The sequence below is a fragment of the Microtus oregoni genome, unplaced genomic scaffold (genome assembly GCF_018167655.1).
Source record: "Microtus oregoni isolate MIOR12 unplaced genomic scaffold, Mior012 000061F_ref0000440, whole genome shotgun sequence".
Lineage (NCBI taxonomy): Eukaryota > Metazoa > Chordata > Mammalia > Rodentia > Cricetidae > Microtus > Microtus oregoni.
Genome location: NW_024543871.1, coordinates 7,416,394 through 7,533,774, shown reverse-complemented (window position 1 = coordinate 7,533,774; position 117,381 = coordinate 7,416,394). Strand labels below are relative to the sequence as shown.

The following is a 117,381-nucleotide window of genomic DNA, read 5'->3' as shown; positions in this document are numbered from 1 at the left end:
TCAGCTTAACTACAAGGCAAGGCCAGTTCGGGTATGGCCTAGGGTCTTAGCTGGCGTCATCCTTGTGGATTCCTGGGAATTTCTCTAGTGCCAGGTTTCTTGCTAGCCCCATAATGGCTCCCTCAATCAAAATATCTCTTTCCTTGCTCTCATCTCTGTCATTCCTCTATCTCGACTGTCCCATTCCCTCAAGTTCTTCACCTCCCCTTCTCTCCTCCTCTTCCCCTTCTACACTCCCTGTCTCCCCCACCCCCATGCTCCCAATTTTGTCAGGTGATCTTGTCTATTTCAACTTTCCAGGTGGATTTATGTATGTTTCTCTTAGGGTTCACCTTGTTACTTAGCTTCTCTAGGCTCATGAACTATATAGGCTCAATATCCTTTTACAGCTAGTATCCACGTATGAGTGAATATATACCGTGTTCCATAGATTCTTAACCTTTTATTTCTGCCTGTCTCTTGAGATTATCTGATTGTTGCCTTCACTTTTTTATATACGTGATTTTTAAAAAGTCGTTTGTAAAAAGTAGCGCATGCTGCTAAAGATGCAAACAATACAGATAGAGTTGTGCACTTTGCAATGAAACTGAAGCCTTGTTTGAAACTTGATTTCAAAACTCAAGCCAAACAAGAATTTAAGTCGCTTCTAGAAACCTGTGAAAAAATCAGTACATTTATGAGAGGCAGCAGCAGAGGAAGAACATTGGCGCTATTTTAAAGCTTGCATGATGTTTTCAAAATGCTGCTTAAGTGTGTTTTGTGTCCATTGTTTTCCTAATATTCCACCCACAGTCTTTCTACACTCTCTGAGAAGCGAAACAAGGGGAGAGCATGTGATAAGAAACATTCCCAAATGGCAAAGAAGAGAGGGATCCAGAGACAGTCTTTGCTAGGCGGGCTTCAGTAGTCTTGCTGGGCCATTTCTGGTCCGCCAAAAGTGAGATACAAGTCAATGGGTCTAGAAAATTTGTGTTTCATGTGCTTGAGCTAATAAAGCAAGATTCCAATATGGTGGTTTCTCAGTTTCAATTCTGACTTGGAAGTAAGTGTACAAGGAAGACAAGTTGGACCTAAGGCCTTACCTTTTTGAAAAAAAAAATTTTGAGATTATAATTACATCATTTCTCCTTTCCTTTCCTCCCTTCAGACCCTCCCATGTACCTCCCTTACTTCATAGCAATTTTACTTTGTTGTTGGTGGTGGTGTTGGTGGTGATGGGGTGGTGGTCTCTCTCTCTCTCGCTCTCACTCTCTCGCTCTGTGTGTGTGTGTGTGTGTAATCATATATATATATATATATATATATATATATACACACACAACCTGCTCAGCCTGTATAATTTGGCTTGTATATATGTTTTTAGGTTTGACAATTTGGTATTGAATAACTAGATCATGCGCTCTTCTCTGGGGAAGATTATTTCTTCTGCTCTCAGCATTCCTTAGTCTCCTATAGTTCTTTGTCTAGGACTGAGGGAAGCTTTCTCCCTTCCACGTTAGCAGTGGTGGTGTGTCCTTGTTCCGGTCATGTTTAGGCAGCCATGTTGGTGAGACTTTATGAGTTTATCTTCTGACCTTTCTTGCAGACAGGCAATCTCACAGAAACTGCCTGTTCCTCCGGCTCTGACAACCTTCCTTCCCCCTCTTCTGCAATGATTCTTAAGCCTAAAGCCCTACGTTACCTAAATAGGAACAAATGAACCTCAAGATGGAGAATAAGACATTGAGAAGCACCAAGCAAGAGCAAATAGGCACCTGCTCTTTCTGACACCATTACTCTTTTACTAACTCCACTGTGTACTAAATAATTAAACTCCCAAAAAAGAAATACTTTAGATTTAATAAACAAATGCCCCTTGGTTCTCCGAACTCCAATTGCTCTTTTACATAAACATCGTTGCTTCCTTATAGCCCATGGGTCAGCAATGTTTGCCTGCAAAAAGCTTTGTGGGCCGTAGCTTCTCTAAGTCAGCTCCTCAGCTCAGCTTTGTAAAACAAAAGCAGCCCTATATAATATGAAAATTGATGGGCATGTCTGTGTACCAATAAAACTTCATTTATGGACAATGAAATTTGAATTTCATATCATTTTCATGTGCCATGAAATTGTCTACGTTTCTCCCAACAACTGAAAAACATAACACTCATTTTTAACTCAAGGGGCTGGGCATAGTTTGGCCCAAGAATGACAGTTTGTCAACTCTTATCTTAAGTCCCGGTACTGGACCACCTTTGTACAGCCTCTGTCCTCTCAGAGGATGCTGCTGCATAGGAGAAGGACCACAGCTTTCACCTGGTGGGCAGAATGATGACTGACCTGGGTAAAAATTAATTTGGGGTGAGAGCAGTTTTCTAATTTCCACGTTTTAACTAGAGATTGTGTCACGTGCCCATGGGTGCTTTACCATGAATGAAGAGGCTCTTTTGAAGGTGTTGGGTGATAGAATTAGTTCTTATGAAGATTATTTTTGCACAGTGTTGAACTAAAAAAAACAGAGTGACAGCTTCAGAAAGTGAATGTGGCAATTACAAGGGACGTTTAGATAATAGCTTGCAGAAGGCCTTCTTATATTAGACAGGACTTACACAAGACAACAGGGTGTCAGTAAAATGAGAATGTAAAGGAAGGAGAAATGTAATTCTTTGGTGCCCCAGAAGCAAGATCGTAAGGCAGATGATGATATGGAAGCTTGACTGGAGGGGCATGGCTCTCACACAAAGACAGTCTGTCTTTGCTACCTGTATATCATATAAATGGAAAGACACTAAATAGCTTCCAATGGTTCTACCGGATTTGGTGAATCGGTGGCCCATTACCATGATCACATCAAATTTACCAAGTAGAGTTGCTCTAACATAACTTTGGTCTCTATATAGTATGCCAGTCATGATAACTTATTTACTATAGTTTTAATCAGTCTCCAGGTAGATAGATATTAAATAAAAGTGTTAAGTTTTTTAGTTCCTAACCTGATAGTGTTTACAATCTGAGCACAAATCTTTTGAACTGATTTTATAATTTCTTGGTCCAAGATGGCAACTTTGTCCATAGCATGAAAGCCCAAACTAACAGACACATAAGCACACATAAGAGCAGAGGAGTGTAAAAATCTAGTAAGTATTTATTGAGGTCTGCTTTGTGGCCATCATTGCTCAGACACTATGAGAGCATACAAAATATTTTAGAGACTGGGTACCCACTTTGCAGGGCGAATATTCAGCTGGAGTTTCCCTGACTCCACAGTTCCCGAATAATGGAAGCAAGTTTCTATCAGGCATGCTCTGGGCTCGTGGAATTCCCTGTGCTAGTTGTGTGTTGTTAGGGAGATGCTGATCAAGCAGTTTGAAAGAGGAAAGGTCGCGTTCTCTACCTGCTGTCTGGCTTCTATCTCCTTGGAAGCTGTGCCACCAAAGAAAGGACAATCCATTTCAAGCATCACTGTAAACAAATGGCTACAGTACTTGAAGTAAGTTAATGCAAGGCCACAGAGCACGACACCCACCATCTGTCACACGTGGATCAAGGTGGACAGCGTGCACCATCCTCAACCTCAGCAGTTCCACCAGTTCACATCACAGATTCCATACCAAATCCAATACTTGCTCCCAAGACACATCGTCTCATCTTCCAACTCCAGTTACCCAACAGTGTCTTCTTTTCCATTAGCCCTGGATAGACTCTGAGGCCCAAGACACCTTTCCCTCTTTTACTCTAGTATAAACATCTCTATTGATAAACAGAAGAGATGTCGAGTCTTAAGGCAGAAATAAATACTGAAAGCAGTGCCAGTGAAGATGCCCACTCAAGACAGATGCTCTTCGGACAGCTTTTACTGAACAGACCATAGTTTTGATAGCTAATGCCATGTATATAATCTCATATTTTGTGTACTATGATGCTAGCAATTACATATCATAAGATGACTCTAAAATGAAGTCTGAACATCATCATTGTTTTGGAATCCTGCATTACTTTCTCCTTTACCGATGTCCACAGAGTCATAAGGATTTTCTTCTCTTTTTGTTTCATTTTTCCTGTTAAGTAAAAAACAAAGTCACCTTAATAAAGTGATGTTAGAAAGACACTCACACTGACCAAATGGATGAATATCAAAAAGGTTGCTGGCACCCTGTGCTAAGGATGCCAAGATGGAGAAAAAGGGAACTTTCATAAACTGCTGGTATATGTATACATGAATTCTGCCTCTGTGAGGACAGTCCAGAAGTATTGATTAAAATTAGAAGTCCATGTTGATTTTTAAGCCAGCCTTTCATGTGCAAGGATTTGTCTTGCAGAGGCATTAGCATGCACAAGAAATTGTCCATATTTTTTTTAAATTTATTTATTCAGTTTGGATGTCCATATTTTTTTATAGACACAAACATTTGGCAATAATGGAGGAGTCCATTACTGCAAAATGGAAAACTACATTATCAGGGGAAAAGGAAGTGCTTGGTACAGCCAACCTGGAATCAATAGGAAAATATCTCTAAAACATCCTAGGAGGGAAATAAAAATATGTGGTGCCTACTTCACATATACGAAAAACTGATAACTTTGTTAGAAAGGATTCTCAGAAGCAAAGAATAGCAAAGGAACTTGATGATCCCTCTGCATTTTGAAATTTTTAACCATGTGAATGAACTACCTAGGAAGTGTTTTATGTGCATGTGTACACATGTCTGTGAGTTCATATGTGTAAGTGTGGATTTCTGCATGCTGCAGTGGATGTGTGGAGAACAGACAATAACCAGAGCTGATTCTCAACCTCCATCGTGATTGAGATGATGGGGTCTCTTTGTTGTTTCTCTGCGGTGCATACCAGGCTAACTCGTCCTTGAACTTCTAGGGCTTCTCCTACCTCTGCCTCCCCTCTCCTGTAAAAGTGTTAGGAATACAGATTACTGCATTACTGCACCTGACTTTCATATGGGTGATGTGCATTCAAGGTCGGTTGTCTAGACTTGTGAGGCAAGTGATTTTACCCATTTCTACAGCCCCGATTTTTCATATGAAGCTATTTGGTAGAATTGAAAAATCTCTATATTAAAGAAAATTAAGTAAAATACACTCACTCATCCATGTAAAAATCCAACTGAGGGTATTTAAACAACTCAAAACATGCATAAAATTTTGTCAGGTGACTCAAAATACTAGCTTATTTAACAAGTCCAACAAAGATCAATTTCCTCTCAAGCTGGACAAAAATCTAATCATAAAAAAAAAGTAGAAATCAGGTCTCTGGTGATTAAAACCCTCAATCAACTAACAGCTCTAGAAAAATATTAGAGGGTACCTGGCTGTGAACTAAAATGATGAGAAGTTTAATTTACCTAAAAAGGAACGAAAGTAAAGAGTAGTAGTTTGAAGCATATCTTCGGGCTCATTCTTAGGCGGCATCACAGTCCAAACCCCGCCTCAGTCCATCCTCTGGGGATGAAGCAAGGCTCAAGAGTAAGGACAATCCCTTACTACATTTGGAGTCGGGAGGTGACACGGTGGTTAGGTAGTTACAACAGCATGCCAATAACTCCCAGGCTAGACATCTGGCCTATAACCTTACTAAGAAGGCAACGTGCTCACTACATTTTCCAAGTTTCTAAGGGACAGACACATCAGCATAGTCAGGGAGATAAGGGTCCAGAATGGTAACTGGCCTATGTATAGAGTGTGCTATAGTATGGCAAGAAAAAGACACTTACTTCTTTCGACCTCTGATCCCAGTGAAGATCAAGATGACGATGCCGAGCACCACAAGCCCCATCACAATGCCGAAAATAATCAGCCATATGGTGACAGGAGGCTGGTAAGGTGGCGCAAGTGTTGGGTAAATCCCCAGAAACTCCAGGCTGTTATCATCCAGGCGGAAAACATCATTGATGCGATCCCTAGAATAACTATTTGTGAAAGCAGAATATAAGAAAGAGAAGGCTTAGACCAAATGAACTTAGGCCTAGTCGTTTCCTCTTTATCTCACGGTTCCCCAAAGCGGTTAGTAAAGCTTATCAAGAGCATGTCCATCTAGAATGTGTGCAGTGGTACCTGCCTGTAAAGCCAGCGTTCTAGAGACAAGGGGGAAGGAGTGTCACAAATAGCTCCATGTAGCAAGATCCAGGATAGTCAAGGGAACATAGCAAGGCACTGTCTTAAAGAAAAAAAGCCATGCAAATTACACCCCCCCCCAAAAAAAACACTAAAATCGACGTAGATCGGGCCAATGGAAAAACACAGACTTTTGATAGTCACTTATCTTCCATACCAAGTAACCTGAATTAGGTCTATAAACAACCTCATTTGAAACTTGAGTCGGAAATTCAGAAATGAGGGGGCTGGAGAGCTTCTATAAGAGCTTGTATTGTTCTTCCAGAGGACTTGGGTTGGCTCCTAGCATTAACATTGGGCAACTCACAAGTGCCCATAACTCTAGTCCCCAGGCTCTGATGCCTTCTTGCCTTCATGAGCACTGCACATGTGTGGCACACATATAAACACACAGGCATCTGTGAGTTCGAGACCAGCCTGGTCTACAAGAGCTGGTTCCAGGACAGGCTCCAAAACCACAGAGAAACCCTGTCTCGAAAAACCAAAAAAAAAAAAGAGAGAGAATAATAACGTCGTCATACAAATTAATAGGTTTCACCAGGTGGTGGTGGTGCACACTTTTAATCCCAGCACGCGGGAGGCAGAGGCAGGTGGATCTCTGTGAGTTCTAGGGCAGCCTGGTCTACAGAGTGAGTTCCGGGACAGCCAGGGCTACACAGAGAAACCTTGCAATGAAAAGCCAAAAATAACAATAGGTTTCACTATGCCGAGGAATTTTAGAAATGAATAAACGGCTGCTGTTTGCCCATCTGTAAGTACTGCGTTCTAAAGGCCAAGTTAGCGGATTTGGCAAGAATTGCTCAGCTTTCAGAGTGCATCTGAAATGAATTTCCAGCAAAGGAAAGAAAAGCATAACTGAATGCCCCTCTTTTATGAATGAAACATGTCCAGTACCCAAATCCCCGTAGGAGTTTTCCAAACAAAAAGCACTGACATTGGGAAGTAGCACCAAGGACTAACACGGGAAAGAGACCTCTGCATCTCTCCAGCACTGAGACAAGTGGCTGAAGTTGGTGGAGTAAAAAAGATGAAGACTATTTAGCATAAAATTAAAAAAAAAGACAGTGCAATGGTGGGACATTCTGGTTTGTAGACTAAAATGTCCGGCATCACAGCCTCCTATCTATGGGTGTGGCCTAGGTGAGAAGGTCAGTTCCTTCAGAGAGGACAAGCAGCCAGCATAGAATTAGCCAAAACCCCTGGCAACCTCAAGAGTTTCTCCAGACATTCTAGAAGAGTCATTGCTAGAAAAGAAAGTTTGAGGATCCTTGCAGCTCAGAGCTGGAAATCCAGGAAGAGCAGGCGCTTCACGAAGCTCTCAGCCAGCATTTTGTCTAAAGTAGATACTTGCCTTTTTGGAGGAGGAGACTGAATCTCTGGGCATGTTTCAGTCACACACCCCAACCAGGCCAGATTTTCTAGGCACACCCTATCCAGCAGGTCTAAAAGGTCAATAGAATTCCTGGTGTAGCTCAAGTGCACCACCTAGTGAGATGCCAGGTACAGGACATTTATTAAGCATTTTTGTAATGGGCACGGTTGGATTTTTTTTTTTTTGAGACACGGTATCTCTGTGTAACAGAGGGAAAAAAATCTTCCTCCTTGGGCCTCAGTTTACACACTTCTAATATGGGTTGATTGATAGTCTTCAAAAGTTTTTTTTTCTTTTTTTTTTTAATAATTTTTTTTATTAAGAAAAGAAGAAAAAAAAACATAAACAAATAACAAGTTTCCACCTCCTCCCAGCCTCCCATTTCCCTCCCCCTCCTCCCACCCTTCTCCCCCTCCTCCCACCCTTCTACCCCTCCCCCCACTCCTCTCCCCCTCCCTCTCCAGTCCACAGAGCAGTCCAGGTTCCCTGCCCTGTGGTAAGTCCTAGGTCCTCCCCTCTCCGTCCATATCTAGGAAGGTGAACATCCAAACTGGCTAGGCTTCCACAAAGCCAGCACATTAAGTAGGATCAAAACCCCGTGCCATTGTCCTTGGTGTCTCATCAGCCCTCATTGTTCGCCATGTTCAGAGAGTCCGGTTTTATCCCATGCTTTTTCGGTCACAGTCCAGCTGGCCTTGGTGAGCTCCCAGTAGATCAGCTCCACTGTCTCAGTGGGTGGGTGCACGCCTCGTGGTCCCGACTTCTTTGCTCATGTTCTCCCTCCTTCTGCTCCTCATTGGGACCTTGGGAGCTCAGTCCAGTGCTCCAGTGTGGGTCTCTGTCTCTGTCTCCATCCATCACCAGATGAAGGTTCTATGATGATATGCAAGATATTCGTCAGTATTGCTCTCGGATAGGGTCATTTCAGGTTCCCAATCCTCAGCTACCCAAGGAACTAACTGGGAACCTCATGTTGGGCACTTGGGAGCCCCTCTAGGGTCAAATCTCTTGCTCACCCTAAAGTGGTTCCCTTAACTAAGAATTGTGGTTCCGTGCTCCCCTATCCACCTTTCCTTTATCCCAATTCTCCTGATTCCCCAAATCCCCCCTCCTTCCCTTCTACCTTTTCTCTCCCCATCTCCCCTTACCCCCATCCCACCCCACCCCCAAGATCCTAATTTTCTCCCCGGCAATTGGGTCTACTTCCCTTAGCCAAGAGGATAACTATATGTTTTTCCTTGGGTTCACCTTCTTACTTAGCTTCTTTAGGTTCACCTATTGTAGACTCCGTGGCCCTAATTTATGGCTAGAAACCAATTATGAGCGAGTACATCCCATGTTCATCTTTTTGGGTCTGGGACACCTCACTCAGGATAGTGTTTTCTATTTCCATCCATTTGCCTGCAAAATTCGAGAAGTCATTGTTTTTTACCGCAGCGTAGTACTCTAGCGTGTATATATTCCATACTTTCTTCATCCATTCTTCCATTGAAGGGCATCTAGGTTGTTTCCAGGTTCTGGCTATTACAAATAATACTGCTATGAACATAGTTGAACAAATGCTTTTGTCATATGATAGAGCATCTCTTGGGTATATTCCCAGGAGTGGTATTGCTGGGTCCAGGGGTAAGTTGATCCCGAATTTCCTGAGAAACCGAAACACTGACTTCCACAGTGGTTGCACAAGATGGCATTCCCACCAGCAATGGATGAGGGTACCCGTTCCTCCACAGCCTCTCCAGCAAAGGTTATCCTTGGTGTTTTTGACTTTAGCCATTCTGACAGGTGTAAGATGATATCTCAAAGTTGTTTTGATTTGCATTTCCCTGATTGCTAAGGAAGTTGAGCACGACTTTAAGTGTCTTTTGGCCATTTGAACTTCCTCTGCTGAGAATTCTCTGTTCAGTTCAGTGCCCCATTTTTTAATTGGGTTAATTAGCATTTTAAAGTCTAGTTTCTTGAGTTCTTTATATATTTTGGAGATCAGACCTTTGTCTGTTGTGGGGTTGGTGAAGATCTTCTCCCAATCAGTAGGTTGCCTTTGTGTCTTATTGACTATGTCCTTTGCTTTACAGAAGCTTCTCAGTTTAAGTAGGTCCCATTTATTCAATGTTGCCCTTAATGTCTGTGCTTCTGGGGTTATACATAGGAAGCGATCTCCTGTGCCCAGCTCCTGTAGGGTACTTCCCACTTTCTCTTCTATCAGGTTCAGTGTGTTCGGGCTGATATTGAGGTCTTTAATCCATTTGGACTTGAGTTTTGTGCACGGTGATAGATAAGGGTCTATTTTCATTCTTCTACAAGATGACATCCAGTTGTGCCAGCACCATTTGTTGAAGATGCTTTCTTTCTTCCATTTTATACTTTTAGCTCCTTTATCGAAAATCAGGTGTTCATAGGTTTGTGGGATAAAATCCGGGTCTTCTATACGATTCCATTGGTCGACTTCTCTGTTTTTATGCCAGTACCACACTGTTTTCATTACTGTAGCTCTGTAATAGAGTTTGAAGTCAGGGATGGTAATGCCTCCAGAAGATCCTTTATTGTATAGGATTGTTTTGGCTATCCTGGGTTTTTTGTTTTTCCATATAAAGTTGATTATTGTCCTCTCCAGATCTGTGAAGAATTTTGATGGGATCTTGATGGGGATTGCATTGAATCTATAAATAGCCTTTGGTAGAATTGCCATTTTTACTATGTTGATCCTCCCAATCCAAGAGCAAGGGAGGTCCATCCATTTTTTGGTATCCTCTTCAATTTCTTTCTTCAATGCCTTAAAGTTCTTGTCAAATAGATCTTTCACTTCCTTGGTTAGATGTACCCCAAGATATTTTATGCTGTTTTTGGCTATTGTGAATGGTGAAGCTTCTCTGATTTCCCTCTCTGCTTCCATATCCTTTGTGTATAAGAGGGCGACTGATTTTTTGGAGTTGATCTTGTATCCTGCCACATTACTAAAGCTGTTTATCAGCTGTAGGAGTTCTTTGGTGGAGTTTTTGGGGTCGCTTATGTACACTATCATATCATCTGCAAATAACGAAAGTTTAACTTCTTCCTTTCCAATTCGAATCCCCTTGATTCCATTATGTTGTCTTATTGCTATTGCTAGAACTTCAAGCACTATATTGAAGAGGTATGGGGAGAGTGGACAGCCTTGTCGTGTTCCTGAGTTAAGTGGGATGGCTTTGAGTTTCTCTCCATTTAATTTGATGTTAGCTGTCGGCTTGCTGTATATAGCTTTTATTATATTTAGGTATGACCCTTGTATCCCTAATCTCTCCAAGACTTTTAACATAAATGGATGTTGAATTTTGTCAAATGCTTTTTCAGCATCTAATGAAATGATCATATGGTTTTTTTTTCTTTCAGTTTATTTATATGCTGGATTACATTGATAGATTTTCGTATGTTGAACCAGCCCTGCATCTCAGGAATGAAGCCTACTTGATCATAATGGATAATTTTTCGGATGTGTTCTTGGATTCAATTTGCCAGTATTTTGTTGAGGATTTTTGCGTCGATACTCATGAGTGAGATTGGCCTGTAGTTCTCTTTCCTGGTTGAGTCTTTGAGTGGTTTTGGTATCAGAGTAATTGTGGCTTCATAAAAGGAGTTTGGTAATGACCCTTCTGTTTCTATCTTGTGGAATACATTAAGGAGTATAGGTATTAGATCTTCTTGGAAGATCTGGTAGAATTCCGCACTGAAACCATCTGGTCCTGGGCTTTTTTTGGTAGGGAGGTTTTTGATAACCTCTTCTAATTCTTCGCGACTAACAGGTCTATTTAGATTGTTCACCAGGTCCTGATTTAACTTTGGTATATGATATTTATCTAAAAAAGTATCCATTTCCTTTACATTTTCCAATTTTGTGGCATATAGGCTTTTGTAGTAAGATCTAATGATTCTCTGAATTTCCTCTGTGTCTGTGGTTATGTCCCCCTTTTCGTTTCTGATCTTATTAATTTGCAAATTCTCTCTCTGCCGTTTGATTAGCTTGGATAGTGGTTTGTCAATCTTGTTGATTTTCTCCAGGAACCAGCTTTTTGTTTCATTGATTTTTTGCATTGTTTTCTGTGTTTCTATTTTGTTGATTTCAGCCCTCATTTTGATTATTTCCAGTCTTCTACTCCTCCTAGGTGAGTCTGCTTCTTTTTTTTCTAGAGCTTTCAGGTGGGCTGTTAAGTCTCCAATGTGAGCTTTCTCTGTTTTCTTTAAGTGGGCACTTAGTGCTATGAACTTTCCTCTTAGGACTGCTTTCATAGTGTCCCATAAGTTTGAGTATGTTGTTTCTTTATTTTCATTGAATTCCAGGAAGACTTTAATTTCTTTCTTTATTTCTTCCTTAATCCAGCTAAGGTTCAATAGTTGACTGTTCAGTTTCCATGACTTTGTATGCTTTCTGGGGGTAGCATTATTGTTGAATTCTAACTTTAATCCATGGTGATCTGATAAGACACAGGTGGTTACTAATATTTTTTTGTAACTGTGGATGTTTGCTTTGTTACCGACTATGTGGTCGATTTTCGAGAAGGTTCCATGAGCTGCAGAGAAGAAGGTATATTCTTTCCTATTTGGATGGAATGTTCTATAGATGTCTGTTAAGTCCATTTGATTCATTACCTCCACTAATTCTCTTATTTCTCTGTTAGGTTCCTGTCTGATTGACCTGTCCATTGGTGAGAGAGGAGTGTTGAAGTCTCCTACTATTAGTGTGTGCGGTTTGATGGCTGCCTTGAATTTTAGCAATGTTTCTTTTATGTACGTGGGTGCTTTTATATTAGGGGCATAGATGTTCAGGATTGAGACTTCATCCTGATGAACTGTTCCTGTTATGAGTATAAAATGCCCCTCTCCATCTCTTCTGATTGATTTAAGTTTAAAGTCAACTTTGTTAGAGATTAGTATGGCCACACCTGCCTGTTTCTTAGGTCCATTTGCTTGATAGGCCTTTTCCCAGCCCTTTACTCTGAGTAGGTGCCTGTCTTTGTGGTTGAGGTGTGTTTCTTGTAAACAGCAGAATGTTGGATCCTGTTTTCTTATCCAATCTCTTAGCCTGTGCCTTTTTATAGGTGAGTTGAGTCCATTGACATTAAGTGATATTAATGACCAGTGGTTGTTAACTCCGGTCATTTTTTTTTAGTCGTAGAGTTTGTGTGTTTCCCTTCTTTGTTTTGTGTTGGTGAAGGGTCTCTAGATGTCTGAGTTATTGTGGTCATTGTTGGACTCCTTGGTTAGTGATTTTCCTTCAATTACTTTCTGTAAGGCTGGATTTGTGGCTGCGTATTGTTTAAATTTGTTTTTATCCTGGAAAATTTTATTTTCTCCATTTATAGTGAATGAAAGCTTGGCTGGGTATAGTAATCTGGGCTTGCACCCATTGTCTCTCAGTTTCTGCAGTACATCTATCCAGGACCTTCTGGCTTTCATGGCTTCCATGGAGAAGTCAGGTGTAAGTCTGATAGGTTTACCTTTATAAGTAATTTGGCCTTTTTCCTTTGCAGCTCTTAATATTCTTTCCTTATTCTGTATGCTTTGTGTTTTGATAATTATATGGTGAGGGGATGTTTTTTTTTGATCCAGCCTATTCGGTGTTCTGTATGCTTCTTGCGCCTTCATAGGAAAATCTTTCCTTAGGTTGGGAAAGTTTTCTTCTATAATTTTATTAAATAGATTTTCTGGACCATTGAGCTGCCCTTCTTCTCCTTCTTCTACTCCTATTATTCTTAGGTTTGGTCTTTTTATTGTGTCCCATATTTCCTGAATGTTTTGTGATGAGAGTTTGTTGGACTTGCTGTTTTCTTTGATCAGTGTGTTTATTTTCTCTATGGTATCTTCAGAATCCGAGAGTCTTTCTTCTATCTCTTGTATTCTGCTGGTTATGCTTGTTTCTGTAGTCTCTATTCGTTTACCTAGATTTTCCATGTCCAGACGGCCCTCTGTTTGTGTTTTCTTCTTTGCCTCCATTTCAGTTTTCAGGTCTTGAACTGTTTCCATTATCTGTTTGATTGTTTTTCCTTGGTTTTCTAGGGTATCATTCACTGATTTATTCAATTCTTCAAACTTTCTGTTATATTTCTCATCCATTTCTATAAGGGCGTTTTTTACATGCTGTTTAAGGGTGTCAATCACTTTCATGACGTCAATCTTTTCTCCTTCCTCTTGATTAAGGGGTTCTTGTCCTCCCGTTGTGAGGTCGCTTGTTTCTGGTAGCTTCATGTTGCTTTTCAGCTTGTTGGGCGAATTCTTGCCTTGACGTCGGCCCATCTCTTCTTCCAAATGCTCCCTATGGATCTTCTTTTACCAGATTAGGTCTCCTTGCCTACCAAACGCTGTCTCTCCCCAATGTTGGCTCTCCCAATGCTGGGTCTCCTGGCGCCGAAAGATCAGGCCTCCGTGCTGGTTGGGCAGCTTGCAGACAAAGCGCCTACCCCGCTTGGTGCAGGCAGGCCACAGAAACAAAGGAACTGCTGCCCGCCCGGGAGCCCCGGATACTCGGACCCAGCGCCCAGATAGGCTGTGCTGGGCGATGCCACGCGCCTAAAGAGGGCAGTGGGGGCGAAGTGGGGAGGGCTCTGGACGGAAGCTGGGTGGGCCAGGAAGAAAGAGGCAGCAGAGAGCCCAAGCAGGACAGGGGGCCAAGAAACCCCCGAGCTCCCCGTCCCAGGCTGGCGCCGTGGGCCAGAAACTCACCCCAATGCTGGGTCTCCTGGCGCCGAAAGATCAGGCCTCCGTGCTGGTTGGGCAGCTCGCAGACAAAGTGCCTACCCCGCTTGGTGCAGGCAGGCCACAGAAACAAAGGAACTGCTGCCCGCCTGGGAGCCCCGGGTACTCGGACCCAGCGCCCAGATAGGCTGCGCTGGGCGATGCCACGCGCCAAAAGAGGGCAGTGGGGGCGAAGTGGGGAGGGCTCTGGACGGAAGCTGGGTGGGCCAGGAAGAAAGAGGCAGCAGAGAGCCCAAGCAGGACAGGGGGCCAAGAAACCCCCGAGCTCCCCGTCCCAGGCTGGCGCCGTGGGCCAGAAACTCACCCCAATGCCTTTTTTTTCTTTTTCAAGACAGGGTTTCTCTGTATATTTGGAGCTGTCCTGGAACTAGCTCTTGTAGACCAGGCTGGCCTCGAACTCACAGAGATCTGCCCGCCTCTGCCTTCAGAGTGCTGGGATTGAAGGTGTCCACCACCACCTGCAGCATTTGTATTTTTATCGTCATTTTTTTAATGACAAAGAAAACCATCCGTCTTCCACACCATCTATCCCATCTAAAACGTCTGATGCAAACTGGACAAGTCATTTCGTCTGGATAATCACTGCTCCGCAGTAAATTCCTCTCTCAGCCTAGGAGACAATGGCAAAGGAATCTGATATTTGTCTGCCTTATTTCCTGCTTTGGGCAGTTCAATAAATCTTTCATAATGTCCCTGTAACAAATGGTGGTAGTGTGTGCCCATTTCCCTTTTGCTCCATCCAAACATGCCAACCAAGCTTCCTTTAGCCAGAAATGATTTCCCTTTGCCTGAGACCATTGCCAAGCTAGAGAGACTAAGGAATGAATATCACCCGGAATCGTTTCTCAGACAACGATCAGTGAGAAGCAGTAAATAGCCCAGCTCCCTCTGCCTTCCAGCAAGGCAATTCCAGAGCACTTTCTACCGTTTCCCAGAGCTGCCTGGCAGGTCTGAGCTCTCATCTTCCTCTCTTCTCTGTCTCCTGTCCACAGTTTCCATTGGTGCTTCTTGGCACTGCCTCCCAAATAAACCGTGTTTGCCTAAATCTTTGTCCAAGGACCTGCACCAGGGGTGGTCTCCAATGAAAACAAGTCTCTTGCTACTGGATTACAACAGAACTAAAACCCAAGTTTGTGCTGCCAAAGAGATGGTTCCTCCAGCAAAACACCTGCTGCACAAGTTTGAGGACCTGAGTTTTGACCCCTAGCACCCACATAAAATAGCTGGGCGTGGTAGCACCCAGTCCTGATCCACTCCAGTGCCGGGGCTGGGGGAGAAAGGCATATCCCTGAAGCTCCCTTGACAGCCCAGCTGAGTTGATCAACATCAGGTTTAGTGAGACAAACTGTCTCAAAACACCAAGAGGTAACAGATCAGAAAAGACACCTAACGTCAACCTCCAGCCTCTGTATATGTACCCATGCCATGTGTGCACACTGACACACAAACCTACATGGACACCACACACACAAACAACAACCACCACCCAAGTTTTGGGATGAGGTAAAACATGTACATGGTGTAGAATGATGTCCAGCACCCAAAAAGAGAGCACTAAATGGAAGCTATTGCTGCAATTGCTAACCCCTCCACCTTTAAATGGTTCGTGTGAAAGTAAGACCTCACCTGATGGCGTCTTCCACTTCACTTCTAGGAATGATGTCAGACACATTTTGGGGAGAAGTGACAAAGAAGTTGAAGGAGACTCTTGGTGTCAAATCACTCACCCGTATATCTTCCACCCTATGACAAAAAAAAAAGAAAGAAAGAAAGAAAGAAAAGAAACATGTTTTTTCTCGCCTAATGAGAGAACACAATAAAGAAAGGAAGTTGTCCCATCCCGTTCCCCCACCCCACCCCACCCCGCCATGGCAGAAAGGAGATGAGAGCGAGGCTCCTGGATGAGAAGGTACAGGGCAGGGCAGGGCAAGGGCAAACGGGGATGATATGGCCAAAAGAACTGTATACTTCCCAAAGCACATGAAATTAACTGCATAAAAGTTGTGAAACACCCACTCCACCCCCGTTGCACTGGGCATGGTGGTGCACATCTTTAATCCCAGCACTCTGGAGACAGAGGCAGGCGCGTCTCTGTGAGTTCAAGGCCAGCCTGGTCTACAGAGTGAGTTCCAGTATAGCCAGAGATACACAGAGAGATCCTGTCCCCAAAACCACAACAGACAAACAAAAAGTTGTAATACCAACTTTTGGTACTGCTTTTTCCTACTACCCCCAAACCCCAAATCTGTTCCATTCTTTTTCATGTCAATGAGAGCATCAAGAGAATCAAGAGTGAATCATTGGTGACCTTTGAGTGTGCGAAGCAGCACGGTGGACAGTGACATCTCAGTGTCACAGACAGCTACAGAGTGTTAATGCTCTCTAGCCTGGCCCCGCTTAGCAAACTGGGGGGTGGCATCACTGGACGAAGGCAAAAAGTTGGAATCACTACACCATGTAACAAGGCCAGGCTCTCAAAGCTACCAGAGTGGTGCTAACACCTAGGGCAGATCATGTGGCCATCTATGGTCCTTGAGTGACTACTTGACCTTCTCAAAATAAAAGGCAAAAGCCATGGGATGGCCCTGAGGCCCAAATGAACTTTCTTTGCTCCCTTTTACCCAGCTACCCAGCACAAACACTGCCCTGATCACATCACCAATAGGCCCTCTAGCAGATGCCCCTCCTCCCACAATGACCTTCTCTGTTCCGTTGGCAAGCAATGGATAGTGCTTCGTTGGACTTTGTGCCTTTGTCCCCTAGCTGAATTCTTTCTCCCATTGTCTGCACTGTTGGCTTTTCTGCTTCTTAACGTTAGTGATGTCCTCTCTAACCAACTTGGTAAAAGCTGAACTTTCCTAGTCCTGACCCTGGGCTTTCCGCCACAGCACAAAGTTACAAGTCCCTCTCCCCTGCGGTCTCTCTCCTGAAGAAGCTTACAGAAGGCAGAAATCAGAAATGTCTCCCCCCCCTTTTACTTCTAAGGATGGGGTGAGAGCGTATGGAGAGAAAGAGAGAGAAAGAGACAGAGAGAGACAGAGACAGAGGCACACAGAGAGAGATTTAAGAGCACCCCTTGTCATGCTATCTACAAGTTAAAGCACAAGCATTCTAAAAGGAAGTGACCCAAATTCCAAATGTGAAATAAATTTTTGAACTGTGCTTATGCAAGCAACCCTAGTTAAGTTCAGTGGCCCCCAAATGAATAAATAAACAAATAAATAAATAAAACAATAGTAAAAGAGGTACAAGAGTAGGAGAAGGAAGGATTCAGTGGGAGTCAGATGAGAGAACACAAAACACAGTACATACATTTATAAATTGTCAAAGAATTGAGCAAATACAGGTGTCAGCCAGTGGTAGTGCACACCTTTGATCCCAGCACTAGGGAGAAGGAAGGATTCAGTGGGAGTCAGATGAGAGAACACAAAACACAGTACATACATTTATAAAATTCTCAAAGAATTGAGCAAATACAGGTGTTGGCCAGTGGTAGTGCACACCTTTGATCCCAGCACTAGGGAGTCTGAGGCAGGAGGATCTCTGTGAGTTTCAGTGCAGCCCTGGTCTACTGGTGTATATGTGTTTATGTATATATGTGTATATATATTCTGTATATGTGTTTCTTTTATTGGTTAATAAAAAAGCTGCTTTCAGACAATGGCTTAACAGAATATAGCCAGGCTGGAAGATATATACATATATAGAGAGAAATATAGTCAGGCTGGAAGATATATACATATAGAGAGAGAGTAGGCAGAGTCAGAGAGACACCATAGAGCCTCCAAAGAGGAAAGACATGAGCTGTCAGTTGGAATCTTGCCAGTAGGCCATGAGACTCATGGTAAAATATAAAATAATGGAGATGCGTTAATTCCAGATGTAAGAACTAGCTAGCAATACACTTCAGTGATTGGCCAAGCAGTGATTTAAATAATATAGTTTCTGTGTGATTATTTCGGGAGTCTGGGCAGCCAGGAAACAAACAAGTAGCTTCCTCCCAACAGTCTACAAAGCAGATGTCAGGACAGCTAGAACTGTTACACAGAGAAAACCCATCTTGGGAAACACACACACAGGTACACAAATTAAGCATATCTCCTCAGACTCTAGAATAGGGGAAATTTTATTTATAGGACCTAGCAGATCAACTCACCCAAAAAGAACAGTCTGGTTTTTCTTTGCAAAATGCACTCTCATGGCATATGCAACAGATGCTCGGAACAGGTACATTTCGTTGTCGTTCCATTCATACTGCAAATTCAGAAGAAAGACAGCACTCAGTGGGGGGGAGCCAAGAGAGAGGGGAAACTGGGGACTCCTCGTCACTATTCCAAGGACCCTGGCCATCAAGTCTGTGCCCTCCAATGTGAGCACACATCAGCATTTGGTAGTGGGATGCTTCAAGGTGACTACTGACTCTACAAGAAGAGTTTCTGATTAGGCCATCTAAGATGAGACCCCCAAGAGTCTGTTTATCTACTAAACCCCCAGCTCCACCCTGGGAGCTAAGGAAACCCTCCCTGCTTCAGGAATCATGGCACCCACAGGCCATCTCACTTTGGTTTGATATGAATTGAAATAAGAACCCCAAGTATAGGTTTATAGATGGGAGACATCCCAACGCTGTGGGGTTTGCGTGGGCTATCCGTATGTTGTAGGCAGCTAAATCTAACATTTACTGTTTTGGTAAGTTCTCAGCTATTTGAACCATGCATGTAATGCCAGCATTAGGTAGGCAATTAAATCTAACATTTACTGTTTTGGTAAGTTCTCAGCTATTTGAACCATGCACTGTAATGCCAGCATTAGGGAGGTAGAAGCAAGAGAATCAGGACTTCAAGGCAAACTTTGGCTACAGAGCAACTTCAAGGCCAGCCTGGGCTACACGGGATCTCAAAAAAAAAAAGGCTTGGGGTTGTGTGCACAGCCTAGTAGAGGTGTCGGCACTCAATATTTCCTCCAGTAGGTGGAAGTAGAGATCAATGGATGACACGGGGATTTCATTTTCTTTTAGAGAAAAGCAAGACAAAAGCTCTCAAAAGGATTGTTTTCACCTAAGGATGGTTTTCCTCAGATATGTGAAGGATGGGGTTTATTTTTAATAGTAATAATGGTACGGTAATGTTCCTAATAATTTTCTGGCCAATACTTCCATAGTTTAAAACAGTTAAAAGGCAAATTCTGAAAACGATGCCTTAGCTCCAGTGGATGTGCACCACGAAATGGCTTGAACAGGGCAAACATTCTGGCCCTACTGCCCATGAGTTCTGAGTGGACATCTCACTCAGGGATTGGCTTCTGAACGTCACACCAGCAAGGTCTCGTGGAAAGGGAACATGGCCTCAAATGCCCAGACGAAAGATCTGCTGCCTCTCCTGACTTGCCAGGAGCACTTTCAATGTCTTAGGCCAGGGAGGAGCTAATCAAAGTGAAGAGAGATACTCTTGTGGGCCTGCAATGCCCTTTCAGACATAAGAGTGCGAAATCAGAGTGGAGAAGCGATGGGCTTGTGTTTGTACACTTGCTTTCTCAGCGCCTACTCTTTTCACTTCCAGGACAGAAAGGGGAGAACAGGAGGAGAGGAACTGGGAGGAGTAGAGGGAGGGGAAAGTGTAACCAGAATATGTCATATGAGAAAAGAACCGGTTTTCAATAAAAAGTAAAAATAATTGCTTTCTTTTGTTTTCATTTTTAATGCATGTATTATTTATAATGTGGTGTCTTATTTAGCAAAGTTATTTTTCAAGTCTTGGGAAATATTTAACTTCTCTGGATATGGGGAGGTAGAACCTGAATCTCTGGATCTCTACAGTGACCCAACACCTTTCTGGAGCACATTGGACTGTTTTATCTGATTGTCCCAGGTTGACTTCTAAACCTGCAAAGCTTTCAGGTTTCCGGGACACGCCCTGGCTGTTGATCCCCATCTATCTGAGACAACACGCCCTCTCCTCTTTGCTAATCAAAGCTATTACTGAGAAGAGGGTCATTTGGAAAGAGGAAAGGGAAGAGTGCAGGTGGGCGGGGAAGCCAGTAACTGAAGGGGTGAGTTCTCAGCAAAGGAAATTATGTAAATGTGGGAAACTCTCACAGCGAAACTCATTTTGTACAATAGCTAGATACTAATAAAATTGTCTTTGTAAAAAAGTTTGTACTTCCCAGAGCTGGATCAAGTGAGATGGGTGTTCAGGGGAGAGCAATAGCTAAAGGTTTCTATAAAATATTTTGTCATCCTAAACTGCATCTCCAAGTCAATGGTTCTCAACGTGGTTATACTTAGAACTTCTAGGAGATTTAAAAAGTCTTTACATTTTTAAAATGTATTTATTTTATGGGTATCAGTGTTTTGCCGGTACCATGTGTGTGCTGGCGCCTGGGGAGATCAAAATAGAACACAAAACCCTGCAACATGGTTGTGAGCCACCATGTGGGTACAGGCAACCAAATCCGGGTCCTCTGCGAAAGCCATGAGTATTCTTAGCCACCAAGCCATCACCCCAGCTCCGGATTGAAAATCTCTTAGTGAGGTTGGGTGTGGTGGTGCGGGACTTTAATCTCAGCACTCTTGAGGCTGTCTGGGAATTCAAAGTCAGTCTTGTCTGTAGTGAGTTCCAGGCCAGCTGTTACTGCATTGTTAGATCCTGACTCAAACAAAAGGAAACTCTTAATGCCCAAATCTTGGTGTCACACTCCAGAGCAATTAAGCCAGTGTCTTGCGAGGTGGAGCCCACACACATATTTTGAAGGCGCCCCACAAAATTCCAATGTTGAGCCAAGTTTGAGAATAGGAGTTTCCCAGTCGTTACTATGTATATAAACCAATGGAGGCCTTACAAATGTGGGTCCTGATTAAGTAGGTCCCGGGTGGGGCCCGAGATGCTACACTCTGACCAAGCTTCCAGATTGGAAGTTTTTGCTCATGAACTGACCATACTGTTAATAAAATAGAATGTAGATGATTAAGAAAACAAAACCTAAGAAAAGAAATAAGCCCTTAGCATAGAACCATGACCTTGCCCTTGAATACAAGTCATGGTGCCAAGAATCATTGGGAAGGTGAGTGCTTGCTAATTAAGGATCAGAACAGATGGTTCTGCACCGATCTTCAGAACACATTCAAGGCAACAAGTGAAAAGCAGACAATGTCTGTCCAGTAAGAGATGGGTTACAAAGGAAAGGAAGGGAGGGAGGGAGGGAGAGAAGGAGTCAGCTGAAGGTGAGACCTGGGGATTATAGTTTTAAGAGAACCATGTGGCCCCACTTCATGTACACCACACTGACACGGGATTTTAAGGGAAGAGACTGTTCTGAAGAAAACCGGAATCACCATTCAGAATACTCACTGCATCTTTCCCAAGAGCTGACTTTAGGCTTATCCTCACTTTAATGCTCTGGTCGGCATCTGATTAAAGAGAGATTTCAGGCAATTGGTTTACATGACAGACTGACCACACATTTATTTTCCCTTCCCAAGATCGCACTAAGGTGACAGCTATAGGCATCTATTAAGGTAAAGACACAGCTTTTACAGAATAAGAAATGATGAGAAACTGGTAACTGTGTTCTGAGAGGACCATAAGTCACTGCTTGATGTGGGTGTATACAAGGAAGGGATTGCAGGGCAGAGAGACAGAAAGAGGGAGGGAGGGAGGGAGGGAGAAAGAGAGAGAGAGAGACAGAGAGAGAGAGAGAGAGAGAGAGAGAGAGAGCGCTCTTGGGATTCCGATACAACAGAGGTGTGAAGAGAGGGGAAAATGATATTGAGGTTGTGGTTAAAGCCACTTTGGGGATGGCGTGGTTCTGTACACCAACATCACTTACTCAGCCAATTGGAACTTGTTCTCCAACAGAACAAGATATAAACCTGGAAAGAAGAGGTGCAACCCAGGAAACAGAATTCAACCTGGAGGAACCAGGCGATAACTCTGAAGGACGATTATGGTCCGTATTAAGATAGGAGGATGTGAGACTCCACGGGAAAATTTCAAGGGAGGAAAATGGAGCTGAGAATAATAGATAGATGGGACTAGTTGGTAATCAATCAATGTTCTGCTTGATGGTGAAGTATGCACTCCAAAAGCTGAGGTGATTTGAAACTCTGATACAAACAAGTCACTTAAGAAAGGAAACAGCCTGGTATGCTATTTGGCTGTGCAAGCGGCCAGACATAAATATTGATAACAGCTTCACTAAGAATCACGTTAAGTCTACCCAGAGGCAGTGAGAGAGTAGGTAGGAGCGGGTTCTATGGCTGACTGACAGTAAAACAGCAAAGCAAGCAAAGTTTGAAAGAAAGTAACTGTCAGAAACTCAGGGTCTAACCATGATGCAGATGACAGTGTTGGTCTCAGAAGAGTTAGGTTGGCCTGTTTGTTCTTATCAACTTGACATAGCTATAGTTATTTGAAAACAGTGTCTTCATCCTATTGGTTGTGAGGCATTTTTGTGACTAATAATTGATGTTTGAAGTCCCAGCACATCATGGACAATGCCACTTCTGGGCAGGTGATCCAGGGAAAAGCCAAACCGAGTCAAGCCATGGAGAGAGAGCAAGCTAGTAAGCAGTGTTCCTCCACAACCCCTCTCCAGTTTCAGCCTCCACATTGCTGTCTTGAGTTTCTGATGATGGAAAATCAGCTGTAAGCTGAGAGAAACCCTCCCCTCTCTAAGTTGCCTTTGGTCATGGTCCTCATAGCAACAGAAAGCAAACTAGGGCAAAGAGCACCGTCCAAGGGCAGTAGGAGAGTCTTATACTCTTATTGTGAACGTGAGACTGATAAGAACACCTGACAGAGTTTGTGACCCTGTCTCAAGAAGAGGGAAGACAGATTCAGCTGTGTCACAGCCCCTGCGAGGCTATAGAAAGGACGCTCAGCGAAGCAAACAAGGAACAATGCACAATGCATGCGCAGTCTGTGAACTCACATGGACTCCAGGCAGTGTTCCACCCCACAAAAGAATTCTTGTTCTGCTCCTTCAGCCAGACAAACAATGGCTCAAAGTAATTGAGCAGTGGTCTTACATCCATATTCCTTGTTCCCACCACATTTTCCAGTGCTCGGGTCCAGGGTTCGGATTTCCCGAGACGCAGCATATTGCTACAGGAAAAAAGACAGCGTGCGGATCATTTTGAAGCAGCTGGGCACACCTTCGCATCTACACTCTACTTTCTTTTCTTGGAATGAGCTGCATTTTCTTTGGGTGGATTAGAAAAATAAGGCATATTATCAGATGGATCTAAGACTCAGTTTCTCTTTCCTTCCAATTGCTCGAAAGAGAGCCCTGTGGTTATCACAGAGGGACCAAGAGGTGACCTATCCTGGCATCTCATAATCTAGGTTCCCTTCTCATTCCACATTAAACATTTATTTCATGGTTGGTTGGTTGGAGAAATTCTGAAGTCCCAATGTTTCTTGGGGGGGGCGAAGATGTGGGAGAAGGCAAATAAACTAAATTAAATCATAGACATGGCAACGAATAATACGGGGTGCTAAGAGATGCTCGACATTTTGAGGCAATTCTTACAGCAACTTCTGTCCAGCTTCAGTGGAATTTGAGATGTCACATTTGTGCAGTTGGCCATCATGTTTAGCTGCTTGACAAAGGGCTTCTTGAAACTGGAACTGATAAATGGTCCTTGTGTAGTATCTGTACAAGTGACAAAGGAACAAACAAAAAGAAGGCTCATGTTTTATTGCTGTCGCAGAGTCACAGATCTGGGTGGATACTGACATTCCTGGCCCAAGTAACCCCAGAGGTATCGCCTAAAAGTCTTCCTGTAGCAGGAGTCCAATGTGACCTCTTCACATGTACCAAATGTTATTTTCATTGCGTATGTTTGACGATAGAGCAGCGTGGCTACTCTGCCATGCGCTAGTGATATTTGAATTGCTGTCACAGACTTATAGCCCTTTCCTATAAAACGATGGCAAGCTGCTTCTTACACCAGGTAAGTTAAATTCACATTTTTACAAATATAGAAGGTGAGGCCCACACATGCCTGCATCCCGGCATTAGGGAAGGAGGATCATGAGTTCAAGGCCAGCCTGGGATGTGTAGTTAAGTCTCTGTCTCAAACAAAAGACAAAATAGACAACAGCAATTATAAAATACTTTTTTGATGTATAGTAAACTCTACTAGTGATGAGAAGATGAATTAAAAGTATTTTTCTGCTTCACCAAATGGTCCTGTTGTGCTTGGTTGTTTTTTTTTTGACTGTGTTTTATTGAGCTAAATATTTTTCTCCACTCCCCACCCTTTCTCCCCACTCCCCTTCTACCCTTTTGCATGATCCCCATGCTCCCAATTTACTCGGGAGATCTTGTCTTTTTCTACTTCCCATGTAAATTAGATCCAAGTATATGTCTCTTAGGGTTCTCTTTGCTGTCTAGGATCTCTGAGATTGTGAATTGTAGGCTGGTTTTTCTTTGCTTTATGTCTAGTTTTTGTTGTTGTTGTTTCTCAACTTGACACAAGCTAGAGTCATCTAAGAAGAAGGAACCTCAATTGAAAAAAATGCTTCCGTCAGACTGGCCTCGGGAGCCAATTTGTGGAGCATTTTCTAGATTAATGATTGATGTGGGGCGGCCTAGCCCACGGGAGGAGGTAGCACCCATGAGTAGATGGTCCTGTGAGTTACAAGAAGGCAAACCAAGGCAGCCATGAAGAGCAAGCCAGTAAGCAGTGTTCACCACAGTCTTGGCTTCAGTTCCTGCCTCCAGTTTCCTGCCTTGCTTAAGTTCCTGCCTTGACTTCCTTCAGTGATGGACTGCCAGTGGAACAAAGCCAAATCAACCCTTTCCTCTCCAAGTTGCTTTTAGTTATGGTGTTTATCCCAGCAATACAAAGCAAAATAGGACATTCCTTAACAATGCGGGGAAAGTCTCAGCTAAGTCCACTTAACCCAATAAAACATTAAGCTGCAGTACATTGAATTGAAACTCATCATCTACATTAAGCTTGCAGTAGGAGGTAGATAGAAAAGGCTTGTAATTGTCACTTCATTGAGCCTTTTATGCTTTTGTTATTAGCCTTGGCTATCCTTTAAAGAGCAGATGTTCAACAGAAAGGAGAAGACTGTCATTTACTGGATGAACGAGTAGTCATTAGACACGTGGAACAGAGCTGCAGGGTCACAGTATGTTTCGTCGTGAGGCAGAGGCTCCACCACACCGACGATCTCTCGCCTTCGGAAGAAAAGGGAAGCATGTGTCAGTTGGGGGTAGACCACCTTGAGAAGGGAGCTTGAGCTCAGAGCACTTTCACCTGGCTTTATATTTTTCACCAGTATTTATATTGAAACTGGTTGTCAATTGAAAGTTTTTTTAAAAAATGTAAAAACCAGAAAGTAAAGCCTCTTGTGTGTTTGCCTCCTGTTGCCTTAATTCAGCCAAAACTCACCATTGGAAAATAGCTATCTCCTTAAAACCCAGAGTTTAAAGAGTCCATAGAGAACACTGTATGGCTATAAATATGCAGTGGAAACCCTATCCATTCCTCTCAGGCACTGCACTTTCTGTGTTCCTGTCAGCAGTTTGTAAAACTGAAATCATTTTTTTTCAAAGCTAATTCAAATGTGTCCCCTCTGTGGAGCTTGCCACCCACTGGGCAATGCACTTAAACCCTTACGCTCCCTTAGACTCAGGGTCTTCTTTCAGTAATGCTTTATTCTCTTGCCTTTTACTAGTATATATTAGCTACATAAAATCCAGGTCCCCATGACATCTCACACATGCATGTAATATTCTTGATCATCCTCAATCCCTTATTATCACATTCTGCTCCCTTTCTCATTGGCCCCCCCTTCTCTACCTCTGAGTCCGCCTTCTACTTTCATACGTCATCTCTAGCGTTGTCTCTAATCTCTGCCACTTCTCTCCCTATGCTGTGATTTTTCACATGTAAACTTCTTACCACCAAGGCAAAAGCTGGAGTCTGAGGCTGGGTCTCAATTATCTCTATTGTTCTCGTGCTAAATACTATGCCCTAACACTAAGGAGAAACTGCACTTCTGATTGGCAAATGGCCAAATGAGCAATCAGTACTTTGGAGGTCTGATTCCAAGTTGGTTTAAAGTAAGTTAACAGGGATCCGAAAGTTAGCACAGTTGGGAAAAAGGGTAGAGAAGCCATATAGGCTTCATTTTTAGACATTATTTAAAAGGAATATAGTTTTGCCCTTTATTATTGCAATTTTTGCAGGCAACTTTGGTTCTTTGGGGACAACTTTGCTTATTCACAAACATTAGAAACTACCCTGATTAATTACATCCTTTTTTCTTCGTTTTTTTTTTTTTTTTTTTTTTTGGTTTTTGGTTTTTCAAGATAGGGTTTCTCTGTGTAGCCCTGGATCTCCTGGAACTCGCTCTGTAACTAGGCTGGCCTCAAACTCAGAGATCCACCTGCCTCTGCCTCCCAAGTGCTGGGATTAAAGGCGTGTGCTACCACTACCAGGCTTATTACACATTTCTTATCATACTACTCAAAAAAAAAAAAAAAACCCTTGAGACAATGTCCTGGGAAATGATTTGAGGAAACAGGAGCAAAGGAGTGAGAAAGGAAAACAGGACTCCTGCCCAAAGGGCGCGTTATCACGAATATCAGTTCTATAAGCAATGTGAACTGATTCCCACATGAAGAAGGACGCTACTCACCATAAGAGCTGTTCCACAAGAAAACAAGAGAGCTAAGGTATTTATCCACCAACCAGGCCATCTGGCATTAGTGTCCTAGCCCCCCTGCAATTTGTGGGTTCAGGTGACCTCAGAAAGCCTCCCCTTGGGCAATTGAAATAGAGATAGCACTGTGAGCAAAGCAAAATGCTCTCAAGGGAACAGTAAGCCCTTGAGGAAACGGGTTCGTGGACTGCAAAGTTGTTGACTTACTTCATCTCCCACCACTTCTGCATCCACTGCTCTTTGGGAATTTCTCCCTTAAAGACCATCCACCGCCACTTCTCTAGCATGTAAGTGAATGGCAGCGTCCCAACAATGGTCAGGGCTTGCTTGAGTAGGAAGTTTATTTCTGTTTCTGAAAGGAACATGGAAAAGGGCAAATATTAAGATGGAAGACGAAAGCAGAAATTTTGTAAGAGACTTTGTCTAATCTCAAGCTATTATTCCTCCTCAGGATAACTCTACTACAGGATGGCTACATGAGAAATATTGGCAGTGGACATATGTATAATGTGTATATATATATGTTTTTCTTCTCTGGTGATGGATTTAGAATAAAACCCCAGAAAAGAACAACTAAGTAAAAATTCACAAGTTAACTGATCCATACTTTTTTTTAACCACTTTTAATTGCCTCCTTCAAATATCCCCTTATCAGAGTTAAGTAGGGCAATTTCATCTATTTTTCTAGTCATACTGTTTATTCTTGAGAGCTCCATGTAGGCAGTGACTGTTAATGTCTCATTCAAGATTGTGTACCCAGTCCAGTGTCTGCTCTGTAATACCCTCTGTGAGTCCTTAGTAAACAAGCAAACGTTAAACAGATGTGGTGAAACCTTGGAAACTAGGGCGGGGAAATTTTTTAAAGAATATCGGGTTTTTTTGCACAACAGGTTGGCTATCTAAAGGACAATAACGTCTTGTGCTTTTTCAGGAAGAGCTCTATCAGCGGTAGAGTGATTGCCTAGCATGGGCGAGGCCCTCGAGTCCATTTCCAGCGCTGATGAAGCAAAAAGCAAGAGAAGCGAGAAAAAAAGATTGTCAAAAGTTCACCATCGGCCAATGATGTTTGTAGAGATAGAGACATTTGCTGTCGTGTAAATATCACATGAGCTATACACGTATCTTAACATCATGTTACTCCATTAACATGTACAACAGTTATGTTCTTGTATAGTAGTTAAAAATAAATTTAAGCCCAAAATATTTAATGGACATCTCTAGAAGGCATCCTCCACTGGATAATCGTAAGTACAATGTCCTTTAAGTGGACTGATTTCTTCCTTAGCAAGAATATTAACTGCCTATTACCCTACAGGGAAGTCGAGTTGGCCTCCAGCACAGCACAGAAGACCACTGCAGTGTAAGTGCAGGGGCTGTTACCTACTCTGTACATCACTGTATGTTTAGGGGGGGGGAAATGCCTCACACATGGTAGGTGCTCAATAAATTTCTTAAGAAAAATAAAGAGGCAGGCACAGTGACTCATGCCTAGAATCCATGAACTTGAGAGGCTGAGGTAGAAGGGACTGTTGTGAGTTCTAGGACATCCCTGGCTACAGAGGAAGACCCTGTCTACAAGCAACAAATCATTCGCAACCCCAAAAAGAAGAGAAGGACAAGATAAAGGAAAGGAGAAAAAGAATGAAGGAATCTATTGGTTTGACACCATTCACAAGGCCAGAACCAAGGAAAGGAGGATTTTTCAAGCCAGTGCTTTTACTGTGTGACATCAGAAGAAACACACTGATTTCACATCTTTGCCTATTTTCAAGGCAGACATAACAAACCATAAAACAAATCATTGTCTGTTCATTAGCATGAATTAGCTGTATTTTTAAGTCAGGAAGCAGGTATGGTTACCATAAATTGCTTTTCTCATGTTGCTTTCTTCATCAAAAAGCACCGCTACTGGTCTATAAACTACTGTACCTGGATTAATAGTGACTATTTCAGAAATGATGATGGCCTTCCCCTGGCTCCTATCAGGCCTTTGTCAGGTCACTAAGAGCCAGAGATCAAAGTCAAGTAAATTGTGCACACAAGGATGGGACTCCTGACCTTTACTCCCCTGAACCAAGGCTCAGCTCAAACCCTCGTGAAATGCAGTGAGATACAAACACACGGTCATGAACATCGGAGGGAAATTTGTTGGAAAATGTGGGTTCAGAGGGAAAGGAAAGGAATAAGAAAGGGAATGACGGAGGAGAGGAGCAAAGCACCCTTATGTGTATTCATACATGTAATTTGAAAAATAAAATAAATTACAGAACCTAAGAACTAGTAAAAAGAGAGGTGAAAAATTCATGAAAGAAATGAAAGTATTAGACTCTGTTTTTTCTTTTGCAAAAGCCACGGCAACCTCACTGAAAAATCTCGGTCTCCTGAAAAGTCATAGTGTTTCATCAAGTTCAAGCCTCCCAAATAGATAGACTGCCTGAGGTAAAGATGTTGAGAGATAGCATGGGCCTTCTGTTCACACCCCTTCTCTGTAAAACAGTCTCAGAATAACCTGTTCCCACTCAAACAGTCTGGGGAGTTGCCTATCTGTTTGTAACCTAAAATGACAGCCAACTATTTAAAAGCCAGACACTTGGACAAACCATCCAAGTTCTTCACGCTATTTCAGCATCTTCAAAAAGTCTACCAAGTTTCTATTAGATCATTCTTAGAATCCCAAGATCATCCATTCAGTTATCTCACTTAATTCCTTGCTTAAATATATGAAACCACAAGGTAGCATGCTCTAAAAAAAAAATTGCCAGTAGGCAGCCCCATAAACATTTTTTTCACCTAGGCAGCATAAAGAAAAACAAATATTTTCCTATAGGTGATAATAAACACCTCTCCTCCTTTCAGATTACCCCCCAAACAAGCCAAAGGAAAATGTACCACTATCTTCTTGAAAATCGGATGGCAGAAGACCAATGGATTTCAGATGCTCAGGCGTAGCTGCAGAAAGTGACATGATTTCCCCAACAGCTTCATGGAAGCCTTCATTGGCTCCATTTCTCAGCAGATAAGGCTGTGTGGCATATGCCATGTCGTATTGGATGTGTCCCATCTCTTGGTGGGCTGTCAGGAAGTTGTCCATTGTGACCTTTGTACACATCTTGATTCTGCATTAAAAAAAATGGGCAAGAATCTTACTTAATTTCCATAATATTTTTGGAGTTGGGCAACATGAAGATTTTCAATGTTGAATTTTTATTATTTTTCCCTTATGAACCTGTTACTTGATATGAAGTGATGGGCAGGTCTAGATTCTCCTCTTGTGCTCATACACGCATGGAAAGGGTGATAAGCAGAGCTCTCTGTTAAATAATTCTGAGGTGAGTAACATGGAAGTGATTGATAAAATTGGCCAAGTGCATAATAATAAGTGAATACAGGCCAAGTGTTCTAGAACCACCATGTATAGCCAGGACAGAAAAGGGGTGAGATATTTAGACTTGGGCATCATTAAAATGTAAACCACGAAGGTAGACACGATGGCCCAAGAAGCAGGAGCAGGGTAGCAAGAAAGACGACCAAAGACAAAGCTGTAGAAGGTCTAAGTACTTAAGATTTTGCAAAGCATACAGCCAGGGTGCATAGAAAACGTGTGAAGTCTGGAAGACCATCACCACATAGAAGTCAACAAGAAATGATGTTTCAAGACAACAGGTAGATGTTGTCTAACTATGCTGTGACCCAGTGAGAACACAACTGTGTTTGGAAAATGTGTGGTGGCCCTTCTCCATTTCACATCCCTATATTCACTCACATATGAATGGGTGGTATATTTCAAGAGATTTTTAGATGGATCTTCCCATCTTTCCCTTTTGTTTGCTCTTTGCACACTGATAAACACTCTTCAGAAACGCCCCCACTGTTTAGAATAAGGTCAACCTCCTATATCCACCCCAATATGACCACAACTTGCTTTCCTAACATTTCTCTCTATTCTTTTTTCTCACAATTATAATAGCTATTATATACTTGCTATCTATATTTATGAATATGTTCTCATTTCTTAGCCTTACTGGAAGATTTGGACTGATCACCAACAGTCTGATGCCTGCTTTTATAAAGCGTAATTGGCACAATCCCCACTCGTTTGTTTATGGATTATTTATCTCTGTTTTCATGCTACAGGGCACAGTTGTCTAATTGCAAAAGGGGGGTTCTTTTGGGGGTGTAGGGTTGAGGAAGATTTTCTCTATATAACAGCCCTGCCTGTCCTTGAACTCACTCTGTAGACCAGGCTGGTCCTGAACTCACAGAGATCTGCCTGTCTCTGCCTCCCAAGTGCTGGAATTAAAGGCTTAAAGGTGTGTGCCACCACTGCCCAGCTGCACAGAGGTTTTCAAAGCCCTCACTCCTTACTATCTTTACAGGAAAAGACTACTGACCTCTAATTCTAATGCGGGTTTGTAGAACTAGACCCTATTCCCCAAAGAGAGGGTTTTTTTCTTTTCTTTTCTTTTCTTTTTTCAAGATAGGGTTTATTTATGTAATAGTCCTGGCCATCCTGGAACTCGCTTTGCAGACCAGGCTGACCTTGAACTCAAAGAGATCTGCCTTCCTCTGCCTCCCAAGTGCTGGGGTTAAAGGCATGCACTACCACCCCTGGGCGAGAGATTTTCTTAATACTTTGGGGTAATCTACAGCCTGTGACTGACTAACATAGGGTAGATATAAAGACCACACCTTTGACTCAAGGTGTGATGAATTCTGATTCAAATCAGGCTTCAGAGCAGTTCATGAGATCAGGCTGGAGTCAAGTCTCCATCACAGAATGCATCCTTACCGGCTATGCCTAACTCGACCTGTTCCCTCACTTGCCTTTTCCTGAGAGGTCTCCCCTTATATAAACTGCCAGTGCAAGCCAGGGAATGAACCCAAGATACAAACCTGGTCATTAGTGTTCTGCTTTGTAGATAAGGAAACTGAAAGCCAAGCTGACTTTGCCCAAGGTTGCCCGATCACTAAGTGACACACCTTGGATTCCAAACCCCATGCTCATTCTGCCACATCACAGACTCTCAAACTATCCTGAACATATTTTTTTTTGTTCCAGCCTGAGATTGCTGACTTCAGCACCGACACCAGGTCCCGCCCTCTGCACCTAATCCCTCTGTTCTTCCCATGTGCTGTCCTCCCAGGTATCTATCCAACCTCTTCTTGCAATCCAAGCTCAATTCCTAAACCACCCATAAAGACCTTGTCTGATCCTATCTCCTAGTACAGGAGTGGCTCATTCCCGTATTCCAATTCCTAAGAAAGCATTCCCCATGTCTCTCTCACAGCATGTACCATTTTCTCCCTCTTATTCCAATTTGTTATCCGTTTGTCCTATTTCACAAGAGTGAGGGGCAGAGGGGAAGATCAACGTGTGAGTCATTTGTTCATCTGTAATAGGTTCTCGGCACCAAATCTTTCCTAATAGAGGTGCCACCAACCCTGTCATCAGGAGACTAATGAACACGCAAATTTTCAAGTAAGGTATCTTCTCTAAAAGTGCCATTCAGGACCTGTGGACCTTCTTTTCCTGAGTGAGACAGATGTACTCTTGTGGACCCCCAGCTTTACTTTGCAGACCCTTAAATCATATGCTCAGAGAAGCATAGGGAATCCTGCCTTCATTGCTTCCTGTTCAGTATCTGCGCTGCAAGCATCAGCCCAAGTACCTGAAGTCATCTTTCCCCAGGTCCCAAGCTGTGGGATGGCAGACCACTTTCCGACCATCGCCTGGATCAACCAGCATTGAGTTTTCCCAGAATCCTTGAGTCATATTAGGAAGGCCAACAGAAACAAAAAACTTCTCTGCCTCTTTAAATATCCATTCTGCATCCCAGCCCTGAGGGAGAAAAAGAAAGAATATTTAGTCCCTATACTATAAGAGAAATTCTTCCTGTTGGCCATAGACGTTAGCATAACTTTCCCAACAGACAGCTGGGCTTTTGAATGTTTACCACCTGCCTGCACAGCTGCCTCTAGGGAATTTACCTAGGAAATAATCAAAACTTGTGTCAAGGAGTTACTTACATTGAATATGGTTTTATATAAGCAAAGAGGAAACGGTCATCAGAATGAGTAAGGAATAAGACTTTTGCGGAAGAGAAACTGTGCAGGCACACAAACTATCTACAGAGAAACCATACGGACATTATCAAATAGAGTAAAACTAGAAGTGAAAAAAATTAAAAGAAACCATTTAGTTGGTATCAATGTTCACTAATAAAAAGATACATGAAAATATTAACAACAAGCTGAGTTACATGTGAGATGCTTTTTTTTTCTTTTGTTTTGTCCTTATTCTTGGATTTTGGGTTTTTAAGGACTCCCCCACCCTCCAGTGCTGTGAAGCAATCCAGGGCTTTACGTATGTTAGACAAACCATCTACCTTCAAGCTAAATCCACGATTAGTTTTCTTTATATTCCAACACAAACCAAAAAAAACCTAATGATCCATTTGCTGAAGACTACTTACCTAAAGGCAGCAGTCACTGAACTCCTTGAAGAGTCAAGACATATGTTTGACTCAATGAAAGAAATGAATAACATAGTAGACACGAAGGTCTAAGCCTTTAGAAGCAAAAAGCCAGATGTAGCCTAGAAGCCAATGAGGATTTGAGCTTCACTTCAGCATCTGAACTCTCAGAATGTTTTGAAACTGTACAAAGATTGCCATAGGCATGTGCCACCTGGCAAATTCTTTCATACCAATGTCTCAGGGGACAACCAAGCCCGCTGAGGCAATGAAGCCCACATCAGGCAAACAAAGGTTGACTATTTAATACTTGGTGCCATGAACTATTTTTAGTAACAGAAGATTTATTCTGATCTTGAATATCAGTCATGTTTAGTGTATCTATTCTGTCAACCCTAGCGATAAGAAACAGAATATGAATGTGTATTGTTATTATTAGCGTCATCAGTTATATTATTGACTCCTAAAGGCTTAATGTCAAAAAATTGGTACTAATTAGTATGACCATCTTTTAATTTGAATTCATCGTTTACTGATACAAACGAATAGAAATGTACACGTTTCTGGGATATAATGTGTGTTTTCATACACATATATGCTGTCTAATGTTCCAATTAAGATACACATATCTGTTTTCTCATTTACCATTTATTTATGGAGAAAATATTTGATTTCTTTCTTTGGGCTTATCAAAACTACACAGTATGTCATCATTATCTATAGTCAATGCACTGTGCAATAGCACATCTAAATTATTACTGTGAACTGATGATAACTTCATCTCCCTCCTTCTTCTCCTTACATGCTTCAGCATCTGGTGACCTCCATTCTCCCCTCAACTTTCATGAGATCAGCTTTAGTACTCCCACATATGAGTGAGATCATATGTGCTTTTCTTTGTATGTCTGGCTTATTTCGCTTAACGCAATGCCCTCCAGTTCCATCTGAATGCCTGAGAGCCATTCATCTCTCATGAATGACAGGAATTCATTCATGATGCTGAAAAGTATTCCACTGTGTGCAGGTGGCACACTCTCTTTTATCTATTCATCCCGATAGAGACACTGAGTTTGTTCTCATGTCTGGAGCATTATGAACAGCCTTCTGACAAACATGCGAGTATCGAGGACACTTTAACATACTCATTTCATTTCCTTTGGATATATACCCAGGAATAAAGTTGCTGGATTATATGGCAGTTGCATTTTTAATTCCCTAAGGAAGTGGTGGGCTGTTTCCTCTAATGGATGTACTAAGTTGCATTTCCAAGTCAGTGTGGAAGGGTTCTCTTTACTTCACATCCTCATCAGCACCCAGTGGATTATTTTTGTTTGTTTGTTTTTGCTGTTGTTGCTGTTTGTTTTAATTTTTTTTTCTTTTTTAAATAGCCATTTTTTACTGGAGCGAAGTCATTATACATTTTTGCTTTGAATTGCATTTTCATGATCATTGATAGCATTGAACATTTTTATAGAATGATTAACTATATGCCTTCTTTTAAGAAATACCTATTGAAGAACAATGCTCACGTTTTAGTTAGATTATATGGAGTTTTGCTATTGTATTTCTTATACATGTTAGACATTAACTCTCACCACATGTCCATGTTTTCAATACTTTCTTGTGTTCTGCATATTGTTTTCTCTTCCTTTTGTTTCCTTAACTGTGCAGAAGCTTTTACTTTCATGTTTGTCTACTTTAGCTTTTGAGTTCTGTGTTTTGGGGGTCTTACTCAAAAATTCCTTACCTATTCCAATGTCTGGAATCACTACCCCTGCTTCATAGTCTCTGGTCTTTCAACTAGATCTTTGGCCCTTTTGATTTGGTTTTTGGAACGGGTAAGAGACAAAATTCCCGTTTGGTTCTTCTACATGTGCACATGTAATTTCACAGCATCTAATAATTATTGAACAGGCTGTCCTTGCTCAAATGTAAGTTCTCAGCACCTTTGTTGAATATTGGTTGGGTATGAATGCATGAGTTTGCTTCTAGGTTTTCTGTTCTGCTCTAGTGGTCTCTGTGTCTATTTTTAATGATCCCACTTTGTAGTGTGTTTTAAAGTCAGAGACTGTAATGTCTCTTGCTTTGTTCTTAGTGTTTAAGATTCTTAGGGGCGGGAGCTTGCTATGGCATATAAATTTCCAGATTGTTTTTGAATATGATATTCTGAAGCTGAATGAACAAAACAGCACAGACCGGTAAGCACAGTCAACATATTTAGAATAGTAAATGAACAGAAAAACGGAAGTGGACGAGAATCATTAGAAGTTTTGAATTGAAAAAGGAGCTGCCCCTGATGATCTTTGTGCCATTAGGTGAATCGCATCTCCAAGCCCGTCTTGTCTCTTATAGCATGGAGCTCTAATGGAGCTCCTCTGACACTTTTAGAGGTAACACTGGAAAAGCAGCAACTACATAGACAGTGTGGAAGGCAATATACAATACACATGGAGGCCCTTGGGAAAGAACAAGAGTTGATATCATGATGGCCATCTGCTACGACTCAATGACAACATGGAGCAAGAACAGCTGAACAAGTTGAGGGCTTGCAGCTTTGGGGTTTTATTCTACCATGACTTTTCCCCAGGAGTATGCTACATATGTGAAGGTCCTCACTGCATTACTCCTTACAGCTGTAAGGGGATTTGCGAGCAAATATTCAGCAAGCATACATAGTTAATTATTGTGTGACCATCTGAGACCATTTTAGAGGTGAATAAAAATGTGGGAAGGGAGAGGCAGGGAGAGGAGCAGAGAAAAATGTAGAGCTCAATAAAAATCAATTAAAAATGTCACCATTCTTTCTAATCATAAATGTAGAACTTAATTAAATTTTTAAAAAACCATGTAAAATCTAATATGATTTCACCGATGAAAGAGAACACAATTGATTTAAAGGATTCTTGTAATATTTCAACAATGACTTTTAATATCCAAAATAAGATGTTCCTGTTCATCACTATTCATAGAGATTATAGACTGATTACTCAGAAAAATTGACTTTGAAATGTGCGATTCCAACCAAGTGATTAATCCATATCTTAGTGCTTAAAGAAAAAAATCAGGTCATCTCAATTTTGATTGTCTCTCAACAAGATAAATAGAGGTCCTGTTATTGAAGGTACTTGAGATCTGTGACATTATAAACTACTTTTTGACGAAAATACATAAGAAATAACTTTAAGTTAACTTGGATCTCTATCAACATGATTTCACATACAAGATCAGAACAGAAAGGTGCATAAATGAAAAATACAGTTGAAGCCTCATGGTTTAAGACTTCTTCTTCCTACCTGATTCACCATTGCATCAGTAACATCTATGTTCGGTTTCTCGCCAAAGGGAACTGTCAAAGGGTACAGATTTGTCCAAAATCTCCCCCACATATCACCTATTTACAAAAAGAATACATTAATATTTGACAAAAGCAACAGAAATACAGATCCAATCTTCATAGTGCATATGGTTGCCTGAGCATGGCAGTCATTCAGTATTTCTAAACCATCTAGATTTGCATTCCCTTTTCACTAATCCCATTTCTCCTTTGGGTCCTTTTCTTATAGTAACATTCTTTATCACCTGTAAAATACTAAGAGTACAAGAGATTCTGTGTTTAGGCAAAGCTTGTTAAAGAATCTTCACAGATTCTCCTATAATAAATTATTATTGGAAGGCACAATTAAAACTGGACATGGTGATGCATGCCAGAAAGCTCAGGACTTGAGAGGCTAAGAGAAAAGGATCTCAAGTTCAGGACCAGCCTGGGTTACACAGCAAGTTCCAGTCCAGTCAGGACTATATGGTGAGACCCTTTCTCAAAAAACCAGAACAAAATAAAACATATGGGACATCATAGCTACTACACATTAGGTTTATAAAAAGCCACCATGCCCTCAACAAATACTATTAACTGATATTGATACGTAAGTTTTACTTTTAATACCATAATAGCACACCTAACTAGGTAGCTGAGCAACTTCAACACTGTGAAGTTGGATTCAGGGCCAGAAATCCTAAAAGGAAAGATGGATCCAGAAAAGGATGCACTGGAATAGTGAGAGACCAAACCCTAGCACTAAAAATGTGGGCAACACAATGACATGAAGAGTACTCCAGTGAACTCATTTACCAATAAATAATAATAATTGTGCGCATGCGTGCCTGTGTGTGATGTGTGTGAGCAAGGCGGGCATGTACCACAGCCCACGTGTGAACAATTAGCAGAGGACAATTTTCAGTAGTTGATTCTCTCCTTCCGCCGTGGATTCCACAGATCAAACTCAGATCATCGGGTTGGCATGGTAAGCATTTTCACCTGCCATGCCATCTTGCCAGCCCTGGTGGATTTGTTTTTTTAAAAGATTGGATTTAATAAAGATAGAAGTGAATTTACATACTTAAATTTGTAAATACTTACCACAGAACAAAGTTCAGTACATAGTAAAAGACCAAAGTGGCCCAAGAAGCAAAATGATATGACTTCTAAAGCAAGTAGGAACTTCAGCTGCTGATAAAATGATGGGGCCTACACCCCTTTGGGGTCCCCTATCAGATATTTACATTATAACTCATAACAATAGCAAAATTACCATAACACATTGAACTTGAAGGAAGGAAAACAAAACATATATGATAATAACTATAATCGTCACTAATCTGTGGTGAAGATAGAATTGTGGCCAGGTGTCTTATATGACAGCTGATCATGTATGTCTAGAAGGTCATCTTGTCGAATACAAACTGACATATTCTGGGTAATGCTATGCATGGAAATAAGAATAACGAACAGAAGACACTAGAGAAGGGCTGGTCTGGGTCCATATAAAACAGAACTTTCATATAATTGGTACCAAGCAGCATCTGCTTGGAAAGAAGAATGAACCTACCACGGTAGGAAGAAAGAGCTCACCACACCAGACAGATTTAAGCAGACACAAAATTACTGAATATCACCTGCCAGAGACATCATAGAGAAGATTTCTATGTTGTGTTAAAGATTCCCAAAGTTCTTTTGTTCACATCCCTACTGGTAGATATGAGGTTTATCTATGAGGAATGCTAAACATGCATGGCAGGAAATTTTCAGGTCTTTCTATTTTACTTGGCCTTGGCAGCTGGGGTAGGAGAGGATGGCCATTCTCCTTCATTCATTGTTCAAATGTGATTCCAAACAGAGTATTTTCAGTAAGATTTATTGGCACAGTCTAGCTTGAACTCCCGAAGCTTTCCAGAAGGCAGTATCTTTATCCTAGAGACATTTCTCTCCTGCCGCCTTTTGCCCACTGAGCTCTTTCACTCAGACTAATACTGAAATCCCAAGCTTCGCCAACCAACTGGAATAAACACATTTTAACCTAGGATTCTTTCCCTAGTCATCTTAAATAGAGAATAAATGTTAGAGACTAGATTCATTTTAAATAGAATAAAGAATAGTTTTTAATTGACTTTCTGCTGAAAATGTGTTTTTAGAAAGCTTCCGTAATGATAGTAACGTTATTTACAGGTATCCTCAAATGCGTTAGCTTGAACAACCTTCCAACAGACAGCTTTAGTCGTGGGAAGAACTAGGCGGAGAAAGAACACAAAGAACCCCTGCAGTCCCTTACCAAGCAAATGAGCAGGGAGGCATCCAGTAGGGCTGATGTAGGAGGGGTAGGTATCCATCAGTTTCGTCCTCACATAGGCATGAAGATGTTCATATAATGGCTTAATCTGAAAAGAAAGTTTATGACCCCAAATACCCAACTTCAGTTTCCAATGCTCAACTCTAGAAATAAGAGCTTCTTCATACAGGACAATTAATTTCTTCTCCTCTCAGATATTCTGAGAGTTTGTGAGCATTCCTTCTTAACAACTACTGACTCTGGCTAGCCCCGCTGAATAAATCAACATGAGCCCTGGGAGGATTGCAAGGCCCCAGAGGAAAGCTGATGTCAAAAAGTCATTTTCAGATGCTACTAATTTCTTTTGTTCTAGGACTTTTTCTAGAAAGAAAGAGAGGGAGAAAGAGAGAGAGAGAAAGGGTGGGAGGGAGGGAAGGAGGAAGGGAGGGAAGGAGGAAGGAAAAAAGGAAGGAAGGAAGGAAGGAAGGAAGGAAGGAAAGAAAGAAAAAAAGGAAAAACTTCCTTGTTAAAGACTAATGAAATAAAAACCCTGAGAGTTCTGAGGAAGGAGGGAAGTCTATGGTTTTTCTGCTAAAAAAGGAAGAGTAGGCTGACTGCAGGAAGCTCGCGATCAGAAAGGATCAGAAAGAACTTTCCTCCATCCAGTCTTTCTATTGGTAATTCCTAGTCAGTGGGTAAAAGACAGAAGAGCAGGACAGTTCTGGTTGTCTGTAGGACCTGCTCAGAGTTTTCTCGAAAATATTTTCCAAGGGCTGAGGACATAGCTCAATTAGTGGAGTGATTGCCTAGAATGCACCAAAGTTCTAAATTCATTCCCCAGCCCTGCACAAATCGGGCGTGGTGTTGCACACCGGTAATCCTAACTCAGCAGAGGAAGGCAGAAGAGATCAGGAGTTCAAGGTCATCCTTAGTTCCACTGCAAGTTAGAGGCCAGCCTGTCTCAAAAAAAAAAAAATCTTTCCAAACTCTAATATGCTATAATTCTGTGAGAGCTGGGAGTGACCAATTTGCATGTTAAAAATAATAGTTCTTGCTGGGCATGGTAGCACACACCTTTGATCCCAGCATTTGGGCAGCAGAAGCAGGTAGATCTCTGTGAGTTCAAGGCCATCCTGATCTACACAGTGAGTTTCGGGGCAGTCAGGACTATGTAAAGGGACCCTGACCAAAACAAAAAAAAATTTAAAAAGCAGCAAACAAAACAAAATAAGACTAAAAACAATGGCCTTTAGCTATTGGCTGTTTAAATGCCCGGCTGTTCATCTGTTACCTCTTGGAAGGTTCGCTCCACATCCTGGATCAACTGGTCGCCGCTGTAGTTGTAGCCATCTGCTCCCTCGGCTTCATAATCCCCTCTCCAGTAATCCCCATAGTCTTTATAATCTGGGGTTATTTTTGAAAAGAGAAAGAAGGAAGCATTAAGAAAACAAAAGGAGGGAACTACAGTCTACATAGATTAGTCTTGATGGGACAGTACAGAAGAAGATATTAAGAGGGAACTACAGTCTACATAGATTGATTAGTCTTGATGGGACAGAACAGAAGAAGATATTAAGAGGGAACTACAGTCTACATAGATTAGTCTTGATGGGACAGTACAGAAGAAGATATTAAGAGGGAACTACAGTCTACATAGATTAATTAGTCTTGATGGGACAGTACAGAAGAAGATATTAAGAGGGAACTACAGTCTACATAGATTGATTAGTCTTGATGGGACAGTACAGAAGAAGATATTAAGAGGGAACTACAGTCTACATAGATTGATTAGTCTTGATGGGACAGAACAGAAGAAGATATTAAGAGGGAACTACAGTCTACATAGATTGATTAGTCTTGATGGGACAGTACAGAAGAAGATATTAAGAGGGAACTACAGTCTACATAGATTGATTAGTCTTGATGGGACAGAACAGAAGAAGATATTAAGAGGGAACTACAGTCTACATAGATTGATTAGTCTTGATGGGACAGTACAGAAGAAGATATTAAGAGGGAACTACAGTCTACATAGATTTGTCTTGATGGGACAGAACAGAAGAAGATATTAAGAGGGAACTACAGTCTACATAGATTGATTAGTCTTGATGGGACAGAACAGAAGAAGATATTAAGAGGGAACTACAGTCTACATAGATTGATTAGTCTTGATGGGACAGAACAGAAGAAGATATTAAGAGGGAACTACAGTCTACATAGATTAGTCTTGATGGGACAGAACAGAAGAAGATATTAAGGATGATCACATTTTGTTACCCTTCTAGATGTTAACTCCAAAAAAATGCAAATGAAAGTAAAGACTTGCTAATTCTGTTCCTCAGGAGTTTAAGTAGATTATCTGGTTTAACAAGCACAGAAACCATGTGATATTGTGGCCATTCTAAAGCCCATTGTGCTAATTGACAAACTGTGCTTTTTTAAATATCTTCTATTAATTCCTTGAAAATCTCACACAATGTATTTTATCATATCCGTCCCCCACTCCTTTCCCTAACTCGTCCCAGATCCAAGGTTCAGCAGCCACTTCAGAAGAGTGGGCAGAAATCCGTTTTAAGTCAGGGAGGACTGGAGTGAAACCATGATTTCTGTACAAGATACGACAGTTGCACTTAAATCAAATTTAGTGTGTATGTTTCAGGTCATACAACACGATGCTATGTTACATATATAGCAAAATTCTTATTATAGGGACACGAATTAACATCTCACATAGTTCTTTTTTTTGTCTTAGAAAGAGCAATGACAATGTGCTTAGTCAGGAAAAATCCTGAATACTGTAGGCTGTTTCTCACCATAGTCCTCATATTGTACATATCATTTTTAATCTCATTCATCCTGTTAAGTCTAAAGCTCCCCTTGCCCCACCCCACCCCCAAATGGCAGTGCTGGTAACATGTCCTAAACAGAAGGACTTTGGCCAGGTAAACAAGGCTAAAAGCAGTTTCTGTTTACCGGAAAATCAGATCTCCTAAAATGGGTTCCTGTTTGCCAGGGACCACCCTTAATCCTCCAGGAACCCTCTCTAACCTTCCCCCAAATGTCAAACACTTTAGACAAATGCCCCAGTTCCCAGTCAATCTTTATGGTCTGTACCAACTCGGAGCCTGTACTGCTGATGGTCAGGAAAGATCTGCTTGCCTTCCGACCATTTTGCTCTTCTCGCTGCTCACACCCCTAAAGATGGCCTTGGCAGTTTGGTCCCCAATGAACCTTTCTCTCTATCCATTGAGTGGCCCTGTTTGGTAGTTTCTCCATGTTGTTGCCTATACCATGTGCTACTTCAAATCCTTCGGCCTGCATTTTCCCATTTCCTCCCATCGCTCCAGTAATGACAGTTTTATTCTTCTTTGTTTTTTCCAAGGCACGTTTTCTCTCTGTAGCATTGGCTGTCCTGGAACTAGCTCTGGAGACCAGGCTGACCTCAGACTTAGAGATCCACCTGCCTTTGCCCTCCCACCCCCCACCCCGAGTTTTAGGATTAAAAAGGCATATGCCACACCCACTGAAGCAGTCTACCTGAACTAATGGAAGCTCACCAACTCCAGCAGGACTGGGAAGGAACCAGCGCAAGCCCAAACTAGTCCCTCTGAATGTAGGTGACAGTTGTATGGCTGGAGCAGACTGGGGGGACACTGGCTGTGGCACCAGGATTTATCCCTACTGCGTGCACTGGCTTTTTGGAACAGATTCTCTTTGGATGGATACCATGCTCAGCCTGGATATAGTAGGGAAGGCCTTGGACCTTTCCCAAAGCAATGTGCCTTACCCTTTCTGAGGAGTGGATAGGGGTGGGGTGCGGAGTAGGAGGAGGGAATGGGAGGAGGGGAAGGAGTGGGAACTTGGATTGGTATGTATAATGAAAAAAGATAATTTGTTTCCTTTTTTAAAATAAAAATAAATAAATAAATAAATAAATATAAAAGAATGTACAAAATGAAAAAAAAGACATGAGCCACCACTGCTCAGTGACATTTCATTCTTTTTCTGTAGAGTTAGTTGACCCTTTTACTTACTGTATATCTTTTATTATATGCATATATACATATGGTATGGCTTCTTTATTCATTTTTCTGTTAACGGGCACCTGATTTGCTTTCCCCATTGGGGCTACTGTTAAGAATGTGATAAATGTGGTGATCTGAGTACCTGCCCAGAAGGGGGATTACCAGATCATCCGTTCTCTCTGAAACTTCTCTGGGGGCCACCAGATCATTTTTCCGTAATGGTTGCACCAATCTATATTCCCACCAACGGCCTATGCTTAGAGCAATAAAATCACGTGTCCAAAGTCACACAGCTGGCAAGGGGCAGAAGCTTACTTGTTTCCAAGCCCTTGGTCCCTACTCATTCTGCCGTTATCTTTAAAATGTGCAATTGATCCCTAAGTTTTTAATCCTGCTTCTGTTGAGGGTCTTATATTCTCAGATGCCACCCACTTCATCTCAGACACTATAACAGTGATCCTGTGTTTATTTGCAAATTATTTGTATACATAGCACCCTGAAATGAACTCTGAGACTGAATTGTGACCAAATGAGGATTTTGGTAAATGAATATTGTCTTTGTCTCTCATCCTGTCTGAATAGTAGGATCTCCACTCAGTGGCAGCATTCACTTAGTTCCCCACTGGGGCCTTAGGCCTCCATGAATAATTAATAATTCACAGATTATTCATTTGAGATCCCATAAGCTCTTTGAACCATCCACTTACAGTGCCACCTTTTTAATGTCCCACTGGCTCCCTGTGACAGGTAACGTGAACCTTTAAGTAAACAATTGCTAATTTAGCGGCATCCAAATATTACAGGGCAAGCTTGGTGATAAAATGAGAAATAGTCCTGTAACACCCTCCCTGTGGAAAGCAGAGAGACTTGGACAAAGCAGTGCACTTACTGTTTGCTTTTGCCATCTCATTTTTTAGGACCACATACTCTTCATATAACGGCCTCATCTGCTTGCCCACCTCGGCCCGCCAGCCTTCCCAAGCCCAGAGCCTCTCGTTGTAGTCTGTGCTGGTCGCCATTATGTCATCCAAACCTGTTGGCCCAAAGGAAAATGAGCACACATGTGAGGTATTTGTATTTATCATGCAAATAATTTGTATCTACATATATAGAGGCTTTAAAGAATTAAAAGACTGGCAAATATCCAGGTTACTAAGCAAAATGTCATGGGTAGTATCTCTGTACTTATTATTAGATCCAAATGCATCTGCAAAGGAATAAAAATCACTGAAGTAATTTAATTACTGACTTAATTAAATTACTTGAATGTAATAAAATTTACAATGCGTTTTTTTTTAAGTTAAAAGAATCTCTATGAAGGGCTGTAAATACAGCTCAGGAAACAAAAGTGCTTGCTCACAAACATGAGAACCTGAGTCTAAATCCCCAGAAGCCATGGGGAAAAAAGCTGCGTGTTGAAGGAGAATGAGGAGGGCCCATGGAAGGGTTTAAAGGGAAGAGAGAGAAAGAAGAAATGGTGTAATTGCATTAGAATCTCAAAAACAAACACACACACAGCTAGGCATGGCTGGGCATGCAACTGCAATCCCAGTGCCAGGAGGAACAGAGACAGAAGGATCTCTGGGACTCGCTGGCAGCCAACTTGGCTCCAGGCTCAGTGAGAGAACTTGTTTCATGGGAATAAGGCAGAGAGTAAGAGAGCAGGACACCCAGCCTCTTCCTCTGACCTCAAAAAGTAATGGGTGGCCACATCTACACACATGGAACACGCATACACACAATGAAAATAAGTACAAATTTTTAAAAAGGAGACTCTGTGAATGGAAACACCTTGGAATGGTTTCATCTTTAGATGACCCGTCTGAAAAACATTGTGCCATTGTCCAAGGTCTGTTTCAGGTTGGGAAATGACTCTACCAGAAAGTGCTTGCCGTACAAGGAGGAGGGCCTGAGTTCAATTTCCAGAACTCATATTAAAAGTCAGGTATGGTGGTATGCACTTGTAATTCCAGCCCCGAGGAATCAGAGACCTGAAAACCCTTTGGACTTGCTGACAAACCATAATATCTGCTTGGTGCATGCCCATCCAGTGAGAGACCCTGTCTCAAAGAGAACTGCTGAGGAATGACTATTGAGGTTGTCCTCTGACCTCTGCCGACCCAAGGGCACTTGCATATGCATGTATACTGCGCATACATGAACATACAAATTTTAAAGCTACTACTAAAAGCAGATAACCTACCTGGTTCAAGTAATAAGCATTCCTGTGGATTCTTGGGGTTGCAGACTTTTCCGGTGCTGTAAATGGTGCTCATAGTGTTCAGAATTGTGTTCAACTGCAAATTAAACATAATGAGTAGTGGCAAGCATGGAAAATGTATTATAATGGAGGCAGCATAAAGATATCCTTTTGGTCATGGGTATTTTTCTCTTTTCTCCCTTTTATTTAAAATAGATTGGTTTCTCATACAACGTATTCTGATTATAGGTCCCCCTTCTACTCCTCCCTGTTCCCCCAACACACACCTATCCTTCTCTCTGGCTCTGCTACCTTTCTGTCTCTCATTAGAAAAGAACAGGCGTCTAAGAGATAATAAGCAAACAAGACAAAATAAAATCTAACACGATAAAGCAGAAACTATTACATCGAAGCTGGGCACAGCAACCCAACAAGAGGAAAAGAGTTCCAGAAGCAGGCAAGAGAATCAGAGACCCACTCATTCTCACAGTCAGAAGTCCCATAAAAACCCTAAGCTAAAAGCTGTGATATATACACAGAGGACCTGGTGCAGACCCACGTTGGCCCTGTGTTTGCTGCTTCCGTCTCTGTGAACTCATGAGCTCACGTGCTGATGGGAGTTTGAAATGCTTCAAAATAGAGCAATTCATATCTTCTTTGCCAAGTGTGTTCCTATGTATAGAGAACAAACAGCTTATGCAATTGCCTATGCCATCATCTAACACAGAATCTTGAGTACTTGTGATAATGCAGATAATTTAACTAGAACAAACATGTCCTCCAAAACTCCCAGGTGTATTTTTCACATCCACACAGAGATTGTGTTTCTGTTTCTTTTAGCATTGACTAAGATTCCACTATGCTCGACATTCTGGTAATTCTGAACTAAACAAGTCTCTGACCTTCAAAGTCCCCCAAGTCATGGAATAAGATGGCCACGTAGTGGATCACAGTATAAGGAGCAGGTACTGTAACTGTCACCAAAAAGTGATGTGACAATATTACTAAGGAGTGGGGAGGGTAGAATAAGGGGGAATAGTAACTTGAGGGTCTAGAAACGGCTTCCTAGAGGAAGGGCCCTTAGAGGTGCATGATCCAGAAGCAGAGATTGGTCAGGTAAAGGAAAGGAGAAGGTGGACCTTAAGGTGGGCAAGGCAAGCTGTTTTTAACAGTGGTGAAATGGTGCTCACTGAAGGGAGTGGAGGCCAAGAGAACAGAGAGATAAGTGTGATGTGGGAGTAATTTCTTATTAATAAAGAAACTGCCTAGACCCATTTGATAGGCCAACCCTTAGGTAGGCGGAGTAAACAGAACGGAATGCTGGGAGAAAGAAGCTGAGTCGGGGAGTCGCCATGATTCTCCCACTCCAGACAGACGCAGGTTAAGATCATTCCTGGTAAGCCAGCTCGTGGGCTACACAGATTAATAGAAATGGGTTAGATCAATATGTAAAAGCTAGCCAATAAGAAACTGAAACTAATGGGTCAGGCAGTGTTTAAAAGAATACAGTTTCCGTGTAATTATTTCGGGTAAAGCTAGCCGGGTGGCGGGACACAGCCCGCCGCTCCCTATTTCAACATAAGTGGGGTCCAGATCACAAGGAGCAATCTATGCCACAATAAAGAGTTTCAACTTCACCCTGTAGGTACAGGGGTGTGGAGATACTGGGTAAAGCCGAGCTGCTCAAGGGCATCACAGGGGCAGGTCAGCAAAAGGTTTATTTCCACTCTAAGATAAATACAGGAATGAAGAGAATAAATGTCTGTAAGGCTTTTTCTAAAAATCAATAGAGCCATTATATCTAAGCATGAGACCAATTGAACTTACGCACATGTTGATCCATGGTGGGTCAGGAACACAGGAAGAAAGGAGACAGAAATGAATGAGAAGAAGGGAAGCAAGGAGAAAGAAAAGAACAGAGGACTGATTTCTCCACACAAATAATTAAAACGCTGGATTTCTCCTAACGCCCTCATGCATTTATTATTTTACTCTGCTACTGACGCATTGTCTGGAGAACATGAGATAAATCCCATGCTCTAAATCTCCACAAGATCCCATAAATCTAAGGCAATGCATCTACCTTAGCACAAAACCACTGTGGTCTCTTTCTCTACCTGATGTTTCAGACTCCCCTCCTTCCTCTCCATGCATTCTGAACTCTCCTCTGTTCGCAATCCTGGCTTTTTGTAATTATTTGTAATTACATTGCAATTATTTGGGGCTTTTTCAAAACACAAATGTCTAGGAGCCACAGAGACTGCAGTAGGCTGTCTACATGCAAATGGGCAAGATTCCACATGGAGTTCTTGTTTTTTAAAAAAATAGACGGAGGGACAAGGGCAAGACAAGATAAGGTAGATTAATAACTTAGCGGAATAGTTAAATCCGAGGAATGCAGAATAATAAATATCAACTTGTAGAAACAAATACCATATGGCTTTATCTCTGTTCTTATCATGCACTTTTATTTTTATAAATGGAGATTAAGACATACATAGTTCCAGAGGACAAGCCCCCGAGAGAGGACACTTTGATGTAAAAGAGCTGAATATTTTAGATAAAAATATTTCAGTAGGCTATATCAGGGGTCTGCTGTGTGTTTTCATAAAGCTTCATTGGAAGACAGCCAAATCCATTCATCTATGTATTATCTATGGCTGACTTCCTGCTCTGATGGCAGAGCTGACTTGTTGTGACACAGACAATATGGCCTGCAAAACCTAAGATATTTATTTTATGTCTCTTTACAGCTTGCTTTCAAGTTTGCTGGCCCCTGACTAGGGCATGGGATGAGAGATGGTATTTTAACAAGGTAAACATAAGAATTTTTGGAATCAGCTCAGCATAGGATGGTATTTAATGTGCCATTTTACTGCTATTTTGACAAAAAAAATATTTGGGTGATTTATCAAGAATGAGGTTGATATGAACTAAGTAAGGCATTTAGCAATAAGAAGAAACAGCAACACCAAAAAAGAAAGTTGCTCTGGCAGACTCCTAGACCGCCTCAGTCAAGGCAGGCCAGAGTGTGCAAAATGTCATATTCCAGTTCACCTCTGTGCAGATCAGAGCCCAAGTATCTTCTTTCACCCGTCAAAAAGAATTTAACTTGGATCATAAATGTTATAGTTCCCCTACCTAGGCACAGAGCTGCCATTACTATCTTTGCAGATGAAGAACTCCTGCATGTGGGCTATGAATGTGTATTACTGCGCGTACATTTCAAGTCTTGAGACCAGGACTAAACTGTTCACAACCACACCTGTTTGTTCTTGTCTGCGGAGAGCGCCGACGACCCGCTCTGCTGAAGCGTTTGCAGTTGACGTTTGAGGAGGAGGTTCTGAATTTCTTGTAGGGAATAACTTTTGGCAAGCTTAGACTGTTCTTCATAAAAGGCAGACCATTTGGCAGCAGCCTCGTTCTGAAAAATAAATAAAATAAAGTTGGACAGAAGATATAGTCCAAAGAACATCTGGTGAAATGGCCACTACTTCCTGCGTGGCTTAGTCCCTTACTTTGCTGGGGGTCAAGGTTTAGGTTAAAAGTAATCAGGCCACTCTTGGGCCATGTTCTTTCTGGCCCAGTGCCTAGTTTTCCCAAGGGTCCTGTCCCAAGAACTGGAAGTAAATTCTCACAGATAATTCACACTGTGAGGCCCTGGAACTGCTGTGACGTGGGTGAGTTGGCCAAAGATTCAGGGAGGAACGGTCTAAAAGGAGAAGCTTGCAGATCTCAAAGTAGACAGACACAATGGGAATATAGTCCCTTGGGACCACTGGAGCCATGAGAAATGAGAAGCAGATCAAAGAGAGCGCCTGGGTGCCATGGTTTCCTGCAGGAATTAGGGCCTTCTATTGTGATCTCAAAGGAAGGCTTCCCAGAGCAGGGCCATTTTGTAGGGTGGCCACTTCGCAACAGACATCCCCAGAAGGCATCAAGCAGGTAGTGATTCTGGGATCTACCTGCCTCCCCGCAGCCCCATCTTGACAATAGGCAGAATGGACTTCTCCCAACTTTTCTAGCGCACTCTTCTCTCAATGCACAACTTCACTTGCATTTGGCAAAGGATAAACGGGACAGCTGCTTTCTACATGGTATTACTTTAGGCCACACAAAAGAGGTGGCCTGTGGGCCACCTGGAGCCAGAGACCTCTGGCTAGCTGTGTAAATTTGGACAAATAAGTTCTCTCACATGATCAAACAGGTCTAGAGAGGCGACTGTGACTTAAGGCTTCTTGTAAGTATTATAGCAATTACACACCGCAAAGGGTTCGCCAGAGTGCCTGAGTCCTCCAAAGCATTTAATAAATGCTATTTTATTGCGTATAGAGAAAAATTCCTGTTCTTACGTTGCTTAGAATTGTATCAGACGAGTGGGATATGCATTAAGAATGCCTTCTCAATGAAACACAAGTATGTAATAACATAGGACCCACAAAGGAATCAATCCATTTCTATAATAAGAGGAATAAAAATCATAACAGGGATCCAAAGTGTTTCAAGCATTCATAGAGGAGAGGAGACTTAAGTAACCATGAAGTAGGTAGGAGTCGGGTGGCTGAAGGATGCTCTGAAAAACAATTTGCCTCTTTTTGAGCTTTAAAATAAATACCCATGTGATGGAAAAATCCTTGTGTCGCTGTTTTTATCCATTAGCCAAGGGACTAAGCAAGGTGGTGGAGCTGACAGTCAATCCAGCATTCTGACCTAGAATCTAGGGCAGACAGACTCTGTGATGGCTTCCAGGATGCGTGTCTGTTATTGGTCACTCCTGTGCATGATATCCTCTTCAGCAGGAACAGACTTATAAACAATCCCATGGAACAAAAGGAGCAAGATGTGCATATTTACATTATGTAAGACTGTCATTTTTATCTCGTTAACAGACCCTTTGCCTTGTGGACTATAATGCAGCAAGATACCATGTTATGAACTGTTCCTTGGAAAAGGGCTTCATGGCAAGAAACTGAGGCTGACCACTGTCTGACATCCTGCAATAAACCAAGAACCTCAGTTCAGCAGCATTGCGGAGATTTCAATGTTAACCCTAGCCACACTGAGCGTGGCAGGGAGAATGGATGCATACAGCCCTAGATAGTACCTTTAATGCATGCTGATGAGACCTAGAAATAGAAGAAGCATGCTTGGACGCCTGGCACACAAAACCTGTAGAACAAAGGTATATAAACCATATGTCTCTCTGTGCGTGTGTGCATGCACGTGTATATCATACATTATGAGAATTAAAAATTACTTTATCTTGACTTGCATTTTCAAATTGATTCATATTTCCATAATTCAAATTAATAATAATGTTCCTGAATAATGCTCTTTTCCAAGATATCCTTTTACATTTTGTTTTACTGTTTATTCTATATCCTCCCCTAAGGCTCCTGACCCTAAGTAAAATAAACAGCCTAGTTGTTATGCAGAGACACAAATCCAGTTCATATACACCTATCCAACTGCTTAAACGGTGGCTGCTGGCTACATATAAATTATAGACCTGACTTGCGTATGAAGCAAAGCTTAGGCAATAACTTATATAGTTCCTCATCTTCAAGGAGCAAGCTGGGATGATACAAACAGCCCTCCACACTCCCTCTGTGCACAAGCAGACAAGAAACAAGTGAAACAGCCAAGTTTTCTGCAGACATCCATAGGGGCTTCGGGAACAAGACACGTGTGTTTGGAACAACCGGGGGACTTTCACTCTCTGACTTCCATATAGAACTGTAGTGAGGTAGTGAGTGAGTATTTCTAACCTGAGAGACTCCCTTGCAATTCCAAAGACTACAAGTATAAACTACTAAATGCTACTTTTAAATGTTTAACAACATATTCGAACTATCTACATATATTAAATCCGATACTTTCATTGTGGTTTTAAATGTCTGCATGTGAGCTTTTGTCTTAGGACATAGATCTAGTGGCCCCTACCCAAAATAATGTCACTTTTATTCAAGCAATAATTTTGTCAAATAACATATTTTCTTTTCTGCGAACCTAGATCTCTCTCTCTCTCTCTCTCTCTCTCTCTCTCTCTCTCTCTCTCTCTCTCTCTGTGTGTGTGTGTGTGTGTGTGTGTGTGTGTGTACGAAAACTAAAATGAGACCATGGCGGGAGGGGGGAGTCTATGTTAAGGGAGATAGGAAGAAAAGAGGAAAGACAGAGAGAGAGTAAGGCCCTCTGCGGGAAGACAGAGAAGAGCAAGAGAATAAGAGAGTGGAGACCAAATATGACCAAAGTGTGCCTGAAAATGCTACACTGAATCCCCTTACTTCATATGTTACCATTTAAAAAATTAACTTAGATAGCGAATTTAAAAAACCCACCATATTCTGGAGTGAAGAAAAAATTCTAGCTATCCATGTTATTAATATAATTATATAGAATTAGTATTATATAAACTTCTTATTTCCTAGGCAAGTCTTTATGACCTATATTTATTTTTTTTTCAAAGTTATAAATCACAGCTTCACCCTTTAATCAGGGCTGATAAATTATAGCCCTTGGGCCAAGCTCAGATTTCACCTGTTTTTCTTCAATAAACTTTTATTGGTAAGGCACACATATCAACCACAGTTCCCCCTCCCTCCCCTCCTCCCGCTCCCTATCCAGGCCTCAGAAGGGGTAAGGCCTGCTGCTGAGAGTCAACAAAGCCTGGCACATCAAGCTGAGGCAGGACCAAACCCTTTCTCCCTGCATCAAGGCTGAGCAAGGCATCCCACCATAGGGAATGTGTTCCCAAAAAAATCCAGTTCATGTTCCATTTTGCTATCACAATTAGAAAAGTACCTTCTATCTCATCTAAGGATTCTGATAAACACAGTTGTGAGAAAATAAGTGCCCGTTTAGGTCTCCAGATGGGACAGTACTAAATAAGAATGAACAAGCCACTGCGGGGCTGTGTGCTTCTGAAGAGACCGTGAGAAGGTATACCGCTCCAATCTTTCCTAAAACTGGGGTTGATCCCTGCTTTCAATGAAGAACTAGCATAACTCTTAAGGCCTGTGAAGTATTTATATGCTCAAATAGGCAGTTATCTCTGAAAATTCGTGATGCACAGATGAGCGCAGTTTCTTCTTGTGAGAAATTGAGATGTAAAGCACTCTGTCTTATTTTCTCTTTATCTAGAGCGCAACAGTGAAGCTAGACCATCGGCAATCTCTCAGTCCTAGACTTATGGAAGTTAAAAGTTGGAGAGAACCTTAGCCATCTGGGGGCCTTACAGTGCAACAAACCTGCAAGGAAAAGGTCTATCCTCAAGCCCTCCCTATATGCTGGTCTTGTTTCCAGATATGGCCCTCAAAGTCACACCAAGCTCAGAGAACAAAACTGCTTTGGTCAGTTTTTAAACATACCCAGAGACTTGCAAAATGGAAAAAAAAAATGTATCCTATTCAATGGGGTAGACAACACAAGTTATATAAATCCTATCACTACATTCTAGAACTACAGTCTTTCTATATTTTGTATGAGAAGTTTAAGTTTTCAAATATTTGGAAACTATGTTTTTTTTCACTTTTTTGTTTATTTTTGGTTATTTTGTTGTTGTTTTGCTTCTTTTTTTTGGGGGGGGGGGACAGTGTTTCTCTGTGTAACAGCCCTAGCAGTTCTGGAACTTGTTTTGTAGACCAGGCTAGCTCAAACTCAGAGACCCACCTGCCTCTGCCTCCCAAGTGCTGGGATTAAAGGTGTGCACTACCACCACACCTGGCTTATTTTTTCGACTTTTATCTTCTGGGGAAAACAGACTCAGTCCTGAACTCCAGCTTGCTTGTATCACGGTGATGTTCCCCTTGTCCTCACATATGGGTATAGTATGCTTCATGAAGCATGGCGTGGAGCCATTAGGGACAGGGATTAAGTTAACATTCTCTCCTTGGCTACAGACTACCAGTTAATTGACCACTATCAGGCTGAGTACCCCTGAAGACAGGAACAGAAAAGAGAAATGGGGATGCCCAGAGACTCTACAAGACCCATTGTCTTATAGAGCATTGACCTTCCACTCTCTCTAAAAAACTTCTGAATAAAACAGCAACATTGGGGGAAAAAAAAGAAAGAAAGAAACAGTTGCCAGGCAATCTTCAAAGCTCTCTTCAGGGCAGTGGATCCGAGTAAGTGGGCAGTTGCTACAGTTATTGCTACATTCTAGAATCTTCTTGCTCTCTCTAGAATTAAAATGATACAGAGACATTCTATGCTGCTTTTGAGCTACTGGCCTTGTTATTAAAAACCAAATATGCCTGTTTTAAAATTATTATTAAGAGGCTCCAATTTCTCCCTAAAATATGGGGTCTTTGTGTGTAGGAAGTTCGGGATTGAGTTGAATTCACTAATAAAGAAGAATTTGAAGGGCTGAGGAGATGACTGAGAAAGCCAAGTGCCTGCCATGCAAGCGCAGGCCCCGATTGAATCTCCAGAACCCGTGTGAAATGGTGGCACTCCCCTGGAATTGCAGCACAGGGGGGACAGAACCAGGAAGACCCTGGGGCTTTCTAATCGAATGTCTAATCGAATGGTGCACTCAGGAGGCAGAGGCAGGCATAGCTCTGTGAGTTCGAAGCTAGCCTGACATACAGAGTGGGTTCCGGGAAAGCCAATGCTACACAGAGAAACCCTGTCTCAAACAAACAAACAAACAAACAAACAAACAAACAAACTCATCAACAAAAAGACCCTGTCTCAAAAATAAGGTGGATAGACCCTGGGGAATGACACACGTGGCTAACCTCTGGCAACACACATGCACACACACACACACACACACACACACACACACACACACACATTCATACTCACTCCTGTGCCCTAGAGGAAGATTTACAAAGAATCTTATTTCAAAAATCAAACCATGGGGCTGGAAACCACCTGCAAATTTCTTTTGATTTTTCAAACGAAAGTTTTTTTCTATTAACTTCTGACCTAACCTATTAGTGCAGAGGCACAGATGCAAACAGAAAACAATCGTCTTGGGGGCTGGAGCGATGGCTTAGAGGTTAAGAGCACTGACTGTTCTTCTACAGGTCCTGAGTTCAATTCCCAGCAACCACATGGTGGCTCACAACCATCTGTAATGAGATCTGGCACCCTCTTCTGGGGTGCAGGTGCACATGCAGGTAGAACATTGTATACATAATAAATGAATAAATCTCTTTTTTTAAAAAAAAAAAACAATCATCTTTCCTGGGAAGCATTTCCAGTTGTCCAGTGATCAAGTTTTCAGCTAGATATGTTAAGTATTGGTGGCCTGAATGTATCTAAAATATGTGTGCCATGCTATGTCAATTAATTATCTTCTTGGGTTGTTTATTGTTGTTGTTGTTGTTGTTACTTGATAGATGCTGGGCTCATTTAGGAAGAAGGAACCTCAACTGAGTAAATGCCTCCATCAGACTGGCCTATAGGCAAGTCTGTGAAGCATTTTCTGGATTAATGATTGATGTAGAAGGGCCCAGTCCAATGTGGGTGGTGCCTTCCCATCCCTGGGTTGGTGGTCCTAGGGTATCTAAGAGACAAACTTAACAAGTCACCAGGAGCAAGTCAGTAAGCAGAAATCTTCCATGGCTTCTGTTTCGGGTTCTTGCCTCCAGGTTCCTACCCTGAGTTCCTCTGCCCTGACTTTCCTCGGTGATGGACTGTTCTCTGGACAAGTATGACGAATTAAATCCTTTCCTTCCCAAGTTGCTTTGGGTCAGTGTTTTATCACAGCAAGAGAGACCCTAACCAAGATACTTACAGACCCAGCTTGGTTATTCACCAATGACTTCTAGAATAATATATGATTTCCTTAGCAGTTTTTATCCAAGAGCATTTATTTCTTGGCCAGAAGTGACATCATCTTAAAAGTTCCATAAAAAGACCAGATTACTGATGGAGGTAGTCACACGCACCACAGTGGTAGTGGAAAGTAGGAAGCCTGCGTTGAGCAAAACTTTTTTCTTATCCCTGCTTTCAGATTCCTGCCTCACTCTATGCTAGCATCATTGAGGGTGCCATATAGATAAAGTTTACACCTTCTTTTATTTCAGGCATCTCTCACAACATTGTCTAAGGAACACCATACTATGCCAGATCTGTAGACTGGCAACCCCCAAATCCTGACTCTTGAAAGTCACCTCAGGAGACAATATGAAAATATGGCAAGTGGTCCTCAGTAATGTCACCATGATAGGACAGGAACACACAAATGCCATACAGTCTAATTTCCTGTTCTGTATCAATTACCTGTCACAATAATAAGACTATCTAAGAAACAACCAAAAAAAAGCCTCAATAGCATGTTTATAGTTTATATGCCTAAAATAACTCAGAGTTGGCAGACACCTCTGCTGAACTTGGCTGAATTTGCATGCAACTCTGGAAGTTGGCTTCTGCTTGGGCAACTACTTAATAGTTGGCCAGCCTAAACAAGTTCTCTTAGCAAAGAGAAAGGTGTGAGGGACAAGCCCCAATTGTTCAAGTCCATCAAGTCACTGCTGTCATCAGCCCTGCTTAACACAAACGAATGATGGACATGCTCACAGAGCCTGCAGTGGGATGGCACTACAAAGTGACATGACCTTAGCCATTATTACAGCAAAGGATGAAGACCTGAGTCCATCAGTGCAATTGACCGTACTTCCTACACCCAAGGTAGAGCTCACGCATCCGTCTAAATGTGCTGAAAGCCGAGTTAGTGTTTTCCACGTCTCACATTTTTCAGATTAAAGTTTTACAGGTCTTATCAGCCTCACCACCTGTGGTGTAAGCAGTGCGTCCCTCTGTTTACTCTGAATTTATCTCGGGTGTGCTTCCAGCTGAATTGCCTTTCAGGTAGAAAAAGATTGGGCCAATACAATTGTCAACACTCTGTCCTTCGCTGTTCCAGGTCACACGTTTCCATTAGTGAGGTTTTCTACAGCTCCAAGCCCTCTCTGACCTCTAACTCATTCTGACTATTCTTGGGAAGGGGCAAGGATCCCTTTCTTCCTTCCTTCCTTCCTTCCTTCCTTCCTTTTTTTTTCTTTACATTTGAACACCAGCATTACGTTTTTAAAGGCTTGAGAAAAGTTCTCTCTTTTACTTCCAGAACCTTCTGAACAACGCTAATCATTATAGTCATGCAAATGTATTTAGTCAATGTCTTCAGGAGACAATCCAAAATGACTTCTAGATCCCTTTGCTGATCAGAACTATTTCTTCTGGTTCATCAGCTTCCTGCAGCAGCCCGCTCACACCCAACTTGGATTTTCCAGACCAGTTCCAATTCATGCAATTCCAAATATATGACAACTTTTGGTGGCAAATGATTTTGTTATAGTAAGGATTATTCTTATCAAATACTTGCTTTTGCGTTAGTGATCTTCTAAAACCCTTATATGGGCATTTCATAAATACTTATTTTATGGGTGAATTTTTTTCAAAATTTGCACTGCCTCCCTGAAGCAATAAATGCATCACACTACTAAGATCAGAAGGACCTAACAGCCTCAGAGATATCGGTGGTAATCTCAAGTATTTTACTGACTTTCTGTTAAGAGTCAGTTCCTGCTAAGTGAATTTTTAAACTCTGGGAATTTCAGAACTATTTATTTTCTCTGTCCAAGAAGTTCATTTTCCATTTCCCATCCCCCCCCCAAGATAAACTAGATCATCAGATAGTCTCATTAAAGCAAACTCGGTGTCTAACTCTGCGAGTCAGTGCAAATCTAAGAACAAGTGGAAATCTAAAATAAAATAGGAAAGTCTGCAGTATGCAAATTTATGGGAACACATTCTCCCCTTTGCCCACGAAAGGCTCGCTGTGAAAATACACAGACAAAGGTTGATATTTCTTAATTCTTGACCCTGAATTCTCCACTGACAAGGCCAAAAAGCAGGCAAAGGAAGGAACATGATGGCTTTTTCCCAGAAACCTACTTCCCAGCAGCTGTTCTGTGAATCTCAGAAAAGCCTCGGAAATGGGAGAAGCTCGCTTCCTTCAAATCTGACCTTTCCGGGGCAATCTTCACTCACAAGCACCTGAGCTGAGCATGTGGCTCAGCATGAGTACTTTCCTGGCATGCACAGGGCTCTGGGGTACAGTTCCATATCACACAGCGAAAAAATCTAATAAAACCTGCACTCCTGAGATACCAGAGACACAATGGGCTTTTTCAAAATGCAAAGCCACTGAATAATACTTCTTGATGAAGGTCAAACCAGATGCCAGGTACAGTATCAAATTACATACAAACACGCACACACACCCTGCATATTCTTTAAATTCAGCATTCCCTTATAGTGTACGCTATATTTTAATACTCTGATCATAGTAAATGGGTCTGAAGGAAGTTAACACTATTACTCAACTAAATGGGAACAAATACAGAGACCGACAGCCGGGTATTATTCACACGCAGAGTGAGAGACCCTGGAACACTCAGTTCTAAGAGGGAATTCTCCATCACATCCCTCCCCTCAGGGCTCAGGGAACCCTGAAGAAGAGGAGGCAGAGAGAGTGCGAGGGCCAGAAAGGATAGAGGACACGAAGGAAGCAAGGCCCTCTAAAGAGACGGGACTGACGCACATGTGAAATCAGAGAGACCAGGACTACATGCTCAAGGCCTCCGTGAGTCTGACCGGATGGGCTCCTAGATAGCTGAAAGGAGAAATGAACAGATACCCCCGTCGCTAGCCCAGAAGCTATCTCCAGTTGATAATCACTTGCAAATGAAAATAGAATTTGCTTCAGGGGTGTCTCACTGAAGAAATCAACTACTCTTAAGGGTAGACTATATGACCAGCAGTAGGTGGCCAGCAGAGACTAATTCAATGACGTCTTTGGAAGGTCCTTGTCTCATAATGTTGGGTCAGTTCTTTTCCTTTTTGTTTTTTAATTGTATCTTATTTATTCTGTGTGTGTTTCTCTGTCTCCCTCTCCCTCCCTATAGGTCCTTTGTATATACTTTACAGCTTCCGGTTTAGTGTTTTTGTGGGATTCCTGAGTGTGGGATTCCTGAGTGTACAAACAAGTGGGTCTCTGTGTCTCTATCTGTTTCTTGGGCTCTTTTCCCTCTGTTTGTTTGTCTTGCCCTAATCTGATGTGTCAGTTTTTGTTCTATCTGATTAGATTTCGTTTTATTACTATCTTTTAGATGCCTGCTTGGTTTCTGATGAGAAACAGAGAGGGAGTGGATCCAGATATAAGGGGAGTTGGGGAGGAACTGAGAGGAGGAGGGGGAACTGTAATCAGGATATAGTATGTGAGGGGACAATCTATTTTCTAAGACACGTTAGACCTTCAGCCTGTATGATTCAAAGGAGGAACTGAACCCAGGGTTTTTGGCTCAACTTCATACTTACTGTGTCATCTCAGAACTCCTGTGACACCTGTCCATTGCCTAGCATCTAAGAGAATCTCAACACACGAAACGAGGGGAGAACAGAAAGATGAATCATCCCCCCCCCCCACACACGCAGTTGCCTCTCTTGGCAGGGAAACTCACACCAGTTCACCTGAGTGCCTTGATGCCCCTCTTCCCCACTTCCTGCAAATGGGATATGGAGTCCCTTGTCGTTTTTCTTTCATTTAAGTGTGTTTTATTCCTTTAAAGGGTACACAATTTTCTCCAGTTTAAAATATCTAATATTTTATACTCTTCCATTTCTAGTTTTTGCTCTAATCAACCTGCATGATTAAAAATAACACCTTTTTTTTGCACTGAGCCAAACCACAGCACTACAATAATCTCAGAGATGGTCTCAGAAGATAGAATTACACCACAATCTATAATATGAGTTCTGCATATGTAGGCCCTCAAAAGAACTATTCCGTTCCTCTTCAAAACCCCTCACTCCCTCTTCTACTAATAACAGGAATGTCTTCCTTTTCTCCTGAGCCCACAAGCATCAAGTGGTCTCTGTAGCAGCTGATGAAGCATATGGGAGTATTATCTATTTGTTCACAGGTGAATAATTTAACACTTAGGTAAGAAAGATGGCTCGGTGGTTATGAATGTGTACTTCCTTTGCAGAGGACGCAAGCTTGGTTCCCAGTATCTATGCCTGGTGGCATAACTTCAGCTCCTGCGATATGCATTATCTCTGACTTTGATGGGCACCTGTACTCTCATGCATGATTTTAAAATAATAAGAAGATAATCTTAACACAAGAAGTAACTAAGACTCAGACTGTCTAATTAACTAACTCATGTTCACTCAGCTAAAAAGTGCTCGGGCCAGGATTTGGATGTCAGTAGTCTAGCTCCAGGCTAGCTAGCTTTCAAAGTATGATGTTAGTCTCTCACCATGAATCATGCAGCTGAGAACAATCTACAGTACACTTTAGTCCCCTCAAACAAAAACCAAATAAAAATCTGAAAGACAGTTATACTAAAGAGGACATGGGTAAGACCAAAATGTGAGATCAGATAAAGGCAACTCATTTGGCAACATTAGAAAAATCTCCTTGATTTCCTTGAACTTTGGTAAAATAGAAAAAAAGTCTTAAGATTTTAAAGGAGACAGCAATTCCCAACTTCACTCTGTTCTATGAATGACAGTAATTTGAATACACAGCACCCGGATCATTTGAAAGAAGGAAGCTTCAAAACTCCAGTTTTGAAGGAAAGCATTGCTTGGGGGGGGAGATGAAAGTCTTTTCTTAAATAGTTATTCTATTTTCCACCACTTACATATACTTAAAAGGCACTTCAGGATCTGTGAGAAAAAATAATTCTAAGTCCTTGTACTTGTCAAGCAAAACATGTTGCTTTCCCAGAGTAGGCTGAGATTTTTCAGGACTGGTTTAATTATAGCTTTTCTTCTGTGACCTTTGGAAATTCCTCAGCGTTCTGTGACAATGGAAGAAGGAATTCCCAATTCCAGTTTCACCTAAGCCATGGTTACCTTAATTACTAAGCGACTGCCTTCAGTAAACCGCCACTTGCATTTTTCAGTTACTATGTCATTTGTAACCCTCATAGAGTCCTTTTGGCATTATAAGCTAAAGAAAGTTATTGACTCAATAACTTCCAACATTTCCGTGAATGCTCTGCATGGCCAGTATAATGAGAATAGTGATGGTAACTTTATCAAAAATTTCCACTCGTCTCTGGAACCGTCTCTGGAATCTGGGCAGAGAATTCATTCATAATAATTTTCCAGATGAACTCTAAGGTCAATTGAATTTAGTCATCTGGAATCCTAGGATCAGAGCTACAGAGGCAATTATTCAACCTCACACTTTAGAGACTTCTATGATTTCCCTCTCCACTTTTATAGGCAGTAACTCTAATCTTCTATAAGCAATCAATACCCCCTAGGTAGTCTCAAAAACTCACCATCTTTTGGGCATTCTCCTCAGTAATATTGGTGTTATAATTCCAAGAAGCAAGTGCACTTTGATAAGACAGGTCTTCAGCTTCCTGGTTAAACTTGTCTAAAAATGCCTTGGCATCTTCCACGATGATAGACTGGGCAGTAGTTACAGCAACCAGGCTGAGAAGGAGCCAGGAGGAGCGTGGCATCTTTCCCCGTGCACCAAGCTCCCATCCACTGAGCAACTTTCCCTAGAGTAAAATCTCTTCATGAGTTTTTCTCTCTCATCAGCCTTTGAACTTGGGCTGGGCACTGAGAAGGGAAGACAAAAAAAAAGCAGAAGAAGAAACAGAAGAGAACAGTAAACAAGCTGCTGAACCAATATGAAGTTAATCCTGGAGAGGACAGATATGTAAACAGATTTTTTAGAATGATTTTTTTAAAATAAACTAAATAAAGACATGTTATTCATTAATCCTAGAAAACCTTAGCTCTGCTAGTATTTTATGGCCAAATCAAAACTTGGACATTTGGTTAATATGTTCCTTAAAAGCTGTTAAAGTTACACTGTGGATTACTATGATTTTACAGTAACAAAAAAGAGGCTAGAATTAGAAAGTATGGCGACACATTGGAACTTATAACTGTTTCCGACCATTCTATCGATAAGTTATACATCTTTTCTTTTTGTTGTTTTTTTTTGATTAGTTGTTTTTTTAAAACAGGGCTTCTTTGTAAAGCCCTGGCTGTCTTGGACCTTGTTCTTTAGCCTAGGCTGGCCTCGAACTCACAGAGATCCTCCTGCCTCTGCCTCCCCAGTGCTGGGATTAAAGACATATGCCACCACTGCCCAAGCCCATTCTTGATTTCAATTTCAAGAGAATTCTCACAAAAATTCACTTCCTTGTTTAACAGTTTCATTCCCAGTAGGCAACTTTGCCTTTGTCTTTATGAGCTTTGGTGTTTTTTTTTTTTAAAAAAAACACACAAAACTTATTTCTTTTCCCATTTAAGAACCTGTAAGACTCTTCTCTGCTCTGTAGGTTTAATCCTCCCCAATGTGGCTTTGGCAAAGCTTCAAGCTGTTGTTCTCCATTTCTTGGGAGACATGTTAAATTCTAGTTCTCTAGCTGACTTCATCATGTGCCTCTTTCCCTTTGGCTTACCTGCTTAAAGTTTAGCTGAGATCACCAGGAAGCAATAATGCCTCCACATTATGAAATCCAAAGCGCATCCACGTCAGGTCCCGGCCTTCCCTAGGCATGGGATCATGGCAATGTGAACAGCAAAGGAAATTTGCTGGTTATCCTGTTGAAGTTCAGCAGCTGGCTCCGTGTCCTCATTCCCAGGGTGTCAGCATGGCACAGATAAAAGAGAGGAGCCACTTTAAGTGGCAGGGCGCATAGGCCTGCTTGGTTGTGATTATGAAAGCTTCACGCAGAGAAAACATTTCTCCACCCAGAAAAACAAGTCTTCCAGGTTTACACAAAATGGCAATAAGCAAGCCTGAAAAATAATTCCACTACTTCACTTTATCCCAAACTTGGACAGACAATTGTAGAATGGGGGGGGGGAGCAGTAATTATTCAAAGTGCTTTATTTTACAACATTTTATTTAAGCATCACAACATAGCAAGGGTAAATATTTCCTTCGCCATTTTATGGACTGTGAAATTAAGCTTAAGTAGCTAAACCTCACTAGGTTAATAAGAGGTGGAACCGGGCCATGAAATCCAGCCTGTCTGGCTCTAGAGTACAGTCTCTAAACTAAGTTGTATGCTACAGTCTGAGCAGGAATCGAGCCATCCATAGCTAAGGAAGAAGGACCTAGTGAAGATGATGGATTTGGTCCCACTATATTATGTGGGGATCAAGATAAAGCAGGTGGCACTTTGAAACAACAACAAAAACATTCAAAGCAAATGACATGAGAGAAAAATCGGTGCAGACATAGCAGTAACACTCTTCCATACCCAAGGAATCGGAAAGCTTTTTGCTTTGCACAGGCTTAACGAGCAAGACAGACAGCATGTGAGTCTCTGAACAAGAACACTGAATGAGAAAAGGCTGAGAGAAACCTCCAGTCCCATAACCTCATGAGTGAAATACTTGGAGTTAGGAGAGAAAATGTAGTCCAAATTCAGTTTACTGAGACAGAAGAGAAGATTGATGGGATCAAATTTAAATGTGAAAAGCAAAATACAAAGTCCAAGCTAAAGGTAGATGGACAAGAAGACGAAGAGGCAGGAAAATGGTGGAGGCCGAGAAACTGTGCAGCGAGGGAAGTGGCGGAGTTGTGTGTAGTGATGCTTCACAGAAACTAGCTTCTGGAGGCCAGCAGCAAGCACTCACTGGCCTGCTGGGTTTCCGTTCACTCTTCATTAAGATGACGATGCTCTGTTACCTAGAAGTATCTATACGTCTCTGTGCCTGTTCCGGGAAGGAAAAGACTCCTCTAGAGATGGAGGGCAAGTGACCCAGGAAAGCAATGGGCCTCAAGGAAGATATCACATTTAAGGAAAGAGAACTAGAAGGGAGAGGAGATGACCAGACACGCAAGAAAGCTATTCTGACTTTGAAAACCCTTCAAGTTGTGCATGTGTTTGATTAATGGTAGAGAGAAGAATTTGGCCTTGATGTTTGACAAAGTTGTAAAGTAAGGGTTTTATTATGTGACCAATAAGCACTTGGAAAATGTCTATCAGGTCCATAAGGAATTTTCTAAGAAGTCAGATGCTATCCCCCTTATTTCCCCTCTAATGAAAGAATACAATCCTTTTTTCCTATAAGAAAAATTTCACTTTTTTTTGGGGGGGGGGGTTTCGAGACAGGGTTTCTCTGGGGCTTTGGAGCCTGTCCTGGAACTAGCTCTATAGACCAGATTGGTCTCGAACTCACAGAGATCCACCTGCCTGAGACATAATATAGCTCTCATTTTGGTAACAAATTGAGCAAAAGGTTAAGCGCTATGCCTCAAACCAAATGTTTCGGAAACAACCACACAGTACAGTGTTAGGCACAAGGCTGATGCCATAGCCAACAGGAATCTTGATTCAGCTGGCATTTGCTGACTACCTGCTAGGAGTGCTGTAGCAGTCTAGATATTATATACATGTACTAACACACAAGGCAGTAAAGATTCCCATAGGTGTCGTATTATATGACGTTAGGGTATAGGGGAAAACTGCGTCGTTCGTGATAAATACTACGACTTACATTAATCAGGAGTCGGAGAAAGGAAGGAAAGAGGATGATGAAGTAGGAAGACACCCCTTTTGTCAAAAAAAAAAGGTGTCTCTGAAAAGGCACCATGCGGGCAGAGATGTAAGAGACAGTGAGGGACCTGTGAAAGCCCCCTGAGAGAAGTCTCTTCCGGATGGAGGGAGCAGTCGTGCACAAAGCCTGTAGGCAGATCTCGAGAACACCAGAGGCCTGTGACTCCGTGTGAAACTCAGGAGAAAACCTTAGTCTTACACCAGGAGGGCCCGAAAGAAAATTCCATCTGTGGTTTTTTTATTCCCCCTGAGGCGTGCAGCAAGACAATGGAAGCCTTCAAGTGGAGAAGTCATACGACAGGGGTTTTGACGCTCTCTGGCTGCTACTTAGAGAACACTCTGAGGAGGTGGAGCTGCAAGATTTTAGGCCTTTAATATACTAGTACCCTGTACATAATTTCCTTACTGTAAAGCTAGTACGGTCTCATGGAGACATTGCATTTCACGAATTTCTACATGAGTAGTAATAAAAGCTGCTCACAGTGGAAGGAGCAGTATGATAATAATAAGTCACCTTCTGGACCGAAAGACTTAAGCAAACTGTCAATCTTTCAGGGACATTCCTTGCCTCCGTGGTTGGCTGCGAGCTTGACTCCAGGGTCTGTTTGGATCCTGATTTGTTGATGTTTACTGGCCTGGGTTAACAGGAGAGCCCATTTGTGGAAGAAGCAGGTTCATTTGTGAAAGAAAACAAATCAGAGAAAGAACATCTGATTGAGCCTAGCCATGAAAACCAAGGCAGGCCCTCTGCCTGCCTAATGGTTGGGCCCTGGTACAAAGCTTCCCCTGAAGGAGGGCGGGAGAGAAAGGAAAATCGGAAACACCAGTGGCTCCCTCCTGACCTCTCCAGACACTGTCTTTGTGGTTGCACTTGCTTCACACTAGGCTCTGCACATAAATTCTTCACCATAACATTGTGAGACCCTGGTTGTAACTAAGGAAACAGCTTCCTAGTGGATCTCACTACTGATCTACACTCCCACAACTGCCAGCATTTTGATTCCGGGTTGTTAGGAGACAGATACCTTCTCTCTGTTACGTTATAGCTTCGGTTACCTACTGACTTCATGTACCTAGTAAGTCCTCATCATTCTGGCATGTTCCGAGAATAAGCAGGCCCGCACAAGCAAAAATGGAAATGTGATGTTTGGACTGCAGCAGTTTTAGCTTTACACCTATTTAAAATGGAAAGAATTCTAGGACAGACTCCATACTGATTCTGATTTCTCTTGGATATCGCTTTGGGTTGGATTATTTTGTTGGGTTTTTTTTTTCTTTGATGAATATTATTAACTGACTAGTTCATACCATGGACTCCAGGGCTCTACATAAAATGACTGCAGGTAGTTTTATTGCTAATAATTTTGCTGTGCCTGCACACTCGGAGTTCACAGTGCTCCTTGGAATATCAGCTCATAGGAGCCCCGCCCACTACAAATCTCCCTGCTTTTGACCAGCTGTCTGCTGAGACCTCAAAGGAAACCAGATAATCAGGAGGTTCCTTCCCGAAGTTCCCTTTGCATAGGTTCCTACCTCCGGGTGGGTCTTTAATCTGCTAGAACAAAGTACATAGACTTTGAAACCCAGGTTTCCCTTACTGCTCAACTTCTTATGTACTTCCAACTGAGTCAGCCGCAGTAAGGTTGCCACACAACCAGAGCGAAACCCTCTTCTGCTTCCCCACACTGGAAACTTTAAAGAAAAGAGGGTATTTCCTTTGACACTTCATATTAAAATTGATTGAATAATGCTTCTGACAGGAACAAAATAGGGATATTAGGGATACAAAAAAAAGAGAGCAATTTAGAGTTTACATGACCAAAAATGATACATACTTAGTGTATTTTTTTGGCTGTGCATTGATCGCATACAGTAAGTTCATAAGTTCTTTAGAAAAAGGATGTGCTTTCTGCTCATCCTTGCGTTTTTTTCCATACTCAGCTGCATAGCAAACCACTCCTGCAATCTCCACTAACCAACTTGACAAATGTTTTCATCCGAGTCCTCATTTGTAAGAACACACTGTGTGTTCCTGGGAAGTTGTATTTATGAGTGTCTGAAGTTTGTGATCTATCTTACTTGCCATGGTAACACTAATTTATTTTCGCATTCAGACTACAATGTATTGGACAGCACCAGAACAGGGGGGCCACTAATATCAATTTATATCTAGGACCTTAGCAACCCCAAGTTTCTAAACTTTAGAGCTTCCCCCAAAATTGAGGCATTATACACAAAACAGGACCCATGACACAGTTAGAAAGGAAAAGTGACGTGATCTCATTTACATTTGAGAGAAATCACTTTGACTGCTCTTCCAAGAATGCACTCCACGTAAGGCAAGACTATACACAGAAATCAGCAAGAATACATTTATTCAAGCAAGAAATGATAGGGTAGCCAGTTGGTGGTGGCGCACGCCTTTGATTCCAGCACTCAGGAGGCAGAGGCAGGCAGATCTCTGTGAGTTCGAGGTCAGCCTGCTCTATGAAGCAAATTCCAAGACAGCCAGGGATACCAGAGAAACCCTGTCTTAAAAAACAAAAACAAAAAACAAAAATAAAAAAGAGATGATACGGGCTTGGTGGTGGTAATATTGGTAAGGCATGGTTAGATTCTGAATGCATTTTCTATATTTAAAAAAAAGTCTCATAAATTGAAGCATCATACCAGTTTTTAGAGATCAAAGAAATGAAAGGGTCAAAGTTGAGGTCAATTTTAGTAAACAGGTTTGGAGGGAAGATTAAGAGGCCAATGGCATTTAAGAGAGCAGTTGGAAACCCAACTGAAAATGCTGAGAAGACAAATCTGAAGTTTGGCAGAAAGGGCAAGGAAGGAAATGTAAATCTGATAATTACCAACTAGAGACAGCTGATTAAACATATCTTGTCAATTAAAATCAAGTGGTCCCAGTGTACTGAAAATTATTACTTAGTCCAGATTTACGAGAAATAAGAGCCAGGCAATGGTGGTGTCCACCTTTAATCCCAGCACTCCGTAAGCAAAGGCAGAATCTCTGAGTTCAAGGCCAGCCTGGGCTCCACCTATCTCAAAATAACAACAAAAAAGATAAACCAATAAGAAAAAAGTTATGGAAACAGCCCTCCCTAGAGGAGTCGTCTGTGAAACGTGGAGATTGGAGGTGGCACAGCTCAGAAGGAAAGGGATCCTGGCAGTTCGGAGCCCGGGTATATTGAGTGTTACAGCTCCGGTGGAAGACGGCTCTGGCAGTTGGGAGCCAGGGAATAGCACAGACCACAGTAAGGATAGCAGTTTACAGCACTGCTCTAGGGAAGGTTACCCCAGTGTGACAACGCTGCTCTGGCAGAAGAGGGCTTCCCCAAACAACTCAGCTCTGGCGCTCCAGAGTGTAGCAATTCTGCTCTGCTAGGGGAAGGCTTCCCCAGTGAAAGTAACAGCTCTGCTCTGCTCTGTCTCTGTCTCCTGCCCTGCTCTGCTCCGTCTCTTTCTCCTGCAAAAGAAGGTCTTCATCCAAACCTCCTAGTTCAAGAGATTTATTGGGAGGGAAGAATCCAGGAGAATGGCTGTCTCTGCCAGCGTGGAAGAAGAACAGCCACAAACTGAACAGGCACGGGGTTTATATAATGCTTCTTAGGGGCAGAGTTCTCCCAGGGAGAAGGGGGATTGGCTAGTTTAGTTGGTCAGGGGCAGAGATGGCTGATTCAAAGCCAAACTGTGTTTCTTTCACTGGCCTTTTAAAGTTTTTTGGCTCTAGTTTTTGGGACTAGGGCATATTTCTTTCATTGACTCCGGTTCTAGGGACACAGTGTGTTTCTTTGGCACTCGTTTCAGAGTCAGGATGCATTTCTTTGGGTCTTGGTTCAGGGATAAAGCATTTCTTTCACTGGCTCAGGTCTCAGAACCAGGGTGTGTTTCTTTCACTTGCTCTGGTTTCAGCAGGGTGGGTTTCTTGGTCTTTTACCCGCAGTGATGATGCAGGAGAATTGTAGCATCTTGACCAGAGTAGCAATTGTCTTCACTAGTTTTCAACCACATTAGAACTGTCTCAGGAGCACAGGGATACTGAGTTGATGTAAGATGCATATCTGGGAATGGCATCTAATATAAAAGATCATTGGTGTTAAGCAACTTAGACCCAATACAAAGGAAAGTGTCAACATTGGTGGGCATTCAAAAGACAGAAGACTCATTTTAGAGCCAGATTCCCTCTCTCAGCTCAAGTTTAAAGGCGACTCAAAACTTTTCCATGTTGCCCAATGCTTCCTAATTGTCTCTAAATATCGTTGAAAAGCCTTCGCTTTTGTTGGCTTCTATCCCAGTCTAAGAGTCATGCTTTCTGCTCCAACAGAAAACGTTCAGTGGTAGTTGTCTTCTTGACAGACTGCGCCTGGAGACCTCATTGTACTCATCCTCATTCATCTAAGGGATTTGTCTGGTTTAGGTCACCGGTGGGTCCTAGTCAAGGCCAGTTACTACTTTTCTCCCTGATCTCCAATCATTCAAAGTCTCTCTTAGCAATGTGTAAGATGACCCCTCCTAAAGCTCCTAGTAATCCCATGTTTCTCCCATTCAGGTACTAAACCTGCTTAGCATCTGAGATCAAATAAAAGCCAGTGTGAGATTCAGAGTGAATAGCCGTAGATCAGATGAAAGCCCTTAAAAGCCAATGAAACAATATGCAGTGTGGTGCTTTAAACCTCACTGTCAACTTGACTAGGTTGGAAATCACCTAAGAGACACAAGGTTTGACTGTGGAGCGAAGACCTACAATGACCACAAGCAACGTCATCATGTGGATTGGTACCTCAAACTTAATAAAAGAAAGATGTGACCTAGGTCCCATCATTCATCTCTTTCTACTTCTGGACTGTGAATGCAGTGTGACCAGCTGGAGTTCGAGGCCAGCAAATCACAACAGTGGATATAGTAGAGATTTATAGCAACCTTAAAAAGTGGAAATTCTTCTCATACAAGATGAGGTTTGGAGCTACATTGAATTAATATGCTAGATGACATGAAAGAAAAAAAGATATTATTCTAAGCCAGACATTGGGCTAGATGGCTGATATGTGTTGTTATTTGTAGGCCTGTATTTTATACAAGAGATTTGTAGCCAGGTTCTTTGGCCATGCTTGGTTTCCAGGGCAGTGCTGTCCTGCCAGACAAGCTATAGCTTCCTAACAAAGGCCTCAGGATATATTGTTCCCTCTCTTTTGTTATTATGTAGATCGCCTGGGGAGAGGTGTGAATTTTAAGCTGGTGACTGAGTTGCAGGTGTGGTGGTACTCCCATGTCCCCTGGAAAAGAGAATATTAATGAGTTTTCGCCTTGGTTGGTGGTGGTGGGGGGGGTGGATAAAAGGTGTTTGAATAATAAACGTGGGTGATTTTTATGAATGAGTGAAGCCTGAGATGCCCTTTTGATATTGTTGTGTAAACTGTGTCTCATTATTTTTTTGTGTCTCTGTATTGGTCCAGTTAGGGAAGGGTAGATTTGTGTTGAGGCTTTGGCCCCCAACAGTTATTGAAGAGATCGAATGATCCTGTAAGAAAGAAATTACTACCACTTTTTGTAAATGAATATCTACCTCATCAAACTACTTCTTCCAAAATCATACTATTAGCTTAGCAAGTTGCAAGTCTTTAGCTTAGGAAGTTACAAGTCTAAGTGTTGAATGCAGGTCATTCTTTCTCCTGACCCAGATACTCAGCCTACAATCAGTGTGTTGGACAGCAAGAAGAGTGAGCGCCCTCTGACAATGAATAAGATGAGATATCTTCATGCCACAATTACCATGACACCAAACTCATTGCCGACTATGAAACTGGGATATCAATGAGTGATATAAAACATATGGAAATTTTCATAGTTGATTTCATTAATAACTTTCATTTGCAACATCCTTAGTCATCAGGGAAATGCAAGTCAAAATGACTCTAAGATACCATCTTACACCCGTCAGGATGGCTAAGATCAAAAACACTGATGACAGCTTATGCTGGAGAGGATGTGGAGTAAGTGGAACACTCCTCCACTGCTGGTGGGAGTGCAAACTTGTACAGACACTTTGGAAATCAGTATGGCAGTTTCTCAGGAACTTGGAAATCAATCTACCTCAAGACCCAATGATATCACTCTTGGGCATATACTCAGAGGTTGCTCAATCATACCACAAGGACACCAGCTAAACTATGTTCATAGCAGCATTATTCTTAGTGGCCAGACCTAGATGCCTCTCAACTAAAGAATGGATAAAGAAAATGTGGTTCATTCACACAATGGAGTGTTACTCAACTGCAAAAACGATGACATCATGAAATTTGCAGACAAATAGATGGAACTAGAAAAAAAAATCCTGAGAGGTAATGCAGACCCAGAAAGACAAACATGAACATTCATCCAGTAACTGATAGAAGCAGATGCAGAGCCTGAGTCCAGTTGAAGAGATGGAGAAGGATTTATATAAACAAGGGGGGGGGGTCAAGATCATAATGGGGAAGCCCACGGAGACAGCTGACCCAAGGTCATGGGAGCACACTTACTTTGTATCAACAACTGGGGAGCCTGCATGGGACCAAACTAGATCCTCAGCATGTGGGTGACAGTTGTGTGGCTTGGTCTGTTTGTGGGGCTCCTGGCAGTGGGACCAGGATCTATCCCTGGTACATGAACTGGACTTTTGGAACCTATCCCTGTGGTGGGATACCTTGCTCAGCCTTGATACAGAGGAAGGGGCTTGGTCCTTCCTCAAATTGATGTGCCAGGCTTTGTTGACTCCCCATGGGAGGCTTTACCCCTTCTGAGGAGTGAATGGGGGGGGTGTGTGGGGAGGAGATGGGAGCGGAAAAAGAGGAGGGAGGGAGAACTGTGGTTGGTATGTTAAAATGAATAAAAAATTTAAAATAAAAAGAAAAACTTATTAAATGTAATCATTCATTTAAGTCTTTGCTTTTTTAAGTTTTTTAAAAAAATTCCATTGATTCTTCATTCTTGTTTAATATTGTGCCACCTATAGCCATAAACTAGCATTTATTTTCCCACAAGTGTGTTTGTCAGAATCCTTAGACAAAACAGAAGGTAATTTTCTAATAGTAATAGCAAAACAAAACACTCTCCAAAATAGCAGAATTCTAGAATATAAATACAAAATACTCTATTAGTCTACAAAATTAGTATTTTAGGCACATCATCAGGAGGTATATACAATCTTTAAATTCAGTGAGCAAAACAGAGAGCTGGTAATTGTAATAGCAGTAATTTATTTATTCAATAGTCCGGAATGCTACAAAGTCAAGATATTAGAATTTCATCAAGAGTCCATACCACTAGGTGCTGGAATGATGGCTCAGCAGTTAGGAGCACTTGTTGCTCTTCCAGAAGACCCAAATTTGATTCCCACAACTCATGTTAGAAAACTCACAACCACCTGTAACTCCTGCTCTAGAGGACTGACATCCTCTTCTGGCCCCTGAGGGTATCCACATGTACGAGGCATACAGTCACAGAAACATAAATAAAAATAGTTTTTAAAGTGTTTACTTTAAACAAAAAAAGAAAAAGGTGAGTCCATCCCAGGGAGGAAATTCTATTAAGGGAAATAATCCAGAAGCAGAAAGAAAAAAGAAAGGAAGGAAGAACAAAAGACAGACAAACAGACAGACAGACAGACAGACAGACAGAGAGAGGTCATACTTTCAGATATCTGTAGAAACCAATAAATAAACTTAAACTCAATCTTCCAGAAGAACAGGGTAGACTAGTGATCACAAGAGTTGGGGAGGACAGAGACGGACAGACAACAAACTCAACAAGGACCACTGAAACACAGAATGGGGAAATTACTTCCAACTATTTAGCATGGTAGGATAATTTTTAGTTAAAGCCATCTATGATATTTTTTGAAATGACTAACAGTGGAAGAATTTCCCCCAAACATAAAGTTGATTGAAAATTGAATAGAGAAAAAGTGCTTCTCACCATGATTCGATTATTACACACTGTATATATGCATTGCATTGCCATAATGTACCCTACAAAGATGTATAACTATTCTGACTCTGAAAGAAATAAGGAGTCCCTGCCATTGTTGTGATCCTCCATCAGCTCTAGAAAAGATGAGATAGTGATCTAACTATAGCACAAATAAGCTAGCATAGTGGCTAACTGGAAAAGTTTCTCTAGCAGCCGTGTTGGATGTGCTTGTTCCTCCATTCACCTTGTGGGAGAAGAACAGGATGTAATAGTTATGACCTGCAGCTGTGAGAGGTGCCACACCTCCTAGCAAAGAGTTCGGGACTGGAATGGGTGTATTTACTTCATACTAAATAGCTGACAACAATTATAGAAGCATAGGTAACCCTATGAATCACAAGATATATGGGGTTCTCTGACATGTATGACCCAGAATTCTACTCCTCCTTTGAAGCTGCAGTTCTGTCCATCATGGGATAATTATGTCACCACGTCCTTTTTTATGTGGTTGAGCAGTTGATTTAAAGTAAAAGATATGATTAATATGGTGGACAGCCCCCCCAATAAAGTCAAGGTTCGTGATGATGTCATAGCTTAGTACTAAAGTCCTTAAAGAGAAGAAGGCGGTTATTGAGAATATACTGGATGTGAAAATAACTCTGCAATGTATAGAATTCTCCCCATGTGTGTCCCTCTAGCACACAGTATCTCAGATAAGAAAAGCAATGATGCTGTGACGATTATAAGCTTCAAGGACATGAGACTTCCGAAGAGCTAATGCAATCAGGGGAAAGATCTGAGTGAAACTTGTGGGTCTTGTCTAGAATGCCAGAGAAAGAAGCTCAATCAGAACTCCAAAGTTTTCTTCTAGAATCTAGAAGAAAGCTAGAGTCTACATTATCTTGTAAAACTAATGCTGTGCCCAAGGCTGCTAATGGTTATCCACCTGCAGCTTTTCCCATCAAAGGCAAATGGGGGAGATGTGAGGGAAATATGGGTGATTGATTATAGGATCACCTGGAATCACTCCATTTCCCAAAATTGAAGAGATGGGGAGTGAATAAGTCACTTTCTAACTTTTCAGAATCATAATACCCTAACTTCAAAGAGGACTAGTCTAAAAGTCGTAAGTTAAAGTTATGGGCTTCAACACCCACATAAATACATAACTTGAAATTATAAGACGTTTCTGATGCCTTGGAGTCCTCTTATTGTTTAAGCCAATATCTCTAAGCCTTTACAGTACTGGAGATATGTTGTCATTATGAATATAAATATAATAAAAACTAGGAGTAAGTTGGGTAAGAGATTTAACATTCAGTTTAATACTCAAAACTCTCCATTGTAAGATATGCTAGCCTTTTTTCAATCTTATCCGGAATCATATTTGATCAAGAAATAGAATTAGTAGAAATTGCACAATATTTTTTTCTAAGGCAGTGGTCTACATTTTCTGGAAATAGTCAAAATATTGTAACTTAATAACTTTAATTTTTATGCTTCCAAGAAAGGAATCAGGACAATACTGACTTAGAAATTGGATAATGACATTATGCAACAAGATGCCATTTTTATGTCTCAGTAATTTTTAATGTTTCAACATTAGTTGAGAAGCAAACAAAGCCACTACAATTGTTACAAAGATGAAGCCACTAAGCAACTTTGAAAATTAAAAATTTTAGAACACACTTAGAAGAATTCTCCAAACAATTCTCCTAGTTACTAAGCCTTTTCACTAGATTTGGTAGTGCTATTATCCAAAGCTTTATTCATTCATTCATTCATTCATTCACTCATTCATTTTTGGTGTTCTCTAGATCAATACTAAATCTGATTCCCAAATTATCAGAGGAGCAGGAATAAGCTACAGGACACTGGAAAGCTTGGTAATCTTTGCAAGCTGACTCAGTGATCCTATCTGATCATTTGTTCAAAAAGTCTTTAGGCTCAAGTTTCATACAAATCTGTATGAATTTAACAGTCAAGAATTATTCTCATAAGATATTTCTGGATGATCTGTGATATTTGAGAACATAAGGCACTCTAGAGGCAGTATAGGTGCCAAAAAGAAATATACTTCTCTCAGGGCTGGAAAGATGGCTCAGTACTTAAGAGCTCTTGCTTGCCCATGCAAAAAAATCCAGGTTCCTTGCTCATGTTCTCCCTCCTTCTGCTACTCATTGGGACCTTGGGAGCTCAGTCCGGTGCTCCAGTGTGGGTCTCTGTCTCTATCTCCATCCATCGCCAGATGAAGGTTCTATGGTGATATGCAAGATATTCATCAATATGGCTATAGGATAGGGCCATTTCAGGTTCCCTATCCTCAGCTACCCAAGGAACTAACTGGAGACATCTCCCTGGACACCTGCGAGCCCCTCTAGAGTCAAGTCTCTTGCCAACCCTAAGATGGCTCCCTTAATTAAGATATATACTTCCCTGCTCCCATATCCACCCTTCCTTTATCCCAACCATCCCATTTCACCAAGTTCCCCTCATCCTCCCCTTCTCACTTTTCTCTCCCCATCTCCCCTTACCCCCATCCCATCCCACCCCCAAGATCCCAAATTTTTGCTCAGCAATCTTGTCTACTTCCAATATCCAGGAGGATAACTATATGTTTTTCTTTGGGTTCACCTTCTTATTTAGCTTCTTTAGGATCACAAATTATAACTCAATGTCCTTTATTTATGGCTAGAAACCAATTATGAGAGAGTACATCCCATGTTCATCTTTTTGGGTCTGGGTTACCTCACTTAGGAAGTCAGGACTGCGAGGGGTGCACCCACCCACTGAGACAGTGGGGCTGATCTATTGGGAGCTCACCAAGGCCAGCTGGACTGGGACTGAAAAAGCATGGGATAAAAATGGACTCTCTGAACATGGCAGACAATGAGGGCTGATGAGAAGCCAAGGACAATGGCACTGGGTTTTGATCCTACTTCATGTTCTGGCTTTGTGGGAGCCTAGCGAGTTTGGATGCTCACCTTCCTAGACCTGGATGGAGCGGGGAGGACCTTGGACTTTCCACAGGGCAGGGAACCCTGACTGCTCTCCCTGACTGCTCTTTGAACTGGAGAGGGAGGGGGAAAAGAGTGGGGGGAGGGGGAGAGGAGTTGGAGGAGGGGGAAGGAAATGGGAGGCTGGGAGGAGGCGAAATTTTTTTTCAATTAAAAAAAAAATCCAGGTTCTGTTCCCAGCATCTAAATGGTGATTCACAACTGCCTCTAACTTCAGTTCCATGGGATCTAATGCCCTCTTCTGGTCTCCACAGGCATTGCATGCACGTGGTGCACATTTTTACAGCAGAGATACACATAAATAAAGAGTTTTTAAAAGAAAGAAACTTACTTCTTGGAAAAGTGTAGAAAAGTGAGGGAGGGGAAAACTCTATCGCCATTGAGGAATTCCAGCCCTGTCTCTTTTCTAAAGAGAAAGCTGCTGGGGTGGGGGGGCTGGCAGAAGCAGATTTGACACCATGGGATTCATAATCTGTCCCACCAAAAATTAAAACCAGAAATCATAAGGCAAGGCTAAGTCAGGTTCCAAGACAACCATCAGGCACTGGGCCTTGAAGGCAGAGCACCCTGGAGAGCTCCACAGGGTTCGCATGACCTCTTAACAGTGATGGAGAATCTCTGTATAAACTGTCAAGCTATCCAAGAGAAGTGGAGGGGTGTGCAGTGCCAAGCATCTAACAAATTTCTTAGTTTTTATTTAACAGATGTGAAAGGAAAGGGGAGGTCAAGAGAGGAGAGAGAAAATTCTAGGGCATTAGTACAGAACGGGACTGTCTTTGTACATCACAAATAAGTGTTAATATTTATGCGCAAGATTCTATGTGAAGCATTTTACAATCATACTATTTTTTCTGTTCACCAAAAGCAGCTTCTTTATTAACCAATAAAAGCAGAAGCAACATATATACAGAATGACTTGCCACATCAATATTCATTCTCTCTCTCTCTTTTCTAAACTGAACTCCAGGAATGTAACAGACCATTGGAGCAGAGATGAAGTAACCAAGCCGAGCCCATCCTAGACCAGCTAGCCCCTAGTCTTCTTGTACTCTGATCAGAGCTACATGGAAGAAGTCAGACAGTCCAGAAGAGCTTCTGCATTAATTTCAGACCAAACTGTCAACCCACAGAATTGTGTGCTGAATTCATAACTGTTGTTTCAAACCATAGATTTGAAAAGCTAGCTGATGATACGTAAATAACTTTACTGAAATCTTTTGGTTTGTTTCTAAGACAGGATCTCACTATCTAGCCCTGACTGTCCTGAAACTCACTACAAAGAAGGCCTACAGAAACCTGCCTGCTTCTGCTTCCCAAGTGCTGGGATTAAAGGCATGACCCTCATCTGACTCGGCAAACGTTTTAATGAAGCTTTTTACTTGGGATGCTTTTGAGATACAGCTAAAGAAAAAGTCAAAACTGACCGGGCTGAGCTATAAAAATAGCTATCATAGCCGGGCAGTTGTGGCGCACGCCTTTAATCCCAGCACTCGGGAGGCAGAGGCAAGCAGATCTCTGTGAGTTCGAGACCAGCCTAGTGTACAAGTGCTAGTTCCAGGACAGGCTCCAAAGCTACAGAGAAACCCTCTCTCGAAAAACCAAAAAAAAAAAAAAAAAAAAAAAAAAAAAGCTATGAGTTCACAGGAACAAGATACCAGATACCATGATACATTAAATCAAAAGTTAATATAGTGGCTCTGTGTTATCAAAGACTCAATTCTCTTCCATCTTTCTGCTGTGCCACCTTCCCCATGTTGACTTTGATTCTGATGAAAAAGCTCCTATAATTGTCATAAGACGGCTGCACTGATTTCAGGTGTCACGTGCATAAATGGCAGTGCAGAAGAGAAACCATTTCTTCTCACAAATCCTGTCCTTTCATAAAATTTTTGAGTAAAGGAAGTATTTTAAGAGAACTAAAATAATTTGATATTAACCAAGATTTCCATTTGATTCATGATGAAGTGTGGTAGATATCTAACTAGATCTGGTTCTGTCTTTTATATTCTTTGAAAATATTTCATACAAAATAAACTGATCACATTTTGCCCTCCAGCTCTTCCCAGATCCCCTGCCCACTTCCAACCCACCCAACTCCATGCCCTTTCTTTCTCTTTCTCTTTAGAAAACAAACAAACAAGTAAATAAGACAAACAAACAAGCCAGATTTTAAAAAAACACAAGGAATACACATATATACAAAAAGATAACTCATAAAAACACAAAAACAGAAATCATGACATACAAGCAAAAAAAAACAGTAAAACAAAAAAGGCTCAAACAAGGTAATATGAGATAAAAAGTCTACAAACATACCACTGAGTTCATTTTGTGTTGACCATATACTACTGGCCATGAGATCTACCCTCAAGTGTGCTTGCTATAACCAGTGAGACTCCACTGGGGGAAAAAATCTAATTTTTCCTTTGCAAACAAATGCCAGTTGGAGATAGTGTCTCCGTTCCAGGTGGGAGTAGTTCTTTTTTAATGTGTTTGTGTACCTGGATGGATTTATTTGTACCATGTGAATGAAGGTCTTGATGGAAATCAGGAAATGGTGTCAAATCCTCTGAAAGTGGAGCTGCAGGCTGCTGTGAGCTGCCAGATGGGTTCTGGGAACTGAACCCACATCCTCTTCAAGAGCAATAAGTGCTCTTAACCACTGAGCCATCACTCCAGCCACAGCCTTGGCTCTGTCTTAAGGAAACAGAAAGAGATGTCTTTCATATAAAGTAGTATAAGGAATCAACTTCTTGCACCCACTGTATGAACATTCTGAGGAACCGCTTCTACAGAGACTGTATCCCAAATTTGCTGTCAGGGTTCTGCAGAACTTCAGACACACAAGGTAAAATGGGCATGATCAGGTCTGTGACTGAGCCCACCCTGGGGCTCTTCCGCCTTAGTTGCCTCAGCATCATACTCAAGCCTCTGCGTGCTCACTGAATCTGATATAATCAGAAAAGAACCTGGTAAGACAAAGCTCTGGCTACAGAGCACCATCCAGTTGTTTCCCAGGTGTGCCAATCCCCCTTCCAGTGCGTGGACCAGCACTAATACTTGCAGTAGATAAGAGAAGAGAAAGCACACAGAACAAACTGATTCTGTTGTTGGAAGATTGCTTTCAGATGATGGAGATAAAACATGGCATGGCTGAGTTCCAATCTGTATAGTTACAAGACCTTCCCTGATAGAGTATCGGGAGAAGTTGAAGGAGTCAAATAGATTTTCCGAGGGAGATGAAGAGCTGAATCCCACAATCTGCTACTGCTGCTGCTGAGAACAGTAATGCCCAAAAGCCATTGAGTGCTTGCTTTGTGCCAGAACCTTTTACTGCTGTTTTAGTGTGTGTCAATCAATGATCCCTCCCTGAGTGCACCAAGCCGTATTTTAATGTTCGACATTTTGGTTAGTGCCTCATCTGGGTGACCCGGCAGGGGAAATGAGCTTCAACCTCTTCCTGTGGAAGGAGGTGAGAGACTCAGAAAAAAAATGAGTATGATTTTTGAAGGAGAAAATAAGTATAATTTAAAAAAATAGATGGAAATAGCATTGGACTTTTGCTTTGGAGCTTGCTGACGTCAACACAGAAAAGACATTGACCAGATCCCGAAGCATCTCTGGAGACAGGAACAGGAGAAAATGACAGAGAGGACGCTGCACAAGCTCATGCTGAACCCTGAGGGAGACTCACTTGACAGATGTAAACACTGATACACATTACTGAAGGAGGTCGTGGACACTGCCTTTCTGGGAGGTTCCATTGGACTGCTCCTTGGCTCAGAGGGTTTGAGTGAGAGAACATGGAAGGCCAGAGTCCCAGATAAACAGTACTCTAATCTGAGCCCTGACAACAGCCAGCTCTGGCTTCCCCCCCACACACACCCCGCCTCATGTGCCTCTTCTATTGCTAGTATAAGGACATTAATTCCCCAGGCAACCAAGTCCACCCCCATTATAATCTATAACATGAGAAGAGTAAAAACCTCTGTCCCTGGCTCCCAGCCATCCCAGAGGGCAGGTTCCCTTAATCCTCTATCAGGTTACTTTAGAGTGGCTCAGTGAAGACAGTAACTGGGCACATGTTTGTTATACTTATGGTCTACCTTTACCCCGTGGGTCACCATGTTTGTGCTGTGAAGAGGAGAAGAGTTTATAGGCCTTCAGATCAGACAGTGTGGGACTTTCGCACCTTTGAGGTACTTGGGCTTCTTCCCTGGGAGAAATAAATGGGGCATGTTTGAGAAAGGGAAATGACATGATCTAATTCTCAGTTTTAACAGGAAACAGGGGTTTTCTTCTTCTCAACTGGTCTTGGTTCCAGAATGAGGAGAGTTACACTTCTGGAGGTGGCTTTTCTAGATCCTCTGAGGCACACTCTGCACCAAGGACAAGAAAAGCCCAAGGGAAAAAGCCAGGACTCCACTCAGCTCACCGTGCAGGAATTTGTAGCAGGCAGTTATCCACAGGGCTATCTAAATTCTCAAGCAAAACAAGCTACCCTTTCAACCTCTCCGGTTGTGAAACACACCCCAACTGTCGAAGATTCTGCATGTCCTCTGCACCGCTGCCTGTGGTGTTCAGGGCTGTGCTTGGCTTGCCCCGGCCGTCATCCTGGCAACCACCCCAAACATTCTTCAGTCACCCCCTCCCAGGTCCTGCCCTGTCTAGAGTGCACACCTGGCATGATATGCTCCAATTATTCCAGGAAGCGAAGCTGATGATGAAGCATTTTGAACAGGAGTAAGATAAAGGGCAAACCAAAGTAATCAAAACGGAAACGAGACCGGACGAGGTGACTTAGCTTGCAACGTTAGCTATTGAGAGACAGGAGCAGGAAATTAGCAGTTCAAGGCTGGCCTCAGCTTATGTAGCAAGTTCAAGGTCAATTTGGACTACAGAGACTCCCATCTCAAAATAATAAAATGATAGTTGTTAAGATGGCTCAACAGATAAAGGCACTTGCTGCCAAGCGTTATGACCCAAGTCCAATGTTTCAAAGCCTGAGACCCTCACTGTGATAAGAGAGAACTTGCTTCTGGAAATTGTCCTCTGATAATTACATGTGTTTCTCTCTCTCTCTCTCTCTCTCTCTCTCTCTCTCTCTCTCTCACACACACACACACACACACATGCACACACACACACATACACACACACATACACACACACATACACACAAAAAATGGATGGAATTTTTAGATATTTATTTAATTTCTGTGTATAATTATATGCCTGAGTGTATTGCCTGGAACTGGAGTTACAGATAGTTGTGAGATACCATGTGGGTGCTGGAAACCAAATCCAGGTCCTCGGAAGAGTAAGTACTTTAACTGCTGAGCCATCCCTCCGGCCCTAATGGATGCAATTTTTAATTAAAAGCATGTATGTGGGGGTGGAGGGGCTTGGAAGTTGGATGAGTGGATAAAGCGCTTGCCGCACAAGCATGACGACCTGAGTTCAGATGCCCAGCGCCCACATAAAAGCCACGTATAGCCATGTTCACCTGTAATCCCAATGCTGGGTGCAGAGGCAGGGATCCCTGGCACTTAGGACCAGGCAGCCTAGCTTTAAAAACAGTGCTGAGTTCCAGGTCCAGTGAGAGGAACAGGGTAGAGAGTGATAGCACAGAAGCCCCCTATGTCCTCCCCTGGTCTCCACATGTGTGCATAGAGGCACAAGCACCTGCACACGCATGTGCGCTCACATACATAACCCACATGTGACCAGTCACTATTAATCCTCCAACATAACCCATGAACGTATTTTAGTGCTATGTGATTTGGGGCAAGATACTTAAGTCCATAAACCTTTATTTCTCCCCTTTTGTTAAACAAAATCAGTTATATTTTTGCCTTATCCACCCAAAGGGCTCTTTTGTTAACTGGGTGAAAGAAATAAGGAAAAACAGTAAAACATGAGGGGGTCCTGAGGCTTTACTCTTAGCAGAGAGGTTATTAGCACTCGGTGTTTGCCGAGGGAGGGAGAGCCGCTCATCTTTAGATGGCAACATACCCGTGTCCATATGGGCAACATACCCATGTCCATATGGGTAACACTGACCAGACTCAGGAGGTCCTTAGTGACAAATTAGAGAGAGGAGAGAAAGTTGCGAGGGTGTGAGGTGGGAGCACTAGTTGGAGGAGGGTTAAGATTGGAATGATATGATCAAAATACATTGTATAAATATATGAACTTTTCAAACACTAAAGTTCTTGAAACAAAGTCTCACTATGTAGCTCTGGCTAGCTTGGAACTCACTGTATAGACCAGGCTGGCCTCAAATTTACAGAGATCTTCCTGCCTCTGCTTCCCAAGTACTGAGATTAAAGGTGTGCACCGCCATACTCAGCCAGAAGAAATAAATATTATTAATTTTAAGAAGAACAGTAAAGGTCACCCTGGCCTAGTGAGTTCCAGGACAATCAGAGCTACATAGTGAGATCCTGTCTTGAAAACAAAACAAAACAAAGAACAGTGAAACTCGGTGAGCAAAATAAGAGCGTGAATAATAGTTTTATATGAGATCTAAAAAGTGACATGGAACCCATCCAACTTGAATCCACAAAGCAAAACAAGGAGGTGCTTGTTTAAGGAAAAATTTTATGAGACAGGTTAGTATTCATATCCTCAATGAGTAAAACTTTTTAATATACATTTATTTTTTATTTCTTTTACATCCTGGCCACAGTTTCTCTTCCCTCCCTCTCATCCCGGTTCCTCCCCCAACACCCCCTTCTGTTCCCACCCCCCAATCCACTCCTCCTCCATTTATGTTTAAGAAAGGACAGGTCTTCTTTGAGTATCAACAAAACAGGCCACATCAAGTTGCGATAAGACTAAGCACCTCCCTTGTGTTAAAGCTGGGTACAATGACCCAGTATGAGGAGCAGAGTTCCAAAGGCCTGTAAAAGATTCAGAGACCAAGGCCCTCCCCACTATATCCAGGCTGAGCAAGGTATCCAACCAGAGAGAATGAGTTCTAAGAAGCCAGAACAAGCAGCAGCGACAGATCCTAGTGCCACTTCCTTGGAGTAATGTGCCTTGCCCTCTCTGGGAAGTGGATGGGAGTGGGGTGGAAGAAGTGGGAGGAGGGGAGGGAGTGGGAACTGGGATTGGTATGTAAAATGAAAAAGATGTTTGTTTTCTTTTTTAAAAAATAAAATAAAAAGTTACCCATAAAAAATTTTTAAAAAATGATTCAGAGATAACCCCTGTTCCCATTGTTAGGAGTCCCACAAGAGGACCAAGCAACACAATTGTCACATATATGCAGAGGGCCTAGGTCAGTTCCTTGCAGGCTCCCTGGTTGTTGGTTCAGTCTCTGTGAGCCCCTGTGAGCTCAGGTTAGTTAATTCTATGCATGTCCTTGTGGTATCCTTAACACCACTGGCTCCTACCATTCTTCCTCACCCTCCTCTGCAGAACTCCACCTACTGTTCGACTGTGGGTCTGCATCTGTTTCCATCAATTGCTGCATGGAGCCTTTCTGATGACAGTTGGGCTAGGCAGCAATTTTATCACAGAAAATGGCCAGATCAGGCTACACGGCTGCTCTTTCCGGGAGTCTTAACTGGGGTCATCCTTGTAGATTCAGATTCCTATCCTCATCTGTTCACAAAATCCCTTTGATTTCTCCTTCCCAGGAAGATCTAGATGTTCCCCTATAAATCCTCCTTGTTACCTAGTCTCTCTGGGTCTGTGTATTGTAGCATAGTTTTCCTTTATTCTATAGTTAATATCCACCTATGAGTGAGTACACACCATGTTTGTCTTTCTCGGTCTGGGTTACCTCACTCAGGATAATTTTTTTTCTAGTTCCATCCATTTGCCTTCAAATGTCTTGATGCCCTTGTTTTTAACGCTGGGTAACATTCCATTGTGTAAATGTACCACATTTTCTTTATCCATTCCTCAGGAGAAGGACATTTAGGTTGTTTCCAGGTTCTGTCAATTAGAAATAAAGCTGCTATGAGCATAGTTGAGCAAGGGTCCTTGTGATATGATTGAACATCCTTTGGGTATATGCCCAAGAGTGGTATTGCTGGGTCTCGGATAGATGGATTCCCAGTTTCCTGACAAACAGCCACACTGACTTCGAAAGAGGCTGTACAAGTTTGCACTCCCACCAGTGGAGGAAGAGTGTTCCCCTTGCTCCACATCCTTTCCAACATAGGCTGTCACTTGTGTTTTTGATCTTAGCCATTCTGACAGATGTAAGATAGCATAACAGAGTTGTTTTAATTTGCATTTCCCTGGTGGCTAAGGATGTTAAGTGTTTCTAGACCATTTGATATTCACAGTGAGTAAATCTTAGGGGTAAGATAAGTCACCGACTGGAAAGATAAGGAGGTCTGTCAGAAAGATGGTAGAAACAGATTGGAATCTATTTCGCTTCTCAATGCTTGCAAAAAAATTACAAAACCCAGAAAAACTGCCAATACATTTCTGGCCCTTCATAAGACCTTCAATCCTCCTCCTACCCTACAGAAACAAAACTGTGTTCTATTCCTCAAAAAAGTTTCCCATGCAGTGTTTAATGGACTGGTTTATGAGAATGTTCATGTCCAGTTACTCCCTCATGCAATTTTGTGGTACTTACGTAAGTCTTTCTAGTCTCCCACTGTAGCTACATAGAGGATAATCCAATAAGCAAGCAAAATGGGTGATAGGAATTAAATGAAAGCCCCAGTCACTCAAAATGGATGGCAAAGTTATTAACATTTGGCCACCTTTTGCCACTTTGAGCCAGTGGATTCTAGGTCCTCTACTCATTGGCTTAAATTTCATTTAGCTGTTGTTAAAAGAGCAAGTTAGACCTCCTGGAATTGTCCTTAAGGGAATCCCTAAAGGCTTATCATGAATGTACAAACTGCTCCTCTTGTATAGCCCTGCTCTTCCCGGGACCTTTGAAACCTTGCTCATAGGAGGTACAATTGATGAAGCAGCAAGATAGGTGACTCATTCCCAGGTACCTGGCAAGCAAGTCAGTGCAAAAGAGTCAAAGTGTCATTAGCATTTGACCTGATGCAATGCTTGACTACTTAATAACAAAACGATTTGGCCAGCTTCTGAATAGAAGCTTCAAATTGGACTGGTGACTGTGAAGACAAAGGATTCCTTAAATGTAAAAATGGAATGATGTGTATCAGAGGCTGGGATGATGAGAGTGGTAGAAATGGAAAGAAGAAATGGTAAAATAAATAAACAAACAAACAAATGTCAATGTAGCTGGGCACGATGATGCAGGACTGTTATCCATGTCTTTCTGGAGACTGGCACAAATGAATCCCAAATACAAGGACTGCCTGGACCACAGAGTGAGTTCAAGACCCATCTGAATGTCTCAGTGAGACCCTGTCTCAAATATACAGCAAAAAGAGAACTGAGGCCATACCTTAGTGGTGGAGAGGTTGACCAGCATGAGAGATGTGGTGGTGGGAGACAATCCTGAGCTATATCTACAGGGTACCAGTGCTGTAAAGTACTTCACAAGACGCAGGAGAGCTGAAGACTAAGAAGGCCATGACCTTAGCAAACAACACTTCAGTGACCTTTGAGGGTGCAGCTTTGCCAGGGTACAGAGTGGAAGCCAGCAAGAAGAGCTGCAGAGAAAGTGGAAGGCAATGAAGACAAATACGAACTGGCCTGGCTGGTTTTGCTAACAGGTCTTGCTGTGTTGCCTTAACTGATGTTGAACTCCTGGGCTCAAGTCATCCTCTCACCTCAGCCTTCTGATTAAATGAGGCCACAGGCAGCCACCACTGCAGCTGACTGAGAGATCTCCTTTTTCATTTACCAAGGCCAGTGTCCGCTAAAGGTCTTCATAGCTCGCTCTGTTCATAGTTCTTGGATCTGGCATGATTTCATGAATGGGGTGAAAAGCATCAAGTCTATTCTCGAGAATGGAAAAAGAATGAAGAAATGAGGAAGGAAAGAAGAGAAGAAGAAAACCATCTAAGGGCGGGAAGAGACTATAAAATATAACACAATATGATTGTTAAGGAACCTCATGACTTTTCAAATAGAGCCTAGGAATTTGGAGGCTGAGTTTCTTTTTATCCTTTTTGTTTTCAAAGTTGTTCAAATCAACTACAGACTGCTCCAGCAACTTGCCAACTCCAGATGTTCCCTCAGAATCCATGTCCCGGGTTTCAGCACTAAATGAAGGGGAAAAAAGAAATAAAAAGGAAAGAGAGACTACTCCTAGGTATGGTGGAGGAGAAAGTTTAGCGCAAATATGGGAGAGTCCAGAGTTAACATGACCCTGAACCAGACTAGTGAAGAGAGGAGAAGGAAAGAAGGGAGAGGAGCCATGGACCAAGAGGGGTATCCTGTACCAAGCGACTAGCATAGCCATAATGACTGAGTTATATGGAAACCAGAGGAGCTGGGGATAGTGAAGCCTGGCCCAATACTTGGGCTGAAGAGTTCAGGGTAAGGGCTGGGATGTGACAGCCAGGAGTGCCCTATAACAGGTAGAGATTGAGGGATGCTAGGAGAACCTGGTCCCTGAACACCTCAGTTAGTCATCTGTCCCAGGTTTGAGACCTAACACTCTTTTCCCTAGGAATGACAGTAAATATTCCCAGTTCCCAGTATTCATATCTGGAACAAGACAATTATTCTAAATGCATAAACTCACTGTCCCTTGCCCCTTGTGTTGTGTGTGGGTGTACGTATTTTGCTGCTGGAATCCAGAACTTCACACCTCCTACACAGTAGGCAAGCACTGTATGATGGAGGTACACCCCAGCTCCACTTTTCCTGCTAGGATGCTTTATCTTAGTTACTTTTTATTGGAAGCCTGAATGTTAAAGTTTAATTTCAAAGGCCAAGTTATCAGCATTTACATTTCTTCTATGAAATGGGGTTGATGATTGACCCCCTCTCTTACCCAGAGTGTTTGTCAAAGGCAGGAGGCATAAGCTCCATTTTGCTGTTAAAGTGATTGTCAAGGTTACGACACATTTCTGTGAGCATAAAAAAAAATCCTCAAACAAAGAGTTTAGTAAAGCAGACCTTTCCCAGTGGGAGGAAACCCTTCCTGTCAGAATAAACAGTAAAGAAAATGAGCTAGTGACCAAATGAGCTCATCTCATACCTTCAACATAAAAGCCATAACTAGTAGTAATGTTACTTAATCTTTCTCTGTAACTAAGACGTTTCCTAATAGCTGTCCCATAAAATTTTAACACTATATGTTTGTGTTTGTGTGTATGTGTATTCTGTATATATTATATTGTATAATCTTTTGGGGGCCACAAACCATTTTAATATTTCAAATTTCACTTCCCCCCATTAATGTACTTGTTGGGAACACATGTCTTGGATTCTGCTTACTAACACACACTAAGTAAATTCAGGTGATGATTTATTGTTAAAGAATTCTATATATAAAGCCACATTAGAGTTCTGCTAAAGTGTACAACTCAAGAGGGTGTAAGATATAAAATTGTTCTTTAGAGGGCAGGAGAGATGGCTCAGCACTGAAGAGCACTGGCTGCTCTTTCAGAGGGTCTGCTTTCATTCCCAGTACCACAATTTTCTGTAACTCTAGTTCTGGGGACCTGACATCCTCTTCTGGCCTCCTCAGGTACTGAAGGCAAGTGACACACAGTCATGCAAGCAAAACACTGCTGTGGAGAATTGTCTGTATTCTGTCAGTCATATTTTAAATAAATGCTGATTGGCCAGGCAGGAAATATAGGCAGGAAAACCAGACAGGAAGTAGAAATGATGTAATGAGAACAGGAGAATTTTGAGAAGGAGGAAGTTGATTCCTCCCACTCCTGCCTAGACCACCGAAGCAGCAGGATGTGATCTGCCCCACAGAAAAAAGGTACTGAGCCACATGGCTAACATAGATCAAAAAAATGGGTTAATCAGGATGTAAGAGTTAGCTAGTGAGAGGCTAGAGGTAGTGGGCCAATCAGCTTTATAATTTATGGAGACCTATGTGTAATTTTCTCTGGGACTAGACAGCTGGGGGTACTGGGCAGGGCAAAAACAACAACAAACAAATAGGACCCCACCTCCATGTTACAAAACACCCATACACAAAAAATATAAAAAAAGCTTTGAAAATTAAATAAAATAAAAATATAATTGTTCTTCGGTAAGTCGTATCTGGCTATCCAAAAGATCAACTCTCATTCTTCTCATAGCAGCTGAAGGCAGAAGGCTTTGGAAGAAGCTCAGTGGTATGGTGCTTGTCTAGTATGTACAAGACCCTGAATTCAACCCCTAGTATTGCATACAAAGAAGAAGTTAAGCACAGAATAATTATTACCAGAGTACAGAGAGGGAGGGAGGGAAGAGGTGATCAGTGGGGCTGAGTAATAGCTGGTTAGGAACATGAAGTTCTGATTCACCATTGCACAATAGGGTGAATACAGATAATGACACTGCGTTGTGTGTTCTAAAAGCTTAGAAGAAAAGATTTTGAATGTTTTTACCATAAAGAAATGATGTTTGAGAAGATAGATATGTAAAATCTGAGTTAAACATTACATAGTTGTATACAGATAACAAAACATCATGCTAAGGCTGGATGTTCTGATATATGCCTTTAATCCTGGCACTCTGAAGGCAGAGGTAGACGGACCTCTGTGAGTTTGAGGCCATCATGGTCTACACAGTTGAGGTATAAGCCATCCAGAGTTAAATAGTGAGATTCTGCCCCAAAAATAATGCTGTATGTGACATCTTATCATGAATATGTTGTAGATATGTAGTGCCATGCATATATTGGACATACATAAATATATAACAATTTGGGCTAGTAGATGATTTCGTGGGCAATGCTGCTTGCTGTAAACCCAGACAACCTGATTTCAATCCCTGGATCCTATAAGGTAGAAGGAGAGAATGATTCTTCCAAAACTGTCCCCTTACCTCCACATACTACATATATGCCATGGCTTATGTGGGCATGTGCACATACACACACATAACACACATACATTACGTGCATTAAAATAAATGTTAAAAATTAACAATATACAATTATGTTTTATGTACAAGTTTAAAGGTTAGTTTAAATGTAAGAACTTCATTGTCTGCTATGTTCAGCGAGTCTGGTTTTATCCCAGGCTTTTTCAGGCCCAGTCCAGCTGGCCTTGGTGAGTTCCTGATAGAACATCCCTATTGTCTCAGTGTGTGGGTGCACCCCTCGTGGTCCTGAGTTCCTTGCTCGTGCTCTCTCTCCTTCTGCTCCTGATTTGGACCTTGGGATTTCAGTCCGGTGCTCCAATGTGGGACTCTGTCTCTGTCTCCTTTCATCGCCTGATGAAGGTTAATATTCATGAGGATGCCTATGTTTTTCTTTGGGTTCACCTTCTTATTTAGCTTCTCTAGGATCACGAATCATAGGCTCAATGTCCTTTATTTATGGCTAGAAACCAATTATGAGTGAGTACATCCTATGTTCCTCTTTTTGGGTCTGGCTTACCTCACTCAGGATAGTGTTTTCTATTTCCATCCATTTGCATGCAAAATTCAAGAAGTCATTGTTTTTCACTGCTGAGTAGTACTCTAATATGTATCTATGGACTGCTGAGAAGTCAAGAACAATGGCCCTGGGTTTTGATCCTACTCCACGTACTGGCTTTTTGGGAGCCTAGGCTGTTTGGATGTTCACCTTACTAGACCTGGAAGGATGTGGGAGGTCCTTGGACTCCCCACAGGGCAGGGAACCCTGACTGCTCTTCAAGCTGACGAGAGAGGGGGAGTTGATTGGGGGAGGGGGAGGAAAATGGGAGGCGGTGGTGGGGAGGAGGCAGAAATCTTTAATAAATAAATAAATAAAAATAAAAAATAAATGTAAGAACTTCTGCTGAAAAGTAAAAAATGTCCACAAGACTCACAATTGAGAATGAGAGACACTGAAGGCATCTATGATAACCTCGCCCCTGCCAAAAAGAAACAGTAATTTTCAAATGAAAAAAAAAATACTATGCTGAAAAAGATAAAAATGTGAAGAATAAAAGTGTCTGCAAGCTAGGATGTACACAGAGCCAAGCATGGTGGCACACACCTTTGATCCCAGCACTCAGGAAGCAGAGGATCTCTGTGAGTTCAAGGCCAGCCTGGTCTACAGAGTGAGCTCCAGGACATCCAGGATTGTTATACAGAGAAATCCTGTCTCAAAACAAAAACAAACAAACAAACAAATAAAAAGGATGTATACAAATAAAATCAACATATATTTCCAGGGCCGTAAATCAAATTAAATATAACTAATAAAGTTAGACTCACTGTGTTCCATGGTGTGAAAACAAGTCTCAAAACAGAGTCAGTCACATAATCAAAATTAGATGCTTAGTGCTTTATTAAATTAGCATAGACAGGACTTGTAAAAATTGCAAATAGTCAACAACAAATAAATCTGCTTGCCCCACCGAAAACTGATATGCAGAAAATATACAAGCAGCTGTTGACGTGAGAACAGAATAAAATTCCATTTTTATCCATCCTATATTTCCTTTTTTCTCACTTCATCATATACAGAGTAATAGAAACAATATTTTTAGAAGATCCATTTTCAATGGTCTCTTTGCCATTGTTACAGCTCTTCTCCACTGCGGGAAAATGATTTTTCCCCTTAGGTCTTCAAACTGTGAAGTGCAATTATAGCCCTGACTTTATTTCTAGAAACGCTCAAATCACAAGCTACAAACACACACGACCACACTTACACACTCAGTTAGCAGGAAAAACGTCCTAGAATATTCTGAAAACTCAACACCTTATCATCTCAGTGGTCTTTGTGGGTATAATTCGTTGTCTACCACATTCAGGCATATTGAAAATTTCTTGCATAAAAAGAGGGGTGAAACCAAATAAATCTGCCAAGCTACTGCTACTCTCAGAGAGGAGTGAGGCGTTCATCCTCTGCCGAGAAGCCATCATTAATGTGCCCTCCTTTTGTGTCCAAGGGATCGCAGGGGATGCTATTTTCAATTGTGATTATGTTCTCACACTTGTCTTCTGCGTCTTCCACTCCAGGTGATCTTCTGCTGTTCCTAAAAGCACATTAAAAAAAAAAAAGGTGAGTGGGGTCTAGGATGAGAAACCTTTGGCTGAATATGGTCTTGCTTACAAACGTGGAGAACAGAAAAGCACATAGGAAACTGAGAATTCAGACATAATTGAGGGTGTGTACTTTCGAGGATCACAGCAGTTGATAAGGTAAAAAGACTACCAACAAGAAAATTAGTGTGATTATCATGAGGGACTCTCCACAATGGCGGGAGAAACTCAGGTGAGTCTCTGACAGATGAGGAGGTGCTGAAGGTTATTTGATAACGATCAAGATGGAATTTCCTGAAAAGCCCTACAGGAGAGTCAGCGTTAATATGATTTCAGGAATATTAGGTACACAAAAGGGGGGAGACGAGAAAGCTCTTCTTTACAGAAGAATTCTAGTTAATAAAGAAAGGGTAAGGGAAAGTCGCCACTGCTATAATACTTGATTCTGCTTAGGCTCCTCAATGGGGTTAAGTCCGCTGAATACTACCCATAGTTAGACAAACTGACAGCAGCCTTCAGATGAATACTGAGAAGAATCAAGATACTGAGTTTTTTGTATTCTTGTCCCCCGCCAAATTTTTCCATCTGAAACTCAGAATCAGAAAGATGCACATTTCAGGATACAACTGTCTTGGACTCACTCAAAGGTAAGCATTCAACTAGGAGGATAGCTAGATCATCCCCTGTATCCATCCACTATAGAACAATGACTGGGTGGATAGACAGCAAATTATTGATGGCTAGATGGATGGATGGATGATTGAACAAACAAGTGGATGAGCAGATGCACAAAGTTACTCAAACATTAATCCAATGTAGATGTTGGAAGGAATCTATTATAAGTAGAAGGGAGGGAGGGAGGGAAGTATAAATGGGAAAAAATGAGAAGAAAGGAGGGAAGACATCTATATTAAGAAATTTCATGAATCACTTGTATTTTCTTTTAGTGGATGAAGAAAATCCTCATATTCCTACCTTAGGAATTAGGAGTTAATATCAATTTTTCCAGTTTTTACTGAGGACTTGTTAAATGATTGTAAATAGCTGACATTCATAATGAAAAACAAAGTAGCATTCCAATCCTGTAGATCCCAGTGTCATCATTTGACAGTGTCATCATTTGACAGTGCATGCCATTGTCAAATTGCACAAGTGATCCTCTCGGCAATTGCTGAGCAAGACTCCTTGGATTGTAAACATTAACTCATAAAACTTTTGGCTTAATGCTGAGTTGGAAGTTTGGAGTTGTCTTCAAAGACAGGTTATTATGCTGTCTCATCCTTAAGGTGAAGACACATCACTGGCCTTCCAAATTCCAACAGTCAGCACAGACTTGTGTACATGACACTGTCAATGATGAGGGGATTCTCCTACCAGGTCAATTTACTCACTGAAAGACCTAAAACATTTCAACACTTCCTTCTGTAGACAGGGATGCCATCATTTTCTATGTTTTCCAAAAAATCAAAAGTAACTGGCATTGGTAACAGCGAATCGCCTCACTTCCTTTCATAGTATTCAACAATTGCTGACAACTACAAGCTGCATTGGAAGACAACCCTTCACCTTAAAGCAAGGATTCAACAATGGGAAAAACTCCAGATTCACTCATCCCCCCTCCCCTTCACTTTTAATGCTTTATAAAAGAGAGAAGAGATTTTTTTCATAGGGATGAAATCCTATCAGAAAATGATCCTCAAAAACTGTGTAGTTTGGAAGAGTAAGATGGCTCAGTGGGTAAAAGCACATCTAAAGGCCTGGGTGTGATCCCTGGAACCTACAGTAGAAGGAGAAGTTTGACTCTTGAAAGTTGCCCTCTGCGTTTCACACATATACTGTGGCCTGGACACACACACACACACACACACACACACACACACACACACTAAATGAATAAAATTTTATTAGTCCAAATCCCCCTAAAATCGTTCCTTGGGCTTGGAGTGAATAACAACTTTCTATAACACTAGATTTTAAACAGTCAGAGCTTACTCAGAGTTATATGAGTCCATATGACAAAAATCTTGCCAGCATAGTGGTTCACATCATTACATATCAGTATTCAGCAGGCAGAGACAAATATTATCTATAAATTCAAGGCCAGCATGGACTATATAATGAGTTTGAGGCCAACCTGAGCCACATAGTAAAACTTTGTCTCAAAACAAAAAAATTTAGTATACTTTTGTAATATGGGATACACACACACAGAGAGACACACAGATATACTTACATACATATACACACTATCTGCGATATATGTATATATAAACATACTAAAATATGCAATGCAATAAAGCATGATTAATATAAAAACTCAGACAGAAAAATTAGGGTTCAATTTGAAGACCCGAAAAGCAAAGCAGCCAGCCACTGGCTCTTACCTTGACCTCAGTTCAAAAATGGCAATCCTGCCTCCAGGAATCTCAGCATGAGATGGAGACTGAGCGCTGTCTCCTCCCGTATTATAATGCTCTCTAGTTCTGGGATTAAAGGTGTGCACCACTGGGATTAAAGGCATGCACCGTCCGGTTTCTATGGCAACTAGTTTTGCTACTGAGATTAAAGGTGTGTGTCACCACTGCCTGACCTGTAAGGCTGACCACCAGAACTGTTTTACTCTCTGGTCTCCAGGCAAGCTTTATTTATTAAAACACAAATGAAATGCCACTACAATTAAGGGTAACCTGAGGGAAAATGCCCATTGTTTACTAGACAGTGTCTTCTGTAAAATACAGTTTGTGGGGTTGGAAGAATGACAGAGGGCTGAACATGTACAGATCAGTGCAAGGAACCTGGCCTCCCCCATTCCAATCACAAAGGACGAATAAGCCATCAGGCATCGCAGTGAATGGGAAATAAGTCAAAGAAAGATGCAAACAAGGGAAGGTGACTTTCTCTCCTCTCAAAGAAGGATCATTTCCCACCCAGAAAGAGCCAGAGGGAAATCCTTACAGAAACCTATCAAATTGAGCTGTGTTGGACCCAAATCAGGCACATCTGATTTAGTAGGGTGACCTTGGGTCCAGTTGTTGAGAGGCTTGGTGCTGCTGGGCTTTAGAAACTGCGCTGTCAGGAACTTGCTAGTTGGCAGACAGGATAAGCAGCTCAAAGGTTATCTGACAACTTTATAGCCCTCTGTTAGATTTCATAGCGTGTGCCATAAGAAACTGATCCAGTGGCTGGGAGCTGCTCTTAGTAAGGATAATAAAACTTAACTGTCTTTCTGGATTATTCTGATTTGATGTTCTGCTAAAAAACATGAGTTCTTATTCCTGAAAAACAGAATTGAATGTTAATGACTTCCACTGCCCCTGTAACAGCAGCTGATCCTCGAAAGGTATGAGAGGAAAGAAAGCTATGATGGAACTACCTCCTAGGAGCTTTGAGAGTGGCTGCCCCCTAGAAATTCAGAGAGAAGAGAGTCAAAAAGATGACACAAGAAACCTCGAGGCTCCAGTGTGTCATGGACCAGAATAAGTTCTGTTCTGAGATAGAGAAATAATGAGTAAATGCAGAAAGGGTATCCATGTCTCTCTTCAAACAAAATAGGGCCCAAGAGCCAAGTCCCAAGTATGGCCAGGAAAAGAACTAAAGATAGACAAAATACATTTTTTAAACAGGACAGAACTAATTATTGGCAATTGGAACAGTCCTGGTGATCCATCTAAATAACATCTGATGGAGATGCCATTGCTCTTGGGTGATTTAGTGGACACTGCCGTATGGTGGGGTCAACAGGCTTTGGAATAAAGCTTCTCTGGCTACTTTCCAATCATTTGGCCCAGTAGGCAAGTTCTTTCGTATTAGTCAACAGCAGGAATAATGGTGATAAGAGTCTCCTTCATGGCATGAGTCACACGAGATATCTTCTCGGCTGCTTTTATTTCATTCTCACTACAATCTAGTGCAGATTTTCTTCTTACTGTTGTTTTTCAGATGAGGAAAACTGGGTTTCAAATATATGTACCAACTTTTCTCTTGGAAAGGAAATGATTCATGAAAGGAGCTGGCCCAGAACTCTATTTTAGATGCACCAGGCTCTACCCAAAACACACTAATTTCCTACTGCATGTATATTTTTTTATTTCTTTATTGATCATCCATTCTATGATAGGAGCTTTCGTACAGCTCACAGAAGACATGAACACAGATAATACAGATGGCCCTGCCTACAGGGCAATCATTGTCTTGTTCTTTGTAATGGAGCAAGGTCAAGGACTTATGACTTAGAACCCTAGCTAATGTTCAGACATGAGCAGAGTCCTTACTATATTTGCTTATATATTTCCAGTTACTCTTCTTTTCCTGTAAGCGCAGTCGTAAATCAGAACGCATCTGGATTTCTAAAATTCCTCTTTCTTGTACAAAGCTGTAATCTTCTCACTAATTTCTCATATTACAAGTTCACATTCAAGCTGGGCTTTGGTGGTTCACATCTTTAATACCAACAGAGGGAGACAGGCCGATCTCTGTGAGTCCAAGTCCAGCCTGGTCTACAGAGTGAGTTCCAGGACAGTCAGAGCTATATAGTGAAACCCTGTCTCAAAAATAAAAAAAATAAACAAAAAACTTCACATTCTTATAAACTGTATTACAAATAAAATTATGAATCAAACGGGGAATTTCCATGGTAATTGTTTGCCCTTACTGTAATTAGCAATGTACTGATCTAAAGGGCCTCAGAAGGCTCCACTCCCTGTCTGAAGATTTACACACAGTTAAGGGTTGCTAGGGAAGGGAAAGATAATTTCCTCAGTGATGTAGCCACTGGTAAGTTGCTGGTGCTCCTAAAAATAACTTATCACCCATACTTCTGTAAGCAACCCCAATGATACTCATTGGGTTACCACTCTCAACAAAACGACATCAAAGAAATGGGGGGACCAGTTGTTAGACATTACGTCCTTATTGTAGGTGAGAAAACTGAGACACATGGAAATTAGGTGACTTGATGAAGTTTATATATGTAAGTGACACAGCATGTGAGTTTACCTAGTTTGAACTCTAGTTCACCCAATCCAGCAGCTCTAAAGTCAGCATAATGCTGTCATTAACAAAACTAACAGAATGACTACAGCCTTGCTCCAGACAGTTCCTCCATCAGAAGTCTAGGCAAGCATTCATCTCAGACAACTTTACCATGCCTCTCCAGAGAAGCAGAATAGTAGCTTAAATGACCACACAGTCCCTTCAGATCTTCCCGGTCTATGATTTTGGAACACAGCAACTGTGCATGCGCCATGGCATGAGTGTGGAGGTCAGAAGACAACTTGCAGGAGTCTGTTTGCTTCTGTTATGTGGGTCCCAGGGAGCAAACTCAGGACATTTACCTTAACCTGCTGAGCCTTCTCTGCTGGGCCAAGCCCAACATTTCATTAGCTTTCTTCCTCAAGGCTGCAAAAAACAATCCCTACCCTTTCTATGATTAAAACGGGTTTTCAGATCAGACACGGCCACATATACCTCTAATCTCAGCTTATGGGAGGCAAAGACGTGACAATCAGTTCAAGGTCATCCGCCATTATAGAATTAATTCCACACCAACCTGGGTTACATGATAGCCTGCCTCAAGAAAATGGGCAGGCTGTCCTCAACTTCAAACTGGACCCTTTCCTCATCTTTGAAGCAATATTTTACCAAAGAGAAAAATCACCACAGGTCATATCAAGCTTAAGACACACAAACAATTTCCCTCCAGGAGGTCACCATAATTGTCCGGAATGTATCTGATAATCGTTGATCCTTTCCAGATTTACAGAAAAGATTTGTCCATCTGTTTTCCGAGTTTGGATGTGAAATGAATTTGTGAAAGCAGAGTTGTAACAGCAGCCTCGCTTCTCCCAGGTAACAGATTATGATGCTACGCAGCCAATTATTATATTACTGCAGAATCTGTTTGGAAGGAAATAGCTGATCCCATCACAAACTTAGCTGAAAGAGCAGCAAATGGCAAGACAATAAAATAACAGTAACGACTAACACTTGCGGAGCACTCATACGCCAGGACCCACCCTGAGCACTCTCCTGGACTAAAATCTTTTATCCTGTCAAGTTCATTAGTTCCAGTACACTTTGCTTTTCAGATGAGGAAAGGTATCTACATGCAGCCAGCAAAAGTAAATTTAACCAGAATGACTCTAGGACCACAAAGTCATATTCTCCTCCCAAACTCAGTTTCCCTGCCTCCTTGTTTGTACTTGCATACAGCTAATGGGTTTGATGTGAGAGTATAATCTAAGAAATCAATACTTTAAACCTAAGCAGTTTATCTCCTGAGTCCATTCTTTTAACTCCTACATTATATCCTACAAGTAAGACAATTGGGAATCAAGCAAATGATGTCAATTGGCAAAGGTTTCAAATGGCTTGAAATCACAGAAGTATACCATCTCAGAATGAACACAAACTTTAAAGTGCTGAATATCAACTTTCAAATATGGCAAGAGAATGTGTCTTGATATTCTAAAGCCCAAAAGAAATGCATGCCCCATATCAAAGGAGTTGGCATTTCATGCCACAATCACCTAGAAAAGTCAAGCAAGTACCACCTGATCCTAATCTTTGGCCACAGTTTAAAGCATAGACATATACACATTTTTCCCATAGAGTTTCTTTTATCATTTGTGGGGGAACTGGAAATACCCGAAACTGAAAATGCTTCTGTTAGCAACTAGGAAAACAAAGGGAATGTAGTAAATGTGGTCAAACACACCCCGCATGCCCCAGTTGTCTATCCTTTCACAAACCACGCCCCTGTGATTTTAGAATGTATGCACGTCCCCATGAGGGCCACTTTACAGAATTTTTGTCTCTGTATTAGAAAGGAAGTGTTCAGACAGGTTTAGTGAAGAATTAAGGTTGGGGGCTGGAGAGATGCCTCAGCTTTTAAGGCTGTGCACTGCTTGAACAGAGGACTGGAGTCGGAGTCCCAGCACCGCATCAGGTGGTTCACAACCCTTTAGCACTCCAGCTTCAGGGGGATCTAACATCTCTAGGCTCTTCAGGCTTCTGCTCTCGTGAGCACATACCCCGCAACACACACATGCACAGAATTTACAAACATAAAAATATTTTTTAAGTTGAGGAAGTTTCATCTTCCTCTCTAAATTAGAGATACTTATAACCGGAAATACATTCTCCTTTCTTCATGCTGAGAAATTCCATCTCCTCTACTTGCTGCTACATCAGTAACTGCCATGGATCTGAAATTCTGTTTTGAAGCAGTCTCAATAACTTAGACATTATACCTTGTCTTACTGAATGCAGGAAAATGAAATCTAGAAGCGGGACACTACGTGTAAGGTGGTAAATGGAATATGTGAAAATTAAATAAATTAGAACAACCTGGGAAGTATCAAACTGCATCTCCTTCAAGTACTCTAATTTAGTGAAGCTGAGTCTGCCACAGAAACTGCACGTCAACCAAATGTTCCAGGTGTTTCTGATTCAGGGCATTGCTCCAAACGCCACAAGCAGTAGGGCTCATTACAAACACACGAGGGACCAGCAGTCATTAGTAGAAGAGCAGGCTGACACAGCTGGAGCATCGAGAACAGGAGTTTGAGCTACCAGCCCTGGCTGAACAAAGGTAGGAAGTCGTTGAAACATCTGTGCAGCTGTGGGCACTTACACTCATACTGCTACCAAAAGATAACTCCTCCTACCCCAAAACTGTGTTTTTCTCTGTGTATCAAGCTTACAAAATTACAACCCAAACTTCAAACTGCGCAGAGTCATCTGAGCAGATAAGCCTGACTTGAGGAATTGCCTTTATCAAGTTTGTCTCTGGGTTTTCATGTCTGTGAGGCCTGCCTTGGTTATTAATTCATGTGGGAAGGCTCAGCCCACTCTGGCCAGCAACATTCCTCAGGCAGGTGGTTCTGGGCTGTGTAAAAAAGCTAGCTAAAAGCCAGATGCTTTACTCTGAGCACTCAGGAGGCAGAGGCAGGTGGATCTCTGTGAGTTCAAGGCCAGCCTGGTCTACAGAGCAAGTTCCCAGACAGTCAGTGCTACACAGAGAAGCCCTGTCTTGTGGGGTGGGGGGTGGGGGTGGAAGCTAGCTAAGCATAAGTCTATGAAAGAGGCTGAATGTGAACCAGCAAGCAACATTCCTCCACGGTTCCTGCCTGTGAGTTTCTGCCCTGACTTCTCTCCAGTGATGGACTATAATCTGAAAGAAGAAATAAACCCTTCTCCCCTCTATATTGTTTTTGGTCAGTGTTTTATCATAGTAATAGAAAGGAAACTAGAACACAGATATTAGACTCAAGTCTGGATACAAGACAGTATATAGTACAGTATACAATATAGGAAAACCAGAGTGGTAGCTCACTGGATAAAAGTGCTTGTAATGTAAACCTGATGACCTGAGTTTGATCGCTGGAGCTCACATATAGGGGTAAGGAGAAGACTGACAGAATAAATTGTCTTCTCTGACCTACACACACACACACACACACACACACACACACACACACACACACACACACGGGGGGGGGTCATACATGAACACATAATAATAAAGAGAACAGGATGGAATAAAGGAAGATAATAATGGAAGGAACCTCATTAAATTAGAGACACTGAAGTCTAAAAACATTGAAAGATAAGATTATGATTGTTATTTTGTAAGTCATGACTTTTGTAAGTTTTAGACATTACTTTAAACCAATCATGAGAAAATACACAAATATTCCTTAAATCGTCCCTCTAAACATCTTACCTCCGTCGTTGCCGGATTCCTGATAGAACCAATAGTGCAATGGCAACTATGACAATGCAAAATATCACACCAAATACAATAATCCAGACGGGCACAGCTGGATCCGTGGGGGGTGCAAGAGTGGAAGGAATTTTTAAAAATTCCAGAGTATTGTCATCCAAAAAGAAGGCATTATTGATCCGGTTCCTATTCATTCTAAAAGGCAATGATCATTTTAAAATACTGATTAAATAAGACAGAAATAAACACATTAGAAACAAAGTACAGGCCCATTTCTCTACCGATATAACATGACCTTTGAACTTTGTCCCCTCCCAATCCCCCGTTTTACTTCTTGAAAGATATCATCTAGATTTGAATGAATAACAGAACTCCAGTTAAGATGGCTTACATAAATACCAGACATTTCTTTAAATTAAAATATTTGTAAAGGTGCTTCTCTATGACTATACCCAATGGTCATTCAGGAGTCCGAAAGTCTGAAAGCATATGAGGCGAATGTGTTTGTTTCCCTAGGGGGAGCGAAATCTGCACTTTGAGTGCTGACTACAGTCAGATTGGTAGTGAACATTTCTTTAGCTGAAAAAAAAAGTTCATTACTATTCAGAATTTGCAAAAATAGTTCTTGAAGACATTTTATTTGTTGGTTGGTGGGTTGGTTTAATGTGTGTGGCAGGGATGCTGAGTGTATTTATGTGTGCCACAGGAACCCTCAGAGGTCAGACAAAGGCATCAGATCCCCTGGAACTGGAGTTGTAAATGTTTCTGAACTGCCATATGAGATCTTGAGGCCACATTCGGGTACTCTGCAAGAATAGTAAGTGCTTTTAACCACTGAGTCATCTCTCCAACCCTTTGGAGAGAATTTTATGACCTTTACTGAATGCTTTTTACACAAGCAAACTTCATCTATACTTAAGAGTATCCCTGGGCTGGAGAGATGGCTCAGCGGCTAAGAGCACTGTCTGCTCTTCCAGAGGTCTTGAGTTCAATTCCCAGCAACCACATGGTGGTTCACAACTATTTGTAGTAAGATCTGGCACCCTCTTCTGGCCTGCAGGCATACATGCATACAGAACACTGTGGAATAAATAAACTTTTTTTTTTTTAAAAAAAAGAGTATCACTGATGAATAGGAAACAGAGCATGAGACTGTAGAATAAAATTTCCCAATAACTACATTTTTGTTGTTATTTTTCTTTGAGACAGGGTCTCATCATATAGCTATTGCTGGCCCAGAGCTCACTCTGTAGAGCAGGCTGGCACTGAACTCAGAGATCCACCTACCTCTGCTTCCCCCGAGCTGGGATTAAAGACATGAGCCACCACACCCAGCTCTAACAGCTGTTTTATTTTGTTTTAAGTGTAAAGAAATAGGAAAACAAATTGTAACAATTGGATATATCCCATATATTAAATAAAATATAATTTCAACATACCAATATTCAGTTGATTTCGATTTTGTCTAATACTATTTAATATTTTGTGTGCACCTCATTTTGGACTAGCTGTAATTCAAATGCTTGGTAGACATATTTATCTAGTAGCTTTAGGACTGGGCAATCCTGGTCTAAAGCAGTGACTTGTAGACCAAACAATGGATCATCAGGAAAGATTTCCATCAGCAAACTATGCCGAGGGTTGAGTATGTCGTTCAGTGGTGCATAACAACTTAGTATATGCAAAGCTGAGCTCCATCCCCAACCCATCAAAACTCACAAATCTATGTTCTGCCATGACCACTCATATATATGAAAGAGAACTCCAGTAGCAAGGTGGTAATTTAAATGTCATTTTAGCAAATTATGGAATGTTTTCCTTTTCTAATAATCTAATCTTTTAAAATCTTTGTGTGTTTATAGTGTGTGTGTGTGTGTGTGTGTGTGTGTGTGTGTGTGTATTTAGCGTATGAGTGCCCCAGGTGTACCTGGAGATTATTGACAACAACCACAGATGCCAGTCCTCGCCGTCATCTTTGAAGCAGGTTCGCTTTGTTGTTCTCCATGAATACGCCCAGCCAGCTGCCCCATGAGTTTCCCCAGATTCCCTCGCTTCTGCCTCCCATCTTGATATAGGATCCCTAAGATGACTGACATGAGCCACTGTGCTGGTTTTGTGTTGATTTGGGATCCACATTTGGGTACTCATGCTTCGTGGCAAGCGCTTTATTTGCTGAAGCATCTCCTCAGCTCTCGTAATCCAATCTTGATTATGAGAAGGCAAACCTTTTCCCAAAATAATGAGCATCATTGCTGAGCTGGAAGGAATATGAAAAGTTTCTCCGCACCCTTGCTCCATCTTTCTGCTTGATTAACTCTTTGTTGCTATCTTGGTCCACACCAAGCAGTGACTTGCAGACCAAACAATGGGTCATTGGGAAAGATTTCCATCAGCAAACTATGCCAAGGGTTGAGGATGTTGCTCTGTCTCCTCGGGTAGACTGGAAGTTCTATCCAGGTACAGATAATATCACCTCCACCACTGGAATCCTTCCCTAGGGATCAGACACCCTAGCTATTTTTTTACCCAAGACCTGGGATGAATTACTCCACTCCTCACAGAGAGCTATAACAGACACTTTTGAACTGGTTGTTCATGTCCACACCTCATTCATACATGTGACTACGCTAACCCAGATTTTAAAATTATCATGAAAATGGCAACAAGTAGAATGAATATGATCATGGCATGTCATATTCATGTATAAAAATGTCCAGTGAAACCCAGTACTTTGTACAATTAATATATGCAAATAAAGTTTAAGTCAATTTAAAAAACCACTATAGATATGATAGCAACATATTTGGAGTTGGCTCTTCACTCTTAGTTAAGATTTAGACAAGAGTTTCTAAACCACAGCACAACTGACATTTGAGGTCAAGTAATTTTTGAGGGAGGTGCTGTCCTGTACATAGCAGGGTGGATAGCAACATCCCTAGCTTCCGTCTGCTTAGTATGGGTGGTGCCTCCTTCTCCTCCAGTTGTGACAAGAAAAATGTGTCCAAACATTACCAACCATTTGTTTCCTTGGAGGCAAATTGCTACTGAATAAAAATTACTCATCTCCACTAATCTCCGATGAAAATGAACTGAATGGAACACTTGGCACTTTAATCAATGCCTCATGTATGGAGTGGAGTGAGATTTCTTCAGTGCCCATGTAAACAGTGGAGCTCGTCAGCGAGATGATGGATCAGTAGACAGCATATGTGGGTATGCTTACCTTATGGCTGACTGTACTTCAGCTGCAGGAAGAGTATGGTTTTTGGAAGGGTCTGTCACCACAAACCAGAATGATACCCTCTGGGTTACGTTGCAAAGCAGGACATGGGAAATTCTGCAGAAATGAGGGAGATGTGTTACAAGATCATCACAAAGGTAGGGAAACTATTCACACTCTGATGTGATTTCCAGTTCATGAGGGACCAGACATGTGTGAGAAGATGTTTTTACCATTGGAAAGAATGTCTTAAGAAGATAGAAATTTCACCAGGTGGCGGTGGTGCACGCCTTTGATCCCAGCACTCGGGAGGCAGGTGGATCCCTGAGTTCGAGACAAACCTGGTCTACAGAGTGAATTCCAGGATAGCCAGGGCTACACAGAGAAACTCTGTCTCTTGGGGGGGGGGGAAGAAGAAGATAAAATTTCACTTTCTGGTTGGATTTAAGGTCTGCTCCACAGGAGGAAGCACAGGCCTAGTACTGCAAATCTGGCCAAGAACCCACGGTTAGGAAGCTCCTAAGCCCCGAGATGAAGCTACTACTATTATCTTGCTAAGTGGACACGGCACCTACTGCTCTCTAAATTTGTATCCGTATATACCCATAGATGAGTGCAGCTCTCAGACCTCACCAGACAAGTTTCTTTGTGCAGTGGATGGCTGCTGATGCAGAAGCCCACAATTGATGGAAGCACAGAGAAAAAAGGTCAATGAAATGCTTAGCCACAAGGGGGGCACCTGTATCACCCTCACCCAAAGACTTGGGGACTACAGAGGAAGAGGGGGCAGAAAGAATGCAAGAGACAGAAGTAAGGGAAGACTGGAGCAAAACAGTGTCTTCTGGATGTGACAGGACTCCTGTAGGCACGAACTCACAATATGTTTGCCAGCACAAGGAGCACACAAGATTAGGCCAATCAGCCTTCTAGCATGGAGCAGGGAGGAGCTGACAAGCCCCCACCTCCAACTGAAGAGTTATTGACAAGTTGATGGCTTTGTTGGAGGGGGGGGTCAGTTTTCTTTAAGGCCCTGGAAGTTTGATCACACAGCCGTGGATGCCTCTGTGCCCATGAGTGTACAAGCAATACAGACTGGGTTAGGATTGGTTTTTAAGAGGACACTAACTTGGGATGGAGTGGGGATGTGGGGGTAGGTCTGGGAGGAGCTAGAGGGAGAAGTAGGCCTGGGGTGGGGGTGACAGTAATCAAAATACATTGTATAAATTCAACACAAGGCCAGGTGTGATGGCACATGCCTTCAATCCTACCACTCAGGAGGCAGAGACAGGTGGATCTCTGAGTCTGAGGCCAGCCTGGTCTACATAGTGAGTTCCAGGACAGCTAGGGCTACACAATAAAATGACCTTCTCTCAATGCCATCCCCAAAAAACTCAAAAAATTAATAAAAACATTATATTAAGAATACAAATTGTAGCCTGGTGGTAGCAGCACACGCCTTTAATCCCAGCACTTGGGAGGCAGAGGCAGGTGGATCTCTGAGTTCAAGGCCAGCCTGGTCCACAGAACAAGTTCTAGGACAGGCACCAAAGCTATTCAGAGAAACCCTGTCTCACAAAAAAAGTGAAAATTGTATAGAAGATCTAATTATTTCAAAATCATATGCTCAGGGATCATGCCTTAAAGGATCTGCCAAAAAAAATGGTGTGATTTGGCAATAAGATGAGCAGAGATCATTGTTCATCACCAGGTAGCTGACAGTCTCCCTGCTTCCTCAGCACAGGGCCTCTGTCTCAATCACAGAAGCCTCTGTGTTTTCTCATCAAGCCTACAGATGTTCTGTCCAGTCACCCGCCCAATAAAAGCTGTTGTCAACTCTTCATTCAATGGTTGCTCTGTCTCCACCTGTCTTTCCCTATACCGTTGGGACCATTAAGCAGGGCCTTCCCAATGGAGTTCCGTGGGTAAGTTCACAAGGAGAACAGTTTGCTTTATGCCACCCTTGAACAGGCCTCCAAACAAATCACTCTTGACCCTGTGGTCTTTCAACCGCAACTTGGAAATGTGATACCCTCTGTTCTCTACATATGGGTTACCCATAAAAGTGAAAAGAAAAACGATGTCAGTGTTCAAAGAAATGAAAATCTTTATGAGGGTGGATGAAAGCTGAAAATTATAGGAGGAGCCACAGTAAACAAAGCTTGCATTAAAACGTAAGTCTTGCATGTTGTTCGCCATCTCCTAGAAGACAACTACAACAGCATGACCCTGAGGCATGATCATCCGGCCCACAAGAATGAGACACATTAATGACCTCCATGGAAGAGACCAGGACAGTGCTTTTCCTTACAAGACTATTCAAGCCTATGTTGTTGAAAGCTAGAAATCCTTCTGCCGGTAGCTACGTGTGAGAAGTTGTCTCTTTTCTTCCTTTCTGTGTCAGGCACAAAAGTAGAAGCAAGTGCCCTCCACCCAGAGCTAAGTGTCTGGGACCAGCAATGGGAAGCATGGGGGATTAACTTCCTTGTCTTCCAGGCAGCATCTCTTCCAGCCACCGCTACCAACAGGCATTAAACTGGAGTGGGGGGGGGGGCTGAGGGCAGAGGTTCAAAGTGGGCCCTTTGACAGTCAGAGAGCAGTAGCCTGGTATCAGCTAGCTCAGGTGTGGCCCATGCAGGTTTATTTGTGCCCTTTAGAAGCTAAGCCAGTAGTTCTCAACCTGTGGGTCATGACCCCTTTGGGAGTCAAATGACCCTTTCACACTGGCCACGTATCAGATATCCTGCATATCAGATATTTACATTACAACTCGTAGCTGTAGCAAAACCACAGTTAAGAAGTAACAATGAAAATAGTTTTATGGTTGGGGTCACCACAACATAAGGAACTATATGAAAGGGTTGCAGCATTAGGAAGGTTGAGAACCACTGCTCTAAACAGTAGCAGCTCCTGATGACACTGTGTCTGTGGTCACCAACCTGGCCGGTCAGGTAGGCAGAGGGTCCCTGGCCTCCTTCGTGTTTTGCTTGTGCCCTAAGCCCAACTACCAGTCCCTCCAGTCCTGTGTGTTTTGCTGGCCAAGCCCTCAGATGTGGGGAGGGAAACCACCCTCTCAAAAGCTACTAAACCACCTGCTCCCTCCTGAGATGAGCAACTGAGCAGGTACCAGCTCAGGTACCTGGACACAAAGTCAGGTGGGCAGAGGATCTTGCAGGGGCACTTTGCCAGAAAGCAGGGACCCCCTCTGGCCCCGACCAGGCCCTCTGATCCCAGGGTCACATGCTTCAGCTTCACCAGAGTGCTCAGAAAACCACCTCCTCTGCTCCAAGTCCAAGCCGTGGTCCCCAGAGGCTGCCCCTGCGGCTTCACTAAAGGACTGGTCATGCTTGCCTTCTGAGAAGGAAGCAGAGCCTCAAGACCAGGCCATCTGCCTTCAAGCTGCTCACCAGAAATAGAGTACCCTTCCTGCCTAGGCCCAGGCCTCTGTACATAAGTCCTGCCTCAGGACAAGCATCTCTGTGAGTCCTTCCTTCAGCCTTCACTCAGCTGTCCAACCAGCTGTAATCCAGGATACCTTCTTCTCAGAACTTCTACGGGACAGCTAAAAGCAGATTCAGTGTTGCCAGGGATCTGGGGACCTAAAGGGGGGGTCACTGTACTCTGAGCATACCCACCATACTGGCCTCCTTGGCCTAAGAGAGAATTACTTTCCTGCCTCTTCATACCCAAGGCCCCAGCCCTTGTATCCTACCCTAACTCTAGGGTTGGTGGGCCTCACCGGTAACCTTCCCTTGTCCCGAGGAACCCACAGTGGAGACCTTGCTGGTATCAAAACCTTGCCTTTCCCTTGCCAACCTACTCCTTTCATCTGCCCCAAACCAAAGACCTATTATGCCCACCTTGTGTAATTAATAGTTTGTCCTTATAGAGTAATAAAAGTCTAACTATCCTCAAGCTTATCATCTTTTTTTTTGAGATTATCATTTTTTCTCTCCAGGATTATACCATAGTTTCTGTTAGTGGCACTGTTGAGGCTTGGGACCAGATTATTTATTGTCCCTTAAGGGAAGCAGCATCCTTGGGCTCTCAAGCAGAAGGCAACGGTAGAGACAACCAACAGCGTCTCCAGGCATTTCAAAATCATGGGGATAAGAAGTCAAAAATAAATAAATAAGCAAGCAAGCAAGCACTGAGAACCATAAAACAATTCTGACCTCTGCTGGCAAGAAACTGTCAAGCTCAGTATTCCAAAATGTGTGGCTCTATAGAATAAGTACCAAATATGATCAAAATGAAGTAAAGTATGCTTGCCAAAAAATATTTCCACTTTAGGGAAGTGAAGACTAAGGAAATGTAATTCTACCTTTTCTTTGCTTTTTCTTTCTTCGCTTTTCTTTCTTTTTTCTTTTTTCAGGTTGTATTAGGCTAAGAATAATTCTGTTATTTGCCCTCACTAACAATCAAAACATGTAAAATTATTTTTAAATGAGCTATTTTAAACTTCTCAAATTTCCAAACATTTTTAAAACATGTGTTTAAATTGTATTTAGATGTCTGTATGAGTGTATTCACTAGTGAGCGGGTTAGGGTTAGGGTTGGGTGTCTTTGAAGGCCACAAGATGCTGTCCAAGCACCTGGAGCTGCAGGTTCAGATGCTTGTGAGCTGCTGGGAAACCCAGTTCAGGTCCTCCAGAAGAACAGAAAATGCTCATAACTGCCGAACCATCTCTCCATCCCCATCCCCAAATTTAAATTTAAATAATACCAAGGACTGGCATAGAAATGAAATCCCAAGAAGCTACAAAAAAAAACAATGGATCGAGCCACTCTGGATCATTAATTGAAAGTCTTTTCTAGAAGACATAGTGTAGCTACCAAAAATTCTTATGTGCACACACAATAAATAGGAACACTGATGAGGACAGTCCTTGTAGCACTCTTCATTGAAGCAGAGAATCAGAACAATGTAAACGTTTATCAATAAAGAGGAATGCATAACATAAATATGACACATTCTACCAAAGGAATATTATCCCATATACTACTAGAAAGAAAGAACTCAGCACGATCAAGCCAGATAATTCCATTAGAGGGAAGGGGTGCATATTCTCTAACCACATAGTAGAAGCTGCTAAAATAAGAACTACATATTTTTAACAAACGGATAGAGGTTAGAGAAGTGGATCAGTGGTTACTGACACTTGTAGCTCTAGCAAAGGCCTGAAGATCACTTCCTAGAATCTAAACCAGGCAGCTCATAACCACCTATGACACCAGCTCCAAGGAATCTAGTGCCCTCTTCCGGCCACTGAGGACAAACACACACACACACACACACACACACACACACACGGAAATCAAAATTTTAAAGATGCTGTGGCACTGCAAGCCTTCTTTAACCCTAGCACTCAGGAGGCAGAGGCAGGGGGTTTTCTGAGTTTGAGGCCAGCCTGGTCTAAAGAGTGAATTCCAGAACAGGCTGCAAAAAAGATACACAGATAAACCCTGTCTAGAAAAGCAAACAAAAAAATTGAATACTTTTATCACAACTAAATATAAATTCTATAATTCCCACAATTTAAGTATGGATTGGTCTAATGGAACTATTAGAATTTATTTTAGCAATCATTCTAAACAATGACAGATTGATGATTTTCTTTTAAGTGTTTTGCCAGTATGTATGTATATGTGTACTGAATAACCAGCCTGCCTCCATCTTAGGCTTAAAAGCCATCTTATAGTAAAGACAAACTAGGTTCATTCCTGTTTATGATTAAACCTCTGTTTCTCAAGGATTGGGCTTCAGTACAAATGGTTCTGTACTGCCTGTTCCAGGAATGGCAACCATGCCTTCGCTTCAAAAGGTTATACGATGACCCATGTCTACCTTGTTACGACTACCTATTGTTATGACTACCTTGTTATGCCCACCTTGCAACAATCTCATTGTTTCAGGAGCTCATTAGGACTAACTTGTCATGCTTATGTTCTGCTCCTCTAGCCCCACCACTTTTGCCCATCAAATCCTCCACCTGGAATTCCCCTACCCCCAAGCTATAACAGCCTTGTCTTCCTCATATCCAATGCTGGCCCCTGGAACCCTGCCTTAGGGGGAGGCAGCCCATGCACAAGAATTTAAAAAATAAACTTGCTTTAATTAATTTGGTCATGATGAGTTGGGTCAGTGGTCTGTTTCCTTCCACCTTTCCCCACCCATGCACGTCCTGGTGCCCATGGAGGTCAGAAGAGGGCATCGGATTCCTGGAACTGGAGTTATGGATAGTTGTGAACCATCGTGTGGGTGCTGGAAACTAAAACTGGGTCCCCTACAAGAGCAGTAAGTGCTCTTGACCACTGAGTCATCTCTCCAGCCCCTGGCCAGTGACATCTACATGAATTGCTTCTTTTAGCAACTCACCAAAAAGAATCCACCAATGTTCCTCTGTCTCCTTAAATGTATGAAACACTGACCTGAAAGTAATTCTCTGCAAATTGGCTCCATAGCTACTTTTCATCAATGAGACCAGACGAAGCCAACAGGTGGTAAGAATTAGGCTATTGTTTCTGAAAATCAGGACTAAAAGTGAGCTGGGCTGCAAGCATGAGACAGGTAATCCCCTTGCCTTTCCATGGATACAAGAACGCATTGTTCCTTTTTAGGTCACAAGACTTATCCTTGGATAGTTAAGTAGAGCACAAAATTTGTTACATGCTCTATGCTTCTTATAAAGAGAAAGCAATGCCTGCAATAGACTTATACCTATCTTGCTAAAAGTGACAAATTATCTTAAAAGTCTTGTTTGTGTAATAAGTAGTTAAATATCTGTTTGCCTGAAAACTAGACTGAATTTCTAACTAAATTACAATTTCCTTGAAAACAACTTAGAACACTTTGGAATTCCTATTGTGTAAATCCTGCTTAAATGATATTGGAAACAGAGTCAGAAGCTATGCCCCAAGTCAAGCCCAAATACCCATCCTTGAAAAATCAATTAAAAGAGTCAAATTAAAAGAAGAAAGCAGAAATGGGGATTTTTTTTTTAACATGGTCACATTGAAAAAGAGACAAAGAGATCCAAGGAAGCCCTAAAGTCCATCTTGGGGTCCTAAAGTGAGATCAAAGTTTAATAGGAGGGCCAAGGATAGGCACATTTAACAGCCACTGCTACGGTGTGGTCCTGCCTATTACTGGCCCATGCTTATCTGGGCTTCAGTCTCATCCTCTAAGATGGTCGGACAAATAGTTAAAAACTATGTGAAATCTCTTTCCAGAAGACAAGCTCCCCACTCGGCTAGTGCCTTTTCCTTTGCCCAGCATGAGATTCCTAGGGAAATTCCCATTTCTTTTCCTTCTTTTTTTGAAGTGGGGGTCAAGACAGAGTTTCTCTGTGTAGCCCTGGCTATCCTGAACTTTCTCTCTAGACCAGGTTGGTCTTGAACTCACAGAGATCCACCTGCTTCTGCTGGGATTAAAGGCCTGCACTATCACCAACCAGCCCAAAATTCCCATTTCTTTGGTGGGTGGGGGCTTTGTTTCGATAGTCAGGTAGTCAAAGTGAGAGGCATAGGTACCTCTTGAGAATATTGTTACTTCTGTCGGACCTATTACAAGCACACAGCAGGCTTTCAGGACAAGGCACTCCTGTGACTGCCACTACAGCAATGTGCTTCCTTAGGCTGATCCCACAGGCCAAATGAAGGAAAACGTATTCCTCACACTGTCACCTTTGCCCTTCACAGAAAAACTTTCAGTGGTCTTGTTTAATATTTTGAGGAATTTATGATGAGTAATAAAAACTTCTATGTAGCCTGGGTGTTCATTGAAAACTGAATCACCTTTCAAATAAGCTACAGACCACCACAATATCCCAGGTCCTGAAGGAAAACTTTCTAAAGGCGCAAATTCTGAAATGTTCTGTAGCTCATCACTTTTGCCCAAGAACAGAATCATTTGGTTGAACAAAGTCATGAAGCAGATGAAATATAGGCATGTGAAGGGAGTTGCAGTGCCAGGACACAATAAAGTGCAGAACTTGCTGCAAAGAGAGCTAGCCAAGAAGAGACACTCCACTTAGCCCTGTGACACAGTAAGTGCTTTCTTTCCCTTTAACCTTTTGCAATGTTAGCACCTTCTTTTATTTAGATGGATTTATTTTTAATTGTGTGTATGTACATATGTGGGTGTGATTGTTGTTCACATGCATGCAGGTGCCCCCAAAGAAGCCAGAAGAGGGCAGCAGATCCTCTAGAGCTGGAGTTACAGGAAGTTGTGGGCTGCCCTTTGTGGGAGCTAGGAACTGAACTGATGTATTCTGCAAGAACAATGTACACTTTTCACTGCTGAGCCCTCTACCCACCTCCATTATTTTTATTTTTAAAAATTTTAATGCTAGCGGAAATGTGAGGGAGGGAATGATGGATAGATATGATCAAAATACAGTGCATAAATGTGTGAAATTTTCAAAGAATAAATTTAAAATGCATTAAATAAATTTTTCTTTATAATTTGATAATGCGTGAAGAGAATTTAGGGGAAATTTTTGTCTTTTTATATACTTTCTTTACAAAAAGCTTTTGAGAATGTATTGCTTTCAAGTATACACATGTGGGAATTGGGAAGCTAGCTTAGTTCTTAAAGTGTTTGCCACAAGATCATGGGAACCTGAGTTTGGCACCCATGGTAAAGCTGGGCGGTCCAGGCCAAGCAAGATTACATAGAGATTCTCAAAGCAAAGCAAGGGCTGGAGAGATGGCACAGTTGGTAAAGACACTTGCTGCCAAGTCTGTGGTTCTAAATTTGACCCCCTGAACCCACACCATAGAAGGGGAGGACCAACTCCCACAAGATGTCCTTCGGGGGTTACTAAATTATTCTCAAGCTAGAAAATTAAAATAATGCATTATCTCAAACTTGAGATGTCATGCTGTTGGCTTACTCTGTTGTTTCCCTGTTGGGAACTTTTCTCATGGCAAATGCTACCATTGCTTTGAAGAGATATTCTTCATCTGTGCCCCAGACATACTGAAAGAAAAGGGAAAAGGAGAATATAAGTGAAGGGCGGGGCTGTGCAGTGCGTCCCATCACCCTCTTTCTTGTTTTCTTTCTCCCCCACCTCCATCTGTTTCTCATGCACTGGAGATCCAGGGAACTCACATTCTTAGACATTCTATAGTGCCAAGTTTGTTATGTTTCCTGCTGCACTCTCTTTTCTTGACCCTTTAATGCCACTAATATGTCAACAAATTTGATATTTCTACAACTCATCCTGATATATCATGAGAATATTGTTAAGATCTGGGTTCATACTGAGACAGAAAATCATATTTTATCATTGCTGCTCTTGCCATCTTCTGAAGGAAGGAACTGTAAATAAAATGAGATGACCCCTAAGTAACAGCAGGAAATGTATCCCCTGATTACCATCTCTAGACAAGAAGGGTATATTCTTTTTTTCCTAAATGTAATGATCTGTCCTGTTCCTTTAAGAGACAGGCTACATCCCCCCTCCCCCAGGCAAACTGATCAGGTTTTAGCCTGAGTCCCTTCCTTCCCCCCTCTCTCCCTCTCCCCCTCTCTCTGCTCTTCTCCTCCCCTTTCCCTTCCATAATCCACTAAATAAATATCCAACCTCACTCTGCATGGCATGCCCATCTGTCTTCATGGCCTGCTGCAGCCATTTGGGGATTCACAGCATTTTATTTTTACCTTTATACTAAATACCTTCATAATGTCTGTATACCTTGTACTCTTTTTGAATTATTAACTTAATTTTATTTGTGTGGATCCATGGGTGGTTTATGTGAATGCATGTTTGTGTTTGTGCATGCATGTATGCAGGTATACTTGCCCATACATGCAAATAAGGCCAGAGGTTGCAGATGTTGAGTGTCTTCTTTATTATTCTCCACATTTTTTGTTTGTTTATTTTCAGACACAGTCTTGATATGTAGCCCTGGCTGGCCTGGAACTAGGCATGTAGACCAGGCTACTCTCAAACTCAGCAATGTGCCTACTTTTGTCTCCCAGGTTCTGGAATTAAAGCTTTGTGCCTCCACACCTGACTCCACCTTATTTTGAGAAGTGGTCTCTCTCTGAACCTGGAACTTCCTGTTTTGACTGACTGGAAAGCCCCAAGGGCCTCCTGTCTTTGTCCTCAGTCCCAGCCCTGAAGTTAGAGACACCTACCACAGCACTAAGCTTTTCTTGTTTGGAGATGGGGCACAGCTGGGGATCTGAACTCAGCTGTTCATGGTTGCACAGTAGGTTCTTTACTCACGGAGCCATCTCCCTCATCCCATAAGTTCTGCGGTAGTACTGAAACTTTCTTCACTCACTTCTATTTAAGCCCTTTCTCTCAGTCCTGTCTAACATTGCTGCAGCAGAATGCCATCAAGAAGAAAACTCCGTCTCCCTTTAGGTCACATGCAAACACTAAATGTTGCATTTTAATACCGACCTCAGACATTATCTGAAATAGTCTTTCAATCTGGTTTCCCTTTTTCTGAAACAGGGTCTCACTCTATAGCCAGGCTTGTTATGAACTTGTAGACTTAAGCAATCCAACCACCCAACCCCTCAAGGGCTGGAACTACAGATGCATATCATTATGCCCAGCTACTTTCCTTCAATCTTTTAAAATATTTTTATTATATTTGTACTTATTTACTTTGTGTGTGCTTTTTGTGTGCACGCACACATGTGTAGAAGTCAGATAATATGGGGTGATTTGGGTAACTTGGGGCATCAGTTCTCTTCTTCCACCGTGTGGGTGGGTCCTGAGGATTAAACTCTGATTATTTGGCTTGATGTCAAGTGCCTTTGCCTATTGAGCCATCTAACTGGCCCCTCCTTCGATATTTTAAAGTGAACTTGAAAAAACATTATTTGAGAAGCTTGTACAAGAGTGTAAGGCGTTTTAATTAAATCTACCCTACCTTCCTTCCAACTCCTCAAATATCCCCACTTTTTCCTACTTCATATTAACTTTTTATTTTATATCATACCATGAAAGTTTAAAAAGTATTAAATATTTCAAGGCAAAGATCTTACTTTTTTTCTTTTTTTTCTTTTTTTTTGTGATAAGATTTCTCCGTGTAGTCCTGACTTTCCTGGAACTTACTCTGTAGACCCCACTGGCCTCAAACTCACAGAGATCCACCTACCTCTGCCTCCCCAGTGCTGGGATAAAAAGCGTTAGCCACCATCACCTGGCAATAGATATTACTTTTTAATGATATAGTCTAATAAAATAATTGAGCACAAAATATAAATAAAAAGTGATCCAGTTAAAATAGCAAACAAACATTACTCGGGGCTAGCTAGGGAAATAGCTTGGTTGGTATAATGCTTGCCTTGCATTTATGAGGTCCTGAATTTGACCTCTGGCATCACAAAAACAAAATAGCGTCCACAAAAACCCTGTCCACTTGCCGAGAAGTGGCTTACAATAACCTTAGGACCCAGGAGGGAGACGGCTCTAGAAGAATCACTGTAAGCTCAAGGGCAGCCTAGTCTACATAAAGAGTTCCCGGCCAGCCCAAACTGCATATTGAGACCTTGTCTAATAAAAATTACACATATAAGGCTAGAGAGATGATGGCTTAGGAGCTAAGAGTACATACTGTTATTCCAGAGGACCTGAGTTCAGTGCCAAGAACCACATCAGGTGCCTCATAATCACCTGTAACTCCCGCTCTGGGGGATCTGACACACTCTTCTGATCTCCATGGTCACCCACATACACACAAACACACACAGAAACACACATAAATAAAACAGAATCTTAACTTTTAAAAAATAAGTATACATATATATTGCATATGTATACAATTATATATACAATATTACAAGTATGCATACATTTATACACGCACGGGAGGCTTTCTTGTGAGGAAGTAGAGATGGGGAAGGAGCTTGGTCAAGTATAAAGGAGAATGTGTACCAAACAGAAATGAAGGCGCTAGTCAGAACTTGCCAGAACATGGCTTTAAACTGTGTTTTGGATCTCAGAGAGGATTCCTTAGTGTCCCTTACAAAGTGCGCATGAGCTCCATCAGCAGGAGTGCAGTCTAAGTCGTAGAGTAGAGCTCACAGCTATTGGCATCAGGAGGGGACAAACTAGTGCTCCTTTGTGTCAGGTATTGAGCCCGCAGAAGCAACTCGAGCGGAGGAAAAGACTCAAAGCCTGTGTATTGCTCGTGTCACATTTCTGCTGTGCCTTTCAGAGTGCGTCAGAGATGGTTTCCAGGCAAAGCAAGCAATACATGACGGTAATTAACAAAAATGTCCAACTGAAGAAAGGATAAGGAAAGAGTTACTAAGCCTTACAGTCCAGAGACCAAACTAGCACTCAGAGACGTACAAGAAGGCTTGTAGCCTTATGTGCTTTCTGCCTACATCTAAGGATGCTGAAGCTTCACATTTTAGTTGAATGATTAAAAGTAATAAGAAAGCCACAAAACAAGGTTTGTTATTTAATTATAAATTCACGGTGCCCTACCCCCAAATTACCTGCTCACCTCTTAGAGTTCTCCTAAAGTTCTTTATCTCAAGACAATTGTCTGTCCCAAGACCGCTCCAAACCTCCTATTCCCCTCCCGCAAGCAAACACTTTCCCTGCTCCCTTGACTCTCACTGGATGCTTTGGGTTTTAGAGCCCCTCCAACTCCTGAGCTGAAGACTGAACCTGGGGTCTCTCACTTGCTTGGCCAGCACTCTACCACCGGGCTAAATCCCTGACCCCTGCCCTTGTCATTTAGAGATACTGTCTCCGCTTGTCAATTTAAACTCCCTCCTCCTCCTAAAACAAAGAAAGAAAACTTCCACCACCAACACACCCCAGCCACTTCCTGTCCTCAAGTGCCAGACATTTCTCTCCTGATAATGGCTAATCTCCACGGGCAGCGCGCTAGGAATGCTTCTCTCCTCCTCCTTTCTCTAGCTTCTCAGGCTTGAAGCAGTTTCTTCTGTGTACTCAAGTCCAGCTGGAGCCTGTCCACTGACTTTACTCCTGCTCAACTTGTTCCCACTGAACCAACAGCAAAACCTATGGCTCTGCTTGATCTTCTCTCCAACCTTTCCTGGCCAGAATTCTTTTGTACTATTTCTTTTGACATGGGGTTTCACACATCTCAAGCTGACTGTGTAATGAAGAATGACTGTGAACTTCTGAGCCTTCTGCCTCCACCTCCTGAGTGCTAGCAGGCCTGGTTTACGGGATGACAGAGATGGAACCCAGAGCCTCACACATGCTAGGCAAGCACTTTAGCAACTGAAGTACAACCCCAGCTTCCTGCCCCGCCAAATTTCTATACTTTCCTGCATGTTCACCCCCAACTTACCCTATTTATTTTAACCCCTCCAATATCTGCCTTTCAGTGCCACCACATTACAAAGACAGCTCTCTCGAAATTCCTCACCAACCTTCATATTGTTTCACACAGTGAGCTTGGCCTCTCAACAGCATTTTCTAAGTTCCTCTGTCTTGAAAATGCCCCCAGCCGACCCCCATGTGCACCGCCATAGCATATATTTCCCTTCAAGGTCCTCAAACGCCATGTTCTTCCTCCCAGCTTCAGTTCCAGACATCGTCCTCCCATCCTTCGTGCTCACTAAGCTCCTCCTTGTGATAATTGCTGTGTTCAGACGTGATGGCCCTCTGCCATTCCTTCTTCTCTCCCCGCGAGTCTGTTCATGGTCACTTTAGACATTGCAGAAGTATCTGGTACTGAGGTTCCTGCTAAGGACAGAGCCCCTGTATATCTCTCCTTCCCATAATACTTGTCAAGATGGCACATTAGCATTGGGCTTACTGAGTATTTAATGGACAAGTGATTCTCTCACTATTGTAAGTTCCGCAGGGCACAGACAAGCCCAGTGTTCACTGCCATTGCATCCCCAGCATCCAGCTGACTCCAAGGATCCTGGGCTAAGAAATCTTATACACTGGTAGGGAGCAAGGTCTGGATTTGAATCTCACTTCTGCCATTTACTGGCTTGAAATCTTCAAAGAGTCACATTATGCCTTTGGACCTGTGTTTTCTCACTCATTGCATGAGAATAGGCATACCTGAACTCAAGAGGGTAAGGGCTCAATAGGCTCATAAAAGTCAAGCACTTATAATAGTCTGCACTAGAAATGTTTAATAAATGTCTTAAATGTTTGCTATTATAACAACTCTTACCTATCAGACGAATACCGAAAAATAAGGCAATTTGTTGGTCAGCAAATAGAATATCTCCGAATTCCTTCGGCAGTCTGGGTTTTGTTTGTTTGTTTATAGTATGAGGCATCAACATCACCCACTAGTTTAAAATAAAATGCAGAGCACACAGGGAAACCGACACTAGAATAGACAATGCCATCTTCTTAATTCAACGATCTTTACTATTCTTCCAGCCCTTACAGGCTCTGTGAGGATTTTTAACTTCTAGGATTTCATAAGCACAATTTCCATATTGTCACATTCAGAGTTGGGAAGAATTGAATGCTTTGCATAGAACTGGAAAATTTTGTACTGTAAAATATTTTTATGTTGGTAGCACCAGTCTTTCTTTTTGATGACTAGAACACAGGCTGACAAGATTTAAACACCCACAACAGTGAAGAGCAGATTCAACCTGGACATCAGACCAGACAGACCCCTTTGCTCCATGTTACTGGATTGAGAGGTTTAAGTGTTCAAAACTGTTTTATGCAACACAATTTTTCCCTCCTGTTTTCAATCACTCACTACCGGTCAAGTACTAGAAGTAAGCCCCTTCTATTGGGGAGTCCCATTTTACTGTGATCGAGCTTTGAGAAAAGATTAGACTTGAAGACGCAAGAGAAGGTCACTATGCGGACGTGTTATATATTAGAGAAAGCCTGGGGCTCAAGGAACACAGAACCTGAAATGAGCAGTCAGGTGTGTCACTTACTGCTTTATCTCCAAGAGCGCTTCTGATGCTAAGTCTCACTTTAAAGGCATTTTCTGCATCTGCCAGAGAGAAACAACAACAAAGTGCAGTAAGTTATGATGAACAGAGAGAAGAAAGCCCAGTAAATCTTACCGTTTAACATAGCCCAGATGACCATAACAAAGAACTACAGTTGATCTGCCCTGGTACCTCTACAACTTTAATGGAAATCATATTAAATCATTTACACTTTTCTTTCCAACTTCTAAGAGCCATAGGTTCAACTTTCAATCCACAAGTCTGCAGACTTAGAAAAACAATCGCTTTGGTTGTTTTTCACTCAGTGAGCTTGCAAGCACTTAGGAAGCTGTTAATTTACATTTTAAATTCCAAGGCTACATACCTGGATGACAGAGTTCAGCATGAATAGCAGTCACCAGGAACAATAGCGACCACAGCATTCTTTCCGAGTCAAAAACAGAGGACAAACTGGGGGAAAAAATCCCCTCTCCACCTAAAGCTGCTTTAACTATTCTGTGAACCGGATTAGGGTATCAGAGAAATCAGCGAGCCACCATCTAAAAGGTTTAATAATTAACACTCAGCAGTTGAGTTAATACTTCCATAGAAGCGGGCCATCTCCTGTCAGTCATTTACAAAAACCTATCTGGGAAACAGGTTAGTTGTTTTTTTTTCCCCCAAACTCTATCTCAGAAGAATGTTTCCTCTGCTGACATCATCAGAATCCTCCCCGACGCCTCCTGTAGTTAAGCTCGTGGTGGAGAGCACCGAGTCCTCTCTGGAGGTTTTCTGTGGCATAAACTGTGTC

The 117,381-nt window shown here is 42.0% G+C and overlaps 2 protein-coding genes across 2 annotated transcripts; both read right to left on the bottom strand.

Moving 5' to 3' along the window:
* Positions 1–3,104: 3,104 nt before the first annotated feature.
* On the bottom strand, positions 3,105–60,697 carry Ace2 (angiotensin converting enzyme 2). The gene is made up of 18 exons (XM_041639976.1): positions 60,496–60,697; positions 48,447–48,605; positions 45,185–45,278; positions 43,871–44,014; positions 40,248–40,360; positions 38,960–39,065; positions 36,647–36,744; positions 32,550–32,719; positions 29,770–29,996; positions 27,088–27,232; positions 25,292–25,390; positions 23,729–23,851; positions 23,129–23,301; positions 21,547–21,605; positions 18,357–18,454; positions 15,827–15,943; positions 5,703–5,897; positions 3,105–4,034 (listed from the first exon to the last, which is right to left on the bottom strand). The coding sequence occupies exons 1-18, from the start codon at positions 60,679–60,681 to the stop codon at positions 3,926–3,928; spliced, it is 2,415 nt and encodes an 804-aa protein (XP_041495910.1). The 5' UTR covers positions 60,682–60,697; the 3' UTR covers positions 3,105–3,925.
* Positions 60,698–89,073: 28,376 nt separating this feature from the next.
* On the bottom strand, positions 89,074–117,060 carry Cltrn (collectrin, amino acid transport regulator). Its single transcript, XM_041640026.1, has 6 exons — positions 116,956–117,060; positions 116,574–116,632; positions 110,590–110,675; positions 101,699–101,812; positions 98,476–98,670; positions 89,074–89,743 (listed from the first exon to the last, which is right to left on the bottom strand). Exons 1-6 carry the CDS (start codon positions 117,011–117,013, stop codon positions 89,587–89,589), a joined length of 669 nt encoding a protein of 222 aa, XP_041495960.1. The 5' UTR covers positions 117,014–117,060; the 3' UTR covers positions 89,074–89,586.
* Positions 117,061–117,381: the final 321 nt, after the last annotated feature.

Bases quoted from the DNA above. Each gene is read 5' to 3' on its own strand.
- Cltrn (XM_041640026.1), bottom strand. From the start codon at position 117,013: ATGCTGTGGTCGCTATTGTTCCTGGTGACTGCTATTCATGCTGAACTC. The intron at 101,813-110,589 runs GTAAGCCAACAG...TCATTTCTGCAG, and splicing joins CCCAACAGGGAAACAACAGA to AATTTCCCATGTCCTGCTTT. The intron at 89,744-98,475 runs GTAAGATGTTTA...ATGTGCTTTTAG, and splicing joins GGAATCCGGCAACGACGGAG to GAACAGCAGAAGATCACCTG.
- Ace2 (XM_041639976.1), bottom strand. From the start codon at position 60,681: ATGCCACGCTCCTCCTGGCTCCTTCTCAGCCTGGTTGCTGTAACTACT. The intron at 44,015-45,184 runs GTAGGTTATCTG...TTGGGCCAACAG, and splicing joins ATGCTTATTACTTGAACCAG to GTTTGGATGACATAATGGCG. The intron at 15,944-18,356 runs GTGAGTTGATCT...TTTTTGTCATAG, and splicing joins AACCAGACTGTTCTTTTTGG to GGTGGAAGATATACGGGTGA.